Source organism: Salvelinus fontinalis, chromosome 9 (genome assembly GCF_029448725.1).
Source record: "Salvelinus fontinalis isolate EN_2023a chromosome 9, ASM2944872v1, whole genome shotgun sequence".
NCBI lineage: Eukaryota > Metazoa > Chordata > Actinopteri > Salmoniformes > Salmonidae > Salvelinus > Salvelinus fontinalis.
The window spans coordinates 53869791-54013969 of record NC_074673.1 but is presented as its reverse complement, the minus strand read 5'-3'; the positions used below and the strand labels follow the sequence as shown (position 1 = coordinate 54013969).

The following is a 144179-nucleotide window of genomic DNA, read 5'->3' as shown; positions in this document are numbered from 1 at the left end:
GGAAAGTAACAAGGGAATGCATTTTCATCTAGCGCTGAGGAGAAAATAACGATCTGTCTTCGCCTCCTTGCTAAATGTCTTTCAAGTCTTTTTTCTGAGATCTCAAAGCTGGGAGAAGGGATTAGGAGAGTAATTATTGACTGGTTTGCTTTGAGAGAGAAGACGAGGGAGAAGAACAACAGTGCCTATTTGTCTTGGGGTTGATTTTATTCAGTGCAAAAGTCCAGCTATTACTTTTTGACTGACCTTGGGGAGACCACTCTCTCTCTCTCTCTCTGCTCCTGTGTTTGTTTCTGCATCTGTCTTTCTCTCTCCATGTTTTCTCACTCCCTCTCTTTCTCTGCATTTGTGTCTGTCTTATGTATATGTCTTTGTCTCTATTTACATCTTTCTATCTCTCTGCATCTCTTTCTTTCTCTGCCTCTGTTTCTCTCTTCCACTAACCTCCCCACACTCTTTATTTATTTGCCTCTTACTTTCATATTTCTCTCTCACTCTGACTCTTTCTGCAGCCTGAAGAGGTAGGACACGGCTTAAAACTGCAAGGCATTACTGAAGTATCTTCCCTGGGCAGTGAAGAGCCTTATTAATGCAATACCAACCCAGGCTTCCTAATCCAAGAGGGTCTTTGTGGGGAGAATATCCTCTAAAACAAACCCCTGATGGGGCCTGTGGAGAAATCCTGTGATCAGTCAACCCTGAGCCTCTGAGCCCTTGGAGTGCTTGGGACTATGCAAGAGTTTTACAACTGGCCTCTGCTCTATGGAGGAGGCCTGACGGTCTGGAAGCACCATCACTCAAACACAGGTCCCTGAGTCACTAACTCACCTTCGGTGAATTCTCACAGTGTAGTGTGAATTCACACGCACCCACTCATACAGATGCATTTACCATGTGCTCCCGAGTGGCGCAGCGGTCTAAGGCACTGCATCGTTGTATCACAACCCGGCTGTGATAGGGAGTCCAATAGGGCGGTGCACAATTGGCCCAGCGTCGTCCGTGTTAGGGGAGGGATTGGCCGGGGATATTTGCGTGAACAGATCTTATTTCAGGTTACGAGGAAGATACATTATAGGCTCTCTGAAAGAAAACTATTCATTCTCCCTCTGACAGGTATCAGACCAAAAGCAAAAGTGTACGTAAACAATTCCCATGCCTCATAGTGATCTGCTGTCTTATAGCTGTTAATGATGACACTAGGCAAGTCAAACACAATCAGTAGTCTAGCTGCCTTACCCACTGGGCCGGCTTAACATTAGGGTAATGAGAGCAAACAACAACACACAACTATGTGACGTTTCTATTTCAAGGGTGATGGGGCTCTACCTTCCCCAATTTCAGACAAAAAACAATGACAAAGCCAAAAGACATGACTAGTAACACAATTCACAAGTTTTTCATTTACATCTGCTTTCCTTTTGTCTTCAGAAAAATGATTAAATCTACCCTGCTCATACTAAGGCATATTAGTCAGACTTAAATCCGTACAAGCCATGACTTCCAGCAAACTCCAATTTAGTTTTGCCTGATGTATTCTTCACAAGCAATACAAACATAATCAGTCCTTCATATTACTAATACAAACAAAAGGTAGAATGTGGTGAGAGACATTTAGTTTAAAAAATAAAGTATATACGACTGAAATTGCAAAGGGGGCAAAAGTATGATGAAAGTAATGGCAAAGTGAGGATGGATGAAGTGAAAGAACGGGTGCAGCAAGAAGGAGACTGAGTTCCCAGGGGTTGGGCACAGGATCAGGCTGCTCCTCAGAATGGACTGTGCGCCCCAGTCTGAGAAGAACACAGGACCTGAGGCTGCCAGGGCTTGTGCTCGCTAGTGGAAACAGCGATACGAAGTGGGATTATAACACAATCACGTTTAAACACAACAAATACCAGTATATTGTAGGGATGGGTTCTGGGCATCATTGGAAATTATGGAAAAGAAGATTCCCTTTTGGGGAAAAGTCCATTTCAGCAATACATTTACCCTACCATGGGCCCCTGATGGAACTAAATGGGCTATTATCATGAAGCTATGAAAGCCTATGTCAGCTCTGTTGAAGAACTTAACTTGTCTGCCACACCTGATTTAAAAAGAGTTGGGCAAATGCCAGCTTACCACACATTTGCCAGCAGCCCTGGCTTGTGAGCTATTGTGTTAGTTACAGCAGCTTTGCCATGTCAACAAACGGTCTCCAAAAATAATGTCTACAGACAAAAAATGATGTCTCCAGTTGTTTACATTTTACCATTGTGAAACACACCCATTCATATCCAAACGTATTGAGATGCACCCTATGTGTGGCTTACCTTGACTTTCTCGAGGTCATGGTGATGAGGGGATCCACAAAGTGCTTGGGCAGATCCAGGGAGACAAAGCTAGAAATAGTTATGGAAACGGATGCATGAATACACAGTGATTAAAAACCCATGGCAATGAGTCACATTGTTGACCAAGCTGATTGACTGTTTACAAAAATCTTATACATTCCTTCATTTTTACATTTTTGTTCAATTCCACCAGAAGCACACCTGAGGTATATTCAGTGAAATCTCAGATGAAATGTATAGAATATGTCAGGTACAAATGTAAGGAATATAGTTATTACAATTTGCTATTCTACCTGGCAGATAATTGTGTATTTTCTAGACAATACATGTATATCTAAATGTTCTGTAACGTTATATCCCTTCTCAAGCTATTTATTAGTTGAATCAGGTGTGATAGGACAGAAATATGCAACGTCTTGGGGCCCTGGAGGAACGGATTGGGAAACACGGGGCTAAGGAATAGGGTGGAGGGATGGGATGATGGGATGGTGGGATGATGGGCTAAGGCTGTTGTTTCACCTCTGGCTGTTGTGAAGGACTGGGCCAGGTGTATAATGTCCCTGCACGCCAACACGCTCTCAGTATTTGATAGGATGCTGTTGTATGAACTGTCTGCTGTCGTGACACTGTAGGAGGAACATGATTGATCGAAAATTCAAGTTTTCATCACAACGTGAAACGAAGACTACGGTATTAAACTGAGTGGTGTAGTGTCCAAACTGGGTCCCTTTTAAGGAAAGGATGAGGGTTGAAGGCAACTGCTAATGGCTACCCTGGACTTTCAATAGAAAGGTCCTTTCTATTGCAAATATTCGATACTTTTATCCCATCCAGTGTTTTTTAGGTAGCCTAGTGTGTTAGAGCATTGGGGGCCAGTAATTGAAAGATTGCTGGCTTGAATACCGGTGCCGACAAGATGAAAAATATGCTGATGTGCCTTTGAGCAAGGCACTTAACCCTAATTTGCTCCAGGGGCGCCATACTACTACAACACATTACGCTGTCTGTTTTTTTTTTTTTACCTGGTCCAGGAGACAACGTTTTTTTGCCCTGGCACTACACAGCTGATTCAAAGGCCCTGTGATAGACGGGTGTACTTGTCCAGTTGGTGTACTTGTGCCTCACACTACATGAGACAGGCTCCTGCCCTATTTTTGAAATAACCATTTGTTAGACAACTATCTAGCTAGCTAGGTGAATGAGTTGTTTATACTTTGTCTAAAAACAAGCTTTTACATTCATTCATTTAGCTATACAAGCAAGGTAAAACTGCACACCTCCGAGAACAAGCCATCTCAACCAACTGATAGCTTATTATGCTAGCTAGCTAGCTAATTCAAGGGTGAGGGAGGGTGAGACGAGCTATCCGCACGAGCGCAGCCATTTACACAGGAGTGTTCACAACTAGCTAACAGGCTCGTGACTAATGCAGCAATCGCTATGCTAACACATAAACAGCTAACTCTCCCCATTCCACCCAGTTGCTTTTGTGTGATATCTTTTGTGAACATCACTGACGTACATGGACCATATACTGGCGTAACACAGTTTCTATGGAACCCCGCAATGTAGGAGTTAATTTTCGATGCAACAGCATACTAATCAGATAAATATTTCTTTAGAACATAAGTTCTACCTGAACCTGCATGACATGAGCCGTCCTCATGATCTCTCCCAGCTTGAATAGAAAGTTGTGCGTAAAACCATTATATTAATGCCAAATAATGCAGTCAGTCCACCCTCAACACTAGTTTACCAGGGATTCTACTTTTATTTACAATAGAAATGACTCCAGAATGACACAATACATTATTAACTATTCATTTCTATTTGTCACAAAATTATCTGAAACACAAAACAAACATCAAATGCAGCCAACAAATGAATATAGTCATAAACTTGATGTAGTCATTGCGTGCTATGACTATGGGACCAAATACTTAATACTATGCAGAAATCCGTCCGCCATTTCCTCTTTGCTAAAATTTAAATAGTTCGCCTAATTTCAGTTTATGTTACAAAGCAAGCAGTCATCTTGTAGAGAATCATTATACCATCTACCTCTGAAATATATCTTCCATAACCAAAAATATTGGTTTGAAGCTGGTGTACAAAACCGAAAGTAAAAGACGCAATAACGAAACTTCAGAACGGGAAGCATAGAAATAGCATGCAGATCTATCGCTTCTTAGACTTGCTTTCAATGGGAATGAAAGATCTTTAACTCACATGTCCATGTGAATTTGGTCGGGTCGCCCTACAATTTAATTTGTAGGTTTAACTTTTGACTACAAGTGAATTTGTCCCAATACTTCCGGTCCCCTAAAATGGGGGGAATATGTACACAAAGTGCTGTAATTTCTAAAAGGTTCACCGATATGGATGAAAATACCCTCAGATTAAAGCTGAGCATATTTTATTCATTTAACCTATATTAAACTAGGCGAGTCAGTTAAGAACAAATTCTTATTTACAATGACGGCCTACACCGGCCAAACCTGGACGATACTGGGCCAATTGTGCACCGCCCTATGGGACTCCATATCATGGCCGGTTGTAATACAGCCTGGATTCGAATCAGGGTGTCTGTAGTGATGCCTCTAGCACTGAGATGCAGTGCATTAGACCGCTGCGCCACTCAGGAGACCTATGAGAATGAGAGGCTCAATTAAAGATGTTGCAGAACCATACTGCTGTATTTGAAGCACCACTCAATTCTGCCCAGTTTCCCTGATGTTGCTACTGCAATCAAGCTCTTTTGACCAGCCCTGTAACTGTCGCTTCTAAGCAGAGATTGTTTTCTAACCTGTCTAGGATCAGCGTGGCGCTAGCGGCACACCCCCCCCCCCCCCACTGAAAAACCAGTGCCGCGAAATTCAAAAAAAATATTTTTTTAAAATATTTAACTTTCACACATTAAAGTCCAATACAGCTAATGAAAGACACAGATCTTATGAATCCAGTCAACATTTCCGATTTTTAAAATGTTTTACAGGGAAGACACAATATGTAAAGATGTACATCTATTACCTAAAAACACATTAGCATATTCCACCATCTTTTATTTGTCCACCAACACCAGTAGCCATCACCAATTCGGCTAAACTAAGATATTTATAGCCCCTAACCAACAAAAAAACTCATTAGATGACAGTCTGATAACATATTTATGGTATGGGATAGGTTTTGTTAGAAAAAAGTGCATATTTCAGGTATATGGCATAGTTTACAATTGCACCCACCATCACAAATGGACTAGAATAATTACAATGAGCAACGTGTTTACCTAACTACTAATCATCAAACATTTCGTAAAAATACACAGCATACACGAATCGAAAGACACAGATCCTGTGAATACAGACAATATTTCAGATTTTCTAAGTGTCTTACAGCGAAAACACAATAAATCGTTATATTAGCGTAGCACATAGCACATAGCAGCCCAGCATTGATTCTAGCCAAAGTGAGCGATAAAAGTCAACATCGCCAAAAGATATTAATTTTTTCACTAACCTTCTCAGAATTCTTCCGATGACACTCCTGTAACATCACATTACAACATGCATATACAGTTTGATCGAAAATGTTTATATTTAGCCACCAAAATCATGGTTAGACAATGTGAAATGTAGACAAGCTGGTAAAGAAAACGTCCTTGCGCCACTTAGACAGTGATCTACTCTTATACATAAATACTCATAAACGTGACTAAAAAATATAGGGTGGACAGGGATTGATAGACAATTTAATTCTTAATACAATTGCGTTATTACATTTTTTAATTTATCCTTACTTTTCAATACAGTTTGCGCCAAGCGAAGCTACGTCAAAAAACATGGCGTCCTAAGCCACTAAAATGTTTCGACAGAAACACGATTTATCATAATAAAAATGTCCTACCTTGAGCTGTTCTTCCATCAGTATCTTGGGCAAAGGATCCTTTCTTGGGAGAAATCGTCTTTTGGTGGAAAGCTGTCCTCTTGCCATGTGGAAATGTCAACTACGTTCGGGATGAACTGAAAAGCGTTCCCAACTTTTCACATCGTTGCAAAAATAAATGTCCCAAAATCGCACTAAACGGATATAAATTGCTATAAAACGCTTTAAATTAACTACTTTGTGATGTTTGTAACTCCTATAACGAGTGAAAAGATGACCGGAGAAATATAACAGGCTAAACTAATGCTTGGAACAGGAGAGGGTCGGTGTCTTCCACGCGCGTTACGCAGCAAGAAAAGACTTGCTAGCTAAAGGTTTTTTTCATTTGTAGTGCCTGTGAACGAGCAATCGAGCCCGTTGGAATCGTCATCACGTAAAGGCATCCAGGGGAAGACGTAAGAAGTGTCCGTATAGTCATAGCAACGACAGTGCCCGTTTAAATGACTTCAGAAAAGTGGCCAACGTTTCTCAAATCTGACTCCATGTCAGGGAAATTGCTGTAGAATGGGCTCTGTTCCACTTAGAGACAAAATTTCAACTCCTATAGAAACTATAGACTGTTTTCTATCCAATAATAATAATAATATGCATATTGTACGATCAAGGATTTTGTGGGAAGCCGTTTAAAAAATTAGCCACATTAGCATAAATAGTCTAAACAGCGCCCCCATCCCCAACAGGCTAAACTAGAACTAGCTAAAAAAACATTAGGCTCTCGGTCCACAATCTGATATGAGCTTTTGAACACCCGAGTAAGCTCCACTCATTGCATGGTCAGTGCTATCGGGAATCCTTGGGACGTCCCTACCCTAAACTCTAACCATAACCCTTACCCTAACCATTTTAAATGTCAACTTCAATGGGGTAGTGATGTCCCAAGGAACCAGGATTGCACGGACCCTCATTGCACTGGCGCAGCAGTAGCCTTGACGACGGCATTTGGTCACTGATATCCACCTACTTTCAATCAGTTACATTTTATTTTTCAAGGCCTTGGGCACCTTTTCAGTAACATTCCTGACAGTGACAAAAAAATACGTTTTTGAATGACTTTCTGCAGGGTTAGTGAAATGTATTACATTTACGAAAATAGACTGATGAAAGGCACACGGGCCCCCAGAGCTCGTGGGCCTCCCCGCCTTGTGGGTGTGTCCGGTACGTCAGTGGAACCATACTGTTCAATTCACAAATAAGTCAGAGCCAATACAATTCAGGCAGTGACAGTCATACAATAGATTTTAAGAACAGATTCACTCTGCAATGACTCACTGGGTGGCTATGCTGTAATGATGATAGTGTTTGACCTTTGACCTGAGCTCACAATTGCAAGGAAGTTCTCATACTATCCTCTGAGATGCACTCTTTCCTATCTCTTTCCTTTCTCTTTCCCAAGGCTCATATTTCTCTGACCACCTCTCTATTACTAACTAATCTGTGGATGAAAAGCAAGGACGGAAATGACTGTTTATAATTTAAGATTCGTTTTTTTTTGTATGTTGTAATTCTTGGCCTTAAATGACATGTAAAGTTCTGTTTCGTAAACCACCTTGAATTAAAAGTCTCCCAAGGAGAACTTTTCAGATTAGATATTTGGATGAGACGGTCAGCATTGAGCTATGCTATTCATTTTCATCACTACTCTTGAATGAAATATGATATTTATTCTTGCATTGATATGAAAATCATTCAATACATTCTTATGTACTGCGTAAGAGGATAAAGGAAAGTGTGAGATTGGCACTCTGTAAGGGTCATTTGAAACTCCCCCACCAGAGGGCAGTAATTGACAGAATTAGGATGCTTTACTCTATTCCATCACACCACCCTAGTTCCTCTCTATGAATTTAGCAATGTGCCCGTGCCTCTAGCTTGTCAAACGTTGCTTGTCTGCTTTACTTAATCTACACTGATCTGAAACAACTGGACAAGTGAAAGCACCCTTCTCCACCATATCACATTCACCCATCATGTGATTTCAGATCAGTGCTGATGGGTGGGAGTGGGGGGGGTTCAGACACCCCTGGGACAGATAAAGACTCCGTTCTGTGTTTGCAAACACTGCCACATGCGCAAATTTGGTGGCAGAACATACATGGGGGAGTTCTCATGACCGCCAGCAAAAAAAGCTTCCATTTACATGTTTCTTATGAATGCATTTCACACTACTTTTGGATTATAAATGGATTTTAAGACTCGTATGATTGTCCTGTTTAATATAATGTTTGTGTAATCATCAAAAATCAACTGTATTATACTTAATAAACACTTCAACTTCAACCAGTAAAATGGTTACAACCTGTCATTTAAATCGTTTTTTATTTGGATTTCATGTAATGGACATACACATTTTTTTCCAAATTGGTGAAATGAAATGAAAAAAATAACTTGTTTCATAAAATTCTAAAAAGATAAAGCGTATGTATTCACCCCTTTGCAATGAAGCCCCTAAATAAGATCTGGTGCAACCAATTACCTTCAGAAGTCACATAATTAGTTAGATAAAGTCCTCCTGTGTGTAATCCAAGTGTCACATGATCTGTCACATGATCTCAGTATATATACACTTGTTCTGAAAGGCCCCAGAGTCTGCAACACCACTAAGCAAGGGGCACCACCAAACAAGCAGCACCATGAAGACCAAGGAGCTCTCCAAACAGGTCAGGGACAAAGTTGTGGCAAAATACAGATCAGGGTTGGGTTATAAAGAAATCTTAGAAACATTGAATAACCCACGTAGCGCCATTAAAAAAATATGGCACCGCAACAAACCTGCCAAGAGAGGGCCGCCCACCAAAACTCACGGACCAGGAGGGCATTAATCAGGAGGAGGGAGGGCATTAGGAGGGCATTAATCAGAGAGGCAAAAAAGAGACCAAAGATAACCCTGAAGGAGCTACAAAGCTCCCCAGCAGAGAATGGAGTATCTGTCCATAGGACCACTTTAAGCCATACATTCCACAGAGCTGGGCTTCACGGAAGAGTGGCCAGAAAAAAAGATTGCTTAAAGAAAAAAATAAGCAAACACGTTTGGTGTTTGCCATCAGGCATGTGGGAGACTCCACAAACATGTGTAAGAAGATACTCTGGTCAGATGAGACTAAAATTTAGCTTTTTGGCCATCAAGGAAAAAGTTGTCTGGCGCAAACCCAGCCCTTCTCATCACCCCGAGAACCTATCTCCACAGGGAAGCATGGTGGTGGCAGCATCATGCTGTGGGGATGTTTTTCATCGGCAGGGACTGGGAAACTGGTCAGAATTGAAGGAATGATGGATGGTGCAAAATACAGAGAAATTCTTGAGGGAAACCTGTTTCAGTCTTCCAGAGATTTGAGACTGCGACGGAGGTTCACCTTCCAGCAGGACAATGACCCTAAGCATACTGCTAAAGCAACACTCAAGTGGTTTAAAGGGGAAACATTTAAACGTCTTGGAATGGTCTAGTCAAAGCCCAGACCTCAATCCAATTGAGAATCTGTGGTGTGACTTAAAGATTGCTGTACACCAGCGAAACCCATCCAACTTGAAGGAGCTGGAGCAGTTTTGCCTTGAAGAATGGGCAAAAATTCCAGTGGCTAGATGTGCCAAGCTTATAGAGACATACCCCAAGAGACTTGCAGCTGTAATTGCTGCAAAAGGTGGCTCTACAAAGTATTGACTTTGGGAGGGTGAATAGTTATGCACGTTCAAGTTTTCAGTTTTTTGTTTTATTTTTTGTTTGTTTCACAATAAAAATATTTAGCATCTTCAAAGTGGGAGGCATGTTGTGTAAATCAAATGATACAAACCTCCAAAAATCTATATTAATTCCAGGTGGTAAGGCAACAAAATAGGAAAAATGCCAATGGGGGTGAATACTTTCACAAGCCCCTGTATACAAAACCCAATGTAACAAAAGTATCATTATCCTATTATGTTCTTTATCCCCTTTCCATAGTATATTTCTAATGACTATATTTCTAACTGCAAATATAAAGAATTTTACCCTTGTGTTGCAAGTCATAACCATCACTACGCATGTGATTTTGATTTGTCAATGACCAAAATGTAATGGGAGCATGCAAGAATGCATTAAAATATGCTTTTCACTTCTCATCTAGACCAATTTGAAAGGATTATCATCCGTGTGAAACTGGAGCTCATTTTATTTGGTCAGTCAGAGTACTCACTCATTCATATTTCTTAGTGGTGGTCTGATATGAAAAAGTGCTATGTAGGGAAGATTTAAGTGTGTAAGTGTGTGACTACAGCTCCCTCATTCACATAGAGTTGAAAACACCAACTGGATCTCAATAGCCACTTCAGTGGGTAAGTGAGTAGTGGAGTCATTTGTAGCCAGTTGAATAGAATTATAGGTGTCACCCATCTTCCCATTTTCCCCTGTGTATTTATACCTGTGTTCTCTGTTTGTCTGGTCAGGTCTTACCAGCGTGCTTTCCCGTCTTCCTATTTCTCTAGTGTGTTTTCCTAGTGTTTCCCCGGTTCTGACTATTCTGCCTGCGCTGACCCTTAGCCTGCCTGCCGTCCTGTACCTGCCTGACTCTGACCTAATTACGAACTTCTGCCTGCCCTGACAACTTCTGCCTGCGCTGACCCTTAGCCTGCCTGCCGTCCTGTACCTGCCTGACTCTGACCTGATAACGAACCCATGCCTGTCCTCGACCTGCCCTTTGCCTGCCCCGTGTTTTCAATAAATCATCTGAGAACTGTGCTATCTGCCTCCTGTGTCCAGTTTGTTGCTTAGCCTGCAAGCATTTAGGTCATTACCTGTGTAAAGGACAGTTGATTCTCGACAAGAGGGAATTCTGTCCTATAAACCATGCTTGACACACAATTTCCATCTATGACACTGTTTTTCAGGAATGATCAACTTGATAACCAGCTCAATTCTTTGTTGTTTGTGTTTAGATAGATTTGTGTTTACTTTGCCCAAACAAGGAATACATCTAGGTTATTATTAATGAATAAGGTAAATGTTTCATATTTACTAGGCCATTCTCACCGATACATTTGAGTGTCAATGTTTTTTCCCACTGCTGCAAGTGAGAAAAAGATACATCACTCAGAATAAAAATAAAAATAAAAATATTTTTGCTGATTTACACAGATGATTGATATCCTATAAACTGGAATAAAGTTCTGTGAAATGTATTGATACAGGTTGCATATCAGATTAACAGCGTCTCTTGCTGTAAGACCCCGGGAAGTTTGATGTAGCTACACATGATGAATTGATATGAACTTATTGGCAGGAGTAAATGGATGTTTACTTTTCGGAGGAAAGATTCCAACTTCTGAATCATCCACAGGCAGCGTGAAATATCTTTGTAAATGCTCAATCACTGTTTGGCTTTATGTAAAAATATAAACACAACATGCAACAATTGGGGGGGGGGGCATGTGCCCCCCCCCCCCCCCCCACTTGGGAGCCAGGCCAATCAGAATGAGTTTTTTCACACAAAAGGGCTTTATTACAGACATAAAAACTCCTCAGTTTCATCAGCTGTCCGGATGGCTGGTCTCAGACGATCCCGCAGGTAAGAAGCCGGATGTGGAGTTCCTGGGTTGGCATGGTTATGGTAGAGAAATTAACATTACATTCTCTGGCAACAGCTCTGGTGGACATGCAGTTAGCATGCCAATTGCACACTCCTTCAAAAACTTGAGACATCTGTGGCATTGTCTTGTGTGAGAAAACTGCACATTTTAGAGTGGCCTTTCATTGTCCCCAGCACCTGTGTTATGATCATGTTGTTTAATCAGCTTATTGATATGCCACATCTGTCAGGTGGATGGATTATCTTGGCAAATGAGAAATGCTCACTAACAGGGACAGGGAGAAAAACGCTTAAAGTGCGTCTGAAAAATTTCTGGGATTTTATATTTCAGCTCATGAAACATGGAACCAACACTACATGGTGCGTTTATATTTATATTCAGTATACATGGAAACAAGAGGGTTGGCTTAAAGGGATATCCTACAAAACAAGCTAGATCTACTCAGGGTTTTCTAAAGCTACCCAGCTTCAGTTTACTTCACAATCCAGCTCAGGCTTCATCTGTACTACAACGGTGGATATTTCTCGTCCGCCTGCCTCTAATTTCTGCCGAAATTACTTACAGTATAGTTGATGCGGTCTTTGGTGTGCTTATCAGTGCACACGCTCCTTTCTTCCCACTCCTATCACTATGTTTTTTTAAAGTCATACAAAATTGTTACATTGCATGAAGTTGAAAGTTTTCTGTCATTACTAAATATGTTACGTGATATATTTGAACATTACATTTTTTTCCACAAAATAAAAAATTTAATCAGTCAAATGAAGGGGATGATGACGCGATCTTTGCAAGAGGAAGGGAATCTGATTTCACTGGTCCTCGACTCGTGCCTCAGTCATTTCATTCAGGGTAAATGGAGATAAGCCGTGAGTTATCCTGTCCCTGAGCAGGTTAGTTCTGAAGGATTCGCTGCCATAGACATTTATCTGGCTAAAACGTGAGCCGCTTTCGTATGGCTGGTTATCCTGAGTTGAACTCCGAGTTGACCAAAGTTACCTCGCTAATTAACTCCTCAAACCTGCTTCGTAGGAAACCCCTTTGGTCTGTTCTTGTCACGCAGTGCTTATGCTACTTTAGAGAGTAGAAACAGCAGGGGATATTATAGTTACCCCCCTAGCTACAGCCTCCTCCCTGGGCCTTGAGTTGATTGAAACAACTTCAGATTTTTTTTTCATTGGTGTAAATATGTATATGTCGATTCCTTTCGCAGATAGCTAAAAGAAGTCCAAACATCTCTTTCAACTCCCGTACTCCAATTAAGTTGTTCCTTTGATATTGGCAAAATTAGAAAACCGGATTAATATGTTATGATGGGCTTTCATGTTTTAAGCTATGACTTGTTGCATGTACCGAAATTGCACACTCTAGTTCTAACATTTAACATGTTAACTTTTTCTGTATGTTAGAGAAGATTGGTAAATGTAACAAACAGTGAACTCTAAGTTTACTTTCAGTGAAGAGGAAATTACTTTTGACATCTTCAGATGTTCCTGTGTTTGTTCTAAAAAATCTTACAACTTTGCAAAGTCTCTTTATTACAATGAAATTTCAACCAACGCCTAGTTGTTAATCCCTTATTTTCCCTTTTCCACGTATAATACCTGAGGATTCTGATCTATCCACACAGACAATACACCCGGCAGCATGGCATTAGAGATGGGGATTCACAGGCACAAAGCTGTCAGAAGAAAGATAAACACACTGTATGTGATGAGGATTAGCATTTAGTTAGGGATTCCTGTTACCTTTCAGAAGTGAGGGATAATACAGATTACGGCTCAGAAAATGTCGGAAGTTTTTTAAGTAAATACCAGGAGGACTGTGAGTGCTTCGATTTTTCAGTATCAAGTGGCATCGCTTTTCAAGCTGTGAAGCGGTTTGACTGACTGACGGATTCGGGGCATGGATACTTGATAGGATAAATCTTCAAAACACTGTCGTGACACGGTCATGAGCATGACATCAGTCCTGGGGGGGGGGGGGGGGTGTAACACTTTACATAACCATGTCAAAATATATTATAACAGCTGACATAACTTGTCATAACCTGTCATAATATGGTCCTAAGACTGTCATGACCCATATATTTACACCTGTTTTGACATATAGTACCAGTGAAAAGTTTGGACACACCTCATACAAGGGTTTTTCTTTATTTTTACTATTTTCTACATTGTATTATAAAAGTGAAAACATCAAAACTATGAAATAACAGAAATTGAATCGTGAAGTAACCAAAAAATTGTGAAACAAATCAAAGTATACTTTATATTTGAGATTCTTCAAAGTAGCCACCCTTTGCCTTGATGACAGCTTTGCACACTCTTGGTATTTTCTGTTTTTGTTGGAAAAATGACTTGTCATGCAAAGTAGATGTCCTAACCGACTTGCCAAAACTATAGTTTGTTAACAAGAAATTTGTGGAGTGGTTGAAAAACGAGTTTTAATGACTCCAACCTAAGTGTATGTAAACTTCCGACTTCAACTGTAAATACAACATAAACCTGCTGATACACGTAGGCTATGATGTAATTAAAATGTTTTGGCTTGTGTGGTACGTTTTGGGGGTTTTTGACACTCTTATATAGGTGTCATAACCAGCAATAAAATAACGCAATATATATGCCACAATAGACCTAAGTATATATGTCATGACAGTTATATGACCATGTTATAACAGGTTATGACAATTTATGTCAGCTGTTATAACATATTATTACATGGATATGACCGAGTCGTAACGTGTCATGACACTGGGTGTCAAGTAAAGTGTAACAGAAGGGGTAACTCATAACATGTATTGCTCAAGGCCACAATGGCAGTAGGGGACGGCACCAGCCCTGGGTGTAGTATCGTTCAAATACATAAGATAGCTGTGCTGGATTGAACTTGCCTATTGCAGTGGAACCAATGGAATAGTCCCGAAAGTACAAACCACACGTGCCCATCGGGCACTCCAGGCAGGCTCAAGCAGAAACTCAAAGTGTTTTTAAGAGTTCAAGTACTATTTGAATCCAGGTCTGGATGGCACCTGAGCAATTGTTTTCCATTGTAATGTGGTAGTCAACAATCTATATTGAGACCTGAAGACTTGTATTAGCTACACAAACTAATATTTCTTATTGGGGCTCCCGAGTGGCGCAGAGGTCTAAGGCACTGCATCTCAGTGCAAGAGGCATCACTACAGTCCCTGGTTTGATTCCAGGCTGTATCACATCTGACCGTGATTGGGAGTCCCATAGGGCTGTGCACAATAGATCACTAGTCACTTTAATAATGACCACTTTAATAATGTTTACATATCTTGCATCACTCATCCCATATGTATATACTGTATGTTTATACCATCTATTGCATCTTGGCTATGCCGCTCGGTCATCGCTCATCCATATATTTCTATGTATTATTATTCCATTCCTTTACTTAGATTTGTGTGTGTTAGGTAGTTGTTGTGGAATTGTTAGATTACTTGATACTGCACTGTCGGAACTAGAAGCAAAAGCATTTCGCTACACTCGCAATAACATCTGCTAACCATGTGTATGTGACCAATAACATTTGATTTGATTTGATTTGAATTGGTCCAGCATCGTCGAATTTGGCCGGGGTAGGCCGTCATTGTAAATAAGCATTTGTTCTTTTAACTGACCTGTCTAGTTAAATAAAGGTTAAATGAAAAATGAAAAAAAAATATTCATCAGGCTAACAAAATCTTGTGGTGCGCAGGAGACCAGGGCTTGACCCCGCCCCATCAGTAACACCAGCAACTATCTGGTTCACTAACACCAGAGTTTTCTACTAAAATAACTTTTTGTAATATCATGAAAATTGACTTTTATTTTGAAGAACCCTGATAAATGATGTTGAATGAATGTGTTATGAATGTTGTATCCACGTCAATGTAACATTCATAAATCAAATCAAACTTTATTTGTCACATGCGCCGAATACAAGTGTAGACCTTACCGTGAAATGCTTACTTACAAGCCCTTAACCAACAGTGTAGTTCAAGAAAGAGTTAAGAAAATATTAACCAAAAAATGAATGAAAATAATTCAAAAAAGTAACATTAAAATAACAATAACGAGGCTATATACAGGGGTTACCGGTACCGAGTCTATGTGCGGGGCTACAGGTTAGTCGAGGTAATTTGTACATGTAGATAGGGGTGAAGTGACTATGCATAGATAATAAACAGTGAGCAGCAGCAGTGTACAAAACAAACGGAGGGGGAGGGGGAGGGGGAGGGGGGGTGTCAATGTAAATAGTCCGGTGGCCATTTGATTAATTGTTCAGCAGTCTTATGGCTTGGGGGGTCGAAGCTATGAAGGAGCCTTTTGGTCCTAGACTTGGCGCTCTGGTATCGCTTGCCGTGCGGAAGCAGAGAAAACAGTCTATGACAATTTTTGGGGCTTTCCTCTGACACCACCTAGTATATAGGTCCTGGATGGATATAGGTCCTGTGGCTTGGCCACAGTGATGTACTGGGCCGCATGCATTACCCTCTGTAGTGCCTTACAGTCAGATGCCGAGCAGTTGCCATAGCAGGCGGTGATGAAACCGGTCAGGATGCTCTCGATGGTGCAGCTGTAGAACTTTTTGAGGATCTGGGGACCCATGCCAAATCTTTTCAGTCTCCTTTGGTGGAAAAGGTGTTGTTGTGCCCTCTTCACGACTGTTTGGTGTGTTTGGACAATGATAGTTCGTTGGTGATGTGGACACCAAGGAACTCGAAACTCTCGACCCACTCCACTACAGCCCCGTTGATGCTAATGGAGGCCTGTTTGGTCCGCCTTTTCCTGTAGTCCACGATCAGCTCCTTTGTCTTGAGGGAGAGGTTGTTGTCCTGGCACCACACTGGCAGGTCTCTGACCTCCTCCCTATAGGCTGTCTCATCGTTGTCGTCAGCAAACTTAATGATGGGGTTGGAGTCGTGTTTAGCCAGGCAGTCGTGGGTGAACAGGGAGTACAGGATGGGACTAAGTACACACCCCTGAGGGAACCCAGTGTTGAGGATCAGTGTGGTAGACGTGTTGTTGCCTACCCTTACCACCTGGGTGTGGCCCGTCAGGAAGTCCAGGATACAGTTGCAGAGGGAAGTGTTAAGTCCTAGAGTCTTTAGCTTCGTGATGAGCTTTGTGGGCACTATGGTGATGAATGCTGAGCTGTAGTCAATGAACAGCATTCTCACATACTGTAGGTGTTCCTTTTGTCCAAGTGGGAAAGGGCAGTGTGGAGTGCGATTGAGATTGCGTCGTCTGTCGATCTGTTGGGGCGGTATGTGAATTGGAGTGGGTCTAGGGTCTCCGGAAGGATGCTGTTGATGTGAACCAAGACCATCCTTTCAAAGCACTTCATGGCTACCAAGTGCTACGGGGCGGTAATCAATTCGGCAGGTTACCTTCACTTCCTTGGGCACAGGGACTATGGTGGTCTGCTTGAAACATTTAGGTGTTACAGACTCGGTCAGGGAGAGGTTGAAAATGTCAGTGAAGACACTTGCCAGTTGGTCCGCCTATGTTTGAGTACACGTTCTGGTAATCCATCTGGCCCCGCAGCTTTGTGAATGTTGACCTGTTTAACTTCTTATGGCTGCAAGGGGCAGTATTGAGTAGCCTGATAAAATGTGTCCATTTCAAACGGCCTCGTACTCAATTCTTGCTCGTACAATATGCATATTATTATTACTATTGGATAGAAAACACTCTCTAGTTTCTAAAACCGTTTGAATTATTTCTCTGAGTGAAACAGAACTCATTCTGCAGCACTTTTCCTGACCCGGAAGTTCAAAGTCTGAAATCGATGCTCTCTTCCTCTTCCTGCCTATAAATGGGCACAAGAGCTATTAGTATACATGCACGTCATACACCTTCCTCTGGGTGTCAAGAAGGCTGTGAGAGAAGAAATTAGGTGATTTTCATGAGGTGACCCCATTTCCGGTACTCTGAAGAACGCGATTTGGACAGTGGGGTTGCCTTTTGTTTTGCTGACGTTATAGGCAACTATTATTTCCGGCTTTGATTTTATTTGATACATGTCACCATATCATCGTAAAGTATGTTTTTTCAATATAGTTTCATCAGATTATTGAATTTTTTTCTGGAGTTTTGCCGTGTTCCGTTCTCTTCCGTTTGTTTACATGGAGAGATCCGTGCAACCCGGCTAGCGCGCTTGCTAAATGGAGAGAGAAAGTTGCCATTCTGAATCCAAACAGCGACTCATCTGGACAAAGGACACCTTGTTCAACATTCTGATGAAAGATCAGCAAAAGTAAGACCCATTTTATGATGTTGTTTCATGTATCTGTCGTAGTCGCCGGCGCCCAAGTGTTTCTGGCTATTGTGCTAAGCTAATATAACGCTACATTTTGTTTTCGCTGTAAAACACTTAATAAATCGGAAATATTGTCTGGCATCACAAGATGCCTGTCTTTCATTTGCTGTACACTATGTATTTTTCAGAAATGTTTTATGATGAGTAATTAGGTATTTGACGTTGGTGTCTGTAAATATTATGGCTGCTTTCGGTGCAATTTCTGAATGTAGCTGCAATGTAAACTATGATTTATACCTGAAATATGCACATTTTTCGAAAAAAAAACATATGCTATACAATAAATATGTTATCAGACTGTCATCTGATGAGGTTGTTTCTTGGTTAGTGGCTATTTATATCTTTATTTGGCCGAATTTGTGATAGCTACTGATGGAGTCAAAAACTGATGGAGTAATAAAAGTGGAGTCTTTTGCTAACGTGGTTAGCTAATAGATTTACATATTTTGTCTTCCCTGTAAAACATTTTAAAAAATCGGACATGTTGGCTGGATTCACGAGATGTGTACCTTTCATATGCTGTATTGGACTTGTTAATGTGTGAAAGTTAAATATTTAAAAAATATATATTTTGAATTTCGCGCCCTGCACTTGAAGTGGCTCTTGTCATAAGTGTACCGACGTTGGGCTTGCACGCCAAACAGGTTAAAGGTCTTGCTCACATCGGCTACCGAGAACGTTATCACACAGTTGTCCAGAACAGCTGGTCCTCTCGTGCATGCTTCAGTGTTGCTTGCCTGGAAGCAAGCATAAAAGGCATTTAGCTCGTCTTTTAGGCTCATGTCGCTGGGCAGCTCGCGTCTGGGTTTCCCTTTGTAGTCCATAATAGTTTTCAAGCCCTGCCACTTCCGACGAGCGTCAGCGCCGGTGTAGTACGATTCAATCTTAGTCCTACATTGACACTTTACTTGTTTGATGGTTTGTCTGAGGTGAATAGCGGGGTGTCTCAAAAGCGTCCAGATTAGTGTCCCACTCCTAGAAAGTGGCAGCTATGGAGAGCTGCCACTTTCAACGAGCAGGACACTAATTTGGACGCTTATAAGAAATTCCTTCTGGTTGGGATATGTACGTACAGTCACTGTGGGGACAACGTCGTCGATGCACTTATTGATGAAGACGATGACTGAGGTGGTATACTTCTCAATGCCATTGGATGAACATATTCCAGTCTATGCTAGCAAAACAGTCCTGTAGGCATAGCATCCGCGTCATCTGATAACTTCCGTATTGAGCGAGTCACTGATACATCCTACTTTAGTTTTAGCTTGTAAGCAGGAATCAAGAGGATATAATTATGGTCAGATTTGCCAAATGCAGAGTGGGGGAGAGCTTTGTATGCATCTCTCTGTGTGGAGTAAAGATAGTCTGGAGTTTTTTTCCCTCTAGTTGCACATGTGACATGCTGGTAGAAATTATGTGAAACGGATTTAAGTTTGCCTGCATTAAAGTCCCTGGCCACTAGGAGCGCCACCTCTGGATGAGCATTTTCTTGTTTTCTTATGGCCTTATAGAGTTGGTTGAGTGCGGTCTTAGTGCCAGCATCGGTTTGTGGTGGTAAATAGACAGCTATGAATAATATAGATGAGAACTCTCTTCGTAGATAGTGTGGTCTATAGGTTATCATAAGGTACTCTACCTCAGGTGAGCAATACCTCGAGACTTCTTTAATATTCGACATCGCGCACCAGCTGTTATTGACAAATAGACATACACCCCCGCCCCTTGTCTTACAAGACGTATCTTCTCTGTTCTGCCGATGTGTGGAAAATCCTGCCAGCTCTATATTATCTGTGTCATCGTTCAGCCACGACTCGGTGAAATATTACAGTTTTTAATGTCCCGTTGGTAGGATAATCTTGATCGTAGGTCAGCGATTTTTTTATTGCACGTTGGCCAATAGAATGGATGGCAGTGGGAGTTTACTCGCTCGCCTACGAATTCTCAGAAGGCAGCCCGACCTCTGCCCCTTTTTTCTCTGTCTTTTCTTCACGTGAATAATGGGGATTTGGGCCTGTTCCCAAAAATTCAGTATATCCTTCGCGTCGGACTCGTTGGACTCGTTAAAGGAAAAAGCTTCTTCCAGTTCAACGTGAGTAACCAATGTTCTGATGTCCAGAAGTTATTTTTCGATCATAAAAGACAGTATCAGCAACATTATGTACAAAATAAGTTAAAAAAAATAAGTTACAAACAACATAAAAAAACGAACAAAATAACACAGTTGGTTAGGAGCACGTAAAACGTCAGCCATCCTCTCCGGCGCCATTCTACAATTCATGACTGTTTCATAAATATGTCATTACTGTTTCATAAAGGTGTTATGAATGACTTCTGTATACACAGTTTATATAAAGTGTTACCAAATATTGATCATGAATTTCAGGTGTCACAAAAACAACATGTTTGTTGTCAGAAGTGTAAAGGCTGTTGACAGTTACTCTGACATCTTATGACATGCGTTCTATGTGAACATAGTCCCACCCATTATGGGTAGTGTATTCCGGTTGGGCTGGGAATCTTATCGAAGTATGTCATATTCCAGTGGCCTGTCTGAGTAGCCACTTGTCTCTAGATGATAGGAACTCTTCTAAGGCACCATGTACTTCTTTGAGTTGTGCTGAGAATTGTCAAACCATCTGGATGACTCCAGGCACACATGAACTCTGCTTCTCAACACTACTGCTTTGTCTCACTGAGACTCATGAAAGTGTGAGCTGTAGCCGTTACACTGACAAGGGTGTGACCCCCTCCAAATAATTTTCCCTCTATAAAAATCTGGCCTCTGCACCCACACTGGAGTAAGAACACTGTGTGGCGAGGAGTGAAGTTACACAGGTGGCTTGGAGGTGACTCTTGCTTTTCTTAATGCTTGCTTCTGGAGAGAAGCTGGCGTGAGGTGATAAAGTGATACTTCTCTAGAGGGTAAATGTTTGGGCATGAATGCTATGACGTGGGACTTTTGAATCATGCCCAAAGCCAGAAGAACGTAGAGCAAGGATGACAACAGAGTTAAGACATTAAAGTGAAAGCAAATGCAATGCTTAGTCCATTTGCAAAATATTATCTCAAATGCAGTATGGAAATTCTAAACCATCCGATTTTATGTCTTATTTATGTTGATGGTCACAAGTCGCATGGTGTCTGGAATCTGGTCCACTGCAAAATCAAACTTACAGTATCTAGTACAGTATACTGTATTAGACCTTGTTCAAGGGGGCACTTGAATATATATTTAAACACAGAAAAAAAATACAGTGATGATTATTTACCTTTTGTGATTATCTGGCAATTGGTGCTGGGTTATTACCCGACAGTGGAAAAAGGTCTAGAATAACATTGACACACCAGGCTGCGGTTAATCAAGTCTTTAGCTTTAAGAGTGAAGAGGTGGTCTGGGCCTGGCGTGACAGCAGTAGCAACACAGAGAGATGATATTCTAGCTCGTTTGTGGTGAAAACTGAGCCGTACTGCTTTTTCCCGAGGAGACGTGTGAGGTATTCCCAAGTATTCCTTGGGAGAACTATCCCAGGCTTCTGCATATTAGAGGGTGTGTGTTTCGGGATTACACACATCAACTGTAAGGCAAATGAGAAGTGTTTAGTCTGCTTGACCAGGCTCCTTATTATTGATGTTCAAACGAACCCAAACAGAGGAACGAGTCCAGTGCAAAAGGGAGTGGTAGGTGTGAGGTTTTCAGCATTGTGCGCTTTGGTTAGGTGCTTGGGTCCAAAAAGCGGTCCAGTAGCAACAAGAAATTCAATGGCAGAACTCACATTTTTGGAAAATACAAAAATGCAAGAAGTGACATCATCATTTCCACTTATTCAATGTGAGCATGTCTGCTGATACCGTTCAGCTAGTTTGTTAACCCTTCTCAGATAATTTAGTTAATAAGTCCATTAGACATTTTGTGGCTCAGTCAGTATGGCATAGCACTTGCAATGCCAGAATCATAGGTTTGATTCCTGCTGGGGCCACCCATATGAAAAATTTATACACGCATGACTGTAAGTCGCTTTGGATAAAAGCGTCTGCTAAATGGCAAATATTATATTATTATAAACTGGGTGGTTCGATCCCTGAATACTAATTGGCTTACAGCCGTGGTATATCAGACTGTATCTCACGTGTATGATAAAATACGTATTTTTACTGCCTAATTACGTTGATAACAAGTTTATAATAGCAATAAGGCACCTCGGGGGTTTTTGATATACGACCAATATACTGCCTAAGAACAGCCCTTAGCCATGGTGTATTGGCCATATACCACAGCATTGTTGAATACTCGGTTTTGATTGGCTAGAAGGGCATTCTAGAATGGACATTAAAACAGATAACGGGACAGTTGGAATTTATATCAGGACACCTTGCAATCATGACGCAATATCCGCCTACATATGCAGATCGTACTTGTTACGACTTCTACCGAAGTCGGTTCCTCTCCTTATTCGGCGGTGTTCGGCGGTCGACGTCACCGGTCTTCTAGCTGTCGCCAATCCATTTTTCATTTTCCATTTGTTTTGTCTTGTTTTCCCACACACCTGGTTTTCATTCCCTCATTACGTGTTGTGTATTTAACCCTCTGTTCCCCCCATGTCTTTGTGAGGAATTGTTGGTTGTAAGTGCTTGTGCACATTGTTGTCTGGTGTGCGACAGGTTTTGTACCCATACGTTGTTATGGTTTTGGATATTAAACTGCTCCGGTTATTACCCAGTTTTGCTCTCCTGCGTCTGACTTCTCTGCCACCAGTTACGCACCCCTTACAGTACTTGCTAAAAAGTTACAGGAAGTTAAGCCAAGAACCACACAAACTGAAATTGGATGCATTGTAAACGCAGGTCAACCAAGGGAAAAACTTAGCTAGTTAGTAAGCTAGTATTGATTTGTTTTTGCGGAGACATATATTTTTTTAGCATCTGATGATGTAATGTGGTGAGTGATGAACATAATGTGGTGAGTGATGAACATGTGGTGAGTGATGAACATCCAGCGTACAGAGGTTAAAGTTATATAAGAAACCAAATGGCAAATTGAATAATTGAATTCAATAACTGCTGTTTTTTATTGAGTTTACAGAAATATGTCTGGGTATGAGACATAGACAAACTGTTTGTTGTGAATCTGTTTTATAAACCGCCACACAATTGACTCACCACACATCATGTGAAGTGGTTTGAAGTTGTCCTGACTGAGGTGAACCTCATTTGAATGAATAGCTGTGGCTCTGTGCCCTCCCATGCTGAGAGAACCCACTCATATCTGTGAGTGGCATCCCTCCAGGCAAATTACCACGCCCAGGGGAACGAGCCTCTGTGTCTTGGGACCATGTGGCGTGCTATGATTCATAAAGACATTATTGATGCAGCACAAGCTTCCGTGAAATTATCAAGGGAGCCGAGTCAAAAAGATTAGTCTCGTAAGTCGTGTCACTAAAGTCACTTAAAATACCGTTCATGAATAAGACCCATTGACCCATTCCTTTAATTTCTATTCACAGTAAAAACATCTCCTATGGAGTGTAATCCAATCTCTGTTGGAAACCAACTAGCAGTAGGAACTTCACCGATTGTACATCACATTACAATCAGACTGCCTGCCAACGTAGGGGTATATAGCACAGCTGGAGCCTACCTACAGTACCTCATGTAAACTGGAACAACCATCTCAGTAATGGATGCAATAAATCCAACCACTTACAGATTGGATTCGTTTTAAAAATGTTTTACATATATTTGTGAAGCATAAGATAAAAACAATCAATGCGAAATCATAGATATTGAAACAAACTCTTTAAAAAATCTACCTACAACAGAGCATGCTGGGAAATATGACAATTAGGCCCCTCCCAAATATGTAGATATTCCATAGATGTAACTCCATGTCTCTGGTAGAGCTAAAAGTACTCAGTTTACAGCACCAAATCCAGAGACTGTATCACTATGTTAAGATAACTCCAGTAGAGTTAAGATAACGCCAGTAAAGTCAATTTAAACCTAAAATGTTAACACTGATTTTCACTCTCCTTGATTTACTGTGTACTCTTTTCAGAAGTTATTCCATTGAATTCAAGTGTAGGATTTGCATGTGAATACCATTATTACTACCAAGTAGTAACAGAGACACTGCCTCCAGACTTAAGAGACAAAAGCAACAGAGAGTGAAACAACCTTGATTTTCATCTTTAATTAAAAGCAAAAGGTTTATCCCTGCAGCACCAGCCTGCAGTCTCTAAAGGCCATTCCAATTACGGGGAGAAGACATAAAGAGCCCTTCAACTTTGAGTGGCCAGACTCAGTAATTTGAGAGAGAGGGAGCGAGAGAGAGAGAGTGAGAGAAGGGGGAGAAAGGGGCGAGGGAGAGTTGTGTACTTTTTTCCACCAGGGGCGGCGTGGCTCTCTCTCTCTGGGAGTGTGCTAGGCAAAGGGCTGAAGGGAGGCGTAGGCAGGGCTCTTGTGGCTTTTTGGGGGGTTGCAGGAAGGAGGGCGTTTACCTCGGGGGCCCAGCCCCTTCCATAGAGTAGAGATGCAGAAGCAACTCAGCTCCCAAAATTAACTGGAAGACAGTTCCCTTTGAATGGAGAGTGAGTTGCAGAGGACTACACCGGCAATATGAGAGCCCTGCGTTTGGTCCTGCTGAGTGCCTTCTTGCCCCTGCTCTGTCTGCCCAGCCCCAGCCATGGAGGTAAGTGCAACAAGCCAAATGAGTTCGTCAAGCTATTAGTCTCCCAGCTGCCGACCCCCCTGTTATGTCAGAAAGTCACAGCTGTAACTATGGGGGTCATTCAAGTCAACTCTCACTTTCAGGGGCTTCCCTCCTATACATATCAATCATAATCACTTGTGTTTCCGAGTTGAAGTTGCCTCTAATGGCTGACTTAGGTTCAGCTAATCGATCCTTCACCCTCCTCACTTTTGGGAGGTAAAAAAGAAAAACGGACTTCGGACCCGGGCTTGGGGTAACTTCATCCCACACCATTAGATATCGATCAGTCAGGTTTCTTTCAACCACATTTTACTGCTGTTTTACATGAAATGACATACACCTGGAGAGATCTGCTGTAGGTGTTGTGCAGTGCTATAGGTCTCAGACAGCAGATGTTGAAGTTTATGTGTAATGTTTGCTCAGAAACAGTTTTGTGGGAGCAGTGTGTTGGTAGAGGGTACAGTCAGTGCTTAGATAGCTGACTTTAAAGGGAAGTGAGTTTGAAGTCCTCTCCTCGAGCTCTGAAAAGCTCTTTCAGAAGCAGCCCAGGGCCAGGGTAGGCGAGGTTTGATTTCACCCATCCAGGGAAGTGAGCTTTAGGGGGTGGAGGGTCAAGAAAGAGCTGGCTTCCTCTCTCCCTCCCTTCTCCACTCTCTCTCCCTTCTCCTCCCTTGGCCCCACAGTTCTGAGTTTGATTGAATCAGGAGCAGCAGCACCTCAGTTGTCACAATGCAGTTCCCGGCCACGAGGAGTTTCAGAAGTGTGTGTTTGCGCGATCTCGTCCGTGCATGCGTGTGCATGTGTGCACAGGTTGGGGGAAGGCACATCTGGTGTTCGCCCTGAATCTGGTGAGGGAATGAAACGATGCCTTTCGAAAGCTCACTGGATCCTACAGAAATCTGTACACATGGCAATTTGGCAGGAGTATCCCCGGCCCCATTGAACAGATGTTTAGTTTATTGTTTGTCCCAGGCTCTTAGATCTTTCAAATCACCACTGGGAAAACAGTGATGAGCCCCAGTCTGGGGTTGGGAATGCCACTTGGTCTGAGTGGAAAACTGCTTGTTAAGTCTAGTTTAGGGAATCATTTTAACCTTCAAATCCTGTGTAGTGAATGTCACCTGAAACCCCACCTCTTTAAGGAATACCTAGGATAGGATAAAGTAATCCTTCTGACCCCCCCCTTAAAAGATTTAGATGCACTGTTGTAAAGTGGCTGTTCCACTGGATGTCATAAGGTGAATGCACCAATTTGTAAGTCGCTCTGGATAAGAGCGTCTGCTAAATGACTTAAATGTAAATGTAAATGTCATCTGTAGCACTGTAATGCAATGTTATCAGGTGATATCAATTGGCACCACAGTCTGTAGTGTTAAACTGCTGACCCGATAGCGCTAATGCTAAACAGATGTTCCAGAGTCTGCGCCTTTCTCTCCCCCCCCCCACACACCCCTCCCTGTCACCCTCACCCTTCCAACCACAAACTGTCAGGAACACCTCACAAACTACCTGGAATGTGCATCTCTGACCTCACCTCCTCTGTGTTTGCGTCTTGTCCCTGTGTCACAGGGTGCCACATTGCTCCCAGCTGGAACTGGACAAAGTTGTACGTCATTGTACGACAGCAGAATGCTATAGAAAAGTCACTCTAATGATTGCTCTGGCCTGTGGAGGTGTTACTAAATGACTCGGGTTCATAAACCTAATTCTCCTTAACTGCTACGTTAATTATCCTAACCTGCTACAAAAAGTCTAATCTGACAAAAGCTCTATCCTTTCTAGTCAAAACTACTACATCTCATTCTCCTCCTCTGTGTATTATGTGGCTATGGTAACAGAGCTAAACAAATATGGATTTTGACACTGGGCTTCTTGGAGCTTCTATACAAGGAGCCCATGTGTCCTGTGTGAGTTGCCAGAAGGGTGAACTGCACTGACTACAAGTGTCTGCACATTAAATTATTGAATCCAATACTTGTTTAAGGGAATTGACAAGATTAGTCCGTTGGTGGCTGGAGCTCTCTGACTAATGCAGCCAGCAACCCTGAATTCACCCCCCACTTTAAACAGTTTACTAACTAAAATGTTATGATACATTGTAAATGCACATTATGTAGATCCAGCATACTGGGCTTGCAAATCCGACAGTGGATAAATACGGCGCAAGTCACACAGGACTTATTTTCGGCCCTTTGGACATCATCATAGAACAGGGTGGCAACAATGTACAGTGCCTTGCAAAAGTAATCATCCCACTTGGTGTTTTTCCTATTTTGGTGTATTACAACCTGTAATTTAAATTGATTTTTATTTGGATTTCATGTAACGGACACACACAAAATAGTCCAAATTGGTGAAATGAAATTTAAGAAACTACTAAAAATATAAATAATTCAAAGAAATAAAAAACTGAAAAGTGGTGCGTGCATATGTATTCAGCCCCTTTGCTATGAAGCCCCTAAATAAGATCTGGTGCAACCAATTACCTTCAGAAGTCACATAATTAGTTAAATGAAGTCCTCCTGTCTGCAATCTAAGTGTCACATGATCTGTCACATGATCTCAGTATATATACACCTCTTCTGAAAAGCACCAGAGTCTGCAACACCACTAGCTAGGGGCACCACCAAGCAAGCAGCACCATGAAGACCAAGGAGCTCTCCAAACAGGTCAGAGACAAAGTTGTGGAGAAGTACAGATCTGTGTTGAGTTATAAAACAAATATCAGAAACTTTGAAAATCCGAATTAGCACCATTAAATCCATAATTGAAAGAATTTGGCACCACAACAAACCTGCCAAGAGAGGGCCACCCACCAAAACTCACGGACCAGGCAAGGAGAGCATTAATCAGAGAGGCAACAAAGAGTCCAAAGATAACCCCGAAAGAGCTGCAAAGCTCCACAGCGGAGAATGAGAGTATCTGTCCATAGGACCACTTTAAGCCGTGCACTCCACAGAGGTGGGCTTTACGGAAGAGTGGCCAGAAAAAAAGCCATTGCTTAAAGATAAAATAAGCAAACATGTGGGAGACTCCCAAAATATATGTAAGAAGGTACTCTGGTCAGATGAGACTAAAATTTAGCTTTTTGGCCATCAAGGAAAACGCTATGTCTAACGCAAACCCAACACCCCGCATCACCCCGAGAATACCATCCCCACAGTGAAGCATGGTGGTGGCAGCATCATGCTGTGCTGATGTTTTTCATCGGCAGGGACTGGGAAACTGGTCAAAATTGAAGGAATGATGGATGGCGCAAAATACAGGGAAATCCTTGAGAGAAACCTGTTTCAGTCTTCCAGAGATTTGAGACTGGGACGGAGATTCACCTTCCAGCAGGACAATGACCCTAAGCATACTGCTAAAGCAACACTCAAGTGGTTTAAGGGGAAACATTTAAACCTCTTGGAATGGCCTAGTCAAAGCCCAGACCTCAATCCAATTGAGAATCTGTGGTACGACTTAAACATTGCTGTACACCAGCGGAACCCATCCAACTTGAAGGAGCTGGAGCAGTTTTGCCTTGAAGAAGGGGCAAAAATCCCAGTGGCTAGATGTGCCAAGCTTATAGAGACATACCCCAAGAGACATGCAGCTGTAATTCCTGAAAAGGTGGCTTTAACAAAGTATTGACTTTGTGGGGAGAATAGTTATGCACGCTCAAGTTTTCAGGGTTTTTTGTCTTATTTTGCATCTTCAAAGTGGTAGGCATGTTGTGTAAATCAAATGATACAAACCTCCAACAAATCAATTTTAATTCCAGGTGGTAAGGCAAGAAGATATGAAAAATGCCAAGGGGGGTGAATACTTTCGCAAGACACTGTACATGTAATTATGTAGTACAGACATCCACGTACAGACATCCATGTTAGAGGCGTGGTTTCGCAGTCCACTTAATCACAAAGGTTGAAACACAAATGGCAACCTATTCCCTACGAACAAATGTATAGATGCATCATTCAACAATTAAAAATATTTTACGGAGTTACAGTTCAAATAAGGAAATCAGTCAATTTAAATAAATAAATTAGGCCCTAATCTATGGATTTCACATGACTCGGTGTACAGATATGCATCTGTTGGCAACAGATACCTTAAAAAATTTAGGGCAGTGGATCAGAAAACCGGTCAGTATCTGATGTCAGTACCAGTACCACTGCATGAGGCAAGTCAGTACCACTTGCCTCATGCAGCGCGACACATCTCCTTCGCATCGAGTTGATCAGGCTGTTGATTGTGGCCCGTGGAATGTTGTCCCACTTCTCTTCAATGGCTGTGGGAATTTGCTGGATATTGGCGGGAACAGGAACATGCTGTCGTACACAGCAACCCAAACATACTCAATGGGTGAGGTGTCTGGTGAGTATGCAGGCCATGGATGAACTGGGACATTTTCAGCTTTCAGGAATTGTGTACTGATCCTTGCGACATGGGGCCTTGCATTATTATGCTGAAACATGAGGTGATGGTGGTGGGGGAATGGCACGAACAATGGGCCTCAGGATCTCGTCACGGTATCGCTGTGCATTCAAATTGCCAGAGATAAAATGCAATTGTGTACGTTATCCGTAGCTTATGCCTACCCACATCATAACCCCACCGCTACCACGAGGCATTCTGTTCACAACGTTGACATCAGCATACCACTCACTCACACAACACCATCTGCCCGGTACAGTTGAAAGCAGGATTCATCCGTGAAGAGCACACTTTTCCAGCGTGCCAGTGACCATCGAAGGTAAGCATTTTCCCACTGAAGTCAGTTACGACGCTAAACTGCAGTCAGGTCGAGACCCTGGTTAGGACGACGAGCACACAGATGAGCTTCCCTGAGACGGTTTCTGACAGTTTGTGCAGAAATTCTTCGGTTGTGCAAACCCACAGTTTCATCAGCTGTCCTGGTGGCTGGTCTCCGACAATCCCGAAGGTGAAGAAGTCGGATGTGGAGGTCCTGGGCTGGAGTGGTTACACGTGGTCTGTAGTTGTGGGGCCGGATGAACGTGCTGCCAAGTTTTTTAAAAAGGCATTGGAGGTGACTTATGTTGGAGCAATTAACATAACATTTTCTGGCAACAGCTCGGGTGGCCATTCCTGCATCAGCATGCCAATTGCACGCTTCCTCAAAACTTGAGACATCTGTGGTATTGTGTCATGTGAAAAAGTGCACATTTTAGAGTAAACATTTATTGTCCCCAGCACAAGGTGCACCTGTGTAATGATCATGCTGTTTAGTCAGCTTCTTGATATGCCACCTGTCAGGTGGATGGATTACCTTGGCAAAGGAAAAATGCTCACTAACAGGAATGTAAATCAAATTTGTGCACAACATTTTGAGAAACATGCTTTTTGTGTATGGAACATTTCTTTTATATGAGCTCATGAAACATGGGACCAACACTTTACAAGTTGCATTTATAATTTTGTTCAGTGTAATTCACTTGTTTTGACAAGGACCCATGGGGAGATCAACCTCTTACATTAGTTCTTGATCTTCGCTATATCTGCTGTATGCTGTATACCCAAACGTCATGACATTGTTTAATGAACGGTATGTGCACTGAGCATTGTTATTTGCATTGGATAAGTGCCCTCCACTGGCTAAGACTAGTACTGCTACTACTACAATCGGAATCAGCCCCAAAAGACACATAATTTTATTACAACTTTTTGCTTGATACCAGGGATGTAGGCACGGCTGGGTCTGGGTGGGTGCAGGCACAGGTGTAGGGGATCCAGGCCCACCAAATAGAGCAAAAAAAAATGCTTTACTCGTTAGTGTTCCAAACGGGACGTTATTTGTCTTTACTTGACTTAGGCAGGACCTCAACGGAACTGAGTACCGGCACCTTTTCTTCTGCTTGAGTTCCTGCACCTCCTATAGAATACTAGTTCAAAAGTATTGAGGAGTTCCTGCAACTAAATATAAACGGTACCGGTATTCGAAATGAGCACTGGCACCTATTTCAGTCCAAGTCCACTGGTCTAGACATACATACACCATCAGATAGAATTCATAGCAAGTAGTAGGGAGGGGGTGGGAAAATGAAAGGGATATACGAAAGGGATATTGACAATAACAATAATAATAATACAATAATAATACATGATATTTGACAGATGCCTTTCAGGACACTAAAGGACATCTTACATAAAATCTGGTGCTTTACATAAAATCAATTTCAGTTAGGCCTATGCAATGAATATGAATTATTCTTTATTTACCAGGGGAAAAACTATAAAAACAAATTGTATAAAAGAAATCAGCTCCTGAGTGGCACAGCGGTCTAAGGCACTGCATATCAGTGCAAGAGGTGTCACTACAGTCCCTGGTTTGAATCTAGGCTGTATCACATCCGGCCGTGATTGGGAGTCCCATAGGGCGGCGCACAATTGGCCCAGCGTCGTCCGGGTTTAGCCGGGGTAGGCCGTCATTGTAAATAAGAATTTGTTTTTAACTGACTTGCCTAGTTAAATACAGGTTAAATTGATTCATTTCCAAATAATATGTGGGCTCTGGCACGTGTCACTTTGCGCTGATACCATGTGTAGTAAACAGCAGCTATCACTGTGTTGGCTAGCTAAGACTCTCTAGCCAACTTGGCTCGCAAAAACAAGTAAATGTGATGTTGGAGCATCTGCCAAGTTATTTGATATCAGTGATTTTGCCATGAATGTCTTCCAGAGACAATGATAAGCACTACAAACCATTTTTATTAAACATTCTTGGAAATCATGAAACACGCTTCTCCAATTCGACACACGCTCGATCCCTCCCTCCGCTGAGACATGACATGAAATGAAAAATCTAGTTATTTAAATGTATGCTCTGTTGTGCCTGGCAAGTAATAGGATACAACAACTGACCCTTTACCAGTGTTATCATATAGCCTAGCTTGAGACTCGAATTTAGAAATATAAGGGATTCTACATTATTATGAAAGTAGGCAAATGCATGGGGGATTTAATTTAATTGGAGATAGAACTTTGTCCTGGGCTTCTCCGCCAATGCACTTTAGTTAGGCTATTTGATAATTTAACTGATATAGGCACACTTGATCCCCCGTGCCCACAGAGAATAGCATTCTACTTGCATTATGACTCATAAAGTGATCTTGACTCAGAAAAGGTTGTGGACCACTGTTCTGGTTGTCACGTTCCTGACCTGTTTTCCGTTGTTTTTGTATGTGTTTAGTATGGTCAGGGCGTGAGCTGGGTGGGTAGTCTATGTTATGTGTTTCTATGTTGGGTTCAATGTGTTGCCTGATATGGTTCTCAATTAGGGGCAGGTGTTTGACGTTTCCTCTGATTGAGAACCATGTTAAGGTAGGCTGTTCACACCGTTTGTTTGTGGGTGATTGTCTTCCGTGTTTGTGTATGTACCACACGGGACTGTTTCGTTTGTTCTAGTCTGTACCTGTTTGTGCGTTCTTCATGTTTATGTAAGTTCTTATCTTCAGGTCGGTCTACGTCGTTTTTTGTTTTGTAATTTCTTAAGTGTGTTACGTGTTCGTCTTGTCTTAATAAATTCATCATGTCTTCACAACACGCTGCGTTTTGGTCCGATCCCTACACCTCCTCTTCAGACGAAGAGGAGGAAATCAGCCGTTACACTGGTCTATGTAGGCTACAGCCTATTATGAGGAGCATTAGCATAGTGTTTGGCAAAAATGTTTGCTGTGATGGTGTCTCACGCAAACCTGATCTAATTCGATTGGCCGACATGCTAGTGATTAACACTAGAAAAGCCTGGCCTCGTTGGATGCCTTCGGGCCAATGACGTGTCTTTCGAAAGTCAACAGTCTAATAAATACATTTCATATATACTATCGGAAGAATAATCATTTGGTTGTGTTTATGAGGGTGTTCGGTAACGCTATACAAAATATAATGTATTTCAAAGAACACAATAGAATTTTCATTTGTTTATGTAACTAGTATTATAATTATGTAAATGTGCAAAATAAAAAACACAAAAAAACACAATTCAAGTGTTAGAATCCATTAAATAGACACCATCACAAAGATCAGAAATTATTAATTAGTTAAGGGCAGTTCTTAAGGAATGAATTTATGAAGAAAAAAAATGTTTCAAAAGAACAGAATGGCATATTGTCTGTTTAAATATATTACTATGCTTTGAGTGTTGCAAGTGCACGTGGGGCGCTCAGGAGTTTAGTAAGGATAGGTGACTTGGCAACTGCAGAATCGTCTCTTTCTGAAACTATATAGACATCAAAACGTCTTACCTGCTTGTAACTGTAGGAGAATTTGCTAAAGATCACTTTCTGAGTCAAATTGCAAGCAGTAAACCTATGCAACATTAACCTATTCAAAACAGTTCTGTAGCGATGAGGTTTGTAGTAGGCTATTATGCCCAATATATTATCACTGCACATTGGCTATGCTAGAATTGCCTGAAACTCCCCATAATTCAATTTGCGACGATTATACATCCGCTAAGAAAAGTCTGCGAAAACTTGAAAACAACATCATTGGAGAAGTCAACATACAAGTGTAAGTAAAAATGAATGCAAATAGGTTGTGCTACTAATGCACATTACGGCACAAACACGTCTCGTAAAAAGTAAATATGTTTTTGTTTGGTTATCTTTTGGAAATTGTAGAAATAAATATTTTTCCTTCTTCAGAAGTTCCAGCTAGGCAGGCGGACGTTAGTTAGGTAATTACTGTGCTAGATATCATACAGTAGGCGTATATTAATAATTATATATTTAATATAAGTAGACATGCACTCATAATTGACCGTAGCACATATGGGGCCCACAAGATACCGGTGGCTGAAAACACAATCATCTCTGGATGAACGAGTGACGAATTTCCAGCCAAGGGTGGTCCATTTAAAAATAATTCCTTCCTCCCTCGCCCCTTGCCCCTTGCCCTGCAAGTGTATACTCGTCAGGCGTCATGATACGTCATCAGAAGTGTCCACTTAATTTGAGGGCTGAGGGGATAGAGTGTGTCTTTTAAGTGGTTGGACCGCAGCCTATGGCTCGAGGAAACTGCAGACACGTGATCTGAGCTATCTGATTGGCCAGCGATAGGCCTGTAGGTGCACTTGATTTGCTCTCTGGGCCTGTCGGGTAGGGGGAGTTCTACCTTCAGACACATGTAATGGTTCAAAAATGGGAACACTGCCTACCAGGCGCTAGGGCTGCTGAATCAAGTGCACTTACCACCAACATCACGAACACAAATAAAAACAATAAGATCGCAGGGTTTTGATGGGTCATCATTAGCTGCACAGGCCTGGCAGGGGGAAAAAAGAACATGTCCTCTTAAAACTGCTTATAACACATTCTGTTTGTGATATTAAGAGTCTAACACAATAGTGTGCTATATAGACTTATTTAGGAAAAGTCAAAGATGGGGGGACATAACTTAACTTAAAAAAAAGTTGTTCTAGTCTATTAACTATAGGCCTATGGTTTATTATATGTAGTTCTATGAGCGTCGCATGTTAAATGCAAGAGTCATGGATTTACGTAGGCCATCACATGTGTGGTGTATAGTATACATTAAAGCATAGGGTAAGCTATACTTTTATGATAATTTAATGTTGATTTAAGTTCCCAAATTTTGGACCATATACATTTTTGCTGGCTCTGCCATCAACAGATTTCTGCCTACGCCACCGTTTGAAACCATATGGAAATGAGAGGACGCCATAACATTGCAGAGCATGGGAAAGAAAATCAATGTTGACAGTGTTCTAATGAAGTAAAAGCTCCCTCCTCTCTCGGGTCTGCTTTTTATCCTGGCAGCATAAGACAGCAGGTTTCACTATTCGAGTGAGTTCTGTGTTATTAATGACCTTTCTGCCTGTGGCCGGGGGCAAAATCCGTTGTGAGAATCCACATTTCTTAATTTGGACATTCCCTATGCCTTCTCCCGCTCTTCCCCCACCAGGCAGAATAAGTGTAACTTTATAACCCTAATAAAACTTATGATATGATAGGGCTTGCCATCTCTGCTTGTACTTATTCCCGCCTGAGATATGGCTTGTTCTATGCAACTTTGCCTAGAAGGCCAGCATTCCGGAGTCGCCTCTTCACTGTTGACGTTGAGACTGGTGTTTTGCTGTTACTATTTAATGAAGCTGCCAGTTGGGGACTTGTGAGGCATCTGTTTCTCAAACTTCTGTCCCCAAAAAGTGAAACCATTACATTTTCTCCCTCAAGGTAGTAGGAAAAACAAGTGTAACACAAAGTGAAACAGCACCGCCCAGCATATTTATTGTTGATAAGAACTGTTGGGGAATTTACTGCCGTGGATTTCCTGATCAGACCAGCGTGACCAACTGGGTTTGAATAGACTGTGTTAGCCCGATCAGCTAAGGTCAAGGCATTACATTTCCCCTTTGGAGACCAATGAAGTACTGGAGAAGACCTTATCATATCTGGTTTTGAAGAAGTCTGTGTTAGCCCATCGAGCTGAAGATTAGGTATGAGATCAGGGAGCTAACCATTGTCTTCAGTTCTCATTTTAAAACATTCCTTTTCTGATAAAAACAGTATCTGATTTGACCAATAGGCAGCACAAATCTGCTTCCCTAAGCTAATGTAACAGTGTAAATAATTGTTCAATTCCTGCATAAAATGGGTAATACAACACCCCCTGGCAGATGAGTGTTCTTACATTGTCTAATGCACTCAGTGGTAACGGTATGGAATTCTGGGTAATCCACAGCAGATCTATGGAGAATAGCGGATGTGGATAAATATGGCACCCCCCATGCACTTACCATAAATGCCTTGTTTGCCATATTGTACGTTCCTCTCCGTTTGTCACGACTTCCCCCGAAGTCGGCTCCTCTCCTTGTTCGGGCGGCATTCGGCGATCGATGTCACCGGCTTTTTAGCCATCACTGCTCCATTTTTCTTATTTCCATTTGTTTTGTCTTGTTCCATACACACCTGGTTTTCATTCCCTAATCACACTGCATGTATTTAGTCCTCTGTTTCCCGCCATGTCTTTGTGTGAAATTGTATTTATGTTATGTGGGTATTGTTACGCGCCATACTTTTTGTCTATTGTTCTGTGTTTGGGCACATTTATGTACTTTTGTGCTTTCGTTGGACCGGAATAAAACGTGCGCCTGTTCACTACACTCTGCTCTTCTGCACCTAACTTCGCCTCCAGTACACACCCTTAACACCGTTACTTTTTTGTTGTATCGTCATTAACACATTATACATTATCTATATTTTTACTCCAAGACACCAGCAATTTGAAAAACTGAAAAATTGGATTGTGCATTGAACCATGACGTACGCTGTAGTTTCAAAACTCTGTGGATAGGGCTGAAACAATGACGCAATATCTGAATTCCGACATCTTTATGCACCTTCGCCATTGTTGTAGTTGAGTTGAGAGTGTCCTGGGATAAAAACTGTCATTAAGTTGTCATAAAATGTACGTTTTGTATCATGCATAAGCAATTTATGTTATCAGCAATTACCATTGTAAATGTGGCTTCAAATAAGCCACTCTTTACATGTCTATTTCTGAATCTAAGAATATCGTTTCCATGTGGGTTTTATGCTAGCTAAGGTTGCCCTTTTTTAAGAGTGCTGATAATGTCTATTTTATAACTGAACATTCATCTATACTGTGTCCCATCATTGCAGGTAATTTATTGTTGACGATTGTACAAAGTATAATTGTTTTTATAAACTCATGAGCACCAGCTAGCTTGTTAGCGTGGTTGTTAGCTCAGAAATATGTGGTGCATTCTATTTCTTCGCCACTAATGTGACATCAAGTCACTTTTCAGGTACATTTGACATATTTTGATGATAGTAGTTTATTGTAATGTTGTAGACATGAGATTACGTTTTTAAACTATTTATTTATTTGTATTATTAGAAATAGGATATTTTTTTTTTTAAGTATCTTTTTTAAGTATCTTTTAAGTATCTACTATACGATCACTAAGACCTTTTACTCAAGTTAATTCAGATTGTCTTTTTCTTAGTATATTATACAGCAGATCTATGGAGAAGTGTTGTTGGAGTGCTGTTAATATGCCTTTGATGACTGAACATTCATCTATACTGTGTCCTATCAGCTTGGTAATAAATAAACTATTCATCCACTACTCCATCGTGTGCTGACTCACTGACAAGGGATGGGACCGAGAGTTCACACTGAGAAAATAAAATGTTCATATAAATAATCAAATCAAATTGTATTTGTCACATGCGCCGAATACAACAGGGAAATGCTTATTTACAAGCCCTTAACCAACAATGCCGTTTTAAGAAGAAAAAAACGTATTAAGAAAGTATTTACTAAAATAAACTGAAGTAAAAAATAGCCTAGACTGGTGTATATATATATATATATATATATATATAAAAATCAATAAAATAAGAAAATAGAAAAATAACAAATAATTTAGGAGCAACAATAAAATACCAATAGCGAGGCTATATACAGTGTCAGAGTCTAGGTGATGTGGGTAAGGCGGAGTCAGGCGCAGGACACAGAGATGAGTAATAATAATAATTAAAACGGGAAATAATTAAAACGGTGAAGGCTAGAAAGCCGGGGACGTCGACCGCCGAACAAGGAGAGGCACCAACTTCGGCGGAAGTCGTGACATACAGGGGGTTCCGGTACAGATTCAATGTGCGGGGGCACCGGTTACTCGAGTTAATTGAGGTAATATGTACATGTAGGTAGAGGTAAATTGACTATGCATGGATAAAAATAGTCTCCAGTGTTGGGATGATTCAATGGGGGAAGTGTGATAAAAGAGCCTGGTCTGATGCTTAGCAACATGTCAATACCTTGATCAAAATATCCCTGTTTCTTCCCCATCCTAATATAGACAAAACTACTTCTGTGAGAGGCTTAGAAAATGTCCCATTGCCATCTCAATAGTTCCTGATTTCAAGTATGCCTACTATTTGATTGTATTTTTTTTTCTTTCGATTAGGTTGAGATAGTAATGGAGATAAAAAGGACTTGTAAGAGAGCAATTAACTGTTATACCAAGAAAACGTTTTCGTTATTTTACTTCAGAACCCATGAGAACCTTTGTAACAATATACCGGCTTGGAGCCAAGCTTTAATGTAGATTTGGCCATAGCTGATGTAATGATCATACAAGGGAATACAAGGGAAAGTACATTCCTTAAAATGACTGAATATCTGTTATGAAAATATGTCAACATACAGTATATCTTTGAAGACATACTTGTGAGGCTTTGTAATTTAAACCCTCCCTGAAACTTTCCTTCTGTTAATAATATAAACATAGACAGCCTTGTTGATCGCTCACATGTTTTAGTGAGTCATCGGCTACTTCCAAAATGGCACACTTGAGTCGAATGTAGGAGACACCCGTCTAGTGCTGCTGGTCTGTGGGAGTTCTCTCAGGTCCACAGAGTGTCTGAGTGTGAGTCATACAATCATGAGGCCACTATGGTTAAATCATGGGATACTGTATATTACACTAACACAACCAACACATTTTGAGTCCTCTCAATGGTGCTTGTTAGAAATGTTGTGGTAGCGTTTGAGAACTCTCCCTTTTAACTATCTCAAAACCAATGGAAACCCGACATGAATGTTCCTCTAATATCCTTCTATGTTCTATCTAGAGAGCATTTCTTTCCAGCAACCTTACACAGAAAATATAACATGATTGTTTGTTGATGTATGAAATGACTCTCAGTCTTCAGTTGACCTGAATATGCAGTTTGAATATCTCCTGCCATTTGACTATCGCAACATGGCTTTGGCAGGCAGACGGCAATATGCAAGGAGGGCGACACAGAGACATATCAATGCCAACTTCTGTCCTTCTGAAATCTTCTTCAGGCCTGATAAAACCCTGAAGTGTTTCTGGGTAATTTGTAGCCTGCCTGTTCTCGTCAGAGGCTGGATCCTACGGGAGAAAATCAAGGGGCCTACTGGGGTAGCTTGGTTCTGCTCTTGCAGCTGACAAGACGTGACTAAATTGTGCTGGATAAATATAGCCGGGTGTAGCCCGACCCAGTAGCGTATTGCTTCACATGTTGCAGAGAGGAGAGGGGGTGTGAGAGGCGCTGCTTGGAAGCTCTGGGGAGAGGAGAGGAGGAAAGAGGTGCAGAGTGTTGGTTCACACAGATTCCAGTGTTCAGGGGCTAGAGCATGTCGTCATCTCCCAGTCACGGCAGATTGAAATAGACAGAGGAAATGGTTTGTTCCATGGAGCTGGGCCTGACTGACTGCAACGTCTTCTTCAGTAGCTGCCTCGGGTGCTGAGGGGACTTGCCAGGAGACCAAGCCCTTGTCTGAGCTGATATAATAGCCAAGGCTAATACAGTTACGTCTTTATTGTGTGTTTATTTACAGCACTTGAGATCATTGCTGTTTAATGCACATTGTAAAGCAAACAGACGGGTACTGTCTTACACAACATTCTGAAGCTGTTGAATGTGTATTTGGTACATAGGGATACATACTGAATGTAATAAGACAACAAGTCTCAATAAAATGTTATTGTATCACAAATTGTTGTCCTATGTTGCTCAATAACAATCAAATGGTGAACAATAATGCTAGCTAGATTGTCGGTTTTGGCAAAACAGTACAACTCGCAAAGTAGACAAATCATAGGCCAAATAGAAAAACACTATCAAATGGCAGCAGAATCAATGTACAATGACAAGAGCTACCCAGTATTTAGCGGTGAAAGTATTGGAATATGCTCCCACAGCCACATAACCAGTGCATGAGGTCACATACACTAGACATACAAAGTATGTGGAGTCCCCTTCAAATTAGTGCATTTGGCTATTTCAACCACATCCGTTGCTGACAGGTATATAAAATCGAGCACACCGCCATGCAATCTCCATAGACAAAAATAGGCAGTAGAATGTTTTAACTGGAGAGCTCAGTGACTTTCAACATGGCACCGTCATAGGACGAGCCCAGGAGCGACAACAGCTCAGACGCGAAGTGGTAGGACACACAAGCTCACGGAATGGGACTGCTGAGAGCTAAAGCGCAGAAAACTCGTCTGTCCTCGATTGCACGACTCAGTACCGAGTTCCAAACTGCCTCTGGAAGCAACGTCAGCACAGGATCTGTTCGTCGGGAGCTTCATGAAGTCGGTTTCCATCAGTGGAGGCTCCTCAGATGAGGAACGGGAGGACCATCCTCCTCAGGGAACTTCATAAAAAGAACTAAAATGTAACATTTGAAGTTATCCTTTTTAGATTAAACTATAATAAATATATTGACATTTCACCAAATAATTGATTGAAACACACTGTTTTGCAATGAAGGTGTACAGTAGCCTCAACATCACTCTGTAGGGTAGTACCATGGTGTAGCCGGAGGACAGCTAGCTACCGTCCTCCTCTTGGTACATTGAAATCAATACAAAACCTAGGAGGCTCTTGGTTCTCGCCCCCTTCCACACACTTACACAGTAATTATGACAACTACTGGAGGACGTCCCCCAACCTATCAGAGCTCTTGCAGCATGAACTGACATGTTGTCCACCCAATCAAAGGATCAGAGTATGAATCTAGTACTGAAAGCACATGTTACAGCTAGCTAGCACAGCAGTGGATAAAATGTGGTGAGTAATTGACTCAAAGAGAGAGAAAGACAATAGTTGAACAGTTTTTAACAAATTAATTTCTTTAAAAATGAAGGAGAAGCAAGAGAGAGATAGATTATAATTTTTTTCACTTTCAGTTTCACTTAGCTAGGAAATGCGGTTAGCTAGTTTAGCCTATTCAAACACCCGGGTCAAACAGAGGGATGCTATGTTAGCTAGCTGGTTATGACTATCCAACACAACACTGGAACACTTCCAAGTCAAGGTAAGTTTTTGGTTTTATTAATTCATTGCCACCGCGGCCCACCGGTGTAACTTCTTACTGACTAAACACTGTAACGTTACTGCATGATTGTAGCAGGTTTACTAACACATTTATAGTTAGCTAACGCACTTTTGTACATTGCGCTGTAATGTACAATTGACCTTATTTTAGCGCCCAAAAAGTGTAATATGAATACCATTGTAAAGCTACATTTCTCCCCGTTCCAGCAAAATCAATGACGAGACCTTCATGCTGCCTGATTGAAGAAGGCAGTGAGCTAAGTCGGGTCTTTTTAAAAATGTTGTGAAAGTGAAACCTACTGCGTGATAGGGAAATGGGGAGGGAAATGGGGAGATAAACGGTGTGGGCAAACTGCTTTTTCACCCGATCCGTCCAACTTATCACCTCTAAAATGTAAATAAAACACTATAAAGAGTTTATATAATGTGTCATTACATACCTATTTGAATCAGGTTTTTAGGGCGGCACTAAAGTTATCTTCAGAAGTAAACAGCGGTGTGTCGCGGTTATGACATGGTTTGGCAAGGAACGTTTTTTTTCGCCTGTTCACACACAGCTGATGTGTTGTGCATTGAAGTCCACAAAGGAAAGGAAATGGTGAGAGGAGGAGAGTGAATAGAGGAGAGAAGGAATACAACGTGGTGTTTACGTGTGACCAGGGGTGTATTCATTCCGATGATTCTGGTGAAAAACGTTTCTTAAACGGAATCAAACAAAACGGGGATAAAAAAATACCTGAATTTGTCTAATAGAAACTCTCGTTTGCAACTGTTGGACTAATGATTACACCCTAGATTAGCTAGATGCTCTCAACTTGTATGCACCTATGTTGTAAACTTTCATTCACAGGCTAGGCTGTAACCTCATGATGGGTATAGGGAAAATGTGAGTATCATGTAGTAGCCTAAACCTATCGATGTTACATTGAACTGGCTGAATGGAATTTGAATGACAGTCATCCAATATGCTGTAATATAAATAAGGCCATGCTCATAAAAAAAATGGTCCTCCCTCAATCATCAACACAATCATCAATCATTGTGTTGGGACTATGTCTTCTGGAAGGATGAAATAGTGTAAATAAATTAATCAAAATAACGTCTTTAATGAAAATATGTCAATCATTATTTGAATATGTTGGTAACCCATTGTATAAAAGTGATAATGTCCTTGAAGCCGGTGTTTAGAGGATATATTGACACGGTTTGTCGAACCTCAACTCTCGGGCCTAACATCACCCATGCCAATATATCCTCCAAACACGGGCTTCTCGGGTATCATCTCTTAAATAAATTAGTTGGCCTTTAGGCCACGGGACTTGGTGACACCACTTACCAAAAAATAGGCCTACGAATATCCTATACACTAGCGGACTTAAATCATCAAGGCCTCAAATCACCAGTAATTAAATACTAGTAATTATTTAAAAAATATATGTAAGTCCTCTGCTTGAGGACCCCCCATGCTTCACTTGTCATTAGTCAACCACAGATTGGTTCATAATAATAGACTATTCCACCCTGACAGAGTTTCCCTGCTCTTTTCACAAGTGGCACATGGCGCATGGAGCTTGTTATTGGCCAATCATGTCATCAAAGTGGCAATAGGCTACAGTCATAGAGCCTCTGTGTACGGCAGAAGTTAGGAGATGTCTAATCAATAGAAGTTAAAAGTTAAAGGCGGAAGACAGGCTATAGCCTAGGCAGCCGATAGTGGTGTGCTCTAGATAACCCCCCCCCCCCCGCCTTTTTTGCCTTTAAAGATAGTTAAGGAGGAAAAGTATGCCTTTGCAGCCTAAATGGAGGATGCTTTATGAACGAGCCGGTACACGGGGACATGAGTGTACTACCAGGAATGCACATCAAGCCTAGACGATAGTGCAGATCTAAGGCTCACTACTGTCGGCTGCCTAGGCTAGGTAGGTTCCAACAACCAAGAGTCAACAGGTAGGCTGCTACTTAATATTCTGAATGGAGTTGTAGTTGTTTTTAACTGTAAGACAAGAAAGCTCATGGAGCTGAAAATACAAGATTTTTGGTTATTGAAAATATATTTAAAAGCAATTTACATGGTCCAATAATTCTCTACAGTATTTGCCTTTTTTGCCACATAAACTGAAATTAGGCTAGCTATTAGAATTTTAGCATATTAAGGTGAAAATGTATTATTAATATCATGCATTTGGCATCCTATTTGTAGAGCTAATGGTAACTACTTCAAACTTCCAAAGATCCAATCAACCATAGATTAATGACAGGATACCTAGCTACAAGCTCAACTGAAATGCAGCTTGTTTCCAAACCTAAGCAAGGTACATGGAGGTAGGAAACTGGATGGTTGACTTGTTCTCACTGAAGTGCACTACCCTTCATATACCAGTAGGAGTCACTATTCAGGCAGGAATCATTGGACTGTGGCTTCACATTTTATTTCAATATACCTCTTTTTTTAGCTTGATGGCATGACGTTGAAACGATGACGTTGATTCAAACACTATCAACATTGAAACAAGTTCAAATAAAACATGTTTCATCAAATATAAAATTTAACATAATTTCAACCACCCGATATATATTGAATATAAGATTAAAAATATTAATGTTTTTATGTGGAATTTAACCCAATTTCAACGTATACATAGTTCTGATGATTATATTGAAATTATATTGGTATAACAACCTGTTAGTCAGGTTATGTCAATGTATTTCAGTTGAAGTTTTACCCAAATTTCAATGCTAACAATTAAATGAAAACAGTACTGATTGATTACTTTTTTCAAATCCAATAACAAATTACGTTAAAACAATGTTGACTCAACCAGTGTGTGCCTAGTGGGAATAATGTTCCTTGCCCTTCAAATGGACATATTGGATGTATAGTTCACTGGCCATGTCAATTACATAGATCTCAGCTCAAAACACGTCACTTGCTGTCTTCACCTGAATTCACATACACATGACCTCTATGGAAGGAGAACATTGTATTCATGAATCCTGTGTCATGTAATCTGGTTGCTACACAAAGATGGAGACAGGAGCAAGTCAGGGAGGCTTGCAGTCCTAATTGCATCGAAGCATTCTTTAGCAAATACCGCCGTGAAACCGCTTTGCATTCTTTGTCATCCAAAATGTATGTTTAATTGTTTATTGAACAAATTCTCAGAACACAATCCAATGCCACAGATGTTCAAGTGCAAACATACACTTCAGAAAGTCAAAGATAAGTGAGATTTGGTCCACATTTGAATGGAACATGTTTTTATATTCCCATAGTCTCACAGAAAAGTCAAGAGCACATTATTGGAGTGAAACGTTCAGGCTTTACCTGCCATCTGTCTTTGTGTAAACTTTAACTGTAGTTGGCATTCCAGAGACATTCTGCGGGCGACAAATGGATACAGTTTGGGAGCTGATCCTGGGAGAGCTTTGTTCAACTGTCAAGTCAAGGAAGCAATCCAACTATGGAGCACTGAAGTTTAACTCAGTGTCTGCTCAGCATTTAGGATCCCTAGGGAGAATCACTGGCTGAATTATTATTTTTTTTGCGAAGGTTTTTAATGTGTGTAGGCCTTTCTTTATTACGGCAAGAATTTGCAAGATTCAAGCAAACCCATTAATTATCTAGGGATAAGCTGCATATCTACTGCATATTCTAATAGGTTTACCACCAACCGAAGCAAGGAAAATGTTTCTGTACATCTTTCAGTTGTCTAGACCGTCAGTCTGTTTACATTGGAATTCAGAACAATCTGTCTAAATGGTGACCATTTTTCAAACCGTAAGTTTGCAAACCATATAACATCAGATCTCTAAATGTGGGATGTACACTACATGAACAAAAGTATGTGGACACACCTTGAAATTAGTGGGTATCGGGTATTTCACCCACACCCGTTGCTGAGAGGTGTATAAAATAGAGCACACAGCTATGCAACCTCCAAAGACAAACATTGGCAGTTGAATGGCCATAACTGAAGAGCTCAGTGACTTTAAATGTGCACCATCCATGTCCTGCTAGAGCTGCCCTTGTCAACAGTAAGCCCTGTTATTGTGAATTGGAAACGTCTAGGAGAAACAACGTCTCAGCCGCGAAGTGGTAGGTCACATAAGCTCACAGTACGGGACCACCGAATGCTGAACCACGTAGCGCATAAAAATCGTCTTCACCATCTGCCAGTCCGACGGACAAATCTGTGTTTGGCAGATGCCAGGAGAACGCAACCTGCCTCAATGCATAGTGCCAACTGTAAAGTTTGGTGGAGGAGCAATAATGGTCTGGGGCTGTTTTTCATGGTTCGGGCTAGGCCCTTAGTTCCAGTGAAGAGAAATCTTAACACTACAGCATACAATGACATTCTAGACGATTCTGTGATTCCAACTTTGTGGCAACAGTTTGTGGAAGGCCCTTTCCCTGTTTCAGCATGACAATGCCCCCATGTACAAAGCGAGGTCCATACAGAAATGGTTTGTCGAGATCGTTGTTGAAGAACTTGACTGGCCTGCACAGGGCCCTGACCTCAACCTCATCGAACACCTTTGGGATGAATTGGAACGCCAACATCAGTGCTTGACCTCACTAATGCTCTTGTGGCTGAATGGAAGCAAGTCCCCGCAGCAATGTTCCAACATCTAGTGGAAATCCTTCACAGAAGACTGGAGGCTTTTATAGCAGCAAAGAGGAGACCAACTCCATGTTAAGGCCCATGATTTTGGAATGAGATGTTCAATGAGCCGGTGTCCACATACTTTTGGTCATATAGTGTGTGATTATATATATAATTCACTCTCAGATCAGGATGATCACTTTACCTGGACCAGAAAAATTGAATTAGTCAATTTTACAACATGGTGTAAAGTTCTGACGATGGTCTGTATCTGACCTATTCATGACTTCATTCAAGAATGCGGCTACTTGGAAGCAATGGAAAAGTTGTCAAGAAACAATTTTACTCTGTTCAAGGAGAGAGGGGATTGGATAATATATAACGGGCTGTTCTATTTCAGTCGTTCACTCAGTATGACATACAATGGTGAGTCAACAACCAGTCATACAGTATTCACGCCCAACTGGCCAATGGATTCCCGAGCCCACCCTTAGAAGCCCCGCCGCTATAATATCAGACTCGCATGAATTTCCTAAATTCTTCACTCTTCAGCTCACCTGACGGAAGAACATGTTACGCAATTTACACACTTTTCAAGTACACAAAAACTACACGATTTGGCTCTGACTTAGGTGTCTGTTAGTGGAGAGAGAGTTCTTTTCCCCCTAGATATTGTGAGTTTTGGGTCATGGTATTGATTTTTTGGTGCTAAAAGCTAACTACTCTCTGCTCTGCTTGTGTAGCTAATGCTTCCTTGCTTGGGTAGGATTTGTGTTTACTAAAAACCCAATACTTTCTGCTGTTCTGCTTCCTTACTTGAGTAAGATGGCCAGTGGTGAGTGTTCAAAAAGGCTTACCGGCTGAGTTTGATCCTCCGACCGTGCCGTAGGGCATGTGGTTTCACAATAAAAATGTGTGATACTCATGAGTGCTGTCCTGTTTGCCTGGGGTAGAAACATGCTCAGCAGGCTTTGGCTCGGACCAGTTAGTGTGACATTGTCTCCGGCTGTGTTCAACTTCCATTGGGCATCGGGCTAACTTTGTGAGAAAGATTGGGGCTGTTGGTAAAGGGTCATCCGGTGAAGCGACCTCAGGAATGGGGTTGTCTGAGGCCGGGAGAGAGCAACAGCAGTGGTCGGAGTTGATAGGGGTGTCATCCTAGCAGAATGAGGCACATTACGGTTTCTCTGGCAGTGTTCTGAGTCCGGATTCCGGGGATGACATGCTACCCCTGGTTGGCTTTGGAGGGCTTTGAATTCGGCAGGTGAGTGAACCATTGGTTGTTAATGAAACTGTGATGGAGCGGTGTCGTAGGACGACAGATCACCTGGGGGTGGATTGACTGTCTTCTCCCCAGTGGAGTTCTTCCAGGTTTGGGGGAAGGTATTTGCCTCCTGTCACTGCAGCGGTGAATCGTTGCGCAACCCTGTTTAAAGATTTCGCCAATGAGATAAAGACGACCTGGGATTCCCCTCATTCAGCCAGGCTGGTGCTACCAGGTTATGGCGAGTTCATGAATGTAGAGGGTATGGAAGAGGCAGGGCTCGTTTGTACGCCGATGGATGGAAAGCTGGAGTTACTTAGCTCCAGAGACTAACAAAGGGGCTAATCCTAACATGGTGCTTCCGAATAAACAGTGCCGCTTCTTGGCGGATCAGCTGGACAAAGTGTATCAGGCTGATGGTGTGGCGGCCCGGTCATTGAATGTGGTTACAATGCTGCAGATGTATTGGTTTGCTGAAAGAGCTGAATAAGACCGTCAACGCAGGGAAGCCAGTTTTAGAGCTTCTCAACAAAATCGGTGCTACAGCTTATTTTGTGCTGCGTCTGTCCCTCTGTACTATCCTGGCTGTGGGGGAAAGTATGGGGGTGATGGTGGAGGATTCCTGAGACTGACAGGTAGATGTATTTTGATGAGCCAGTTTCACTAACAAGGTTGTTTGGCTCAGCTATGGAGTACTTACAAGCCCATTTTGAGGAGAAACAAAAACAGGACACACGTCCTTTTCCCATGGAAATCTTTCACGAGGGCGGCTCAGCAGTTCCTGGAGCATGAAGGAAGGGGTCGCATTACGCCTCTGTCTGGCAGGGTTTCAGCTGGGGCACTCTGCACCTTTTCGCTCGTGCCTGTGGTTATTGGGTCTATGATAACTGTGGTGCCTCTGGGACTTCTGTTGATGCGTTTGTTTCAGCGCTGGGTGATTGCTATGTGTCTGGACGCATCTCACCACTGCCATCGGTTGCTCAAGTTATCCCCATCGTGCCTAAGGGCATTGACTCTTGGAGGGACCCGCGACTGCTGTTGCAGGGCCTTTTTCACATTGAAGGTTTATATATCAGCCCTCTCGGCGTGTCATATAGGGATTTACGGCTCCACCCCTGGGTCTCATCTTCTGGTGGTGAGGTTCCTGAAAGGCGTGTCTTGGCTCAGACCAGTGCCTAAGCCTATGGCACCGACCTGGGACCTGACAGGTCCTGGATGGCCCGTGTCTAGTGCACGCTTTACGCAGGTATATGGATAGATTTCTACGTTTGTGACAATTTTTTAGTATTTTTCGCTAATCCAGCTCAAGGTATGGCGCTTTCTCATTGGATTCTGGAGGCTATCTCCCTGACATTTGACAGCAAATGACAAGGCTTTCCTAGCAGTGTGCTTTCTCACTCCACTAGGGGTGTGGCGGTTTCTTGGGCATGGTTCAGGAGCATGATGTGCAGGTTGGGCATTTATTCGGGTTACCACAGTTCGCTGTGGGTTTGAGCCTTAGGCTGCCTTGGGGTGTGGCAGCGCGTAAAGTGCACATTATAAGGGTTACCACAGTTTCCTGCAGGTTTGAGCTTTGGGCTGCCTTGGCAGTGTGCAAGTGCACAGTTTCCAGCTTATTGCAGGCTTCCTGTGGGTTTGACGTGGTTCATCGACTCTGGTCGACACTATGCAGCATGCGTGTGCTTTACCAAGGTGCAGCAGGATCTGGTTCCCTATATGGGGCTCATGAGGCTCTGACAGTTCAGGCTTCTCTGGTAAGTATCAGGGAAAAAGGAGGCTTCTGTAACTCCTTTTTGGATCTGGTGGAACCTGTGTGTACTTGGGCTGCCTCCTAGTTTGGTACCCATTGAGCCAGTTGGGGTGTGATTGTATCTCCCCATAGTGTGTTATACCGGGTGATCGACTGAAAGGAAACGCAAAGTTATGAATATAACTACTGCTCCTTGAACGAGGGAACGAGGTATAACATATTTTGACCAGCGCCATCAGTGGGTTTGGGATCGCTGAAGAGCGGTATTGAATTCAGGACATTAAAGTGTGCCCCGGTATTACATCCAGGAAGGGGGGGCTTCTGAGCGCGGGCTCAGCATCCTTTGGCCCGTTGGACATGATTTCAGACATTAACTCCCCATAGTATGTTATACCTGTACGTTCTGATAAAACTTGCTCATTGTTATAGAGATATTCCCTTCCCTTAGATTTCATATGGTTAAAAATTATACAATATTCAACGGTTGAAGAAAATAGCTCAAGGCTTGGAGTGAAAGATTGAGTGAAATACCTCGACGTTTCCACTTATAAGTGAGAGCATTGGTCTGGAACGTGTTACCACCACATGCATAATTATGGTGAAAAAATATTTAGACATGGACGCTCCTGGACGAGTCTCCTACGCATTAGTTAATTTTACCACATTTTTACTTTGCATTCCACTTTCTTACATATCAGATTTGATTGATGAGTTCGTAAGTTTCCTTTTTGATTTGAATGTCACACGTTCTGAGGAGCAGAATACCTGTAACTAACGTTTCAACGGTGATGGCAAACGGTAATGGCGCCGACTCCAGTCCAACCGTTACGGAGTCACACTCCCCCCACAGATCTTCAGAACATCCGGACGGTTCTGATCTTTGAAATTACAGCTACCATTGCCACGAAGCTTTAAACTGCCATCGATGCTGCTCTGGCCCCATTCTCTGCTGTCCTGGATGGTGTCCGAGCCGCTGCGGATGAACAAGGCCGCCAACTTGACGGCTTTGAACATGACCTATGTGACTAGAGTGACCACATAGTAGCCCTTGAGAAAACAGTCGCCCGTCTGAGCTCCGAATACCAAAAGCTGATTGGCAAGGTTGTTGGTATACCAGAAACTTGAAGGAGGGGACTCAGTTAAGTTCATGTCAGATTTCTTTGCGTAGGTGCTGGGTCTGTCCATCATTCCATCACCCCCGAAGCTGGACAGAGCCCCACCGCATTGGCCCTTCCCCAGCGGGCGGAGGTGACAACTCCGAGCCTAGAGTGTTTATCGTCCATTTTCACTACTACCGTGACAAGGAGCGCATCCTCCGCATGGCAGAGACCAGCTACACTTCTGCGGATGCAAGGTGTTCTGTCCATCTTTCCTGACCTCAGTTCGAGTGTCACCAAGAAGAGAGCTAAATTCCTTGATGTGAAACGCAACCTTCATGAGTAGAAAGTGAAATTATCATTCCGCTTCCCTGCTCGTCTCCACGCTGAACATGCCATGAGGTTCTGCAGTCACTTCTGAGCCGTATCTTGGATCTATGACCTACTCTTTTGCCAGGTAGCATGCATAGACTAGCCAACCTTCCAAGTCGAAGGTATGTTTCGATTTTTATTTTTAATATGACAACATTTTGGGGTGAACTGGAGACTCCCACAGTTGAGGCTGAAACTGCAGATGACCTTGATTCTCCTCTCAGCCTTGAAGAAGTTAATCAGTCTATCAAGTCAATGCAGAGCAGCAAAGCTCCAGGGCCTGATGGGTTTCCAAATGAGTTCTTTAAGAAATTCCATACCAAGTTAACCCCTTTCCATTAATTTTTATTCTAAATAATTTTCCAACTCCCCTGAGGTGGTAATCTCCCTAGATGCAGAGAAGGCATTCAAAATAATTGAATGGGAGTAACTATTTGCTGTTCTTAAAAAGCTCATGTATCCGTCTCTTATATTCATCTCCCCAGGCCAGTGTCAATACCAATGACACCCATTCTAATTATTTTTCCCTCGAACGTGGGACACGCCAAGGCTGCCCACTGTCCCCTTTATTATTTGCCATCGCCATTGAGACACTTTCAGTAGCTTTACGGGCATCCTACTCATTCCAAGGTGTAACATAGGAAGGAGTTGAACATAGGTTATCATTATATGCAGTTTATTTGTTACTCTATGTAAATAACCCTGCAACCTGTTTCCCTTCTATCCTTTATATTCTGGAGAACTTTGGCTCCTTCTCCAGATACAAGCTGAATCTCCAGAAAAGTGAGTGCTTCCCAATCAATGCAGCAGCGCTACAGCTCCAGCAGACAGACTCAGCTTAGCTGCTCTGGTTTCAAATACCTTGGAGGGAACATAATTTGTTCATTACATGCTCTTTTTCTGCAAACTTTGCTCCCCTCTCCTTAAGCAAATGAAAAATGATTTTCAGAGATGGGGTAGCTTACCACTATGACTTGGATTAATGCTATAAAAATGAACTGTTTACCCCAATTCCTTTATCTATTTCAATCTGTGCCATTGTTTTTACCAAAGCTGTTTTTTAAGTCAATCAATCAGGCTGTTACCACATTTATCTGGTGAGGAAAGGTATCCAGAGTCAGTAGATCTTAACTTCAGAGATGCACTTTTAGTGGAGGGCTTGCACTACCCACCTTTTTATTCTATTACAGGGCAGCCAACTTTCAGAAAGTGCCATTCTGGTTACATGCTCCAGATACCCCGTGGAGCCACCTAGAGGCACATTCTTGCATTTCTGCTTCTCTTCCTGCTTTACTCAGCTTTTCTCTCCCAGCAACCCCCCCTCTCGCTATACTGGCAATCCTATAGTGGTTTCCAAACTTAAGATTTAGTACCAGTTTTGACAGCATTTTAAATTCTCCTCTGCGTTATATTGATAAAAATCACTTATTCCCCGCTTCCCTAACAGATAATGATTTACCTTACTGGACAAGGAAAGGTATTAAGTCCTTCCAAGACTTATATGTAAATGGAATGTTTTCTAGTTTTCCCAATCTGGCCTCTAAATTCTCTTTGCCTCCATCTCACTTTTTCCATTACCTTCAAATTAGGCATTGTGTCGCCCCCCCCCCCCCCCCCCCCCCCCATTTTCTGTCTTCCCTGCTTCACCCCCTTGCCAACCCTGGGATGGTTTATTGACTCTATTACCTCAACAGAAAGCAGTTGTTTCTAAGATCTATCTGTGTATTATGTCATTGCACAAACACTCCACCAACAAAACTAAATCTGCTTGGGAACGGGAAATGGCTGTTGAATTTACACAGGGGTGGTGGGATGAGGCGATTGATATAGAACGCTCCACTGCATCTTGTGCTCGTCTTGGTCTCATACAATTTTAGGTTTTACATAGAGTGCATTTTTCCAAATCCAGATTGTCTGAAATATATACAAATGTAAATGATGAGTGTGATAGATTTTGTCTCACCATGTGATCTTAGTCACATGTTCATTCAATGCTCCAAACTACACAATTACTGGGATTCTATTTTTAAAATTGTATCTGAGGTGCTTGAAATTAAACTGCAGCCTTGATAGCTATTCCAAGAGACTTGTTCTCCTTGAACCCCAAACATGCCGATATTGTTGCTTTTACATCCTTATTAGCTCGACATATAATTATTTTCCAGTGGAAGTCTGCTCAGCCCCCCTATACTTCAATGGCTCAACGATGTAATGTTCTTCCGAAAGCTTGAGAAAACTAAGCATTCTCTTAGTGGTTCCAATAATACATTTGTTAGAAAATGGTAACCGTTTACAGTATATCATACTTCAATGGATTGCAGAGGCTCCCTTCTGATGAGATGCTTTAAGGTTTCCCAGTAGGTATTCCCAGTAGTCATTACATAATAAGTACAGTCATTAATATAATGCTTATCCTGTCCAAGCAAGTTTGTCTAAGGTTTACTGGTCATTTATTTACTTCTTTATTTCTATTTTTGTTGCTCCACTTTTTGTATCTTGTTTGTTTGTTTGTATGTGAGACAATTCCATTTTTTTCCTGTATTCTTTTTTGTTTATTTTTTGTGATATCTCTGTAGAATTTTGGTTTTCTAAGACCGAACTGAGGGAGGGTGTGGGGTGGGTTGGGTATATGTGGTGATTGGGGTGGGTAGTTGGGAGGGGGTTGGGGTGAGTGGTTGGGAGGGAGGGAGGGAATTGAGGTGGGTGGACTGAGGTAGGACAGCGAGGTAGGAAAGGGACTGGGGGGTGGGGGTGAATGGTAAAATATTTGTACTTACATTGATGTACATTACATTGATGTACATTTCAAGATTAAGATCTAATTCCGGAAACACTTAAAGCTGCAATATGTAACTTTTTGGGCTACCCAACCAATTCACATAGAAATATGAGTTACAGATATGTAATTCTCATTGAAAGCAAGTCTAAGAAGCGGTATATCTGTTCTATGTGCACTATTTCTATTCTTCCCATTCTTAAGTTTTGTTTTTGCATCTTTTACTTTCAATTTTGTGCACCAGCTTCAAACAGCTGAAAATACTATATTTTTGGTTATATGAAATATTTTTCACAGCAGTTTAGATGGTACAATGATTCTCTACACTATACTTCCTTGTTTTTTCACGTGAACTGAAATTCAGTGAACTATTCGAATTTTAGTAACCAGGAAATTGATTTCTGCATATTGCACGTTTAAGTTTAAGTTCCTTCGTAAGAAGTGGCATGCTAGCTTCATTGATATGATTTCATTATAACCATTTTGTGTCTATTATACAGCATGAACTATTGTGTAAATCATTCACTCATTACCATTGTCCTTATGGATATTCTACTATTTGTTCAGCACATGTGAGTACCAGCTGGTTATGGTTGGCAGTATTCAGACCAAGTAATGTTATCACCAATTAAGTGCATCCACTAACAATATTCACTTACAGTCAACAATATGGAAGGGTTAATTTGGAGTGATGGAATTCATATTGGACGTTGATTGAATATACAGCTGTCGAGAAGTTTAAGAAGTGCAGGCTATACAACATTCATATTTCACACAAATAGCAACATAAAGAATTGATGTTATGTATTTATGACTTCTACAAGTCATACAGTAGTAAAGACTTTCAAGATGTGAATATTTCCCAATATTCTCATCACAAGTAGCTGCAGTAAAGAATGTATGTTATGACTTGTATGTGTTACAGTGGTGTGACATCTAGATGTTTTAAAGTGAGACTGAACCAAAAAAGCAAATTTTCCTTTTGAAAACGCCCTATGTGGCATCGATATGAGTCAGATACATGTGTTGTAATGTCAAAATTTACTACAAAGTGTAAATAGGATCATTTTGGTCATAAATTAAGTCTCATCCAAAACAGAGATTTGCAAGATAATTAGGGGGGTGAATTATGTCACCGAATGAAGGGTACCGTAACAGTTTGCCTTGGGTTGGGTCAGAGGGGAAGAGACGAAGTGAGAAGGCTTACTCCGCCCAAAAATCTGTCCACAAAAATTTGACAAATTTGCTACTTGAGGCTTATTTGATTGAATAGAAGTTACATAATGGTTAGGTTGTTACGAATGCGCTGAAATAAGTGGATGCGCATGGCATTTCGTCAACTTTGAAAAAAAAAACTTTATATCAGAGTTGTTCACATGGCTATCTGCCCCCTCATTGGCTAGAATGGTCCCAACTGATCTTACCTGCCTTCTATCTTTGAGGACATGTATTTCCAATGTTAGAGCGGTCACTCGACTATCTTGTCAATATAATAGGACATCTTTGGTTTGGTTTATTTCAATCCTGCCCACAGCAGGCAGCAAGTAATCATCAATTCGAAGCGCAGTTGCACGACAGCTGATCCTAATGACCATGGTCAATTCATACACAAATATTAAAAGCATTTAATGAGATAACTAAAAGAAGTGCAACATACAAGTATAGGCCCATTCACATTGTGTAATTTATTGACGGTCCCTAACTAGGCCCACAGATAGGCTATCCACAGTCAAAACAACTTCACCATGGTCGCACACCGGCAGGTTGAAGCTAATTGTCGAAAGAAGTTGGCTAGCTTGTTAGCTAGTCTAGGCTACTTCCAAACACAAGACCTGGTTAGACTGTTTCAAGTTATCTAGAATGGTGAGTGACTAACTGTGTACTGTTTTGGCAGAGTGAAAGTACAAACGCTTCCCATATTCAAACACACACACAAGAGACACTTTCATCAGAGCACCCCTCCAAAACACAAATCTCGTTCTCAGTCACATATCCTAATGAGGAGAATTGAAACGGAGGCTAAATCAGGAAGTTCAGCCCCCCGTTAACATCCAACAGAGAGTGGAGTTTGAGTTTGAAAGGGTAACAAGTTACCCAGCAACAGATATATGAAAAGGGCTTATGTGCTCATACCATTCAACAGGTCTGTGAATATGATGTAGACTTATATAATTCCGCTCTGTTGAGTAAACATTATGTTCTGACATTAGCTATTCACATCTCCCTTGAGTGGTTGTCTGCCAAACTGAATGCATGATTATATTTCATGTGTGCAGCCTTATTTAAACCAGGTCTGCTCACTGAACTTGACAGATGCTGTTTGTTCTGCCACGTCAGATGAAAGGGTAAAAATAAGACATGTGATAAATGTCTTGTGAAGCAGTGGTGCTGTTGCAATGAAAGTAAGTGACGCCTCTGGAAACTAGAATAAACGCCACAGAGCCTGAAGCCAAGATCTGCTGGCGAAACGTGGATTTCGAACTGAAAGACGGATCTCTTTCCTCCCGAAATACATATTTTACAGTTCGCCAAAAATCCCTCCCTTTCTGTACATTTTGTACCCTTCTGTTGAGTATTTATTTCCTGCTGTTCTTTCCTCTGCTCTGACATAGCAGTGAGTGTCCGGTGGACATCCAACATTTGAGTCACAAAGGCTCCTTTTACAGTAATCAACATGAAAAAAAATGCATGCTGTTTGTTTGCTTTTCCTTTTTCGGGACAGTTTCCCCTATTACACCCTCTAGTAGGGCCCCTCCCGTCTGCGAATGGATTCGCCCTGTCCCTCATAAAACGGTTAAAAAAAGAGCCCTCTTCCCATGGCTCCAAAACCACCTCAAAGCTTGGTATGGTGGAGTCTGGAGGGAAGCTGCGCAGGAAAAAAAACAGCACTTCATGTCGTCAGGCATGCACGGCTGCCGAGGCACAGGGTTTCTCTACCTCCCTCAACCCCCTCTTTTGCTGACAGAGTTGAGAGAGAGTCTGTGTTTGCTTAATTTAGCCAGTATGCCCTAATGAACTAATTGACTCCGCCATCCACTTAATCTCTTCAAATGAGCGTGTAGTGATTGGGTGTTTAGGCCTGCTGAGTTGAATCTCTCTGGGAAGGGGGGGAAAGCAGACCTCCCCTCGGGAAGCCAAATGAGAAGACCGACTAAGTGTTGTTTGTACCCCTCTGTCGACAATATTACTGAGAGCTTTCTACCAAGGAGAGCCTACTGCACCAAATGGCTTCTCCCAGCGTGTTCTCCCTGTGACATTCTGTAGTTATGACAGACTCACTGCACAATCTGATAGGAGCTGTGTATGCTTGGGAATACCCCTTGGTGCATAGGAATATACAGTACTGAGTACACACATGTGCACACACACACACACACACACACAGACACACACATGCACATGCACACCTGGCTGGTCGTTGGCAACTGAAGTGCATCAAGAAGAGTCCCACAATATACAGTACTGAGTACACACACAGACACACACACACATGCACACCTGGCTGGTCGTTGGCAACTGAAGTGCATCAAGAAGAGTCACACAGTATTACAGCAGTTGTTGTTGTTTGTTTGTTTCTCTGGCTGTCTTCCAGTGGGCGGGAGGCAAATGTGTGAGACTGTGGATCTGTGGTTCCCCTGGAGTATGGCTGTGGCTTACTGGGTGAATTCTGTTCAGCAAAGGGCTCGGCGTGGGGGGAGAACGGGTGTTGCCGCAGGGTTAGCAGCCAGAGTCACCAGCTCACACGTTGCTTGTCATGATCACAAATGGATACGTTTCGAAACACATTAAGAGCATAGTGTACCCGTTATAGTGTTAGAGTAGTGACATTTTACATGAAGTTTACCGCCATGATAAATTCATGAATGTCATAACAATTTATTTAATGTGCCCAACGTGAAAGGTGTCATTCAGTTGCCAAATAGAGCAAAACAACTTGTCCTTTCACCCATTACAGTTGAAGTGGGAAGTTAAAAGTCATTAAAACTCGTTTTTCAACCAACCCCCACATTTTTGGTTAACAAACCATAGTTTTACCAAGTCGGTTGGGACATCTACTTTGTGCATGACACAAAGTCATTTTTCCAACAATTGATTACAGACAGATTATTTCACTTATATTTCACTGTATCACAATTCCAGTGGGTCAGAAGTTTATTTTCACTAAGTTGACTATACCATTAAAAAGCTTGGAAAATTCCAGAAAATGACATCATGGCTTTAGAAGCTTCTTATAGACTAATTGACATAATTTGATTCAATTGGAGGTGTACCTGTGGATCTATTTCAAGACCTACCTTCAAACTCAGTGCCTCTTTGCTTGACATCATGGGAATATCAAAAGAAATCAGCCAAGACCTCAGAGAAAAATTGTAGACCTCCACAAGTCTGGTTCATCCTTGTGAGCAATTTCCAAACGCCTGAAGGTACCACGTTCATCTGTACAAACAATAGTATGCAAGTTTAAACACCATGGGACCACGCAGCTGTCATACCACTCAGGAAGGAGACGCATTCTGTCTCCTAGAGATGTACGTTCTTTGGTGCGAAAGTGCAAATCAATCCCAGAACAAGAGCAAAGGACCTTGTGAAGATGCTGGAGGAAACAGGTACAACAATATCTATATCCACAGTAAAACGAGTCCTATATCGACATAACCTGAAAGGCCGCTCAGCAATGAAGAATATATTAATTATAAAATATGGTCACATTTCATTTACACTGTTAAACCTACCCTTTGGAATGACTTTGATAGCAACAGTGAATATATTTAGTTAGTAAGTGGAAATCTCTCAATAGTCAATCTCATAATAGCACATTGGTAGTAATCAGTGACACATATTGAAGCTGGGCTTGGTTAAAAAAACTCTTAAGGATCCGCTCCTTTGTTTCAATTTTCACCTAAAATGACATACTCAAATCTAACTGCCTGTAGCTCAGGCCCTGGAGCATATTATTGGTACCATTTGAAAGGAAACACTTTGAAGTTTGTGGAAATGTGAAAGGAATGTAGGAGAATATAACACGATAGATCTGGAAAAAGATATCACAAAGAAAAAAACAAACGTTATTTTTTGTACCATCATCTTTGAAATGCAAGAGAAAGGCCATAATGTATTATTCCAGCCCAGCTGCAATTTCGATTTTGGCCACTAGATGGCAGCAATGTGTGTGCAAAGTTTTAGACTGATCCAATGAACCATAGCATTCCGGTTCAAAATGTTGTATCAAGACTGCCCAAATGTGCCTAATTTGTTTATTAATAACTTTTCATATTCAGAATTGTGCACTCTCCTCAAACAATAGCATGGTATTCTTTCACTGTAATAGCTACTGTAAAGTGCAGTTAGATTAACAAGAATTTAAGCTTTCTGCCAATGTCAGATATGTCTATGTCCTGGAAAATGTTCTTGTTACTTACAACCTCATGCTAATCACATTAGCCTACGTTTGCTCAACCATCCTGTGGAAGGGACACCGATCCCGAAGGAGACCAAATGAGTACTGTAGCTATAGATAGATCAAATCTCCAGTGGAAGGTGCTGCCCAGCCTATTGTTTGGAATAAGTCAAGGTCATTGTATCAAATTCATTGTATTTTATACGTTTGTCTATGTTGGACATTTGTTACAATGATTACATAATCCTGTAGCTGAAATTTCACTCTCAAAACAGCAGTTTAAATTGATAGCTTTTTTCAAATCGTATGTATTTTCCACATCACAATAAGTAGACAAATTGCATTGAAACAACACTGATTCAACCAGTTGTGTCCAGTGGGATTGCTCATTTTAAAGCTTAACTAAACTCTATTGCTAATTTGATTAAATTGGAAATGTCTCATCTGACATTGATTTCTCTAATCCCATATTGGACACAGTGTTGCTGATGTTCAAAGAAGATAGCTGGCCTTATTCAGACCAAGTTATTTACATTGAGCTTTTGTGTACTGTTGTTTGTGATAACAGCTCTCGGGTCGTCAAACTGAACAGCAGAATTATGGAGTGTCACACAGTCTAGCATTAGTTTCCATCAGAGTGGATTCCAAGCTGGTTCCTTTATCCAGTACCTTCAACCTTGTTAACGTTTTTTTTCTAGATCCATCTGGTAGGACAGGATAGATACAAGAAATATGGCAGAAACTGTACACACAGTCTAACACGGAACCCAAACCGGCTGCGCACATTCGCCATCGTGCGCAATCTTGCATAAATGTATTTTGTCCCCCCACACCAAACACAATCACGACACGCCGGTTAAAATATCAAAACAAACTCTGAACAAATTACATTAATTTGGGGACAGGTCAAAAAGCATCAAACATGTATGGCAATTTAGCTAGCTAGCTTGCACATGCTAGCTAATGTGTCCTATTTAGCTAGCTTGCTGTTGCTAGCTAATTTGACCTGTGATATAAACATTGAGTTGTTATTTTACCTGAAATGCACAAGGTCCTCTACTCCGACAATTAATCCACACATAAAACGGTCAACCGAATCGTTTCTAGTCATCTCTCCTCCTTCCAGGCATTTTCATCTTTGAACTTATATGGTGATTGGCATCTAAACTTTCATAATATTACCACGACGACCGGCAAAACATTTCTTCTTTCAATCACCCGCGTGGGTATAACCAATGAGGAGATGGCACGTGGGTACCTGCTTCTATAAACCAATGAGGAGATGGGAGAGGCAGGACTTGCGTGCGCGAGCGTTTTCAGAAATAAGAATTACTTCTATTTTTATTTTTTTTGCGTGCGCGATCTGTGTCAGAAATAAAAATTACTTCTATTTTAGCCCTTGACAACGCAGACGCTCGTTAGCGCACGCGAGCAGTGTGGGTGTAATAATTGAATAACATGAATTTCTAAATGTATTTTGCAACGCTCGCGCACGCGAATTGTCCAGTCTGGTCAGCATGTAACAGTACGATGTGCATTTTAAGACACCCTCAGTCTCAAGCATCACCCCTTCTTGAGCCAGAGGGTGTCCCAAAATGTACATAGTACATTAGAGGGCAAGCTATTGAGGAGATACTACCTTATTGCTTTCACCTAGCCCTTTCTGATCCATGAGGGGGAATGGTCCATTACAAATCAGTCCATGCTAGCCAATAATACAAGCCTCTTTGCCCTTGTTACTCATTCTCACAGAGGGTGCAATATGTCCAACCCAATCCATAAATAATTAGTCCCAAAAAAACGAATTTTTCCATTCACAAGTTATTGACATAGATATACAGACCTGGTACTGTTCACAAGAGATAAAACTATCTCTAATCTCCCATAATCCTTTGCAGCTGGGATCTGCATTCCCAGCACAGCAGTAGTCCATAGCATCTCCTGACCCAAACATCCATCTATCCATCCCCATGCACCTATCTACACAATCCACCCACACTCACCCCCCCTTAACAAGTTTGCTCCATATAAGCACATCCCATATGCGCAGAGCAACAGTTTGCTGTGAACAGTGTGTTGAAACCCCTGTAATTCATTCTGGGTGAGGGGGGATTTCGCTGATGTCATCATAAATAATGGTAATAGTTGAATAAATGCCCTATTTTCCCAGACTAAAAGGGCGGTGACGTGGCGCTCAAAAGCTCCCGTTCTTCAAACATTGTGTAGTCTGGGGTCTCTTTGACCTTATCCTGTTCTGTGTCCAATGTCTCCCTCTCTCCAAGAATCCCCAAATAGCAGCCAAGTTCCAAATAAGGACCAACACATCTATCTGCAGCTGTAGATTTCCTCCCACAATGCACTGTTCTGACATTTTATATAATACACTCAAACAATAGTTTTAGAAATTCTGAGACATTTGGGATACATTCTAAATGGCCCGCACATCAGTATTAAGAATGTGTAGATTTGGCTTCATAGAAATTAAGTTAAAGTCCTAACATGGGCTTTTATTGTTGACAATCTGTGAATAGTTTAGGCTTGTTAGAAACATTCAGATGTTGTTCCACAGAGAGTCCAGAGAATGTTTTCAAAGTAAAGTAAGTTTACGAAAGGAGAAGAAAAAAAAGGACTGGCTTGGTGTGAAAGACTCAATGAGTCTTCAAGAGTGTCTGTCATGTGCAATTTAAAAATGGATCATTGCGTTGTAGTACCATGAAATCCAATGTTGGCCGTAAGCATAGCAAAAGTCTTTCTAACAACCCCCATGAAACTCACTGAAGGCATTCAAATCTATTGGAATTTTAACAATATTAGGATAGCTGCAAATTGGATCCTTGTGTTGTTTGTTGGTAAAATGGTGATGCTTAAGTCAGATGTTTTTTCACTTCTTGTGAGGAAAACCATTTCAAGAATGTTGCCGCGCTTCCAAGCCAAACCTCAAGGTATGTTGACAACAACGCGGCCAAGATATGGGGGACTTTTGTTGAAAAAAATGAAAAATAAACAAGTTGAAAACAGAAAGCTGACATTAAATTTATATACCAGCCTGAAAGATTCTCAGAGCCTAAACCCCATGATTACCATCTTCCAGTCTATCGGAAGTCGATTCCCTTGTGAGGTATTAGATTGTGCATGTGTAGACCATGTGCCACATACAGTGCCTTCAGAAAGTATTCATACACCTTGACTTATTCCACATTTGGTTGTGTTAGAGCCTGAATAAAAAACTATTAAAAACTATTCACCCATCTACACACAATACTCCATAATGACAAAGTGAAAACATGTTTTTTGAAATTTAAGCAAATGTATTGAAATTTAAATACAGAAATACTTAATTTACATAAGTATTCACACCCCTGAGTCAATACATTTTATAATCACCTTTGGTATCGATTACAGCTGTGAGTCTTTCTGGGTAATTCTCTGGTAACTCACCTGGATTGTACACATTTTTTTGCAGTTTTACTTTACTTTTATTTTATTCTGTACAGGCTTCCTTCTTTTTACTCTGTCAATTAGGTTAATATTTTGAAGTAACTACAATGTTGTTGATCCGTCCTCAGTTTTCTCTTATCACAGCCTTTAAACTCTGTAACTGTTTTAAAGTCACCATTGGCCTCAGGGTGAAATCCCTGAGCAGTTTCCTTCCTCTCCTGCAACTGAGTTAGAAATGATGCCTGGACACCTTTATCTTTGTGGTGACTGGGTGTGTTGTTATACCATCTAAAGTGTAATTAATAACTTCACCATGCTCAAAGCGATATTCAATGTCTGAATTTTTTACCCATCTACCAATAGGTGCCCTTCTTTGCGAGGCATTGGGCAACCTCCCTGGTCTTTGTGGTTGAATCTGTGTTTGAAATTCACTGCTCGACCGAGGGACCTTACAGATAATTGTATGTGTGGGGTACTGTCACGATCATCGTCAGGGTGGAAATGACCGGACCAAGGTGCAGCGTGGTGAGCATACATTTCCTTTTATTATGAATGTCGCCAACAAAAACAAGAAACAACAGAAAAACGAACGTGAAGCTGACTAGGGCTATACAGGCCACTAACACAGACAACTACCCACAAACACCAAAGGAAAAAAGGCTGCCTAAGTATGATTCCCAATAAAAGACAATGATAGACAGCTGTCCCTGATTGAGAACCATACACGGCCAAAACATAGAAACAGAAAACACAGAATAAAGAAACTAGAATTCCCACCCTAGTCACACCCTGGCCTAACCAAAATAGAGAATAAAAGCCTCTCTATGGCCAGGGCGTGACAGGTACAGAGATGAGTTAATCATTCAAAATTCATGTTAAACACTATTATTGTTCACTGAGTGATTCCACACAACTTATTATGTGACTTGTTAAGCACATTTTTACTCATGAAAATATTTAGCCATGTCATAAAAAAGTGGTTGAATACTTCTTGACTCAAGACATTTCAGCTTTTCATTTTTTTATTATTTTATAAAAATGTATAAACCCATAACATTCCACTTTGACATTATGGGGTATTGTGTGTAGGCCAGTGACACAAAATCTAAATTGTATCCATTTTAAAATCAGGCTGTAACACAACAAAATGTGAAAAATGTCAAGTGGTGTGAAGGAACCCTATATTCTCACACATATCAACTTGTCAGCATTCTGCAAGGATGGTTTGCTTACTTAGAGGGTAAGCAACAGTGAGCACATCTGCAGGTCATTTTGGTTTTGTTCGTACTGTAAGAAAGTCCCCGTTTTGGTGTTATCTTCATTTGTTGTGCAGATAAGTGTATTCTTTTCAGTTTAATGGGGCAAAAAGAAGAACGGAAAGGTTCATCTTTGAAGTTTATAGGTTCTCCTCCCTAATAACTAACAGGTAGTCCGGAAAATAGAGGAACATCCTCTTTCAAATAAGGTCAGATCATTTTTTAAGGCCAAACATTCTCTGAATGCGTTGCATTACATAACGTTCTGAGGAAGACATATTATGTCCTTTAAGACATATTTCAGGGACATGATGGAATGTGATTGCTTCTGAACATGTAAGCTAAACATCACTCTGCTAGTTCCATTAGGCACTTCTTTTTAACCCAAAAATGGTTCAACAAAACCCTGTGTGCAGGCATTGTCATTGCCACATACTTGGATACAGATTTCTCAAGCAATGTGTTATGTATAGGTTTCATTCTGTCTTTGTCATTGATATGTTATACCACAGTTCTGTGATATACCCTTGTAGGTAAGTGAGGTCTCTTAGTAGGAGAACTGAAGGGCCTAGACATCTGGTACACATATGGTGAGTGTGTGTACCGGTTAATAAATTAGGAGTGAAATGGGAAGGAAAGGAGGTGGACGAATGAACATATGCACCCCAGGGGCCTGTCACAGCATCATCATAATGACGTACTATCAGGTTGCAACTACAGAGACAGAAGACATCCCCAAACGCCTTTATGCCTGGCTGCTGTAGACTTGGAATGTGGGGGAGTGGATCTACTTGGTTTGAATCAAGAACAGTCAAGAGTTTACAAATCGTTGCCTCAGAAAGCTGGCTATCGAACAATGCATCCGTGGTGGATAATGTCAGATCATCAGAACTTTACATTTGTCGAGTATGGAACAAGTCTAAAGACTTAGATTATGGTTATAATATCTCTTCATTCAATATGGAATATGTCACATATTACTACTGCATGTTGTTAATTTACATTAGATATTCATCTCACACACTCACGCACTCATCTTTGCTTGCTCCTGGGAAGGTAGTGCCTATTTTCTAGCTCCTGGGAGCGTAAGGCATCGAGCGTAGTGCATCCTTTTCTAGGTATGCATTATGAATGCACAAGGTACTAAATATGTCAGGAATAGAGGCCATTATGGAATTAGCTAAGGATGCTAGCTACAGTAATACATAATGTTGTTATCGATAACCCACATCGAAGATTATCATCTTGGTCCATGCAAAGGACGCAAGGGTGACTGAGTCCATAACGCATTCACGCACAGAAATGCAGCATTGATTTTAGTCAAGTGCTTTGTCAAAAAGTCCTCTGTGGTACGGTCTCTATAGAGCTGCCTCCAGCTGTGAATAGAAGAGACATCCTTCACTTTCCCTTTTTTCCTCAGCGACCCAGTCTCTCAACCATGCTAATAATCTTCTCTTCTTCTCCCTCCCTTACTGTGTGTCAGCCGAACCCGTATTCATCACAACTTGACACCAATATCAATATTGTTTGCCTGAAGTGTGCAAAAAAAAAAAACATATAGAGGCAAAAGAATGTGGTCGTAAATCTAGATAAAGCCGTTGAGCTGTCTCCATTGTATGTAAAACTATGTTGGTAGATGTGCGTTTTATGCAAGAAATCTGTGCTTGCCATCTGTAGGGTAGAGCATATTTTATTCCGTAGAATGATTCACACCGGAGCCTATATTGTGCTTTCATCAACATAATTACACTGTGATAAGATCAAAGATCTTATGATGGACGATTGTTTTGGCATGCGTAGGCCGAAACCGAGATGTATGTGTTAGCCTATCGCACCAGATTGCATACAGGAAGACGTGGAGTGGACATAAATAATTGGGATAAAGCCAAACTCGTAACACTGTTGCTTCGCCCTACAGATGTATGATCTTAATTGTATCACCCTGTTGCAGCAGAACTTTAAAAAGGATTCTGAAGTTTGTAAATTCCATTTAGAAATTTTAGACTTGAAAAAAAAAAGTCCATTAATTATAATCCAGATAATAATTCACATTTCCTGTTGCTGCAGGATTATTGTCCTGCTGTGGCAAACAGGCTCAAATTCAGATCCTACATCTGCATATAGACTCATTATCTGCTTAGTTAAACTGGGTCTGGGCTGATGATGGTGAAGCTAAAACATAATAAGCGTTGGAGTAGGCCTAATGCATTATGCTCTGTGCTTGTCTTGGAAAGCTAATGCTAATTTCATGCACAATGACTAGCAACTAACACACTACCCGGGATATTGAGCATGTTACGCACTGTGTATTACAAAGAGGGTCATTTGGGATTAGTAGTAGAAGCCAATTCATTCAAATGGAATGAAGAGATAACAGTAAATCAATTGCAGTCAATGAGGTGCAATTGTTTGTAATTACATTGGTTTAACCACTGGGAAAGCTGTATGAACAACAGCGTCTAAAAATTGCTCCATGATTGTTATAATCTAAATGCAAATAGGGGAATAAATACTCTACTGTTTTTCCATCGTCTTGCCAGCTCTTTGACACATTGTTCACGTACAATAATGATGTACGAAGTTCCTTTCTCTCTCCCTTTCTGTTCTCTCTCTGTCTGGTCCAATCTGTCTTTTAACAAATCTCTTTCTCTTTCCGCTCTCTATCTGTCTCTGTTTCTCATTCCACTCTCTTAGTGTCTCTCATTTTCTCTCTGTCTCTATGTGCAGTGAGCTCCAAAAGTATTGGGACAGTGACAATTTTATGTTGTTTTGTCTCTGTACTCCTACACTTTGGATTTGAAATGATACAATGACTATGAGGTTAAAGTGCAGACTGTCAGCTTTAATTTGAAAGGTATTTTCATCCATACTGGGAGAACCGTTTAGAAATTACGGAACTTTTTGCACCCTGAAAGGAAGATGTTCTACATTAATGTGGATGCTACCATGATTATGGATTGTCCTGAATGAATCGTGAATAATGATGAGTGAGAAAGTTACACACGCACAAATATCATACACCCCAAAAATGCTAACTTCCCCTGTTATTCTAATTATGAGAGGTTAGTATGTCTTGGGGGTATGATATTTGTAGAACTGTTTAGAGATATATTCTATTATTATTTATAATAAAAGTGACTCCAAAGTTACAAAATACATTATTTACCATTCCTTTCTATTGGGCATAAAATAATCTAAAACACAACCAAAGCAAACAGCAAATGCATCCATGAAGTTTGTAGAGTAACACATGTTATGTACTCATTGCGTGCTAGGAATATGGGACCAAATGCTAAACGTTTGACTACTTTAATACATATACTGCATAAGTGAATTTGTCCTAACACTTTTGGTCCCCTAAAATGGGGGGACTATGTACATAAAGTGCTGTAACCTTTTCTTCAGTACTTTGTTGAAGCACTTTTGGCAGCAATTACAGCCTCAAGTCTTCTTGGGTATGATGCTACAAGCTCGGCACACCTGTATTTGGGGAGTTTCTCCCATTGTTCTCTGCAGATCATCTCAAGCTCTGTTAGGTTGGATGGGGACAGCTATTTTCAGGTCTCTCCAGAGATGTTTCATCTGGTTCAAGTCCAGGCTCTGGCTGGGCCACTCAAGGACATTCAGAGACTTGTCCTGAAGCCACTACTGCGTTGTCTTGACTGTGGGCTTAGGGTCGTTGTCCTGTTGGAAGGTTAACCGTTGCCTCAGTCTGAGGTCCTGAGCGCTCTAGAGCAGGTTTTCATCAAGGATTTCTCTATACTTTGCTCCGTTCTTCTTTCCCTCGATCCTGACTAGTTTCCCAGTCCCTGTCACTGAAAAACATCCCCCCAGTATGATGCTGCCACCACCATGATTCACCGTTGGGATGGTGCCAGGATTTCTCCAGGCTGACGCTTGGCATTCAGGCCAAAGAGTTCAATCTCGGTTTCATCAGACCAGAGAATCTATTTTCTCATGATCTGAGAGTCCTTTAGGTGCCTTTTGGTAAACTCCAAGCTATCTGTCATGTGCCTTTTACCGAGGAGTGCATTTCGTCTGGCCACTCTACCATAAAGGCCTGATTGGTGGAGTGCTGCAGAGATGGTTCTCCCATCTCCATAGAGGAACTCTGGAGCTCTGTCAGAGTGACCATCGGGATCTTGGTCACCTCACTGACCAAGGCCCTTCTCCCCTAATTGCTCAGTTTGGCCGGGCGGTCAGTTGTAAGAAGAGTCTTGGTGGTTCCAGACTAATTCTGTTTAAGAATGATGGAGGATACTGTGTTCTTGGGTACCTTCAATGCTCCAGAAATGTTTTAGTACCCTTCCCCAGAGCTGTGCCTCGACACAATCCTGTCTCGGAATTCTACAGACAATTCTTTCGACCTCATGGCTCGGTTTTTGCTCTGACATGCACTGTTAACTGTGCGACCTTATATAGACAGGTGTGTGCCTTTACAAATCATGTCCAATCAATTGAATTTACCACAGGTGGACGCCAATCAAGTTGGATGATCAATGGAAACAGGATGCACTAGAGCTCAATTTTGAGTCTCATAGCAAAGGGTCTGAATACTTATGTAAATAAGGTATTTCTGTTTTTAAAAAAAATTTGCAAAAAATGTAACTTTGTCATTATGATGTATTGTGTGTAGATTGATGACGAAAATGTGTCATTTAATCCATTTTAGAATAAGGCTGTAACGTAGCAATCATGTGGAAAAAGGGAAGGGGTCTGAATACTTTCCGAATGCACTGTACCTCCTGCCCACTGTGGTGGATGGAGTGGGGTCTAATTTATGATTACTAGGAGGCTGAGAGTCGGAGTTTTCCCCTCGGGGGGACTTCTCACTAAAACAGCACATGTTTAAACCATTAACATGGATGTGGCCATTGGGATGGGAATACGGGTGTTTTGTGGTCCACAACCTCAACAGAAAAAAAAATGGGACTTGAATAATTAAGTGTAACGCAACATTCTTGCCGCATTGGCTTTTAAGTGGGTTGAAAAGTGGGGTTTGAAAGTGGTGGAACAGTTTCCAAATGTGTTGTATGTTTTTTGCGATTTGATGACAATTCTATTCACTGTGCTGTCTCCCATTGAACCTTGAGTCCACCACCAATCAATTCCTGTTGATATATATATATATATATATATATATATATATATATATATATATATATATATATATATATATATGTCTAGACCTCATAATGTGCTAGACCTTTTGAACAATACCATCCTTTGAGCTCAAGTTTAGATTGCATCTTGATTGAGACTGGTCCATAAAGTAATTGCAGAGGCTATTAAGTAACCCACAGTCAATCAACAGTGATTACCGGGTTTCACTGTAAACTTTGTTTTGTAGAGTTTGTGTATCCTATATCGTAACATATTTGGGGGCTCGTCGGGAATGTGGACTATGATTTTACTTCTACTGTATAAATCAAGAGTAGTACAATACAGTATTTCACACTTATTTCATGTTTATCCTGAAAACCTACTTGGATAGATGGAATTGGCCCTCAGGGTTCCACATTTCCCAATATGAAATAATACCTTGGACTTATCTATCTCTGCACAGTTGGTTAGAGAGCGTACCATGGACGGCCATGCCAGAGAGTGAGAATGTGGCTGAGCTGAGAACCTGTTTCGGATTAATCCCCGGTCTGAGTCTCTTAATGACTCCCGACCTACATTTTCCATAGCCAACGATACTATCAATCTTTAAGTTAGACATCCAAAAACTTCCCGAAACAAATTGTCACGGTATAGGAAAGGAAAATGGATGAATAGATGGATGTAAATTCAGAGATGGAAGATTAGACAGGCTTTTAAGTCGTTTTGCAGTGTTCCCTGGTTTTCCTAGCGCCCATGTTTATTTTGGGCTGTGGAGAGTGGTGGTAGGGTGAGGGAGGGAGGTGGAGGGGGGTGAGAGGTGGGGTAGTGTGGGGTGGCTTGCTCCTAATTTCTCCCAAATGAGAGGCAGTCAGTCAGTAAAAACAGGGTGGGGCCCCTGAGTAGAGCGTTGTGGAAATGGTGCTGGGAGTGGCGGGAGAGCACCAGCTAAGGGTGGAGTGACCAGACCAACCAGGAGACTGAATACAATGATTGAGTGGTAGTGGAAAACCTAGCTTTTGGGGGAAAAAGTGAGCAAAGCAAGGAGGAGGTGGAGTGGGCAAGGAGGGCTGGGGGAGGGGTAGCTAGACAGCTTCAGGAATAGCATTTATGGGGAGCTTTAATACAGTGGACTGAGACAGGATAGGGAGGGGTGGACGGTGATTTGGCTTATGGGAAGGATGGGGGAGTGGTGGGGGGGGGGGGGGCAACCTGAGCCCTGCGGGGCCTTCATCTGGTCTGCATTAAGGGGCTAATGTTGTGCTCTGATCTCACACACACACTGACTTACACACCAGGGTTGTAAGCCAGATAGGGAGCAACGCAGCTTTCTGCTTCTGTATCACAGTTTCCCCTCCACAGACTGTACACACAACCAGGCCTGCTTGGCTAGGGGCTCACAGAGAGAGCCCATAGAGAGAGCTCTGATCTGGGCTCTGCCTCAGACTAAGGGACTCTTCACTTTCCCCCTTTCTATACCCCATTCAGCTTATCCATATACCTGATTCACTGCACAGCACACAGCGCACAAAGGAGCCAGTGAAGAGAAATGTCTTTATGAATCAGGTCTCAAATATTGTCCTTTGTTGACATTCAGAGGGTGATTTATGACAGAGATCTGCTACTCGCCGAATTGTTCTCCACTCCATTGAAACGCCAATGTCATGGGGATAATTAGCTGTTGCGTGAATGAAGGCTGCTCTCTAGTGCTCATAACCAGATTCATAACGGTGCAAATGTTAATACTAGTGAATACTGAATTAATTATGTTTTTGAAATGTCAGGAACAGTGGATTAGGTTAAAGCGGCAGGACTACAGACGTGGAGGTAAAGGTGATAGAAACTCTGTATGGAATATTTTACATATGCATATCTGTAAAGGTACACTGGTAGTGGGTATATGGAAAGGAAAAAAGGAAAAATATGAGTATTATACACTTCAATCATCTCTTTCCAATATAGTGACATGAGGCTATGGTTGAACTTTATGCTACTGGTCTCATGCCAGAGTAACTACAGTGTAATAACCTATGTAATAAGCTAGTAAGTACAGTACATTATGGAGTAATTAGTACTTACATTTTCTCTCCATTTTTGTATTTAGCAGTGGTAAATGCCTGTACTGACCTAGCTACATGGTCATTTCCTCCATGCTTATGTCTTTGTACTGTAGTTACCCTGTAACGAAGCCTATGTAATTTCAAGTAATACTTTATTACAGTGCACTTGTCTATTGACTCAAGTGTCCCCAGGCATTGCTGACGCGGTCCACAAAAACGATGAAGGAGTCTTCAGGAGACAGCACCCTGGGGTTTTGATGTCCCTCCTGCAGGTCATACGAGTATAAACAATCCCTTGTTGTTAGTCCCAGTGGGGGGGGCTGGTCAATCATATGATGTCACGGGGGGATTATTTAAACAGAACCCACCCGCAGGGACCTTAGAGGTTGATGGCTTCCGTAGCTCGCCTGGGCCTTACAGAGGCGTCCTTTGTATTGCCTGGCTATAAACCAGGCAGGGCTCAGGCCTGGCACAATGCTCCTGTTGAGGTTTCTGTTTTTGTTCAAATGCTGTTAGGTGAGTGAGATTATCCGTCCAGGCCATTTGTGACGACTGCTATTAGTCTTTCCATTTGGGTGTGATGAACTCTAAACCAAATAGCGAACTTGTTGTCCTGCTTGCTATAATGGAACATATACATACAATACAAGACATACAATTATTTACATACAAGGTAAACAATGTTGGTGATTTCAGACTGAGGTGTCTTTTCGAGGTGTATATGACATCACTTGGTAGATTTGTCCAGTGGGCTATCGCAAATTTAACATGACACTGAAATGCAGCCAAGCTCAAACAAAAAGTATTTTCACTGGCTCTCGTACACATAGGGGATCCTGGTTTTCTAGACATACATTTCACATAAATAATTGCTCAGTGATTTGGTTCCCATGGTAGGGTAGCTACTGGAAACTGTGTGGTCCAAAACTGTACCCCCACCAGGGATGTGCAGTCAGGGTAGTGCAGTGGAAAAGTGTAAGATTATGTTATAGTGCTTGTAAAATTATATTATAATCTTTGTATTGCATTAGAATGGTTGTTTTACTCGACAGAATAGAATCTATTGTGTGTGTGTGTTCCACTGATGAAATTGCCACGACAGTAGGCAGGGTAGACCTGTGATAATCTAATTTTAAAAATCTGTTATGAAAAACCAGATAAAAATTATATAAGAAATAGTCATTCTTTATTGTTATCTAAATGTTTTTTCTTAATGATTCTGGTGTTTTTTTGCTCAAAATCTCAACATTTTCTAAAAAACTGATTCAAAACCTCAGGAAAGGAGCCAGGGTATACATGCCTTCCTTTACATTAATGCAAATCACTGCGTGCACGGCCGTTCCTGACTCCAGTAACTGTTAACGGACAGGGTCAGCATAGGCTTCGCTGCTTTGCCTAGCTTGAAGTACTGTAGCTTCATCAGTTTCATTGAGCCGATTTCATTTTTTGCACATGCGTATTGACTAAACATGTTGTTTGGGTAAACCTGGGATATGCTCTGAAAATGTGTCCGTGTCTACAAAATGTTGCACTCGCACCCTTTGAACTGAACAAAGCTAGCTAGCTAGCAAAACCAACCTGAGAAATGGACATTATACTGCACCTCAAAAATGTTCCAAGTTGGAATAATTGAACAAACCTTTTGGAGGGTTTGAAGAGTGGAACGCCAACTATACTGAAAGTTAAGACCAGACAGAGGCAGCATACAGAACCTTTACAAGACATTACTTTATTCATGACAAGCAACCACTATCTCCGTCACTGCTATCTGTCAAGCAGGCGAACAGTGAATACTGGACTGTAAACTACTGTCATTATCAATTAATACTTTTTACCCAGACTTTTACACATCTTAGACATGTTTTTTTTTGTGGACATAATTGGAATGGGGCTTCTCCCGCCTCTAAATGTAGGCCAGAGCTTTGGCTTCTACATGATGGATGCGACTAAGTACAACGATTCTCCATGCATGGGGGGAACTCGATTCTGCTCTCCAACCAGCTGGCAGCCCTAAAGCAGGGATAGGCAACTCCAGTCCTTGGGGGCTGGAGTGGTGTCACACTTCTTTCCCATCCGTGGCAAACACAGCTAATTAAACGAATTGCATTTGAATTGAAGATCATGATTAGTTGGTTATTGGGAGTCAGATATGTTAGCTGGGGCTGGGGCAAAAGTGTGACACCAACCATAATTTAATTTTGATGAGACACTTTTTTCCAAATTTCCCCTCTTTGTTGGTGAACCAAGCCCAGACAACAGGGACTCTGCACGCAGAGACATGCAAATGGTATCCACTAGTTCATCGGACTCTGGGAAGGAGATAAAGGGCTTCATTGCTAAAATCCCAAAGTATCCTTTAAATCAAAGTTATTCTCCAGTTCAACGTTCCCATGTTTTTTCCCTAATTTCTCTTGTCGAGTTCACAGCTGAACTTACACCACTATATTATGTTTCTCTCTAAGATGGAAGGGTCCTATGTTTTCCCACTCCATGTGTAAGCGCGGTGAGTTTTTACGAAGGGGCAGAACCGTTGTAATTATTCACAGGGAGAAGACCACCGCCTGAGTCATGTCTAATGGCCACCATATTGAATATTTTATTTATCTTTGCCCCGGCGGCTTTGGTGAATCTTGAGGGAACGCGGAGGTAGATGGGAATCTGAAAAGAGGCAAAAATTATGTTGTGCTTGCCTTCACAATGCTTGGGTCCTGTGTGAGAAATAGCTCCTCAATGACTGTAAATGTATGTCCCTGGTATGTCCTGGGTGACATACAGTTGAAATCGGGAAAGTTTACATACACCTTAGCCAAATACATTGAAACTCTGTTTTTCACAATTCCTGACATTTAATCCTAGTAAAAATTCCATGTCTTAGGTCAGTTAGGATCACCACTTTATGTTAAGAATGTGAAATGTCAGAATAATAGTAGAGAGAATGATTTATTTCAGCTTTGATTTCATTCATCACATTCCAAGTGGGTCAGAGGTTTACATACAATCAATTAGTATTTTCAATTAGTAAATTGTTTAACTTGGGTCAAACGTTTCGGGTAGCCTTCCACAAGCTTCCCACAATAAGTTGGGTGAATTTTGGCCCATTCCTCCTGACAAAGCTGGTGTAACTGAGTCAGGTTTGTAGGCCTCCTTGCTCGTACACGCTTTTTCTATATGATTGAGGTCAGTGGCCTCATGATGCCATCTATTTTGGGAAGTGCACCAGTCGCTCCTGCAGCAAAGCACCCCACAACATGATGCTGCCAACCCCATTCTTCACGGTTGGGATGGTGTTCTTCGGCTTGAAAGCCTCCCCCTTTTTCCTCCAAACATAAAGATGGTCATTATGGCCAAGTTCTATTTTTGTTTCATCAGACCAGAGGACATTTCTCCAAAAAGTACAATCTTTGTCCCCGTGTGCACTTGCAAACCGTAATCTGTCTTTTTTATGGCAGTTTTGGAGCAGTGGCTTCTTCCTTGCTGAGCGGCCTTTCAGGTTTTGTCAATATAGGACTCGTTTTATTGTGTACCTGTTTCCTCCAGCATCTTCACAAGGTCCTTTGCTGTTGTTCTGGGATTGATTTGCACTTTTCGCACCAAAGTGCGTTCATCTCTGGGAGACAGAGCGTGTCTCCTTCCTGAGCGGTATGATGGCTGCGTGGTCCCATGGTGTTTATACTTGTGTACTATTGTTTGTACAGATGAACATGGTACCTTTAGGCGTTTGGAAATTGCTCCCAAGGATGAACCAGGTCTTGGCTGATTTCTTTTGATTTTCACATGATGTCAAGAAAAGAGGCACTGAGTTTGAAGGTTGGCCTTGAAATAAATCCACAGGTACACCTCCAATTGATTCAAAGGATGTAAATTAGCCTATCAGACGCTTCTAAAGACATTACATAATTTTCTGGAATTTTCCAAGCTGTTTAAAGGCACAGTCAACTTAGTGTATGTAAACTTCTGACCCACTGGAATTGTGATACAGTGAATTATAAGTGAAATCATCTGTCTGTAAACAATTGTTGGAAAAATGACTTGTGTCATGCACAAAGTAGATGTCCTAACTGACTTGCCAAAACTATAGTTTGTTAACAAGAAATTTGTGGAGTGGTTGAAAAACGAGTTATAATGACTCCAACCTAAGTGTATGTAATCTTCTGACATCAATTGTACATATTTTAAAATAGCAAATGGTTTAAAGCATAAATGTTGATTTATTATAAATATTGATTGAATTTTGAGTCAATATTTTAATTAACATTTTGAAGAAGACACTGAGAATTTGAATACTTCTCATAGGGTAAACTTTGTGAGATTGTAAATAATGTTACACTCCAGATTTTTTGTGCTATGTAAGTTATATCAGAGGTAACATGTACAACATGAACCTTCATCACTGGTATTTATTATGTGAGAATGCGGATGTGAACTCAGGTCTCCTGCTTGTCAAAAACTGCCTTAGTCCACTCAGCCAGTCATCAGGATACAACTGGTGTGATGAACCAACCTTGTTACACTGATGACATGGGGCCCGATTCAGACTTGAGAGTAGACAACATGGACTCAATTATGGACTACAGTCATACATGTTTTTAGTCCACATTAAATCATCTTATATCAAGTCTGAATAGGGCCTAGGGATAATTTTTTGGGGGGCTGAAATTCCACCTTTATTTTTTCATACCTTCATAACAGAAGATTAAAGGCAAAATGTGAACTACAAACATTGTGCTTTTGGACTGTTCAGAATTCCCCCAGTCTGAGGCATAGAGGTGGAGGGTGGGCATTTGTGGGCAGGTGTGCCCTCTAGTAAACTCTACGGTAAAGTATAAAAATAGGTAAGTTTGCGGCGCCTTCCCTGTATTCCAGTCCTTCACGAACTTAGACAGTTGAGGGCACACCAAACACTCAGATGAAACTCTCCAAAGCAATCCAAGAAAGTATGTGTCAATGAAACGTGAAAACACAATGTTATCTCATTGAAGAAGGAAACAGAACAGGAATTCACTCAATAAGAACATTTCTTTTGTGTAGCATTTCGGCTGCTTATGCTAATAGTCTAAGTAAAAGTCCTAACTTTACTGTACTGTGATTCAATTCATCTGAACAACCTTCCATGTCATGTATTGTACCATCATCTGAATATATAGACTCAGGACAGGACATTAGAATAATGGATGACTGACTAGTGACTCGCATTGAGCCCTGGGCTAAAGTTTGTTACAAGTTTTGTATGAGTGCTACTGCTAACATTAGCTGTCATTGTCCATATTGTTTTTCATGAATGTGAAAAATGCCACATTTCTGTTGCTTTAGAGGAATGTGATAAATATCTTAGACATTTACATTTTTGTTGTCATTTGATAATTTGCAAGTAATTTTGTACTCAATACATTTGTCCAGGATAATGAATAATTAGTATTTTCACAAAACTATTTTTTCCTGTGTCCTTCGTTTGAGCATAATAACGTACATTTGACCATTTGTAATTACAGACGAGGAGAAAATAAACACACCATATAAGAGCAGGGAAAATACAATAAGAGATGAGACTCCCATTTACAATATTTGGAAACTCCAGAGGAAGGGATCTAATTGTGCACTAGACAGGATTTGAAACACCATCATAGTGGTTAGGAGCTTAAGAGAGAGGAAACGACCAAAAGAGAAGGCATTTAATTTTGCACTACACAGGACTCGAAACACCATAAAAGTGTTGTCAAGCTTTTCTGGGTTAGGGCTCCCAGTCTCTGGCAATGTGCAGCACAACTCTTAATTATGTGGTGTTACAACACACCATGTCAGAACACCCCAGGATGAATGTTTCAATACACCTTAAATCGGTCCCAATACCCTCACAACCATGTGTTTCAATACTCCAGCAAAGTTAAGGTATCGTCTCCTTTAAGGTGGTGGTGGCAGCTCAGTTGGCACTAGTTTGTCTTACAAAGCACTTCGTTTTTTACTGTGTGTGTTTGGTTCCTTTAAAGAGCAGCTAGCGTGCTGAGTTTTGCATGTGAATAACACTGTAGGTGTTGCAATGAAGTGGTTTAAAAAAAAAACATCTTGGTGAAAAGGGCTCAAATCTTAGATTTGAGAAATAAGTGTAGCCTCGTAACGAAAGAAAACTCTGGGATCCTCCTTTTAACAGTGGCCATCAAAATTGCTTTAAAAGGAGTGTTTTCCCGCGACTGCACATAGAAATGTTGTACAATGACTGGCCATTTATATTTCACTCCCTGTGCGGCACTGAATGCAACAGGCTGAGCAAGAATAGATCAACTATTTAACTATGGGGTTGTCTGATTTTGCTATTGCTTACTCGTGTTGTTGGCTGTGGAAAATGTTCTGTGAACAATTTTTCATTAAATAATTCAAATGACCAAAGTTTGCCGGCCTACCTACCATGATTTGGATCATAGCGAGACCTGGCCCAATTTAACCCCTGTACATTATTGTCATTAAACTTTGAATGGATTCATTCATATCACTGTCATGTTACTTAGAATGGTCTCAGACAGTAAATGTCATCATATCCGTTAGTAGATCTACTCTATCGCGGAATAGCAGCAGCAGCCCATCCCTCATGTAATTTTATCCAGAACATCACCCTGCACTGGCTGGTAGAGTGGGCAGGCACATCCCAGTAAGGAAAACAAATTACCAACATGACCGCTATTCATAGGCAAGTTGACCAGAGTTTTAACACTGCTACGCAAGTAGATGGTTTGTTTGGTGAATCAGTGGCTGCCAGTGGCTGTTGCTATGGAGGAGGGCACACATGGAAAAAAGGTTTCCATGGTGCTCGTACAGATAAACATGCTGATGCGATCTGCATTATGATAGGGACTGTGACACACGTAATCTACAAATAGGACAATAGGCCCACATCAGTATTAATAAAACATCATTTTGTAATAAAGCTCATGTTGAGTGTACAGGGGTATGGTTATGTACACTAAGCCTGCACACCTGTATCTGATCTGGATGGTGTCTTCATGTCTAGAGAATACATGCAAACGTGATCAGAACACTAGAAATGCCATGGAAACGTTTGGGGGAAAGATACCAAATCTCCTTGCCCCCCCAGCAAAAATGTGCCTACATTAAGGCTGTTGTTTAAGTGTGTGTTTCACACTATCTTGAGGTAATAATCTGAGTATAATGCTTGTATGGATGTCAACCCCAACACATATTCATGTCATCGTCACCAATCAACTGCATTGCAGTTAAAAACGAGTTTGACTACCACCACTGATTTCTGCATGCTAGCTACGCTACCAGCGCATACGAACGGGAGTTAGCATTTAGCAGTCACTTCTTCTAAACCTGAAAAGGGACATCTTCTAAATGTTATGCGGCGAAAACATCCAAATATATCCAAACTGGATATTAGTAACCACATTGTGGGTCTGTTACAATAAATAAATCATGACGGATTTAACGAATATCCACTTCGTTAGATCAGATTTGTTGAATGTGTGCCAATCCGGCGTCCTCCTTCTATCCGCCATGGTCTGCATTTCATTGACCTCTTTACTGCATCTATAGTCAGAGGAATCTGACTCATCACCCTGCCAAGTCACAAGGCCAGAAGGAAGCAGTCCAAACAACGCATCGCTTCCTTCCCCTGTGCCCTCTTCCTCATGTGTTTTCCGGACATGTGTTGGGAGCCCGAAAGCAAAAACCCAGCTAACAATTGTAGGGAGAGAAAAAGGTTTTGTAATGTTACCTGTAATGTTACCCTGATGTTTTACTGTCCAGATACATAGATTGTTCCCCCCCTAACTAACAGGTTCGTTAGCAGAAACCTCCTATAACCTCTTTAGCATGTTTTGACATTAGCGTCAGGAGAACATTAATGTCAAACAGACATTACCCAGAATGTAGTTGCCATGTTCTCATAATATCCCATATGAATGTTCGATGCACTTTTCATGGAACGTTGCAAGAACATTAATGTGTCCAGTTTTCTGAGGGTTAGGAGAGTATTTCATCGGCATTACACCAAACGTACACAGAACTCTCAGAATATAACATATTAATGTTTTAGACACATTTCATGGGAATGTTGCAAGAACATTCATGTGTCCAGTTATCTAAGGGTTAATGTTCTAGACATGTTTCATTGGAACGTGGCAAGAACATTCCTGTGTCCGAGGACATTTTAAACATAGGACATTCTGTCATGGTCCCTGGAGGAATTTGTCTACTTCCCGGCTTTTTTCCGGGGACGTCCCTAATGGACGTTGCAATATGGCCTCAAAAAGACAGAAATTATTTCATTACACATCACCCCTTGTAACTATTGTCCATCATTGAACCACTGATCCATTTACAACTCTTTGTCTGTTGGCAAAGTTATGGACATCCACACACAGTGCTTTCAACCTACATATTTGACACAGGATTACATTGTGCATGTTTATTTAACATGTCTCTCTGGGGATTTGAACTCACAACCTATTGGTTCACAGCATTTACAATCTTCCTGCTACGCCAGCACGTCTGTGTCGATGATTGATTTCACTTCGAAGTAAATCTCAGCCCTGTTATTTCTCAGAGTGTTTACAGAGTAACATTAAAACAGAGTAATGTGCCCCAGCATCACTAGACTTTACAGAAAACCCCAAAATTGCTGAAATATGCCAATCAAATCAATGATGAGAGAATAGTGAGATGGTGGCATAGCAGGAAGCTCGGAATGCTGTGAACCAAGAGATTATGCATTCAAATCCCAGGTGAGGACATGTTGTATAATAACTACTGTATAAATGAACATGCACAATGAAATCAAATATGTAAGTTGAAAATGTGTATGTGAAAAGCACTGCTCCTGTGTGAGGGTGTCCCTTGCCAACATACAAAGAGCTGGGAAATGAATCAGTGGTTCACCAATCATACACTGTACTACAGTAACATTTGGTGGTGTATAAAGAAATATTTTGTAGGAGAACGTTTCATCTGGACCATCTGGCAACGTCCTAAGAACATCTTTAGGGACATCCCAGCTGGGACCTACACAAAAATCTCCAGGGGACCATGACAGAACTATGTTTCAAACGTCATTGGACACAGGAATGTTCTTGAAACGTTTCCATGAAATGTGTCTCGAACATTCCATTGAATATTCTGAGAACATGGCAACCGTGTTCTGTGTATGTTTGGAGTGACGTTGATGGAATATTCTCCTAACCCAAAGAAAACTGGACATGTGAATGTTCTTGCAATGTCCCATGTAACGTGTCCAGAACATGATTATCTTATATTCAGACAACATTGCAACCATGTTCTGAGTATGTTTGGTGTGACGTTGATAGACTATTCTTGTAACCCTCAGAAAACTGGACACTGGAACAGTCTTGCAATGTTCCAATGAAACAAGTTTGAAACATTAATATTGAATATTCTGAGAACATGGTATCCACGTTCTGGGTAAGTTCCGTTTTACATTAAGGGAATGGGCTCTTGGACACAGTCCTTGCACTGGAGCTTTCCTATGAAAACGTTAGGTAATGACATAATGAGACTCTTAAGGGAATGTTCTCTAAAGTTGTGGGAACATTTGTTGTTAGCTGGGAAGAGAGCAGGGGTTGAAAGAAGGGGATGAAAGACAAGAGGGAAATTAATTCACTGGTCTGAGGAATAGAAGACACTTTCAGTTTCCTCCGAACACTATAAATACAACCTCAGTCAGTCATCAAATTATAGCCATCTGCATTGGCTGCTGCCCAGGACACTGCCCATGCACAATACAGCAGTGTTAGCTTGGGTGTGGCGGCTAAGGGGGATAAGAGCTGTCTTCAGATCAGTTCTAGTGCATTCCCAGAGGAGCTGTGATGACTCTCACATACTCAGACAGACATGTGAGACCAAACCTCTCAGCTGTTTTACAACTCAGGTCTTCTGTCTACTCTGGTAGAATGTTAACCATAACTCAAACTTAATGATGCTTTACCATGGATCAACAAGGCTAGATTTCACCTAGGCTATACGCTCCCGGGAGGCCATTTCTTTTCAGAGTTAGCACCACACGTTTTACGAATGCTACCCAACTGGTCCTGAACTTCACCTGCAATTTGACAAAGGAAGTTCTCGCATTTTTGTGAAATCAGCATCAGTGTTATTTTTGTGATATTGTCTTGTTTGGCCACAGAGTGACTGTCTCTAGGTTGTGGTCTAGGTTTGTGAATCATACAGAGGTGGAACACCTCTGCTCACTCTGTGAGTGGGCTGATGGTAGTGAGGGCTGTCAGCCAATAAAGGTTGAGAAATGCCTCGAAAAAACAAAGCATGGAACATTAAAACCCCATGCAAACCCTTTAAAAATGGCCAATTTCTTTACACGTGTATTCTATTCACAGCACTCTAGGGGAGGTAGTGAATTCCAGGTACTCTGCTGAGACTAGGACCATTGTATCTCGTTACAAAATGGTGCTTCTTCCCCACAGGCTGGAACAGTGAGCTCAGCACGGACCAGAAAATCCCTCAGCAGAATTGTTTGGCATCACCCTCTACTTCAGTATTTTATCCCCTTTTCTCTGAGAACAATCCAGCTAAAGCTCCAGCTTAAGGACCATGAAGCTCATTGGGATTTGCTTTGTTAATTTAATTGACTTTTAGAGAACAGTTTATTTTTATTTTTGGTTCCAAGCCGCAGGCTCCTGTTCTATTAGCAGACGTCTCGTATTTGGACCATGTCCCCAGAGTTCTCTGAAGCATATACAGCTTGGACACAATCAGAAACGTATAGACATGGCTTCCTGACAATCTTCAGTATTTGCATATAGCCATAATATTTGTCTGCATTTAGGCTCCAGTCTCTTCGGAGGCACGGGGTTCAAATCCCACCGCTGCCACCAATAACAGGTTTCTGCCTTAATTATAATGTTCTTATGCTCATTTTAGAGGGAAAGTAAACTCTCATTAGTGAACATTTTTATCGTTTTTTGCAACTTGCTTATTTTCACTTTGCCATGGTTTGTAAATATAGTACGTATAATATAGTCATCATCTGCTGTGTGTGTTTGTACATGTGATAACAGTTAGAATAATTGTATCGTTCAACATTGGGAGTTGCCTACATTGTGTATCCTTGGCAAGAGAGCAGAACTGTGCTGTGTGCCACTAAAGGTCACTGTGTGCATTTGGCTCTGTACGGGGACAGTTAATCACAACTGTCTTTGTTCATGAAAGAGCAAGCTTTGCACCTTCAAATGCGCACAGTGTGATCACAAAGGCCCTGGGCGAGACGCTAAAAGTTGTGCCGCCTGTCTTATCTTAGTTCTGTATACATGTGTTTGGGGGCTCTCTAATGCAGTATTTTGTTTCCCAATGTTTGTTGCGGATCTGGTTGGAAAGGGATCATTTTCCAGGATGAGAAAGCGCAGGACGAACATACCCTGGTTGCGTTTGGCAGTAGGCCTAAGGCCGTTAATGTTGATAAAACACAGATACTGACTACCACTCAACCATCTAAACACACACACACATTGAATAAGTCATGAAAGCATATTTTTACCTTTTATAGTTACAATAATGAGTCAGAATAACCGCACACGTGCACTTTATACAGCACAAAGTCTTGCAATTAGATCTGTCTCTTGTGGTGGCATTGCGCCTTCTACTCTTGGCAAGAGTGCTCTGCTGCTGACTTGCTGGGTGCTCTGTTAGTCTTTGAGGGACACTGTGCCCTCTTTGGAATGTTCTGGGTGAGATGTAGCGATGTCTGTCTTTTCCTCCCGGCCCCCAGAACATCTGCATTGTCTGTCGTTCGGAACAGTGTCAGAATTCCACTTCGATGAATTCCAGAAAGGCGCTCTGGTTTGACCTATAATCCCCAGAAGGCGAGTGTGCGGCTTGTGGAAAGCCCCCTTCTATGTCTCTTGGCTCTGGCTTTGGAAAACCCTGCCTTGGAAACAGGGCCTTGGAGGTCAAGCTATTGCTATTTAGGAGCACAAGCTATTGGGAAATAATTGGCTTCCTGAGTGGTTTACTGTTGGAGAGGGGCTCCGGAGAGCGTGGTCCAAGGCAGATGGCTGAATTTGCATATAGCTGGAGAGGAGACAGCCAAAAAGCCTGGGAAACCCTACAGCCCATAGTTGGCTCCCAGAAACCCTCTCTAATGATAATGACTGATGTCTCAGTGAGAGAATCCTTTTGAAGTGATGAGAACACCTCTTCAGAGAGCAACAGCTGTACAAGGCCTGATAATGTTTTAGTTAATCCAAAAATAGCTTTTTCATGTTGGTCAGTACAGCAGAGATGCAATGGAACAGAGTTGCAGCTGAACCATGATACAAAGGGACGATAAACTGAAAATTACCAACACCGACATTGCATAGGCCAACGTTGGTGATTTTGCTTCACATGTTTTCTGTAGATTGTTCTAAAAACCATTATCTGGTCAACAGTAATAACCTAAACATTACGTTGATCCCTGCTATGATGGTTCCTGCCTGTCCCTTTTTTGCTGTCGGCTACTGTGTGAGCAGACCACTCTCACTCACCCTCCCCACTATGCGCACAGAGGAGGGAGAGATGCATTCTGAGAAGCTCAAGCATATGACCATTGCTCAAAATGCAATTGCGGGAAAAATACAGTTTTCAAAGCAACTACTGTTGTTCCAGTTACAGAGAGGAGAATCACAGCTTTCTATGAGTATATACTGTATTGCTTACCCACCAATATCGAGTTCATGACAACATTTTACAACCAGAGTAAGCTGTAGTATGGTTTTGATTCGCCCCTGAGCAAGCAGAGTTCGCCATTTACAGTGAATGGGCCTACATCAAGTAGCCTAGTCCTAGCTCTGGAAAGTTTTTCAAAGACATTAGAATACATTTACTGATAGATTAATCAATTAGCCTACATGGCTATATAGCAACAATATCATATTGTAATGACCACGATAGATCATAAATGAGAGAACGTCCACTACAGTTCTCGAGTTCTTGAATTGACGGCTTACTGACTCCAAACTCACAGGTTACTGTTTGGCTGTAGCCTACTCCAAATAAGTCAGATAAAACGATTACAGCTACTCAACTCACTGTCGGGACAAGAAAAAGAGAGAGAACAATGACAGCATGGCATATAACAGACGTCTCAACTAACCTGAATTCAACGTGAAATCACCCCCAAAAAGTTGGGTGAAATTCTCTTACGTTGATTACTTATTTCAAATCAAATAAGTTTTCCACGTCGATTCAATATAATCACATAGAATGTTTTTGTTGATATGATGTGGAAACAACGTTGAATCAACCGGTTTTTGCCCAGTGGGAGGCTACCATCTCAGTTGTCTTAGTTTGCAATGGAAAAAAATGTCTAGAGCCCTGCCGCTAATGTAAATGAACTGTCCATAAAAAAGTAAAAAATGTATTTGTTGTTATCCAGCAAAATAGTTACATGTACCAACATATGACTTATTGTCCATATCGCCCAGCTCTATGAAAGGGTATCAAGCTAATTTTCTGTTGATTTCCCTATGCCATTTGGTACCAAGACTCCCCACACCACACATTTGTCGATAAAATTGGCAACTATATGAATTAATAAGTGACTGTATACTTAACAAAAATACACCTAACCATATTTATTGACTGTTCAAAGAATACTGTATGTCAGAATTTTTTTTTTCTTTAACGCTCCTCATTTTTTGTCTCCCCAGCATCCTACTTTGGGGACAGTTTCTGCAAGATAACTTCGATCCAAGATGTCTCCTCCTTTCACCTGTCGCTGCAGTTCAAGACCAGCCGACGAAGTGGACTCCTCCTCCTGGCTGCAGGGATGCAGGACTACCTATTCCTGGAACTCCAGAATGGGAAATTACAGGTTAGTATCAACACCTGTCTTGTAGGAAATAGGATTCTATTTGCAATGTACTATCAGACCGGCTTAACCCAAGGCAACCTAGCAAGCTGTTGCAAAGTGTATTTTACACAAGCTTTATGATGTTATTAAACCACCCAGAAATGTACAAGGCATGGTTATTTAGGTGGATGACTGATTGTGAATCCTAGATGGCAAACATGTTTTGTCAGCTGGTTCACAATATTCCAGTTTATAGTTCTATCCAGGGTTGGAATTGGAAAAAGTCACTCTGGGGACTGACCATGTCAAATCCTAGAAATTCAAATTAAACACCGTTTTACAAAAATGCTTTCACTTTGGGGACTCGGTTCCTACCCATTCCCCCGCCCCCCATTTCCACCTCTGGTTTAATCCTGTGGAGATGAGGCACTAAAAGTATTAGAAAAAGGACACCTGTCTTAAAACTTCCTATGCATGTCCTATATTGTAATTGAAAGACTGACAACAGCATCTGTGATGTCACTTTCCTCTTTCCAAACCAGCAATGCACTTCAACCTAATACATTTAAAGATTATAACAGAAGTGAAAGCAGGCTGGTGGTGTGTGCTCATTAAAGAAGCATGTATGTGACAGTTTCAATTAGATGGTACTCTGAAATCATTCGACACTGCTTTACTGGTTGTCACTTTAAATGGGTTTCCTGACATTTTAATTCCATAATGAATTTCTTGGCAGAGTCTGTGAGGAACTGAATTAGCATCAGATGTGCTGTCATAAACAATCCCTAAATTGTGTACAATAAAGAAGGTATATTGTTTTTAGAGGTCTGGTGCGTTTGCTATTAGTAAAGTTTGAATATGATAAAATCACAAGAAAGCTATGATGCTGCTCACACAATTCTTAAATTCTTAAAATGCTTTCCCTGTTCTCCTCTGATCCATAAGAAGCCGTTTGTAAGGACAAGATAGGTGAAAGAGGTATGCCCCCCAAAAGACAATCACAAGTCTATGCTAGATTGATTCCTCTTTGATATCATCTTTCAAATCCTTTTAGATAATCGGTCATGGAAAGAAAGGCTATGACGAAGGAATCCTTTCACGAATATAATGACAGTCCAAAAAACATACAATTATTGAGCTTCATAAAATAGCAAAAACACTTCTCTTCTCTCTTTTTTCACATAGGTGCGAATGAACCTTGGGGCCGGTGAGCTGGTGCTGTCATCATCTCTGGGGCTACAACTGAACAACCTCCTGGAGCACAAGGTGTCTATCACGATGCAGGAGGCCAAACTGACCATGCTGATCGATGACCTCTTTTCCACTTTCATCTCTGTGCCTGAAACCCAGGAGGACCTCAACATTGACATGGGGGTTTACATGGGGGGCACCGGAGACTTAGACGCCCCATATCTCAGCAATGCCATACCTCCATTCCGCGGTTGCATGACCAATGTCAAGTTGGAGTCCCATCAGTTTGATATTCTCGACTCCGAGCCCATTAACTGCCATGATACAAAGCAGTCCTGTAGCAGTGAGTTTGAGGTTGGTGATGGAGAGGCGACCAGCTTTATCAGCCCAGACTCATTTGTGTCCTTCCCTACTTGGAGCGGGGCTAGTGGTAGTGAAAGGACCTTGGAGTTTCTCATGAAGACCACCATCGAGGATGCCCTACTCACCTTCCACCCTGGACGAGAGTCAGACTTTATAGCTGTTGGCGTTGTGGGCGGTTACCTAAAAGGTGTGGTGGACCTTGGGAGTGGTATGGTGGTACTGGACAACCCCAGAGTACAGCTAGATGATGATCAGTGGCATAGGATCAGAGTCACTGTCGATGGGAGTGTGTTTGAGATTAACGTGGACAGCCAGCTTGCCTCTATCCCTCTAAGGGGCTCAGAGCGATTGGATCTAGTTGGCAATCTGTATATGGGGGGGATCCAGGGCAAGATGAAGGATGTGTTTCGTGATAGTAGCTTGTCTCGTATGGAGGTGGAATTAACCTCTGAGTCTTTTATCGGATGCATGGGAGAAATCAAAGTGAACCAGAAGGACAGAAGCCTGCAGGACGCGTTGGTCACCAAAGACGTCCATGTGAAATGCGAGGGAGAGGACTATGACTACTCAAGTTACTACGATTTGGAGGCAACCACAACTACGGCTCCTGTTCGGATCCGATATGTCGACGCTGACCCTAATGAAAGACATTGCTACCCAACTGACGACACACCAGAGGCCTTCCGGAACATTACAAAACTTATTGAAGTCAACCCTTTGCTTGTGCCCGAGGGTGGGGAAGCTTTTCTCGATGTTAACAACCTTAGCCCTACATTTGACCTAAACACTGTGGGAATCCGCCAATCCCAGATCATCTTCACTCTACAAAGTGACCCTTGGTACGGACTCGTAGACATGAACATCAATACCAGACGTACCAAAAAGTTTACACTCCTGGATGTGGTCAACAAGAAAATCAAGTATCTCCACGACGGCAATGAAAAGTATGGCGATCAGATCCAGTTGGAGGTGGTTGCCCATAGTAACAGTTACCTTCCAGGATGTCTTAAAAAAACCCACCAGTACATTCTCCCAGTGGAGATCATACCTGTCAATGACACACCACAGCTAGACGGAGGAGACATTTCCATCACAGAAAATGGTCGCACTCGCTTAAATCCCAACCTTATCAAGATTGTGGATTCGGACACTCGCTGTGATGAATTGATTGTCACCGTGACCTCAGAACCTCCCAGAGGGGTTGGCTACTTAGAAAATGACCAGCAACCAGGAAGAAGTATCAAAGAGTTCACATGCAGACAGTTGAAAGACGGCAATATATATTTTGTCCACAGAACTGGGAGCGGTGGGATAACTTTACAGGTATCTGACGGACAATCCATAAGTCATTCGACCACTTTTAAACTGTCCATTACACAGCCCCAAATGAGCCTTGTGACCAATACTGGCCTTCTGTTGTCTCAGGGAAGCAACTCTTCCATTGGGATCCAGAACCTGGCCGTCATTGCCACCCCTCGTAATGGAGATATTGTGTTTAATGTCACACAGGCTCTGAGATATGGTGAATTGCATGTTCTCACTAGCAATGGTTTGCCCAAACAGGTGACATCTTTTCACCAGTCAGATTTGGAGCAAGATCGCTTGAGATATGTTAGCACAGACTCAAGTGACCTGGAGGACATTGTGTCAGATCATTTTCAATTTGATGTCCATCTTGGACAGTTTTCCCTATGGAACAATACTTTTTTAATCAAGATCACACCCTCCCAGGTTAAAATGGCCCAAGTAGTTCCCCTTGAGATTGAAGGCAAGGTAGAGCAAAAGGCAATAAAACAAACTGCACTTGAAGCAGAAGTGAAGGGGAAAAGTGTAGCCCCAGAAACTATAAGATACATCCTTCTGAAGGCCCCCACACTGGGTACTCTTCAAATGATCGGCAGGAAGCTAGTTGAAGGAGACAGTTTCACCCAACAGGACCTCTGGAATGCCCAGGTTAGCTATAGAGTCCAGGTGCAAAGGACGGTGGCTAATGAGGACCAGTTCCAGTTCAGAGTCTTTGCAGAGAATCAGTACTCCCCTATATACACCTACCCAATCAAGATCCAGGCTGATTCAGACGCCACTGTTTTGACTAATGAGAGACTAATTGTCTTGGAGGGTGGAGAGAATATTCTGAACAAAGACTATCTATGGGTTCAGACATCCATCTCGACAAACTTTGTTTACAGGGTGACACAAGACCCCAAGTATGGCCGTCTCATCAGGGAGTCCCCATCTGGACAGCCCAGGTTCGACGGGGCCATTAGAATGTTCAGCAATGAGGATCTGAATCTAGATAGGCTGATCTACCAACATGATGGCTCAGAGTCTAGCGATGATGAGTTCTCTTTCCTGGTATTTGAGCAAGCAGCAGGAAGTGAAAACATCAGAATCGATGGTCAAGAGTCTTTGAGCAGCATGTTTAGAATATCTATTCAGTCCAAGAACGACCACGTGCCTCTTAGAGTGGTTGATAAAACCTTTAACGTGGTGCGAAATGGACAACGTTTGCTGACCACAGAAGATATCCTCTTCAGGGACGATGACTCAGGGTTCAATGATACCCAGTTGGTCTTTGTTCGCACAGGCATTCTCTCAGGAAATATTGTCTCCCCATCAGACCCCTCGCAGCCCCTCTTTCGTTTCACTCAAGCGGACGTGAAAGACCAGAATGTTCTATTTGTGCACCATGGGGCAGACCGTGAGCGCTTCCAGCTCCAGGTTTCTGATGGCCTGCATAAGACCACAGCCCTGCTGCAGATCCAGGCTGGTGAGGCCTACCTCCGTGTGGTGAACAACACTATGGTTGTCATGGACCATGGAAGCACAAAGACGCTCAACACCAGTCTGTTGAGTGCAGAGTCCAACATGGACATAAGAGACGCCAGTGACATTAGGTACCAAGTGACATCACCCCCTAGTGATGGGAAGATCATCGTGAGTGGGATTGAGGCCTCTTGGTTCACACAGGAGGATCTGAAAAAGGGTGTGGTGTCCTACGAGCATAACGACCAGAGTCTGAGCTCCAAGGACTCGTTTGGCTTCACTGTGGAAGCGAAAGGATTTTCTGAGGAGGGCACATTCAGAATTAAGATCTTCAAGCAAGGCTATCTGTCAGAGCCTGAGGTCATCACCAATGAGATCATCATCTCCTATGAGGGAGAGCACACCGTGATTAACCAGGATCATCTTAAGGTATGTTTACATTATATTCCCCTCTATGTTTACCAATCCTTGACTTCCACCTTTGCCTACTGTTTGTTCTTGAATCTATTACAATACCGCCAACTGATTGACTTAGTAGACTGTAATTGTCCTTATGAAGCAGTCATTAGAGTTGCAAGTACCCAAGCATGCACCCTCAACAGAATGTACACTTTATGGCTGCACGATCTGGATAAAATATCAAATTGCGATTTTGGGGGGGGGGGGGGATATTGCAATTGCGATTATGAATTGCGATTGTCGAAGCACTTGGGTGAAAACGTCAGACTTAGTTAAAACAAGAGTCAGGGTAGAGAACATCACTTCTAAAATTAGATCATATGAATGACTTCATACTGTGCTAACTGAATACAAAACCAAATGAAACAAATATTTTCCAACATTGTTATAGGCTACATATGATAATAGATAGTACTATTACACCAACATATTAACAAACGTTTTTACCATGATCATCAAAATATAGTGTGCATTTATTAATAAATTAATGAATAACATTATAAGTTCCCATTTTACCATTATGAGTTCCTAAATAACCTTATAAGTCCATTATTTCTTCAGGCAGCCATAGCCGGCAGATGGAATAGGAAACTTATGATTGTGCAATTATGTATAAGTAGACTCAAATTGTAAGCCTTAAAAACGTGTAACGTGTAGCCTGCCAATTGCAAGGTGCAGCCTGTGTCCAAAACATTGGAGTCTGGTTGTCACGTCCTGACCATAGTAAGCCTGCATTTTCTATGGTAGAGTAGGTCAGGGCGTGACTAGGGGTTTTAGTCTAGTTTATTATTTCTATGTGGGGTTCTAGGTTTAATTTTCTATGTTGGGGTTTGTGTATGATTCCCAATTAGAGGCAGCTGGTAATTGTTGTCTAACTTAAGTTGCATTTTTCCACCCGTGGGTTATGGGATATTGTTTGAATGTATGGGTTTGGAGTTAGTGCACATAGCATATCTGTAGTCACGGTTCGTTGTTAGTTTATTGTTTTTGTTTTTGTTGTTGCTTGGTTTCACTTTCATTAAAATATGTGGAACTCAACATACGCTGCACCTTGGTCCAACCATTATTACGAACAACGTGACAGAATATCCCATCAACAAAGGACCAGGCAGCGTGCCAAGGAGGAGGAAGTATCCTGGACTTGGGAAGAGATCCTGGATGGGAAGGGATCCTGGACTTGGGGGGAAATCCTGTCAGGACAGGATCGCCTTCCTTGGCGGGAGTCACCTAGGAGCATGAGAGGACAGTGACAACGTCGGGGAGGAAGGCCACAGAAACCCCAAGAGAATTTTTTTTTGGGGGGGGGGGCCACATGGAGCAGTCAGCGGAGCCGAGGAGTGAACCGGAGCCAGTCTGGGAGAAGAGGGAGAATTTTGAGGAGAGAGAAATGGGAGAGTTGTTGAGTTGGTGGACGACGCACGCCATTTGCCCTAAGGAAGGTGTTGTCAGTTTAGTGCCACCTGATTCAGATCTCCGTACTCGTCCTGAGAAGTGTGTTAAAGTTCCAGTACAATTGATGCTGGCTATACGCACCAGGTCTCCAATGCGTCTTCACAGCCCAGTACGTCATGTGCCAGCTCCTCGCACTTGCCGTGCGAAGTGTGTTAACGTTCCGGTACAATGTGTACCGGTTCTACGCACCATGTCTCCAGTGCGCCTTCACAGCCCGGTACGTCCTGTGCCTGAAAACGATAAACAGCTGCCTCTGATTGGGAACCATATCAGGCCAACATAGAATTATAATTCCCCTAGATAACCCAACCTAGTCATTGTCACGCCCCAACCACCATAGAGAATAAACAGCTCTCTATGGTCAGGGCGTGACAGTACCCCCCCCGCCCCAAAGGTACGGACTCCGACCACAAAACCTGACTCAATAGGGCAGGGGCCGGGTGAGCATGTACCGTCGGGGGGTACAGCTTTTCTGACCCCCCTGTGGTCGGAGCTTTTCTAGATAGCAGCTTTTCTGACTTTTTACATTGCACTCTTTGAGAGAGGTAGTTAGCAAACCAGGCCAAAGACCCCTCAGAGACACCAATACTCTTTAGCCGGCCCACAAGAATGGAATGGTCTACCCTATAAAAAGCTTTGGCCAAGTCAATAAAAATAGCAGCACAACATTACTTAGAATCAAGGGCAATGGTGACATCATTGACGACCTTTAAGGTTGCAGTGACACATCCATAACCTGAGTGGAAACCAGATTGCATATCAAAGAGAATACTATAGACATCAAGAAAGCCAGTCAGTTGATTATTGACACGTTTTTCCAACACTTTTGATAAACAGGGCAAAATAGAAATAGGCCTGTAACAGTTAGGATCAGCTTGATCTCCCCCTTTAAATAAAGGACGGACCGTGGCTGCCTTCCCAGCAATGGGAACTTCCCCAGAAAGGAGAGACAGTTTAACCTGTCTAGCCCCGGGGTGCCGCTAGCGGCACCCCCCCCCCACCCCCACTGAAAAGGCAGAGCCGCGAAATTCAAAAAATATATATTTTTAAAATATTTAACTTTCACACATTAAAGTCCAATACAGCTAATGAAAGACACAGATCTTGTGAATCCAGCCAACATGTCAACAAGATTTTTAAAATGTTTTACAGGGAAGACACAATATGTAAAGATGTAAATCTATTAGCTAAAGACATTAGCATAATCCACCATCTTTTCTTTGTCCACCAACACCAGTAGCTATCACCAATTCGGCTAAACTAAAGATATTGATAGCCACTAACCAAGAAAAAACCTCCTCAGATGACAGTCTGATAACATATTTATGGTATAGGATAGGTTTTGTTAGAAAAATGTGCATATTTCAGGTTGATGTCATAGTTTAAAATTGCACCCACCGTCACAAATGGACTAGAATAATTACAATGAGCAACGTGTTTACCTAACTACTAATCATCAAACATTTCGTAAAAATACACAGCATACACTAATCGAAAGACACAGATCCTGTGAATACAGACAATATTTCAGATTTTCTAAGTGTCTTACAGCGAAAACACAATAAATCGTTATATTAGCATAGCACATGTGCAAACATTACACCAGCATTGATTCTAGCCAAAGAGAGCGATAACGTAAACATCGCCAAAATATATTATTTTTTTCACTAACCTTCTCAGAATTCTTCAGATGACACTCCTGTAACATCACATTACAACATACATATACAGTTTGTTCGAAAATGTGCATATTTAGCCATCAAAATCATGGTTAGACAATGAGAAAAGTAGCCCAGCTGGTCAGAAAATGTCCTGCGCCACATTAGACAGTGATCTAGTCGTATACATAAATACTCATAAACGTGACTAAAAAATATAGGGTGGACAGCGATTGATAGACAATTTAATTCTTAATACAATCGCGGATTTACATTTTTTTAATTATCCTTACTTTTCAATACAGTTTGCGCCAATCGAAGCTACGTCTAGCAAGATGGCGTCATAAGCGATTAACAATTTGACAGAAACACTATTTATCATAATAAATTGTTCCTACTTTGAGCTGTTCTTCCATCAGTATCTTGGGTCTAATCGTCTTTTGGTCGAAAGCTGTCCTCTTGCCATGTAGAAATGTCCATTGCGTTCGGCATGAACTGGAAGCGTGCCCAGAGATTTACAGTGGCTCAGAAATAAATGTCCCAAAATCGCACTAAACGGGTATAAATTGCTATAAAACGGTTTAAATTAACTACCTTATGATGTTTTTAACTCCTATAACGAGTAGAAACATGACCTGAGAAATATTACTGGCTCTACTAATGCTTGGAAAAAGAACGGGTCGGTGCCAACCGTGCGTCCGACGCAGCAGGAAAGGAGTGCCTACCTACACGTGTTTTTCATTTATAGTGGCTGTGATTGCGCAATCCACACCATTCAAATCGTCATCACGTAAAGGCATCCAGGGGAAGACGTAAGCAGTGTCCGTATACTCATAGCAATAACAATGGCCTTAAAACTGACTCCAGAACAGGGGCCAAAATGTGTGAAATCTGACTCCATGTCAGGGAAATTGCTGTAGAATGAGTTCTGTTCCACTCAGAGACAACATTTCAACGGCTATAGAAACTATAGACTGTTTTCTATCCAATAATAATAATAATATGCATATTGTACGATCAAGAATTTTGTAGGAAGTCGTTTCAAAAATTACACGATTTCCATAAATTGTGACAACAGCACCCCCTAGCCTTAACAGGTTAAAAAGGTCGGAGATAGGCTTGGCGATGATAGGGACATAAACCTTAAAGAAGAAAGGGCCTAAACCATCTGACCAAGATGGTTTTTGGGGTCAAGTTTCAGGAGCTCCTTTAGCACCTCGAACTCAGTGACTACCTGCAAGGAGAAACTTTGTAGCGGGGCAGGTGGAAAAGAGGGAGAAGCATCAGGGATAGTCGGGTTTGAAGGGGTGGGAGATGAGGAAATGTTGGACGGGCAAGGAGGCATGGCTGAGTCAAATAGGAATCCTGACTTAATGAAGTGGTGATTAAATAGCCATGTGCTTCTTGTCAGTAACAACCACATCATCAGCTTTAAGGGACATGGGTAGCTGTGAGGAGGGTTTAATCTCCAGGTCTTCAAAGTAACTAACTTTGTCCTTCCGGATAGCCTGAGTGCACTTATTTCTCCTTTGCCTGAACGAGAGCCAGTCAGCCTGAGTATGCGTGTGCCGAGCCTTTTGCAAAATGCAATTCTTGAAGTGGAGTAACTGCAATATCACGGTCGAACCATGGGCTGAACCTGTTTTTAATTATAATTTTCTGTATGGGGGCGTGTTTGTTGACAATACCACTGAAAATATCAAAAAAGAAGGTTCAAGTGTCTTCGACAGAGGGGATCAAGTTGATTCTATACCATTTTACAGAGGCCAGTTCATGAAGGAAGGCTTGCTCATTTAAGTTTTTTAGCAGGCGTCTATGACAAATCAGGACAGGTCCTTTCATTGAGCAGCCATTATGAACACAGGCTGTAAAATAGTGATCACTAAGGTCATTACAGAAAACACCAGACTATCAGAATTATTTGTGTGGATAACAAGAAGAGTAGCCTTTTCTGGGTGTTTGGAGTCATACCTTGTGGGATTGGTAATAATCTGAGAAAGATTTAGGGTCCCATTGCTTTAGGACTTGGTCAGGTGGTTTAAGCATGTCCCAGTTTAGGTCACCTAGCAGGACTAATTCAGATTTAGTGTAAAGGGTCAGGAGAGAGCTTTCGGGCAGGTAGGGTACAGGCCGGTGCTCATGGAGAACGATAGCACCAAGCAACAGTCAACAAAGAGCTATTTGAAAGTTTAATACTTAAAACCAGTGTTAGGTTCTAATTCTCTGAGTAAAACACTCAACGGACCTTATGAAAGCTTAACCAAGTTAAATTCTTCCCAGAGGGTCAATACAGCTGCATTCAGACAAAACAATTTTCAACCACCACAAGTATATATACACTTCAGTTTAGGCACTCCTCCTTCACTCCAAACCTTACATCTTTTATGGTTTGACAGGAAGACGAAGTGATAGGGTAATCAACCATTGTTTCTCCCTTAAGGGGATCTGACCTGACTTCAACCCCCTTGATGCCTAATCCAAAGATCTCCACCCGTATCCCCTATAGCAATCCAGTGACTTCCTCCCGTCCACCCAACACATTCCAAAGCCATCTGGCTCCTACAGATAACCATTAACCTCTCTAGGGTATGTGGGACGGTAGTTTCTCACCTCGTCAACAGCCAGTGAAACTGCAGGGCCCCAAATTCAAATCAGCAGAAATTCCATAATTAAAATTCCTCAAACATACATGTATTTTACAACATTTTAAAGATACACTTGTTGTAAATCCAGGCACAGTGTCCGATTTCAAAGGCTTTACGACGAAAGCAAACCAAACGATTATGTTAGGTCAGAGCCAAGTCACAGAAAAACAGCCATTTTTCCAGCCAAAGAGAGGAGTCACAAAAAGCAGAAATAGAGATAAAATGAATCACTAACCTTTGATGATCTTCATCAGATGACACTCATAGGACTTCATGTTACACAATACATGTATGTTTTGTTCGGTAAAGTTCATATTTATATCCAAATATCTGAGTTTACATTGGCGCGTTATGTTCAGTAGTTCCAAAACATTTGGTGATTTTGCAGAGAGCCACATCAATTTACAGAAATAGTCATCATAAATGTTGATGAAAATACAAGTGTTATACATGGAATTTTAGATCCACTTCTCCTTTTCTAAAAAACTTTACGGAAAAAGCAAACCATGCAATAATCTGAGTACGGTGCTCAGACGACAAATCAACCCAAAGAGATATCCGGCATGTTGGAGTCAACAGAAGTCAGAAATATCATTATAAATATTCACTTACCTTTGATGATCTTCATCAGAATGCACTCCCAGGAATCCCAGTTCCACAATAAATGTTTGTTTTGTTTGATAATGTCCATCATTTATGTCCAAATTTCTCCTTGTTGTTCACGCGTTCAGTACACAATCTAAACTCACGACGCGCGGGCAGGTCCAGGCAAAAGTTCAGATGAAAAGTCATATTACAGTCCATAGAAACATGTCAAACGAAGTATAGAATCAATCTTTAGGATGTTTTTAACATAAATCTTCAATAATGTTCCAACCGGAGAATTTCTTTGTCTTCAGAAATGCAATGGAACACAAGTTAACTCTCACATGAACGCACATGGTCAGCATGAACGCACATGGTCAGCTCATGGCAGACCTTACTCAATCCCCTTTCATTTGCCCCCACTTCACAGTAGAAGCATCATACAAGGTTCTAAAGACTGTTGACATCTAGTGGAAGCCTTAGGAAGTGCAACATGATGCCATTTCCACTGTATCTTGTATAAGCAAAGAGTTGAAAAACTAAAAACCTCCGATTCCCCACTTCCTGGTTGGATTTTTTCTCAGGTTTTTGCCTGCCATATGACTTCTGTTATACTCACAGACATCATTCAAACAGTTTTAGAAACTTCAGAGTGTTTTCTATCCAAATATACTAATAATATGCATATCCTAGCATCTGGGCCTGAGTAGCAGGCAGTTTATTCTGGGCACGCTTTTCATCCAGATGTAAAAATACTGCCCCCTACCCCAAAGAAGTTAACTTCTGATGTAAAAACCAGTCTCTATCTCTCTTAGATACTATACTTCTGAGTATACAATGTTCCAAGTTTAACCCAGAATCTAACAGCAGCAAATCAAATTGTTTGGGGACAGACTTGGTGGAGACAACCGAGCACTGAAGGTGATCCTTGGTAAAGATTGCCACTCCCCCACCTTTGGAAGATCTGTCTTGCCGAAAAAGGTTATAACCAGAAAGGTTAACATCAGTATTTAAAACACTCTTCCTTAACCACGTCTCAGTAATGACCAACACATCTGGATTGGAGCTGTGAACCCCCACTTTCAACTGAACTATTTTAGGTAATAAGCTTCTAGTGTTAACGTGCAGAAAACCCAGGCTTTTACGAGAGCAGAAATCAGTGAAGCAGATATCGGAGCACAAGTCAGAATTGGGGCTAGCAACATTAGATGGGCCAGAGTGTACATGCACATTTCCAGATATCATCAACAGTAATACAATCAAGGCACGGCACAGGACAGGGAGAGCTCTGCAGTGCTGATTTATGACATCTGAATGTGCATCAGATGGCAACAAGATCATATTGTACAGAAATTTCATGAGGTAATATGAATACAAAGCCGGCAAGAGGTGATTAGAATAGGATGGGAGGCTAAAAGTCTGTGTAACCAATAGAGTCAGAGTCCCGAGTGTGGGAACAAACATAGTCTGTCCCACGGTTGGGGAAAGAAAGTTCGGAGTCAACAAAGCATGCAGGAGTCATGAGGCAAATAGCAAAATAGTCAAATGCAGAAGAAAAATATAAAATATATAACGAGTTGGGGATTAACCATTGTAAATTCAGTCACTCGCCCCCAACAGTGCCTGTGTGCTGGAGGTGAGCAAAAGCTCGGGAGAGAGGTGGGGAGAGTGTGGTGGGGGTACCTGTACCAGACAGGGGAAGACAACCAGGGCAGACGATGAACAGATTGCCAGGTGGAATCTAAGCAGCAGTGCAGCAGGCACCGGGAGTAGGTGTCACACCCACTTGGGAGAAGCTTTACTTCTGGAGGCAGATTTCTTGTAGTACATTTATAATACATTTGCAAAAATGTCTAAAAACCTCTGTTTTCGCTTTGTCATTATGGGGTATTGTGTGTAGATTGCTGAGGAATTGTTTTTATCTAATCAATTTTAGAATAAGGCTGTAACGTAACAATGTGGAAAAAGTCAAGGGGTCTGAATACTTTCTGAAGGCGCTTTTAATCTTGTTTATTTACTTAATTATAGTCTATTTAGTGTGGAAAACACTCACGAAGTACACCCTACGGATACATCTGGAATCGTGTTGTTTTCGAAGATGAATACGAGTGCACTTCATCTTGAGAGCCTATTGATGAAGTTACATTTTTTCCAATGCATATTGCATTCCTTTTTTCACCTCGCATTGTGAAGTAATAAGAAACATATTGAAAATTGTGCTTGATATTTAAAGTTCCATTTCTCAGAGGACCTTGTTCTGTTCTTTTCTCAGTATTGACTTAAGAAGGACCAAGGTGTACAGACATTGAGAATGCATTATTGAGAAATGTCGAACGAAGCTCAGGTTGTCCTTTAAATGTGGCCCTATTGACCATGGCTTTTGTGGAGCTTACTTGAAGTGCATTCTCACTTTTAGTTGGAGAACCAATGCTTCCCACGGTTGTGTCAAGTTGGCTGGATGTCTGTTGGGTGGTGGAGCACTCTTGATACACACGCAAACTGTTGACCATGAAAAAAATCAGCAGGGTTGCAGTTCTTGACACACTAAAACCGGCGCGCCTGGCACCAAATTAGCGTAAAATAATATCGGTTTTTAGATATCAATACCAAGCTTTCCCAAGTGACCAAAAATAGGGCATTTTTTTTAAGACCGTATAGCTATGAGTCATAGCAAGTGCCCCATGCCTAATTCACATAGAAAAAAATTGTATTTGTGACTAATGTTGTGATTATAGATGATATAACAGTCAACTATTCCAGAAATGATTTATCCCTGAGGCAAAGCATCTCCCTTTATCCCAGGGTTTTCCAAACTCAGTCCTCGGTACCCATAGGGATGCACATTTTGCCTTTTGCCCTAGCACTACACAGCTGATTCAAATAATCAACTATAATCAATAATCACCTTGCTTTGAGATGCAGCTTTTGCCTATTTTGAAAGGTGCTTGTTTTCAGAAGTGCTTCAATCAGGCCACAAAAGTGCCAGACCCTGAATCTTCTTTAATCGACCAAGTTATGAGGGCTTTAGATGAAAAACTATTGTGCATCGAATGTAATTCATATGAATCAAAGTCAGTGGAGACTGTCTGTTTATTCGATTGCCTGAATTTATAGGTTGTAAAAACCTTTAGTATACTGTTATTGTAAATATAGGCCTACTTCTGTCATACAACATAAGGGAAGTAAATGCTACAGTACATTGATGTGTTCATCTTAGTAGCAGAAGGTTTTTACAGTGGTGGTGGAACAAATTGACTGAACGTATATGGAATGTACTGACTGAACTAACTGGTCCAACTTTACATAAGTGTCCCTAAAATATGTATTTACATGGTAAGTTATAAGTACTATGTAACAATGTGTAGGCTACTTACAACATGCACCTGTCCATGTAATTACCATGTAAATGCATAGCTATTACATAGGTGTTCTACAACCATGTAAGTACGGCCATTTAGTTAGTCAAGACTTGAAAGTGAATCTGAACCTGGTCTCCCAACTTTCTCCCCCCAGGTGGAACAAGCAGACATCCTGCCCTCTGAGATGGTGTTCACCATCAAGGAGCCTCCTCGTCTGGGCCACGTGGTCATGCTGACCAACCACTCGGACAGTACGGCTGCGCCCATCCTCGACTACATCCACTCCTTCACCCAGGAGGATGTCAACAGGGGCCGCATCCTCTATGTCTCTGCCTCCATCCAGGGCAGTGACGTCTTCGCGACTGACGTCAGCAACGGGTTCACCACCGTGGATGACCTCCGGATGATGGTGAACATTGTGCCTCGCCTCATCCCCATCCAGGCCCTCAACTTCAGTGTGAGGGAGGGCGGCGGGATGGCCCTTACCACTGAGCTCCTGAATATTTCTCACCCTTTCTACAGCGCGGTCAACGTGGACTTCGTCGTGGAGGAGCCACCGCAGCATGGGGGTATCCGCTACTTGGATGGTGACGAACAAGAGCTCACCTTCTTTACCTGGGAGGAGGTGAGTGCTTTTCATAGGTTTCGTTTTGGAGGGGGTAGGGGGGTGGTTGGTTTGTTGATGGATTGATTGATTGATTTAGTTCATTAGCTAATTTAAAAGTACACAGATATCCATATCAACTGTTAAGAGGTGAATTCTGGTATGTGTCACCCACTGTGATAAAGACAGTATATTTATTCTAATTCTCGAGGATTTTAAAAAACAGAACATTTCTATTTAGATGCCAGGAATTGAGCTACTCTCTCTCCCCACATTTTAAGTGTTATTTGTTTGTTAATCTTTCTGAAAAGAAGGAACCATGAGAAAACACAACAAGGGATTCGTTAGTTTAATTGAAAATGGAGTTTGACTTTTCCGTTTTGACTTGTTTGGAAACAAACCGAGTCCCACCAGACCACAAGCCATATCATTTATATGCACCATAGCATTTTCTGTGTCTTAATTACAAGATGCTCACGGAATAATATCCACCTTCTCTGACTTTGATCTTGCTGGTTGTTCGCGAAGACAACCAAGGCCACACTAAGTTCACTTTATTGTTGTTTGCTTAGTAACTCCTTTCACAGTAGCTGCTCACTATTCTGTGCGATGCTTCTCTGCTGTTTTATGATTCTGTCCGTCGTATTAGATAGAGAGAAACTACAGTATGTGAGACTGTGAGTTGTCTCGTCTCCAACCATGTGGTCCTGAGGCCTGGCACTTGGAAAGAATGAAAAGGAGATATGAGTGGTCACTTGTGGTGGAAAAGCCTCATGCATTCTGTATGTACCAGGGAGCCTAGTGGAGCTTGTGAGTCACCCCACTTATGGCTTGCCTGCTACGTGTATAGCTCAGCTCTTCTCCTCACTCATACACTACTCTTCTGAAAGGGTTGTGGAAAAACTGACGGTGATGTTCGGCAGCCCAAAGCCAAAATAAACTGGCCCATGTATTCCTATAATAAGGCATGTGCACACAACCCTCCCGCGCTTTGCTCCCAGACAGATTTTCTGAAAGACCCCACTATGTGTTTCAATTCAACTGGGACAAGCGCATAGCCATGATTCAGGTTAAATCTGATTTTGATTTTTAGAGGAGAAAATGTGGGGGAAAAAACTTTGACGTGTCCAGGTCTGCCATCCTGGACACGTTCTCTCTCTGGATCTGTGTATTTTTGTGTGCACTCTACTCTGTACATCGTCAGTGAGTTTGTTTCCTGTTATGCAAGGACGACCAAAAAAAAGTTGAGAGGACAAAACACAACACTTCTCCAAATGAGTACCACGTTTAGAAGTAAATCTGCAGACTGACTCGGTTGAGGCAGGATTAGAAGCAGAGTGTAATTGTTTGTAAATTAAAGATGGATATGCTTGGACTCAATATCGGACATGATTTGGAATTTCTTGACTCACTTATGTGGGAGCAGTGGTTCTTTTCATGCTCAGCGATGCTTTTCATGCTCAGGGCCCACTACTCCGCGAAACTCATATTGGCTTAATTGCTGTGTAAAGACATTTTCGTGGTAAACTCTTCATCACGCAGTGGATGTTTGTGAGGTTATGTCAGAGTATTGTAGCTTACTGCATGTAGGAGATGCAGTGGAGAAAATGAGAGTGGGGGAGCTTTACTCCTGTAGCTGAAGTGGTTGGCACATTATAGACTGGTAGTCATCATAAGTATGAATTAAAAGAGGCCACAAGAATGTAAATGGCTACTTGCATGTACTGCACATATAACATAGGAACAGAACATAGAGTAAGTAGTATTGTAACATGTAACACAGGAACATAGTACATTACATGACGAAGGGTGTGTCAGAAAGGTCAGAGATAATTTAAACACTGTTTTCTAGAAGAGCCACTATGTTGACTGTTTAGAGCTTTGTAAACAAACTGGCTTGGAAGTGGAACATTCTAGACCACCAAAGCTACGATAAACAACCAAGCTCAACCAGGTGCAGAGAGAGGAGTTTCATCAGGAATGGTGCTGCTTCTATAAACATGGAGCCTCCATCTGATCGAAGCACTCATTAAGATCACATCCACGCATGCATGCACAAACACACCGCACCATCATGCACGCATGCCCCCCCCCCCCCCCCACACACACACACACACAGCAGCCGAGCATTGACCTGTTTGATGCTGTACAAGCACTATCCTGGATTAGCAAAGCTCTCCCGCATACTGTGGTAAAGTTGAATGACTGTCCCCAATAAAAATATCAGAACACCACATTGTATCTCAGCATGGAACACTGTGACGGCCACATGTCGAACAAGAGCAATTCATTGTTTATTGTCCTTGAGCAGAGGCTGATTTTCCCGCTCACTTTCTCCGATCAGTAATGAAACCTAGTGTTTTTCCAGTTAGCTGGCTTCCATCTTGGATCAATTTGAATCTCCCTACTACAGTTGTGGTGCAGCAGGCCCCTCTCACCACCAAGTCATGCTCCCCTGCATGTAGACTAAATAGGAAGTCCTCCCCATTCATTGGAAACAATGCTTCTGTATGCATTTCCTCAAATACTCAGGGCCTGTATTCACAAACAGTTGGACTGTAGGATTGTATTCTTAGAGTAGGAGTGCTGATTTAGGAGCAGGTCCCCCGGTCTTATTTAGGTATGATTTAAAAAGCGAAACGGATCCGTGATCAGCACTCCTACTCTGAGACTGGGAATACGGAGTGCTTGTTAGAGTATTATCTTACTATACCTCACCTGTGTATTTGCATATCAGAACATCAAGATCGTCTGACGAAGTGGCCTACACTTTAACATGTAGCCTATGTGACTCACCACCTGGATTTGGTCTTATGTAGCAAAATTTGAAATTGTGTTTTTTACATTGGATAAAGGTAGAGACTTAGAGCTACAAAATGGTATATCATACACTGCATTTTTGAGGAACAATGGGAAAGTAATTCTGCTTTAAAAAGTTGATAAACCTGTAAATTCCCTTTTGGCCTTTGAACGTTTTGGTATCTAGTGAAGAGCTCTTCTTTGTCTACACCCATTCAGCATTGTTCACACCCTCTTAAGCTTTAGCCCCACCCATCTCGTTTCGCTCTTGGAGCGTTCAGAACGCACACTTGACGCTCTGGCCGATGATTTGTTTACCTCTTGATAACATGAAAACAGCCTAACCAGCTCTGCTGGCAACAATTTCATTACTCTTTTGTGCTGACGTTTACTGACACCGGCCATATTCAACGGGTGTTGTACACTTTAGCTTCAGACATGTAGCTAGCTAGCTAGGTAAACAATGTGCAAGATCCCACACGTAATGTAATGTTAGCTAAAGAGCCAGCCAGCTAACGTTAGCTAGTTCAACAACAATGAACATAGTGCCAAATCATGTTGTTACTATCCTGCATGAATCTGCTGGGAGCTAACCAATCAGGTTCAATGTTAGCTAGCTAACATTAGGCTCTAACTAGGAAAGCAAACGGCTCTGGGATATGAATAATAACATCATACACGTAACGCTAGCTAGCTAACAGTACACTTGAGCTTGAAATGAAACCACTTTGTCTAAATGAGAATTGTGTAATATCTGAAAATGTAGCTAGCTAGACTATCTTACATTTTGATTAAAAACAGAGTTGTGACTTGCGACATACTGTACGCCTAGTTTCCTGAAACGGGTCACCTATGTTATTGATCAGTAGAGGGAGAGAAAGACACAGTGATCCATTGTCTGTCTGGACTCCAAAATACTGGGATATGAAGACCTTGATAGAATATTGTTGATCCATCCATCTCTGAAACATGTGCATGATATAGTTTACACACATTAATAATTGCTTTTTGTTTGAGTGTAACAAACTTCCAACATGATAAGATAGTGATCAACATCTTGAATTATCACCTTAGTCCTAAATGTTTTGCCCAAAGGTTGCCAAATTTTGCCTAAACATTCCTAGACACAGGAGCTGTTATAGCTTTGCTTGAGACTGGGATTAAACAACACCAATGTGTCCATTCTGCCAATTCTGTTTGCCTACCACTATTGTGTGACAGGAGAACTGACTAGTCTGTGTGACCCCCATGGCCCCTTTTGTTCTCTACAGGTGAAACTTGGACATATCTACTACTTACATGACAGCACGGAAAGCGGCGAGGACAGTTTCACACTCTCTGCCTCAGCCTATGAGATAGAGCGTCGCAGCCTCCCCGTTACCTTCACTGTCACCGTCTTCCCGGTCAACGATGAGGCACCTAAACTGACACGCAACACAGGACTGGAGGTACTGAGCTGTCGGTTTACCACAACAGTTGACTACATATTTGATGAGTGCAAACTCCTTTTAATTGCGATGTACTGTATTTCACCAGAACCAATACAAACGCATTTGTTTTATGCTCCAGTTTAGTGCACACATTTAGGACACTCCAAAACCATTATGCTTGTCAGAAGTTAACAGTGTTTGTTTGTTTGTCTGTTTTTCGTTTGTTCATCTGTGCTATCATTTATGTTTTGATAAGCCTTCTCAGTGGGTTGCCTGAAAACAACTTAATAGCTAATTAACGCTATTCATAAGTGATTTACACATTGCCACGAGTTATGAAGGACATAATTGGTTTGTAAACATCTTACTAATTAATGTACTTGATAATGAATACCTTAATTAAGTAATACCTTAGACACATATGGCAACACTTTATATTAGTAACCCTTTAAGGCCTGAGGTTCATTACCAATTTCTGTCATGGATATATTGTATTACCCGTCAATTCTTGAAAGCAAACAGTAAGGCCGTGTCTTAAATCTGACTTGCCTACTACTTGCTTAAACTGCATACTCTGTACTAATCGTACTACATACTATTTAGAACATACTGTTTAGTAAAACAAATGCAGTATGCAACCAATATCAACATACTAGGCACATCCTACTGAGAATGAGTCATCTAATGTGCATTTGCGTTGATTCCCACAATTCATTTATTTTGGCACAGCGCATCACCTCAACTGATTATCAGCTGTTGTCAGACACACATGCATCTCGAAAGACAATTATTTCCTCAATATTGTGTAGTGAAGTCTACTAAATGAGTATGACATTCTGGCATTTAAAGCGTACTACATTTTCAAAATTTCTATAAAAAGTAATTTTTTCACATATCCAAAGTGCCTACTATTTAGAACGGAAATATGGGTATATTCGAACACGGCCTAAGTGTTTCAAAAATTCAGAATGTAGATTTTACTGTAGAGACAAAATGGCTGGAAAAAGCTATAATCATCTCACATACAACTGGAAACCGAGTGTGTCATTCAGCTTTGTTTACTCTGCCCTGTGGTTCGGCGTATCCACGGTAACCTGTATTTTGGGGAAACTGAGATGACAAGACCTCAGGCTTTTGGCGATGCCAGGGAACCAGCCAATCGCAGCGTCCCTCGCACGGCCACAAAATGTAATATAATGATATGTCTCTCTGTCCGCATGCAGGCCTAGTGTTCATTCATACCAGCTCCAGCTCCTCCTGTGAATTCTCTCCTTAGCTTCCCTAGCACTGCTTCTGATTTAGGGCAGGAAATGTGAGCATAGTGACCTACAGCAGATGATCAGGCATGACGAACAACATGGTCCAGTCGTGACTCTCTGATCGCCATAGATCCTGTTGGCCAGGCCCTTTCTACAGCTGTCTTCTATTAGGATATTTTCTCGCACGCAGTCTATCTTTCTCTTTCTCTATTTCTTTCCCTCTCTCTCCTCTCCCTCTCTTTTGCTCTAATATCTCTCACTCTCGCTCTCATTTAATCTCTCTCTATCAATCGCTTTCTCTCTCCCTCTCTCTTTACTGGGATTTGGAGACGGATACAATTAAAACATTGACACATTGAATCATATTGTTGGCTTCAAAAGAAATGAGACATCCATTTTGTCAGATCAAGTTTAATTTGCAACCCTTCTTCCTGAGGAGTAAAAGTCATTGATTGTTATATAAACAATCAATTTCCAGCACAATTTAACTTGCCAAAATGACTCAGGGAAATTTCTTGGGTGATAGTGAGGTAATGTTGCCATCTAGTGGAAAGTTAATGGAATAACTAATTATTTGATGGTGTACACACACCCCAAAACATATTAACTTTATTGTCACGTACACTGGATAGGTGCAATGAAATGTGTTGTTTTACTGGGTCAACCATAGTAGTACAGCACCCCTGGAGCAAATTAGAGTTAAGTACTCTGCTCAAGGGACACATTTTTCACCTGGTCAGCTCAGGTATTTTAACCAGCAACCTTTTAGTTACTGGCCAAATGCTCTAACCGCTAGGCTACCTGACACCCAACACAGATGTGCTAGGCTATCTGCCACCCTACACAGTACTACCACCAGACAGCAGTAAGAAAGAATAGGCTTGGCAGAGCACAGGCTGCGTTTCCAGCAATCGTCAATTTACATTGTCCATAGAGTACATTCAATTACATGGAGGCCTACATACAATATCATTTTTGGGGTATATAAAACTCAACTAGTATGCTCAATCAGATCTATTAAAAGTAGTTGAAACATTCTCATAGTTGCTGGTTGAATATATCACAATGGGTATGATAAACATTCTAAACTTAAAACTTTTGAAAATAATGCTAAATATAACGCACATCTTGTTTTACATATATGTTTTTTTGAAAATAGACTCACCAAAAGTTAAGAGATGTATCCCTTTCCTTAACCAAGACCAAGCTCTGTTCTTTGGGCTTCTCTCTCTCTTCAGGTTTTAGCTGGAGAGGAATCGGACATCACCACCAGCATGTTGAATACAGAAGATGCCGACACCCCCAACAACGAGTTGGTTTATTCTATCGAGTCAACCATCAATGGGTTGGTGGCACTAAAGGTGGAACCTGACGAAGAAATCCAGAACTTCACACAGGCACAAATTAACAACGGGGAAGTCGTCTTTATCCATGAAGGTAAGGCTGTTTGAGCTTCTACCTACAGCCTCAGCTACCTCACTGACCCCAATTGACTCACTGGCCACAAATTTACTTTCAGGCTGATGAATCAATCTTTCTGTCGAAATGTTGGTAAATAAATTATTTAATCGGAGCTACTAGAGTGTGCAGATTTTTCTTTTCTTTTTAAGGATGCAATTGGTATACCTTCTCTAAGACCTGAAAACCTGTGTTAGCTCCCTAGGCTTTAAAACATCAAAATAAAGAAAGTCGCACACTCCATGTATAATCTCCCAGCAATGTAATGGGTATTTACCAACGTTTCGGCATCACTGTGCCTTCCTCAGGGTAATGTCATGAATACTTTGAACCAGGTTATGTAGACAGACACACAGTGCAATTAGTGTAACCAATGACAATAGTGAGGGGTGTGTCATAATGATTAAGTTCATTAAAATTAATTAGTGAAACTGTTAAAAAAAATAGTATATGGCATATTAAGTATATTACGCTATTGTTATCATATAGAAACCTAATGGAATATTGTACATCATATTAGCATCAACATACATTATTGTTTCATTCAATTTCACATAATAATTTTGTATTTCATTTCATTTTTGTTACATGTAATATTTTGGTTGAACCAAAATATTACGAGCATCGTCAACAGGGGGAACATATTAGGTGTACGCTAATAAGCTGTAAAAAATAATTTTCCGATTTATAAGACTTGTTCATAAAGGAACATTTGTTCATAAGAAGGGCCTGAGATCAAAGTCAATATTCAGACCACTAGGGGTCAATGTTTTTAGACAGGACATCCAGTAATCCTCACTTTGTAGTGGTAGGATCTCGATGTTACCTCCTTTCCTTGGTAGAGCAACATGCTCAATGCCTGTGTATTTGATGCTCAATGCCTGTGTATTTGAGGGAGGAGATGGGATGGTTAGCTTCAACAAAGTGAGCTGCTACTTGATAGCCAATGTTCTTGGCTTTCCAGAAAAACAACGCAACCGTCTTTTGCACTAAATACACCAAGGGTTCGGAGAAAAGGAAAGCAATCCTGAAAAAGCACTGGCATATTCTGCAATCAGATTTTTTTTAAATCACACACCTCTTCAAGGAACCCCCACTGGTGGTCTATAAGCGTGGTCGCAATATTGGAGATTGGTGAGATCTGACATGCCCCCTGAGCCCACTCAGACACTCTTGACACCTATCCCAAATGGAAACTACAAATGTGGCTCATACTGCCCACAGTGCAATAGCACTATAAAAACATATTTCTTCAGACACCCACATACAGGTTGAAAGACCCCTGTTAGAGGGATCATCTCATGCAAGACCAAGGGAGTAATCTATCTCATCACCTGTTCATTGTGGAAAAGCCTACGTAGGACAAACGAAAATACAATTATAACAACACATAGCTGAACACCGCAGCTCAATCAGGTGTAAGAACATTGACTATCCAGTAACAGCTCACTTTGTTGAAGCTAACCATCCCATCTCCTCCCTCAAATAAACAGGCATTGAGCGTGTTGCTCTACCAAGGAAAGGAGGTCACATCGAGATCCTACTACTACAAAGTGAGGATTACTGGATGTCCTATCTAAAAACATTGACCCCTAGTGGTCTGGATATTGACTTTGATCTCAGGCCCTTCTTATGAACAAATGTTCCTTTATGAACAAGTCTTATAAATCTGAAAATTATTTTTACAGCTTATTTGCGTACACCTAATATGTTCCCCCTGTTGACAATTCTTATTATACACTGCTCAAAAAAATGAAGGGAACACTTAAACAACACAATGTAACTCCAAGTCAATCACACTTCTGTGAAATCAAACTGTCCACTTAGGAAGCAACACTGATTGACAATAAATTTCACATGCTGTTGTGCAAATGGAATAGACAAAAGGTGGAAATTATAGGCAATTAGCAAGACACCCCCAAAAAAGGAGTGATTCTGCAGGTGGTGACCACAGACCACTTCTCAGTTCCTATGCTTCCTGGCTGATGTTTTGGTCACTTTTGAATGCTGGCGGTGCTCTCACTCTAGTGGTAGCATGAGACGGAGTCTACAACCCACACAAGTGGCTCAGGTAGTGCAGTTCACAGGATGGCACATCAATGCGAGCTGTGGCAAAAAGGTTTGCTGTGTCTGTCAGCATAGTGTCCAGAGCATGGAGGCGCTACCAGGAGACAAGCCAGTACATCAGGAGACGTGGAGGAGGCCGTAGGAGGGCAACAACCCAGCAGCAGGACCGCTACCTCCGCCTTTGTGCAAGGAGGTGCACTGCCAGAGCCCTGCAAAATGACCTCCAGCAGGCCACAAATGTGCATGTGTCAGCATATGGTCTCACAAGGGGTCTGAGGATCTCATCTCGGTACCTATTGGCAGTCAGGCTACCTCTGGCGAGCACATGGAGGGCTGTGCCGCCCCACAAAGAAATGCCACCCACACCATGACTGACCCATCGCCAAACCGGTCATGCTGGAGGATGTTGCAGGCAGCAGAACGTTCTCCACGACGTCTCCAGACTCTGTCACGTCTGTCACATGTGCTCATGTGCTCAGTGTGAACCTGCTTTCATCTGAAGAGCACAGGGCGCCAGTGGCGAATTTGTCAATCTTGGTGTTCTCTGGCAAATGCCAAACGTCCTGCACGGTGTTGGGCTGTAAGCACAACCCCCACCTGTGGACGTCGGGCCATCATACCACCCTCATGGAGTCTGTTTCTGACCGTTTGAGCAGACACATGCACATTTGTGGCCTGCTGGAGGTCATTTTGCAGGGCGCTGGCAGTGCACCTCCTTGCACAAAGGCGGAGGTAGCGGTCCTGCTGCTGGGTTGTTGCCCTCCTACGGCCTCCTCCACGTCTCCTGATGTACTGGCCTGTCTCCTGGTAGCGCCTCTATGCTCTGGACACTACGCTGACAGACACAGCAAACCTTTTTGCCACAGCTCGCATTGATGTGCCATCCTGGATGAACTGCACTACCTGAGCCACTTGTGTGGGTTGTAGACTCCGTCTCATGCTACCAGTAGAGTGAGAGCACCGCCAGCATTCAAAAGTGACCAAAACATCAGCCAGGAAGCATAGGAACTGAGAAGTGGTCTATGATCACCACCTGCAGAATCCCTCCTTTTTTGGGGGTGTCTTGCTAATTGCCTATAATTTCCACCTTTTGTCTATTCCATTTGCACAACAGCATGTGAAATTTATTGTCAATCAGTGTTGCTTCCTAAGTGGACAGTTTGATTTCACAGAAGTGTGATTGACTTGGAGTTACATTGTGTTGTTTAAGTGTTCCCTTTATTATTTTGAGCAGTGTATATTAAGGTTGAACCAAAAGATTACATGTAACAAAAATGAAATGAAATTATTATGTGAAATTGAATGAAAGAATAATGTATGTTGATGCTAACATGATGTACAATATTCCATTATGTTTCTATATGATAACAATAGTGTAATATATTTAATATGCCATATACTATTTTTTAACAGTTTCACTAATTCATTTTAATGAACTTAATCATTATGACACACCCCTCCCTATTGTCATTGGTTACACTAATTGCACTGTGTGTCTGTCTACATAACCTGGTTCAAAGTATTCATGACATTACCCTGAGGAAGGCACAGTTTGTTTTTAGCTCCCTAGGCTTTGTAAGCTTTATCTTTGACTCTGATGGTCAACCTATGCCACCTACTATTCTGAACTGTTCCTTCAGGTCTGGTGTCTGGAGGCTTCAGTTTTACCGTGACAGACGGAGAGCACACCTCTCCTCTCTACCGCTTTGTCGTTACGGTTAGACAGCTCACCATCACCATGGAAACCGGGGAGGAGCTAATGATCTTTCCAGGTGAGCTACCAAAAGCATGCTGGATCATGAAGTAGTGAACCCAACTTGACCAGACATTTATGATGAACAAATAATGGCCATTTCAAATTATGTCTCAGCGTGGCTTTGTTTTTTTGTTTTTTTGATTGGATAACAAATAGGCCTCAATATCAGATAAAAATAGTTCCATGGGTATTTTGTAGCCTACAATGAATACACCGAGAATCTCACTGCCGAGACTGCTGATAGGTACTTATCAGTGGGAGGCCGTTTCTTTCTCTTGCAAGAACAAAAGTGGTACCTGCTAGTTACGTTTGATACCGGAGCTCTGAGGCATGCGTCGAAATCTCGAAGCAGTTTACTTCTAAGCAGTATGCCGATGCTTGTATCACTTTATCAGAAGCACGTGATCAATAATCAACAACCACCTGATTGGTTTGATATTGGTGGTGGTAGGAGACAAAAAGGCTACACTGCACACGTGCTACAGCGTGTGCCTCGTCATCTATAATCATTTGCTGTTCTTTTGACCAGCAGGTGCCACTAATATACACAGTGTTGATTAAAGCCTCGGGTAATTAACCTATTTTCGACACAATTGGCGGGAAAGGCTCAACTCTTCATTAAGTTTCATTTTCCCATCACTAGTACCAACCCGGTAGTGACGAACATGGCAATGCTCGTCAGTGGCCAACAACTTGACTTTGAGCCAATCAGAGCGCATGAACCCCCAGATGGGGAGCCAGCAAGAGTGACAACAAAATGGAAAAAAGAGGGCATTTTCTTCATACATCCACAGTTTTATGTCATGAGCCAGTCACACTTCATATGCAATGTAGGCTATGGGATGGTAATGCACACAACACTGAATACTTCCTCCAAGCTAACTAACCACTGTAGCTAGTATTGACATTATAATTAAATTACAATGGATTAGTTTCCATGAAACAGCTGCCGGTGTTAGCTGGCATTTAATGCAGTGTCCTTAGCTACCTAGCTAAGATGTGCTAGCTAGCGAATATGCTAACATTAGCACATTAGCTAGATAGCTAAACAGTTGGCTATGGGCTGGCACTGGGATTATGGAGAGTGAATTAAATTGTTTCTTGGTCATCTTGCTAAGTAGTTATCTAGCTGTGGCCATCTGGCTAGTATCAACAAGGGCTTTCTACAAAATAGCAACATTAGCACAGTTAGCTAGCTAACATGGGAATCTACACCATTAACTAAGCAACACACATGGACATGCATTGCCAAACAACCCTACTGCTACCTTCTGGTTTGGTGTATTTTAACAAGGCTGAGTGGCTGACGACTTCAGTCTTTACTGTGTGAACACAAAAGAGATTGACTTCCTACACTCTGTTCAGAGGTGCTAAGTAAGTACTATCGGCAGGCAAACGTTTGACAATCCTTCTGGTGTCTGAGCTATTGGAAAGTCTGGCCTTAAAGGCTTAAAAGGTGTCAATGAGAAGAAGCTAAGAGCTACAATGACAGGGCATGTGTTTTATATCCTGCATTACATTCACTTATAGTGAACCTGTACCATTTTTACAATTTTATAGGAACAAGACATGCCATCACCAGTGCCATTTTGAAGGCAGTGACCAATGAGGATGGAGATGAGATAAGCTTCTCATTGGTCAGGCCTCCTCGCTTGGGAAGACTGATCTTAGCCAACGACAGGAACCAGTTTGAAGAGATCACACGCTTCTCTCAATCAGAGGTAAGACAGAGAATCCGCAGATGACTGAGAATTATTATAATTTAATTTCCATTGTGCCATCTTCTATTATAAGAACATTCCAATGAATGGATAAGACATTTACTTCCCTGGCTTTTGGGAAAAGTGTCCAGTCAGTGCATCTGGTTTTCAATTTAGGATGAGTTTGGAAACCAATACTTAGCTAATGCTGTAAGAGACAAGCCAATGTCAACGGCCCTGATCATGTCAGCAGGAAGCGATGTTCCATATTTATGTATATGCTGATGGGAAAAAGGAAAGCTAAGGAAATATTACATACAGTACATGCATCCAATGTAGGATCTTAATTTGACCAGTACTGACACAGCAAAATAAAATAGCAGCAACAGGATTTAAATGTTTGCTCCATAATGTTGCTTGATGTAACAGCTGTTGGAAGGAGAGGACCAAGGTGCAGCGTGGTATGTGTCCATATTTATTAAATGAACACTGAAATAACAAAGAATAACGACCGAAACAGAACTGGCTGGTGCAGACACACAACAGGAAACAACAACCCACACAACACAGGTGGGATGAGGTTACCTAAGTATAGTTCCCAATCAGAGACAACGATAGACAGCTGCCTCTGATTGAGAACCACACTCGGCCAAACACATAGAAATATAAAACATAGAACAAAAACATAGAATGCCCACCCCAACTCACGCTCTGACCAAACCAAAAATAGAGACATAACAAAGGAACTAAGGTCAGGACGTGACACTTGATCGGTGGTTAGGCTATTAGCTGGCCAAAATTAGGCTACATGAAAAGTGCAATACTGTTTATATGACCGTGTGTTAGTGTGGGTTTTCAGTGAATTTACACTACCGGTCAAAAGTTTTAGAACACCTACTCATTCAAGGGTTTTTCTTTATTTTTGCTATTTTCTACATTGTACAATAATAGTGAAGACATCTAAACTATGAAAAAACACATATGGAATCATGTAGTAACCAAAAAAGTGTTAAACAAATCATAATATATTTTATATTTGATGGACATTAGACCATCATAGTTGTCACGATCGTCGTAACAATGAAGAGAGGAGGACCAAGGCGCAGCTAGATAACAGTACATCGTCTTTATTTACTGAACATGAAACCAACACTGACAAACTATACAAAAACAACAAACGACTGTGAAGCTATAAAACGAAAGTGCAGACACAAGAAACTAACATAAAGACATAGACAATCACCCAAAACCTACCTAATGACTATGTCTGTCTAAATATGGCTCCCAATCAGAGACAACGATAGACAGCTGTCTCTAATTGAGAACCAATCTAGGCAACCATAGACATGCAAACACCTAGACTGAACACTGCCTCATAAACATACAAAAACCCTAGACAATACGAAAACACATACATCCCCCATGTCACACCCTGACCTAACTAAAATAATAAAGAAAACAAAGATAACTAAGGCCAGGGTGTGACAATAGTCATATTATAGTGTGCCTTGAATTGTAAATAAATTACAGTGTCACCAGCAAAGCCCCCCACGCCATAACACCACCTCCTCCATGCTTTACGTTGTGAAACACACATGCAGAGATCATCCATTCACCCACACGTGTCTCACAAAGACAAGGCAGTCGGAAACAAAAATCTCAAATTTGGACTCTTGACCAAAGGAGAAGTTTCCACCGGTCTAATGTCCATCGCTCATGTTTCTTGGCCCAAGCAAGTCTCTTTATTATTGGTGTCCTTCAGTAGTGGTTTCTTAGAAACAATTTGACCATGAAGGCATGATTCACACAGTCTCCTCTGAACAGTTGATGTTGATGTGTATGTTACTTGAACTCTGAAGCATTTATTTGGGCTGCAATTTCTGAGGCTGGTAAATCTAATGAACTCATCCTCTGCAGCAGAAGTAACTCTGGGTCTTCTTTTCCTGTGGTTGTTCTCATGAGAGCCAGTTTCATCCTTGCGCTTGACGGTTTTTGCGACTGCACTTAAATAAACTTTCAAAGTTCTAGAAATGTTCCGTATTGACTAACCTTCATGTCTTAAAGTAATGGACTGTCGTTTCTTTTTGCTTATTTGAGCTGTTCTTGCCATAATATGGATTTGGTCTTTTACCAAATAGGGCTATCTTCTGTATACCACCCCTACCTTGTCAAAACACAACTGATTGGCCTAAACGTATTGAGGAAAGAAATTCCACAAATTCACTTTTAAGGCATACCTGTTAATTGAAACGCATTCCAGGTGACTATCTCATGAAGCTGGTTGAGAGAATGCCAAAAGTGTGCAAAGCTGTCAAGGCAAAGGGTGGCTATTTGAAGAATCTCAAATATGAAGCATATTTTGATTTGTTTAACTCTTTTTTTGGTTACTACATGATTACAAATGTGTTATTTCATAGTTTTGATGTCTTCACTATTATTGTACCATGTAGAAAATAGTAAAAATTAAGAAAAACCCTTGAATGAGTAGGTGTTCTAAAACCTTTGACTACCGAGTGTATATATAAATCACAAAATTCATCTGCATCTTGGATATTAAAATAACATGATTCACATTTTAATAATTTAGCTGACGCTCTTATCCAAAGCGACTTTCATGAGTAATTTGGGTTAAGTGCCTTGCTCAAGGCACATGGACAAGCCGACCTAGTCGGCTTGGTATTCGAACCAGTGACTTTTTGGTTACTGGCCCAACATTCTTAACCGCGAACCACTAACCACTTAATCGAAAAATAATGATACAAAATAGACTCTGCATACTGCATTACACAATGCATTCAGAATGTATTCAGACACCTTTACTTTTTCCACATTTTGTTGCAGCCTTGTTCTTATAATTGAATAGATAGCTTTTCCCCCTCATCACACCACACCCTATAATGACAAAGCAAAAAGTGTTTGAAAATGTAGCAAATTTATTTAAAAAAGATTAAATATCACATTTATTTAAGTATTCAGTGGGGAGCGTCGAGCCACAACCATTTTCAGATCTCGCCAGAGATGTTCGATCGGGTTCAAGTCCGGGCCCTGGCTGGACCATTCAAGGACATTCAGAGACATGTCCCGAAGCCACTCCTGCCTTGTCTGTGTGCTTAGGGTCGTTTTCCTGTTGGAAGGTGAACCGTCGCCCTAGTCTGAGGTCCTGAGCACTCGGGAGCAGGTTTTCATCAAGGTTCTCTCTGTACTTTGCTCCATTCATCTTTCCCTCGATCCTGACTAGTCTCCCAGTCCCTGTAGCTGAAAAACATCCCCCACAGCATGATGCTGCCAGCACCATGCTTCACCTTTGGGATGGTGCCAGGTTTACTCAAGATGTGGCGCTTGGCATGCAGGCCAAAATGTTCAATCTTGTATTCTTCAAACCAAATAATATTGTTTCTCATGGTCTGAGTCTTGAGGTGCCTTTTGGAAAACTCCAAGTGAGCTGTCATGTGCCTTTACTGATGAGTGGCTTCTGTCTGGCCACTCTACAATGAAGGCCTGGTGGGTGGAGTGCCGCAGAGATGGTTGTCCTTCTGGAAGGTTCTTCCATAATAATAGTTCTTCCATCTCCACAGAGGAACTCTGGAGCTCTATCAGAGTGATCATTGGGTTCTTGGTCATCTCCCTGACCAAGACTCTTCTCCCTGATTGCGCAGTTTGGCTGGGCGGCCAGCTCTAGGATGAGTCTTGGTGGTTCCAAACTTCTTCCATTTAAGAATGATGGAGGTGTTGTTCTTGGGGACCTTCAATGCTACAGAAATGTATTGGTACCCTTCCCCAGATCCTTGCCTGTCTTGGAGCTCTACGGACAATTCCTTCGACCTCATGGCTTGTTTTTTACTCTGACATGCACTGTTAATTGTGGGACCTTATATAGACAGGTGTGTGTCTTTCCAAATCATCTCCAATCATTTGAATTTACCACAGGTGGACTCCAATCAAGTTGTAGAAATATTTCAAGGATGATCAATTGAAACAGAATGCACCTGAGCTCAATTTTGAATCTTATTGCAAAGGGTGTAAATAAGGTATTTGTTTTTTTTAATGTTTAATAAATTAGCAAAACTGTCTAAACCTGTTTTCGCTTTGTCATTATGGGGTATTGTGTGTAAATTGATGATTTAAAAAAAATCTATTTTAGAATAAGGCTGTAACAAAATGTGGAAAAAGTCAAGGGGTCTGAATACTTTCCTAGTGCACTGTATGCTCCCATGTGTGGTTGATTGGCATGTTGCAGACAAGTTTTAGTGGTGTTGAAAAGTTCAGCTCAGGACACAGTAACCTCAAAGAAGCACACATAGGAACATTCCAGCCTACCTTCCATCACATTCCCAGTCTCGTTACTGGCCCAGATCTATCTTCAACATTCTACACTAGCTCAGTGGCAGTGGAGGCTGCTGAGGGGAGGACGGCTCATAATAATGGCTGGAAAGGAGCTAATGGAATGGCATGAAACATGTGTATTTGATCCAATTCCACCTATTTGCTCCAGCCATTACCACAAGCCTGTCCTCCCCAATTAAGATGCCGCCAACCTCCATTGTTCAGTGGTAATCTAATCTTACAATACAGGATGCTAAATGAAGATCATGAACATGTTGAGCCACAAATAAAAATCTATGACAGAAATCGTCATGACACAAATGAATAAAATAGATCACAAAACAGGCAAGATCAGAAAAGCACTTGATCAAAAGTTTATTTAGAAGTTGTTGATCTTAATTACTCCATCTAATCTCCAGGCTCACATAGGGTTATGTTTATCATCCTCATCACACAGAAACCAGCTACAGGGGTTTAAAAGTAAACACTGACACGGTGCTTATGTTGACTGGGTTGAAAGTAATACACACGCACACCAGACCTGGGTTAAAATACATGTGTATTTGACTATCTGATATTTCAAATTTAAAAGAATCTGTATTTGAGTATTTTCACTTTAACCTCATAGTCATTGAGCATTTCCAAATGCACAGCCCAAAACAAGTACTTTTCTTTGAGCGTTTGAATGGTTATTTTGTCACGATCGTCGTAATAACATTCAGACCAAAGCGCAGGGTGAAATCAGTTTGACGTTTTATTAGAAGTGAACCGCACAAAAAAACAAGAGTAAACGACACGTGAAGCTATGGAGTGCTCACAGGCAACTACACATAAACAAGATCCCACAAAACACAGTGGGGAAATGGCTGCCTAATATGATCCCCAATCAGAGACAACGATAAACAGCTGCCTCTGATTGGGAACCATACCAGGCCAACATAGAAATAAAACAACCTAGATTACCCACCGTAGTCACACCCCGACCTAACCAACATAGAGAATAAAAAGGCTCTCTATGGTCAGGGCGTGACATATTTGTATAAATCATATGCTGCTAAATCGTATTTCAAATACTAAAATACAGTGACTCAAATACACTCGCATGCATTTAACACAAGTATTTAAAAATTGTATTTGAAAATACTGTGTATTTCCAAATATATTAAAATATTCAACTACTTATCTTTTCAAATAAAATATATCTGAATATGTCCTTTGTCATAATTATTTTGTCCCCTAAAATGGGGTGACTATGTACAAGAGTGCTGTAATTTCTACACGGTTCACCAAGGCTGCACTTTAACCTCATAGTTATTGTATAATTTCATGACGCCCTCACACACACACACTCGCTCACTCGTCTCGCTCGCTCACTCACTCGATCACTAACTCACTCACTGACATATACACACACATAGAAACGCACAGCTACCTGGGTCGTGTTCATTAATTAAGCTCCAAACTGAAGATTACATGCTGAAACAGGGAGGAACTACCTGGTCTTGTCTAATGAGAAATGCTCATTTTTGTTGCTGAACATTTTAAACGTTGCCTTATTGAACAATGTCCTATCCTCTGCTCTTCCCCACAGCTGGAGTCCGGGGCCGTCTTTTACGAGCACCAGATGCCTGAGGAGCCCTTCTGGGTGGTCCGGGACTCTGTGGAGCTCCTGCTCTCCTCCCCTCCGGCCCCAGCTGTGCATCACGTCCTCCCCATCACCGTGTCCTACTACGCAGCCAGTCACAATGTCTCCTCACAGCTCTGGAAGAACAGAGGTAGGTAGAGCCACATGGATCTGGGCAGGTGCCATGTCAAAAGTGGTGGATACCAAAGAAAATGGTGTCCAGGTCAGTCATTGTATGGGATTCAAGGCGTTTCACAACATCTGAAAATGCAGATAACTGTGTACTAGCTTGCACTAGTGACTATTCCGTTGGTTCTATTCTACTGAGTAAGATAAATCAAGCTGACTTGACACAGGTCTGGCTGTCTGTTATCAGTCTAAGATATGCATATGTGTCAGGCAGCAATTTGTAAACAAAATGTTCTGTAAACAAAAATCTTGCTATTGCAGTTTTATTGAATCAGGTCTGTTCATGGCATAATTACAAAGAAGCATTACAAGACAATTTTAAAGCTATTTCAAATGTCATATAAAGAAAGGGTATGTAGCCCTAAACATCAATGGATAATCTTGTGTATTATTTTTCTTTCTTCTTCTCAGGTCTGGACATAGTGCAAGGTCAGAGGAAGGTGATTGACAGTTCCATCCTGGACGCCTCCAACCTGCTGGCCAGCCTCCCCGAGGCGGAGCGGGGTCTCTTGGACGTGGTCTTTGAGGTGCGCCGCTTCCCAGCGCATGGGAGAGTCACCCTGGGGGGCCTGGATCTGCCCCAGGGTGCCCCCTACTTCATGCAGAAGGACGTGGCGCAGGGCGAGCTGGAATACCTCCACGATGACTCTGGAGCCTCCGTGGACAGCTTCTCCTTCCGAGCCCGGCTCAACTCCCAGGGCCGCGCCACCCTTCCCCCCTCCCCAGCCCAGGCAGTGGTCCTGGAGGAGGTCTTCAACATCTCGATCCGGAGAAGGGACTCTAGTCCTCCAGAGCTGGTGAGTTTGGACGTTCTTCTGGAGGTTCTCCAGGGCTCCATGACGGTGATCACCCAGAAGTACCTCAACACCCGCGACGAGGACAGCACACCGGACGAAGTGCGCTTCACAGTCTCCAAGGCGCCCACCAACGGGCGGCTGGTGGATGCCACCAAGGGCGACCACATCTCCACGTTCACCCAGGAGGCGGTCAACCAGGGCCAGGTGGGCTTTGTCAGTGACGGAAGCCTGTTGGACGGCTTCATGGAGTTCACTGTGTCGGATGGGAAGCACCACACCGAGCCGCACACTCTCCATGTAGGAGTCCTGTCCCGGACGCTAGTGCTGGCCAAAGCCCCAGAGATCCATGTGCTGCAGGGGGACGATGAGACCCTAGTGACAGAGGAGATGTTGAGGGCCACCACAGGTGGCCCCAATGAGGAGGAAGTCCTCTACAAGATCACCAGTGTGCCCAAGTACGCTGCCGTCATGGTGGACCGGCAGCCCACGTCGGCCTTCACCCAGACCCAGATAAGGGAGGGCCGGGTGAGCGTTCGCTTCATCAAGTCCACCTCGCCCCGGGACAGCGTGGCCTTTGTGGCCCGGAGCCGGGCGGCCAACGTCTCCTCTGTCCTCAACATCACGGTCAAGCCTCTGGCCAACATCCCCCAGGAACTCCTGCTGCCACGGGGTGCCACCGTGCTGCTGGACAAGAAGCTGCTGGATGCCACGCCGCTGGCCAACAAGACCCGGACATCTCCCACCTTCAGCGTCATCCAGCAACCACAAGGCGCCCGCTTCGTGAGGGCTGGCGGGAGAGGGCCAGAGGGAGACGGCCAGCCCGTGGACACGTTCACCCAGAAAGACTTGGATGAGGGACGTGTAGCCATGGAGATCCTGAATGGAACAGGAGGCAGCCAAGCCCAGGACGTGGCTCGCTTCCTGCTCAAGGCCCATGGGGTCCCTCCCGCTGAGTGCGTTCTCTCCTTCAAGACGACCCCTTACAACGCCTCCGAGGTCTACCCGGCCACTCTCCTTAAGGTCCCTGGCGGGTCTGCGTGGTCCAATAGCAACAACCTCCCTGGAGGGGCGGGGTCCCCACGCATCACCCCAGCCAGCCCCCGCTGGAGGGGCAACATGGACTGGCCTCATGGAGGAGATGCCCCCACCACTGCCTACACTGACAAAGACTCCCATAGGAAGCCAGTGTTGTCCAGGAGGAACAACCTGTGGTCCATCCTCGTCCCCATTCTGATCCTCCTGCTCCTCCTCCTGCTGGTGGCCATCTTGGCTTTCTACTTGGTGCGTCGCAACAAGACGGGCAAACACAATGTGCAGACGGTGGCTGGCTCCAAGCCCAAAAACGGAGAGATCAGCCAGGAGACCTTCCGGAAAACCGACCCGGCCAATAACATCCCCATGTCCCAAATGGATTCCAAAGACGCCGACCCGGAATTGCTGCAGCACTGTCGGACAACGAACCCGGAGTTAAAAAAGAACCAATACTGGGTATGAGAGTTGACTGAATGCTTAGACATAGGAAACAGAGAGGAAGATCCTCTACCATTTTGAATGCGGCCTTCTTGAATCATTCCTTTTCAGTGTTAAAGACCTTTTTGCCATGATAGTATTAAGAAATGTGTATGTTTTGATATCATTGGACATTTCACTATCACATATTAACGTTATGCCAATCCTCAGGTCAAGAAACACTGAATATTTCCATTGGTAAAAAATGGCACCATTAAACTTAAGAGGGTTTTGCCTAACACGTATATTTATTTTTAGGACAACTGCTGGACATCTATGATGTACTTTTTCACAGGGCACAAATGAGGACATATTGTGTTTGCTAAAAAAAAATTGTGTGCTCCCACAATATATTCAGTATGCTATTATAGGACAATATTACTAATTTGACTACATAAACAGATTTATTTTAAGTTTTGGTAATAGTTTTATTGTAGTTTCGCTTTAACAGTAAAGGTGGACAAGTGTGTACATAATTCAACTCAATAAGGTAGATCTATGCTGTATGAAGGAAAAGGAAAAACTTCCTTTTGTTTTTGGTTATTATTCTATAAATGTATTATTGACCATGTATATATTTTTTTGCTTTGTTGTTAGGCCCCAATTCGATCTAACTTCTGTTCCAGTATTTACAAAGCCACATATGACATTTGTCCTGTTGTAGAATCAAATCTGAGGGGTTTTGGGCAGCGCCTTTTTGGATATACACTACATCACCAAAAGTATGTGGACACCCCTTCAAATTAGTGGTTTTGGCTATTTCAACCACACCCGTTGATGACAAGTGTATAAAACCGAGCACACAGCCATGCAATCTCCATAAACAAACATTGGCAGTAGAATGGCCCATGATGAAGAGCTCAGTGACTTTCAACGAACCGACATAGGATGCCACCTTTCCAACAAGTTAATTCATCAAATTTCTGCCCTGCTAGAGCTGCCCCGGTCAACTGTAAGTGCTGTTATTGCGAAGTGGAAACATCTAAGAGCAACAATGGCTCTGCCGCGAAGTCACACAAGCTCACAGAACGGGACAGCCAAGTGCTGAAGCGCATGGCGCGTAAAAATCGTCTGTCATCGGTTGCAACACTCAGTAACAAGTTCCAAACCGCCTCTGGAAGCAATGTCAGCACAAAAATTGTTCGTCGGGTGTTTCATGAAATGGGTTTCCATGGACGAGCAGCCGCAACCAAGCCTAAGACCACCATGCACAATGCCAAGCTCGCCGTCATTGGACCTTTGCAGTGGAAACACATTCTCTGGAATGATGAATCATGCTTCACAATCTGGCGGTCCAGATGAGGAGAACACTAAACTGAAAGCAGATATTAAAGAGCATTTAGATTACCACCTGCAGTTTTTTCACACTATAAGTTTAGAAATATCTCAACTTAGTATTTAGAACTAAGAAGAATCCTTAAGTTTTGCCATTGAGTTTAGGTTGTGAAAAGATCTATTTGGCGCTATTGGAAATACCATTGTAAATCTCTCTGTTCACAAGTACATAGATCTATGACGAATAATGTCTGTTCAACCAACACTGTTGTAACTTTATTTGGTGGTTCCAGAAATGACTACCGGGGTGTTTGTCATTTCTAACATCCCAAAGTTTGAATTATCTTCGTCCTCAGCTGGGCTGTCCCTCTAAAGTGGCTGTGTAGACAGCCTTAAGTGTATTTCCAGAGGTTCTCTCTTAAAATAACTGCACAGCCGGGCTGCATACCAGTTATTTTGCCCTCCCCTTCCCTCCACCCCTCCTCCCCTTCACTCTTCACTTGTTGGAAGACCACCACCTACCATCCCATTGGCTGGCATACAGTGATGACATGGCCCAGGTCAAAAGACAAATCAAGCCCTTTTTCCCATCGGGGTGTCCACCATGGCAATTTCCCACCATCGCCCCAGCCTCTGGCCTCCTCCGTCGTCTGGGGACGGGTTTGTGCTAGACTGAGAGCTGCGTTTTCCTTGGCTGTATCTGGCTTTGTAGTCTGACCCTGGCTTTGTAGTCTGATCACTGCAGGGCCTCAGACACTCACATGCATGCACACACACATTCACACGCACACACACACAACCTGTTATGTTTGTTCCTTGATTAATGATAAACCGCGGCGTAGGTTTAACTACTTTTAATAATAAGATACTGTATGTCTTTATATATAAATATAATCCAAATAAAATGGCTCTGGTTTTGGTTATTTTTCCAATACCAGATAGACTACCCTCACAGGAATATACTTCAGTTTTTCATTTGATGGCACAAGTGTCTCAGGGCAGTACTTGTGAAAAGATAATCCCTAAACATTGGGTTTTGATTGAATTGACCCTAAGTCTTTCAAGCAGCTTTTAATCGTATCCTTTCATTTAGCCTTTCAATGCTAAAGAGTTGCTCAAAACTGAATTACTTGCTTGGATTCACAGGACTGACTTATGACACTGATGACAAAAAACTGCATAGTATAACATTTCGACACCACAGACAGGACGTGACTCACGAGTGGCTGTCTTAAAAGCAACTCTATTGGCTGACAGGCAGCGGTGAGGTCATTTTAGAACTGCCAGAGTTTTATTTTCCCGGCCTGCAATTAATGTTTAATAAAGGCTCTGATTTCTATATGTGAAGTTGAGAGAAACATCTGTGATAGGATAGGTGTTTTGCCTAAGCTCCACTGGTTGGATCATGTGGTATAGCACATTCTGTGAGAGGTCATTCTCTAGCTTGGTCCCAGATCTGTTTGTGATGTCTTTCCAACTGCTATGGTTGTTGTGATTTGGCAAGACAGCACAAACACATCTGGGGCCAGGCTAGGTATTCTGTGCTGATGAGATTTTGTGTCCCATTAGCGGTTTGCATTCCATAATTAAGTTGACCAGATGTAGGTACAGTACAATCTTGCAATTTCAGGAGATACAGTGTACATCTTATGCCATAAGTAATAACATTCAAATTGGCATCACATCCTGGTGTTGTTGAAATGTTTATCTATAGACTTAACCTGAAAATGAGCAACAACAAAAAAATCAAGATAGACGTTGATGGACACATATAGTTTGAGTAAGAAACTCCCATCAAAGTAACATTAAAGCAGTTATTTACTGTCAGTGAACCGCAGGGTGTTTTCTTTTGATATAGTTATCCGATAGAAAATAATAGGTCGTAAGTCATATCTACCACAATTTACAGAAACGTTTATTATTTTACTGTTACTACATTTTACTAACCAAATGTCCTCTTTAATTTAATTTAACGGTGCCTATTACCTTGTATATACTCTGTTGCTTTTGAATTAAATTAGCTGCTGACTGTTGTGAAGTTGTCAAATTAGGAAAAAAATTGTTCAGAATTAGACAATATAAAGGGTAAAGATAATTCTCATATAATCACCAATTATATGAGAATATTGTTTGTTGTATTTTATAATTTGATGAAAATAAATGGGCCTGAAGGTTAGTATCGTTACAAAATCTAACAGTATAACACATTTTGGCAACAGTTGTACATTTATTTTCCTTTAAAATGACTATATACGGTGCAATCAGAAAGTATTCAGACCTCTTGACTTTTTCCACATTTTGTTACGTTACAGTCTTCTTCTAAAATGGATTTGATATATTTCTTTCCTCATCAATCTACATTAAAAAAAACTTAAATATCACATTTACATAGGTATCCAGACCCTTTACTCAGTACTTTGTTGAAGATCCTCAAACTGTGTCAGGTTGGATGGTGAGCGTCACTGCACAGCTATATTCAGGTCTCTCCTGAGATGTTCGATCGGGTTCAAGTCCGGGTTCTGGCTGGGCCACTCAAGGACATTCAGAGACTTGTCCAGAAACTACTCCTGCGTTGTCTTGTCTATGTGCTTAGGGTCGTTGTCCTGTTGGAAGGTGAATCTTCGCCCCAGTCTGAGATCCTGAGCATTCTGGAGCAGGTTTTCATCAAGGATCTCTTTGTACTTTGCTCCGTTCATCTTTCCCTCGATCCTGACTAGTCTCCCAGTCCCTGCCGCTGAAAAACATCCCCACAGCATGATACTGCTACCACCATGCTTCATCGTAGGGATGGTGTCAGGTTTTCTCCAGACGTGACGCTTGGCATTCAGGCCAAAGAGTTCAATCTTGGTTTCATCAGACCAGAGAATCTTGTTTCTCATGGTCTGAGTTCTTCAGGTGTCTTCAGGCAAACTCCAAGTGGGCTGTCATGTGCCTTTTACTGACAGGTGTGTGCCTTACAAAATCATGTCCAATCAATTGGATCACATGTGGACTCCAGTCAAGTTGTAGAAACATCTCAACGATGATCAACGGAAACAGGATGCACCTGAGCTCAATTTCAAGTCTCATAGCAAAGGGTCTGAATACTTATGTAAATAAGGTATTTCTGTTTTGTATGTTTAATACATTTGCCAAAATATCTAAAAACCTATTTTTCGCTTTGTCATTATGGGGTATTGTGTGTAGATTGAGGGAAAAAATGTATTTAATCAATTTTAGAATAAGGTTGTAACGTAACAAAATGTGGAAAAAGGGAAGGGGTCTGAATACTTTCAGGATGCACTGTATGTACCAGTATTATATCTATTTTCTTTAGATCGCTACACATTACCTTGTTGTTACTTTTAGAGGCTGTTGCTGTTTTTGTAATAGTTTTTTTAAATCTGTAGAGCATGATATTACAGTATAATATTGGTATCAGATACACCGTTCAGGAGATAGCTCAGGAAATGTCTGAATTGTGTTTCCTTTTACAGTATTATTATAGACAAGGAGCCTTGTTGTTTTGTTTCTGTTTAAATGATTAAGTCCATGCCTTGATGGCTATTTTGTAAATGTTGTACTTTTAAATACCATTGCTTGTGCATACCTCATAGAATAAAAATAAAAACTCTTAAGACCATTTTTTTTTTTTTTTTTTGCAATGCTAATATGCCATATTTTCTATATTTGCACTTTTTTTGTCTTCTTCTCTCTTCCTGTTGAGGGTGTCTTTGCATATCACCCCTAATATGTTTCTGCTTTTATTTATTGATTTTGGTCACTTCTGCCATACATAGACTTGGTTATTTGGTTTGTCAGAGATGTACTTTGTATATGCAACCCAACAACAACACGTGCCTTAAATTGTCATAAAATTCCAATCCTCAGACAAATAAAGAGAGTTATGTCCATGGAATATGTCTTTGAGGTTGTTTTTGTCTGTTTTATAGAAGATGATTTATAAACAGAGGCCTTGGTGTGCTCTAGCTCTACTATTACATCAGTTGCTTGGTGACAGGTAGCTCTACTTACAAAGACTCTTTGGTTGAGGGATATTTCATTTTATTTCACACAGAGAAACTTGTATAAATTTTTTTTACTCATCTGAAAGAATTGAAATTACTGTAACTGAGACTAAGATTTGCACTCCCTCAGTGCAACTCAGATTTTTTAGGGTGTCATATGTGCTATTTGACACCAGGTGGCGTAAGGGTGAAAGTGGAATTTTCAAGTAATGACGTATGTACAGGCATTCGTCAGCATTTAACAAGGCCCTCTTCAGACATAATTTTTTCCTATGAACGACCTTTACTTTCAGGGCTTATTTCTGCTTTTTCCTGCTTTTTCTGTCTCGTCAAAACAGCCCTCCTGCTTTCATGCTAGTGTTCTGGATGTGCTTTTCAATTATATGCTACTGCACCCTATGCGTTTCATAACTTCCTAGCCAAACATACATTTAGACAGCTGTTTCTGCATGTGTTTGCTTTGCTTATGGCTTACATCATGGACAAACAATTGGATGGAACAGTACAGTATGTTTCCAGAGAGATAATGTCATGGTAAATTGGTTACACCCTACACCAACTTCACTCCCCAAACTGTGTCTTTGTATCGAAGGAAATGCTTTTCTTCCTCCTACATTCCTTTGTTGTCTGTTTTTCTTCTATTCTGTAGCAGTTAGAGCCGCAAGAGAGGGAGGGAGGGAGGGAGGGAGGGACCATAGACTTAGATAGACACCACATCATTTACATTACATTTAAGTCATTTAGCAGACGCTCTTATCCAGAGCGACTTACAAATTGGTGCATTCACCTTATGATATCCAGTGGAACAACCACTTTACAATAGTGCATCTAAATCTTTTAAGGGGGGGGGGTAGAAGGATTACTTTATCCTATCCTAGGTATTCCTTAAAGAGGTGGGGTTTCAGGTGTCTCTGGGAGGTGGTGATTGACTCCGCTGACCTGGCGTCGTGAGGGAGTTTGTTCCACCATTGGGGTGCCAGAGCAGCGAACAGTTTTGACTGGGCTGAGCGGGAACTGTACTTCCTCAGAGGTAGGGAGGCGAGCAGGCCAGAGGTGGATGATCATCCACCTCATTGTATCTGTCGCATTATGGCCTCTGAGGTCATCTCCATTTTCAAGTAGTTAATTTTCTTCTTCTTCTGCTTCTATGAGTTGGCAAACAAACTGAAAGGGTGCATACTGCCACCTAGAGTGTGTTGTTTGAACAGGTATAAAGCCAAGGTTGATGATTTACTGCCACTTGCAGTTCTGGAATGTTTGCTCACAAGTATAATTCATTGGCTGACCCCTCATTACCTGGATGGAAATCATGTGATATTTACTTAACCCATAGGAAGTCCCACCCAGTTGTCTACTTCAAGATGGTGAATGTCTTCAATGGCACTGCCCAGGATAAAACGGGATTTTGAGCAACAGAGTCCTCTATCTTTCTCCATGGGAAAGACAGACAGAGAGAAAGAGAGAGAGAGCAGCTGATTGCTGTCTGTGCTACAATCAGCCAATCAGTCTTTGTTCCAAGTAGACCAGCTCCTCCCTTAACTTCTCTGGGGAAAAACATAAGGGAGAAAACAGGCAAATGAGACAGAAACTAACAGGAATAGTCAGTGTTTTTAAAGTGCCGAGGTAGTGGGACATGGGTCTTAGAATAGCTGATTATGGTCTAAAACAACACAATAATGTAAGAGCTTAATGGTGATATCCAATGAACTTCACTGAAAACAATGAGTATGTTTACGTGCACACTAATAATTCAATAATAAACTGATTATGGCAGTAGCCCGAATATGGCATTAGTCTTGTAAACACCTTACCCTGCTTATCTTAATCGGTGTATTTGATCTATGCATATGCTAGCAAGAGCAGCACAAGCCTCCCTCTTTGCCAAGTGAAGAAAAACTGAAAGTATGCATCATATTTTCCACATACAAACTTCATATGTTCAAACTCAGAATAAATTAGGCTTCCCTAAAATAACATGCTCGCTGTTCTAGAATGTTTATTTTGATTGGCGATGTTCTGCATTTATCAAAGTCCTATCAGATATGTCCAGGTTAACAGGATTATTAGAGCAATCGTTCTTCTTGCAAAGCATGTAAATGTTTTATTCAAACTATTATATTAATCTGACTTTTCACAACGTGCATTTTAAAATATTCTTACAGTAAGCACTCTATTTTCGGCTGGCGCTAAGGGTGCGCATTCTTACAGCAAGTGTCAATCATGGACAAACAATTTACCTGTAAAAGATATTTTCGCTTGCGCTGCAATACTTGAGGTGTGTCCTTAAAAACAACGTTAAAAGTTTATTGTGTTACTTTTTTTTACTTAAGTTTGTAAGTATTTTATAAACTCATATTTGTCTTAACATTGTTAGCTAAGGGCTTGTATGTAAGCATTTCACGGTAAGGTCTACAGCTGTTGTATTCCGCGCACGTGACAAATAAAATTTGATTTGATTTGAAACGTGACAATTTCATGCAGCAACAGCGGTGTAGAGGTGCCGGCGCAGAGAAGCGGCGTTCCCTCACGTTTTTCTATTTGAGAATACACTGAGCTGGTCAAACTATTTCTGGAAAATGTATTCTGATAAATTCGAAATAAATTATATTGAATTACCAACAAAAAAAAGAAAAACAATAGAATGACAAACCAAATAAATATGTATAGCAGCCTAGAGGTAGGTGAAGGGTGGATTCTTCCCTGTCTTCTCTCTGGCGATGGCACGAAATCGGAAGAACTATGTGTGCACTGCGGAGGCCCCTCAGCAGTTAATACAACTCCACGGTTTTGTGGCGACACCATTCTAAGGAGAACACCCAAACCAGAGTAGCCATCGCAAAGCCCAAGGAGCTTGACCCTCTCTGGAAGTTGCTGTAGTCCTGCTAGGGATATTTTGACTGCCCGTTCTAGCTTGGTACGTCAGGGTGGGTAATTGGACATTTGAATTGGGGCAAGTTGGAGGTAGTAATGCATTTAGGTTATTGTTTATTGAAATGCATGAACACACCACAACAAAATATTGATTTTTTTGGCTGTTTTAAAACGAATTTCCTGCAATTCTACTAGTAATGATTTATATTCAATACTTGGTCAATTCATTTGATAGCATGTTTAATCAATCTGTTTTCTATTACTCTGTAATAGGGTATATTGTTACTCAAATGTTTATTTATGATACAGTGTGTAAGCAACACAATACAATTAAATTCCTAATCGTAATGAAGCTTTCCTCGCAAACTGTGCAATGATATTAAGCTATATGTATTTGTATATATATTAGGCTATAGCCTACAAATAAACACAGCAAAAAAAGAAGCGTCCTCTCACTGTCAACTGCATTTATTTTAAGCAAACTTAACATGTGTAAATATTTGTATGAACATAACAAGATTCAACAACTGAGACATAAACTGAACAAGTTCCACAGACATGTGACTAACAGAAATGGAATCATGTGTCCCTGAACAAAGGGGGGGGTCAAAACCAAATGAACAGTCAAGTATCTGGTGTGGCCACCAGCTGAATTAAGTACTGTAGTGCATCTCCTCCTCTTGGACTGCACAGATTTGCCAGTTCTTGCTGTGAGATGTTACCCCACTCTTCCACCAAGGCACCTGCAAGTTCCCGGACATTTCTGGGTGGGAATGGCCCTTGCCCTCACCCTCCGATCCAACAGGTTCCAGACGTGCTCAATCGGATTGAGTTCCGGGCTCTTCGCTGGCCATGGCAAAACACTGACATTCCTGTCTTGCAGAAAATCACGCACAGAACGAGCAGTATGGCTGGTGGCATTGTCATGCTGGAGGGTCATGTCAGGATGAGCCTGCAGGAAGGGTACCACATGAGGGAGGAGGATGTCTTCCCTGTAGCGTACAGCGTTGAGATTGCATGCAATAACAACAAGCTCAGTCCGATAATGCTGTGACACACCGCCCCAGACCATGACGGACCCTCCACCTCCAAATTGATCCTGCTCCAGAGTACAGGCCTCGGTGTAACGCTCATTTCTTTAATAAACGTGAATCCGAGCAACACCCCTGGTGAGACAAAACCGCAACTCGTCAGTGAAGAGCACTTTTTGCCAGTCCTGTCTGGTCCAGCGACGGTTGGTTTGTGCCCATAGGCGACGTTGTTGTCGGTGATGTCTGGTGAGGACCTGCCTTACAACAGGCCTACAAGCCCTCAGTCCAGCCTCTCTCAGCCTATTGAGGACAGTCTGAGCACTGATGGAGGGATTGTGTGTTCCTGGTGTAACTCGGGCAGTTGTTGCCATCCTGTACCGATCCTGTGCAGATGTTGTTACACGTGGTCTGCCACTGCGAGGACGATCAGCTGTCCGTACTGTCTCCCCGTAGTGCTGTATTACACGTCTCACAGTACAGACATTGCAATTTTTGCCCTAGCCACATCTGCAATCCTCATGCCTCCTTGCAGCATGCCTAAGGTACGTTCACGCATGTAACGGCGGTCCTCTCTCTCTTCATAAGAAGAGGAGGTGTATTGAGGGAGCCAAGGCGCAGCAGGTTGTGAATACCTAATGGATTTAATGACAAGACGAAAAACGAACACGAACTACACTTGAAATGATACAAAATAACAAACGACGTAGACTGACCTAAACATGAGAACTTACATAGACACGAAGAACGCAAGAATAGGAAACAGACTACATAAACCGAACAAACCGTATACAGTTCCGTATGGTGCAAACATAACACAAACACGGAAGACAATCACCCACAAACAAACAGTGAGAACACCCTACCTAAATATGACTCTTAATTAGAGGAGAACGCAAAACACCTGCCTCTAATTAAGAGCCATACCAGGCAACCAAAACCAAAATAGAAACAGATAACATAGACTGCCCACCCAAAACTAACGCCCTGACCAATTACACATACAAAAACAACATAAAACTGGTCAGGACCGTTACATAACCCCCCCCTCAAGGTGCGAACTCCGGGCGCACCAGCACAAAGTCCAGGGGAGGGTCTGGGTGGGCAGGTGACCACGGTGGTGGCTCCGGCTCTGGACGCTGTCCCCACACCACCATAGTCACTCCCCGTTTTTGTCTTCCCCTCCCAATGACCACCCTAAAACTCACATCCCCTAAATAAACGGCCAGCACCGGGACAAGGGGCAGCACCGGGACAAGGGGCAGCACCGGGACAAGGGGCAGCACCGGGATAAGGGGCAGCACCAGGATAAAGACCAGCACCGAGACAAGGGGCAGCACCGGGACAAGGGGCAGCACCGGGACAAGGGGCAGCACCGGGACAAAGGGCAGCACCGGGACAAGGGGCAGCACCGGGACAAGGGGCAACACCGGGACAAGGGGCAACACCGGGACAAGGGGCAGATCCCGGCTGATAAACTCTGGCAGATCCTGGCTGAGGGACTCTGGCAGGTCTATGCAGGCTGACGGCTCTCGACGCTCATGGCAGGCTGACGGCTCTCGACGCTCATGGCGGGCTGACGGCTCTCGACGCTCATGGCGGGCTGACGGCTCTCGACGCTCATGGCGGGCTGACGGCTCTCGACGCTCATGGCGGGCTGACGGCTCTCGACGCTCATGGCGGGCTGACGGCTCTCGACGCTCATGGCGGGCTGACGGCTCTCGACGCTCATGGCGGGCTGCCGGCTCTCGACGCTCATGGCGGGCTGCCGGCTCTCGACGCTCATGGCGGGCTGACGGCTCTCGACGCTCATGGCGGGCTGACGGCTCTGGCTGCTCATGGCTCGCTGGCGGCTCTGGCAGATCCTGTCTGGTTGGCGGCTCTGGCAGATCCTGTCTGGTTGGCGGCTCTGGCAGATCCTGTCTGGTTGGCGGCTCTGGCAGATCCTGTCTGGTTGGCGGCTCTGGCAGATCCTGTCTGGTTGGCGGCTCTGGCAGATCCTGTCTGGCGGACGGCTCTAGCGGCTCCTGTCTGGCGGACGGCTCTAGCGGCTCCTGTCTGGCGGACGGCTCTAGCGGCTCATGGCAGACGGGCGGCTCTAGCGGCTCATGGCAGACGGGCGGCTCTGCAGGCTCATGGCAGACGGGCGGCTTTGCAGGCTCATGGCAGACGGGCGGCTTTGCAGGCTCATGGCAGACGGATGGCTCAGACGGCGCTGGGGAGACGGATGGCTCAGACGGCGCTGGGGAGACGGATGGCTCAGACGGCGCTGGGGAGACGGATGGCTCAGATGGCGCTGGGGAGACGGATGGCTCAGATGGCGCTGGGGAGACGGATGGCTCAGATGGCGCTGGGGAGACGGATGGCTCTGGCCGGATACGGCGCACTGTAGACCTGGTGCGTGGTGCCGGAACTGGAGGCATCGGGCTAAGGATAAGCACCTTCCTACTAGTGCGGGGAGCAGGGACAGGGCACACTGTATTCTCAAAGCCCACTCTATACCTGATGCGAGGTACCGGCACTGGTGACACCGGGCTGAGGACAAGCACATCAGGATTAGTAGGGGGAGAATATACAGTGTGTTCAGGGCTCTGGAGACGCACAAGAGGCTTTGTGCGTGGTGCCGGAACTGGAGGCACCGGGCTAGATACACGCACTACAGGGAGAGTGCGTGGAGGAGGAACAGGGCTCAGGATACGCACTGGTAGCCTAGTGCGTAGTGTAGACACTGTAGGTACTAGGCTGGGGCGGGGAGGTGGCGCCGGAAATACCGGACCGTGGAGGCGTACTGGCCCTCTTGAGCATTGAGCCTGCCCAACCTTACCTGGTTGAATACTCCCGGTTGCCCGACCAGTGCGGGGAGGTGGAATAACCCGCACCGGGCTATGTAGGCGAACCGGGGAAACCATGCGTAAGGCAGGTGCCATGTATGCCGGCCCGAGGAGACGCACTGGAGACCAGACGCGTTGAGCCGGCCTCATGACACCTGGCTCAATACCCAATCTAGCCCTACCAGTGCGGGGAGGTGGAATAACCCGCACTGGGCTATGCACTCGTACAGGAGACACCGTGCGCTCTACTGCGTAACACGGCGCCTGCCCGTACTCCCGCTCTCCACGGTAAGCCTGGGAAGTGGGCGCAGGTCTCCTACCTGCCCTTGGCCCACTACCTCCTAGCCCCCCCCCAAGAAATTTTTGGGAGTTACTTACGGGCTTTTTTGGCTTCCGTGCCACCTCCTAGCCCCCCCCCAAGATATTTTTGGGAGTTACTTACGGGCTTTTTTGGCTTCCGTGCCAGATGCGTTCCCTCATAGCTCCGGTTCCTCTCCCCGGTAGCCTCTGCTCTCCTCAGTGCCTCCAGCTGTTCCCATGGGAGGCGATCCCTACCAGCCAGGATCTCCTCCCAAGTGTAGCAACCCTTTCCGTCCAATACATCGTCCCATGTCCATTGCTCCTTCTTTTCCTGTCCCTTACTCCGTTGACTCCGCTGCTTGGCTCTGGTATGGTGGGTGATTCTGTAACGGCGGTCCTCTCTCTCTTCATAAGAAGAGGAGGTGTATTGAGGGAGCCAAGGCGCAGCAGGTTGTGAATACATAATGGATTTAATGACAAGACGAAAAACGAACACGAACTACACTTGAAATGATACAAAATAACAAACGACGTAGACTGACCTAAACATGAGAACTTACATAGACACGAAGAACGCACGAATAGGAAACAGACTACATAAACCGAACAAACCGTATACAGTTCCGTATGGTGCAAACATAACACAAACACGGAAGACAATCACCCACAAACAAACAGTGAGAACACCCTACCTAAATATGACTCTTAATTAGAGGAGAACGCAAAACACCTGCCTCTAATTAAGAGCCATACCAGGCAACCAAAACCAACATAGAAACAGATAACATAGACTGCCCACCCAAAACTAACGCCCTGACCAATTACACATACAAAAACAACATAAAACTGGTCAGGACCGTTACAACGCAGATGAGCAGTGATCCTGGGCATCTTTCTTTTGGTGTTTTTCCAGAGTCAGTAGAAATGCCTCTTTAGTGTCGTAAGTTTTCATAACTGTGACCTTAATTGCCAACGGTCTGTAAGCTGTTAGTGTCTTAATGACCATTACACAGGTGCATGTTCATTAATTGTTTATGGTTCATTGAACAAGCATGAGAAACCGTGTTTAAACCCTTTACAGTGAATATCTGTGAAGTTATTTGGATTTTTACGAATTATCTTTGAAATACAGGGTCCTGAAAAAGGGACTTTTCTTTTTTTACTGAGTGTAGCTATATCACGTAGTCATAGATTTATAAGGCTATAGGCCTGATGCAAATTATTATTGTTTCTTCCTAGACTGGCTGAATGCACAGAGCTATCCTTCAGCACCACAAGTTGGTTCAACTTTTTTTAAATCGTTGCACGATCTTGGCGGTGTCTTTCAGCACCACAAAGGGTGCACCAATTGCTTAAAATGGCATCTCATCAATAGTTGTATTATTATTATTATTACACATATCACTTCTCACAATGGTGCTCATTTAGTAAAGTTAGAACAAAGCTGAATCAATTTCTCGTAAGATCACATAATGATGAATTAGCATTTTAACGTAACAGAACCAAATATAATACCATGGCATAGTATGTCTATAATGTTACTGTTACACCAAAAACACATAATTTAGCATTTTTTTTACCATTTTTTTAACAATAGAAAACATACACATACAAATGACAACAAACAGTCTACTGAAGTCTACTGACTTTGGTTCTGTTACGTTATTAACATCCGGTTTGGAGCGAGCGGTCGCATTTGCATTCGCTCTGCAGGTAGTATAACTTTTCATTTCATTTTCATTACATTTCATTATAGTACAACGGTTTAATTTGTCTAACCTTAGCAATTTCTTCTTAGCTAGCTACTTAGCCGTCTGTGTATAAAAGATAATTGCGTAATTATCGTATTCCGTCGTCTATCGTAGTCCACACTGCTATCTGCCCAGCAGCTAGCAAACGTCCACCGTCTACCGAATAGTAGTATAAACTTTTCATTACATTTCATTATAGTACAACGGTCTGATTTTCATTTTCACTACAGTACAACGGTTTGATTTGTTTGATCTTAGCTAGCTACATAGCCGTCTTTGCATCAAACATAATTGTGTAGTTATTGAGGTTCGCCAGCCAGCTATTTTCGCCCTAACGTAACGCAACGTAGCCAACACTGCTAGCTAGCCAGCTTGCCACCGAATAGCAGCATTGTAGAAACGAGTGCATTACAACGGAACGACTTGATCAGTGTAGTGTTGGCTGACTACACAGTTGTCTTTGCTATCTTTGATTTGTATTTGTTCGATCTTAGCTAGCTACTTAGCTGGCTACATAGCCGTCTTTGTATCGGTGATAATTGTGTAGTTATCAAGGTTCGCTGAGGTTCGCTAGCCAGGTATTCTCGCCCTAACGTAACGTAACGTAGTCAACCCTGCTAGCTAGCCAGCTAGCCACCGATTAGCAGCACTGTAGAAACGATTACATTACAACGGAACGACTTGACTTGTGTAGTGTTAGCTAGCTACATAGTTTTCTTTGCTATCTTTTTATCTAAGATAATTGTGTAGCTTTGAGTAATTATCGGTTAGCTAGCCAGCTATTTTTCGCCTGCCGCGCTGCCGTCCTCCTACCTAGCCAACACTGCTAGCTAGCCAACTTCTACCGAATAGCAGCACTGTAGAAACTTACATTACAACGGAACGACTTGATTAGCGTAGTGTTAGCTAGTTGTCTTTGCTGTCCTTGTATCCATGATAATTGTGTAGTTTAGAGAAATTTAGTGAAATTGTCGAGGTTACCTAGCCAGCTTCACTTTCAACAACGTAGCCACTGCTAGCCAGGCTACTTCACCAGCCAGCAGTACTATATCATTTTAGTCAATAAGATCTTGTATTTTATTCTTATTTTTTTGCAACGTAAGCTTAACTTTCTGAACATTCGAGACGTGTAGCCCACTTGTCATTCTAATCTCCTTTGCATTAGCGTAGCCTCTTCTGTAGCCTGTCAACCATGTGTCTGTCTATCCCTGTTCTCTCCTCTCTGCACAGACCATACAAACGCTTCACACCGCGTGGCCGCGCCCACCCTAACCTGGTGGTCCCAGCCCGCACGACCCACGTGGAGTTCCAGGTCTCCGGTAGCCTCTGGAACTGCCGATCTGCGGCCAACAAGGCAGAGCTCATCTCAGCCTATGCGTCCCTCCAGTCCCTCGACTTCCTGGCACTGACGGAAACATGGCTCACCACAGATAACACTGCTACTCCTACTGCTCTCTCTTCGTCTGCCCACGTGTTCTCGCACACCCCGAGACCTTCTGGTCAGCGGGGTGGTGGCACCGGGATCCTCATCTCTCCCAAGTGGTCATTCTCTCTTTCTCCCCTTACCCATCTGTCTATCGCCTCCTTTGAATTCCATGCTGTCACAGTTACCAGCCCTTTCAAGCTTAACATCCTTATCATTTATCGCCCTCCAGGTTCCCTTGGAGAGTTCATCAATGAGCTTGATGCCTTGATAAGCTCCTTTCCTGAGGACGGCTCACCTCTCACAGTTCTGGGTGACTTTAACCTCCCCATGTCTACCTTTGACTCATTCCTCTCTGCCTCCTTCTTTCCACTCCTCTCCTCTTTTGACCTCACCCTCTCACCTTCCCCCCCTACTCACAAGGCAGGCAATACGCTTGACCTCATCTTTACTAGATGCTGTTCTTCCACTAACCTCATTGCAACTCCCCTCCAAGTCTCCGACCACTACCTTGTATCCTTTTCCCTCTCGCTCTCATCCAACACTTCCCACACTGCCCCTACTCGGATGGTATCGCGCCGTCCCAACCTCCGCTCTCTCTCCCCCGCTACTCTCTCCTCTTCCATCCTATCATCTCTTCCCTCTGCCCAAACCTTCTCCAACCTATCTCCTGATTCTGCCTCCTCAACCCTCCTCTCCTCCCTTTCTGCATCCTTTGACTCTCTATGTCCCCTATCCTCCAGGCCGGCTCGGTCCTCCCCTCCCGCTCCGTGGCTCGACGACTCATTGCGAGCTCACAGAACAGGGCTCCGGGCAGCCGAGCGGAAATGGAGGAAAACTCGCCTCCCTGCGGACCTGGCATCCTTTCACTCCCTCCTCTCTACATTTTCCTCTTCTGTCTCTGCTGCTAAAGCCACTTTCTACCACTCTAAATTCCAAGCATCTGCCTCTAACCCTAGGAAGCTCTTTGCCACCTTCTCCTCCCTCCTGAATCCTCCTCCCCCTCCCCCCCCCCTCCTCCCTCTCTGCAGACGACTTCGTCAACCATTTTGAAAAGAAGGTCGACGACATCCGATCCTCGTTCGCTAAGTCAAACGACACCGCTGGTTCTGCTCACACTGCCCAACCCTGTGCTTTGACCTCTTTCTCCCCTCTCTCTCCAGATGAAATCTCGCGTCTTGTGACGGCCGGCCGCCCAACAACCTGCCCGCTTGACCCTATCCCCTCCTCTCTTCTCCAGACCATTTCCGGAGACCTTCTACCTTACCTCACCTCGCTCATCAACTCATCCCTGACCGCTGGCTACGTCCCTTCCGTCTTCAAGAGAGCGAGAGTTGCACCCCTTCTGAAAAAACCTACACTCGATCCCTCCGATGTCAACAACTACAGACCAGTATCCCTTCTTTCTTTTCTCTCCAAAACTCTTGAACGTGCCGTCCTTGGCCAGCTCTCCTGCTATCTCTCTCAGAATGACCTTCTTGATCCAAATCAGTCAGGTTTCAAGACTAGTCACTCAACTGAGACTGCTCTTCTCTGTATCACGGAGGCGCTCCGCACTGCTAAAGCTAACTCTCTCTCCTCTGCTCTCATCCTTCTAGACCTATCGGCTGCCTTCGATACTGTGAACCATCAGATCCTCCTCTCCACCCTCTCCGAGTTGGGCATCTCCTGCGCGGCCCAAGCTAGGATTGCGTCCTACCTGTCAGGTCGCTCCTACCAGGTGGCGTGGCGAGAATCTGTCTCCTCAACACGCGCTCTCATCACTGGTGTCCCCCAGGGCTCTGTTCTAGGCCCTCTCCTATTCTCGCTATACACCAAGTCACTTGGCTCTGTCATAACCTCACATGGTCTCTCCTATCATTGCTATGCAGACGACACACAATTAATCTTCTCCTTTCCCCCTTCTGATGACCAGGTGGCGAATCGCATCTCTGCATGTCTGGCAGACATATCAGTGTGGATGACGGATCACCACCTCAAGCTGAACCTCGGCAAGACGGAGCTGCTCTTCCTCCCGGGGAAGGACTGTCCGTTCCATGATCTCGCCATCACGGTTGACAACTCCATTGTGTCCTCCTCCCAGAGCGCTAAGAACCTTGGCGTGATCCTGGACAACACCCTGTCGTTCTCCACCAACATCAAGGCGGTGGCCCGTTCCTGTAGGTTCATGCTCTACAACATCCGCAGAGTACGACCCTGCCTCACACAGGAAGCGGCGCAGGTCCTAATCCAGGCACTTGTCATCTCCCGTCTGGATTACTGCAACTCGCTGCTGGCTGGGCTCCCTGCCTGTGCCATTAAACCCCTACAACTCATCCAGAACGCCGCAGCCCGTCTGGTGTTCAGCCTTCCCAAGTTCTCTCACGTCACCCCGCTCCTCCGCTCTCTCCACTGGCTTCCAGTTGAAGCTCGCATCCGCTACAAGACCATGGTGCTTGCCTACGGAGCTGTGAGGGGAACGGCACCTCAGTACCTTCAGGCTCTGATCAGGCCCTACACCCAAACAAGGGCACTGCGTTCATCCACCTCTGGCCTGCTCGCCTCCCTACCACTGAGGAAGTACAGTTCCCGCTCAGCCCAGTCAAAACTGTTCGCTGCTCTGGCACCCCAATGGTGGAACAAACTCCCTCACGACGCCAGGACAGCGGAGTCAATCACCACCTTCCGGAGACACCTGAAACCCCACCTCTTCAAGGAATACCTAGGATAAAGCAATCCTTCTGCCCCCCCCCCCCCTTAAAAGATCTGATGCACTATTGTAAAGTGGCTGTTCCACTGGATGTCATAAGGTGAATGCACCAATTTGTAAGTCGCTCTGGATAAGAGCGTCTGCTAAATGACTTAAATGTAATGTAAATGTAAACATAGCTCACAAACATCCACAACATCACCCCTGCCCAGACCCACCTGCTCACACCCCCATTTCCAGCGCCCGCATCACTCTCCGCCACATGGCCTCAAACTGCACCATTTTGTTTCTCTCCGCTGCCCACGCACTTTCGACATTTAGTTAATAAAGCATTAGATCTTTCCATTGAGTTGACAATGGAGGACTTGTTGATTTCCAGTTTTTAAGTATACATTTTTTCAAGATGATTGACAAGAAAAGTATTGTCCAACCCATCGCGTATATAACTCCACCCTCATATGCCATGTCTTGAAATATGCAGACAGAGATTAAAAGTACATATACATAAAAGTTATATTGTACAACTTCTGACAGCCAACTATCTAACTCCGCCCATAACTTTTGGTCTTTATAGCACTTCCCGAAAGCATGGATTATTGCGTCATTGTTAGTTTTACATTTAAGACATGACTCTGCCATTGTGCTGTAGAATTTGTGAATTTTGTCTCTTGTGTAATAAATTAGACAAATTAGTTTATACTTGAGTAAGCATACATTTTCATTAACTGAAATATTTTTAGCTATGTTCCAACATTCTCTCCATCTTGTCCCAATATCAGTTATTTTTAAGTCTTGGTTCCAAATTAATATTTTTTTCTACAAGAATGTCAGTTGGATAGGCTATCTGCAAGGTTTTGTGTATCTTTATGAATATCCTTTTCTGACTCAAATAGGATTCCCTCAAGATTGCTCTTGATATAATACTTTTAAGTTGCATGTATTTAAAAATAGCTACGTTGGTCAGTCTAAAATTACTTTTTAATTCTGTCATGGAAATACATGTATTTCCTATTACCAAGTAATTTACGTTTTCCATGCCTTTAGTTTTCCATTTGGACCAATTTATCTGTGTGTTCTGAAAAGCGATCCAATTATCGTTCCATGGGGTTGTGTTTTTAGGGATTGATATTGGTTCTTGTAGAATACGATTCATTTTCTTCCATATTGTTATGGGGTTCTTAACTACGAAGTTGTGCATGTTCTTAGCTTTATCCTTTGAGAATAGACACATGAATGAGTATGCGTATCTTCAATTTGTACACATTGTGTAACGGTGGTCCTCCTCCTCTTCCACCGAAAAGGAGGAGTATTGAGGGAACCAAGGCGCAGCGGAGTTTGAACACATAATTTATTAAAGAAAACACGAACTTGACTAAACTAACAAAAACAACAAACGGTGTAGTCAGACCTAGACGACGAACTTACATAAAACAAGAAGAACGCACGAATAGGAAACATAGGCTACACAAATGAACGAGGAACAAACAAACCGAAAACAGTCCCGCGTGGTGTACAGACACAGACACGGAAGACAATCACCCACAACGAACACTGTGAAAACGCCTACCTAAATATGACTCTTAATTAGAGGAACGCCAAACACCTGCCTCTAATTAAGAGCCATACCAGGCAACCCATAAACCAACATAGAAACAGAAAACATAGAATGCCCACCCAACCTCACGTCCTGACCAACTAACACACATAACAAACTAACAGAAATAGGTCAGGAACGTGACATAACCCCCCCCATAAGGTGCGAACTCCGGGCGCACCAGCACAAAGTCTAGGGGAGGGTCTGGGTGGGCATCTGACCACGGTGGTGGCTCAGGCTCCGGGCGAGGTCCCCACCCCACCATAATCAATCCCAGCCTCCATCTCCCCCTAAGAATGTCCACCCTCATTTTACCCCCACAAAATCCTCTTGGTAACATCAATGACAGGGACAGCACCGGGACAGAGGGATAGATCAAGACAGAGGGATAGCACAAGACAGAGGGATAGATCAGAATATAGAGGTAGCTCAGGATAGAGAGGGAGATCAGGATAGAGGGGCAACTCCGGACTGAAAGGCAGCTCCGGACAGAGAGACAGCTCTGGACTGAGGGGCAGTTCTGGGTATATAGCCGTTTCTGGCTGAGGGGCAGCTCATGGCTGACTGACGGATCTGGACGCTCATGGCAGGCTGACGGCTCTGGACGCTCGTGGCTCTCTGACGGCTCTGGCTGCTCATGGCTCGCTGTCGGCTCTGGCTGCCCATGGCTCGCTGGCGGCTCTGGCAGATCCTGTCTTGCTGGCGGCTCTGGCAGATCCTGTCTGGTTGGCGGCTCTGGCAGATCCTGTCTGGTTGGCGGCTCTGGCAGATCCTGTCTGGTTGGCGGCTCTGGCAGATCCTGTCTGACGGACGGCTCTAGCGGCTCCTGTCTGGCGGGCGGCTCTAGCGGCTCCTGTCTGGCGGACGGCTCTGTAGGCTCATGGCAGACGGGCGGCTTTGCAGGCTCATGGCAGACGGGCGGCTTTGCAGGCTCATTGCAGACGGATGGCTCAGACGGCGCTGGGGAGACAGATGGCTCAGATGGCGCTGGGGAGACGGATGGCTCAGATGGCGCTGGGGAGACGGATGGCTCAGATGGCGCTGGGGAGACGGATGGCTCAGATGGCGCTGGGGAGACGGATGGCTCTGGCCGGATAAGGCGCACTGTAGACCTGGTGCGTGGTGCCGGAACTGGAGGCACCGGGCTAAGGACACGCACCTTCATGCTAGTGCGGGGAGCAGGGACAGGGCACACTGGACTCTCAAAGCCTACTCTATACCTGGTGCGTGGTACCGGCACTGGTGGCACCGGGCTGAGGGCAAGCACATCAGGATTAGTAGGGGGAGAAGAAACAGTGTGTACAGGGCTCTGGAGACGCACAGGAGGCTTAGTGCGTGGTGCCGGAACTGGAGGCACCGAACTGGATACACGCACTACAGGGAGAGTGCATGGAGGAGGAACAGGGCTCTGGAAACGCACTGGTAGCCTAGTGCGTAGTGTAGGCACTGTAGGTACTAGGCTGGGGCGGGGAGGTGGCGCCGGAAATACCGGACCGTGCAGGCGTACTGGCTCTCTTGAGCATTGAGCCTGCCCAACCTTACCTGGTTGAATGCTCCCGGTCGCCCGACCAGTGCGGGGAGGTGGAATAACCCGCACCGGGCTATGTAGGCGAACCGGGGAAACCATGCGTAAGGCAGGTGCCATGTATGCCGGCCCGAGGAGACGCACTGGAGACCAGACGCGTTGAGCCGGCCTCATGACACCTGGCTCAATGCCCAATCTAGCCCTACCAGTGCGGGGAGGTGGAATAACCCGCACTGGGCTATGCACTCGTACAGGAGACACCGTGCGCTCTACTGCGTAACACGGCGCCTGCCCGTACTCCCGCTCTCCACGGTAAGCCTGGGAAGTGGGCGCAGGTCTCCTACCTGCCCTAGGCCCACTACCTCTTAGCCCCCCCAAGAAATTTTTGGGTGTTACTCACGGGCTTTTCGGGCTTCAGTGCTAGACTCGTCCCCTCATAACTCCGGTTCCCTTCTCCGGTTGCCTCTGCTCTCCTCAGTGCCTCCAGCTGTTCCCATGGGAGGCGATCCCTACCAGCCAGGATCTCCTCCCATGTGTAGCAACCTTTCCCGTCCAATACATCGTCCCAAGTCCATTCCTCCTTCTTTTTCTGTCCCTTACTCCGTTTACTCCGCTGCTTGGTTCTGGAGATTTGGTGGGTGATTCTGTAACGGCGGTCCTCCTCCTCTTCGACCGAAAAGGAGGAGTATTGAGGGAACCAAGGCGCAGCGGAGTTTGAACACATAATTTATTAAAGAAAACACGAACTTGACTAAACTAACAAAAACAACAAACGGTGTAGACAGACCTAGACGACGAACTTACATAAAACAAGAAGAACGCACGAATAGGAAACATAGGCTACACAAATGAACGAGGAACAAACAAACCGAAAACAGTCCCGCGTGGTGTACAGACACAGACACGGAAGACAATCACCCACAACGAACACTGTGAAAACGCCTACCTAAATATGACTCTTAATTAGAGGAACGCCAAACACCTGCCTCTAATTAAGAGCCATACCAGGCACCCGTAAACCAACATAGAAACAGAAAACATAGAATGCCCACCCAACCTCACGTCCTGACCAACTAACACACATAACAAACTAACAGAAATAGGTCAGGAACGTGACACATTGTTCCTCCTTAGTGCGTTTAACTATACACCAGTGGAGGCTCCTCAGAGGAGTAAGGGGAGGACCATCCTCAGTGAAATTTCATAAAAATAAAATTGTGAAAAATGTAAAAAGTTATCCTTTTTAAATAAAACTATACTAAATATATTCATATGTCACCAAATAATTGATTAAAATACACTGTTTTGCAATGAAGGTCTACAGTAACTTCAACAGCACTGTCTGGGTAGCACCATGGTGTAGCCAGGGGACAGCTAGCTTCCGTCCTCCTCTTAGGAGGCTCGTAGGCCTCACCCCCTTCCATAGATGTACATGGTTATTATGACCAATTCTGGAGGACGTCCTCCAACCAATCAAAGATTTTGCAGTATGAACTGACATGTTGTCCATCCAATCATAGAATTAGGATCAGAGAATTAACCTAGTGTGTTGTATTGGGATTGTGCCACAGAACATTCTGTGTTAGCTTGGTGACATTGTTGGGTAGAGATTAAGAGTGAAGAGTGATAGTTTAGCATTTTTTTGATATTATTCAATTCAAATTCGTTTTTTCAAATTACTGGAGACGGATGAGGTAAATTAGCAATTGTTTTCTTGTTTTAGAACTTGTTTTTTGTGTCCAGTTAGTGCAATTTATTTATATTTGCCTTGCTAACTTCAGTAGCTAGCTAGCTACCAGCTCGAGTGTGCAGTTTTCTCCCCCAGAATTGTAGAATGGCCAACGTTGCCACGCTGTGGACTTTTTGTTGAAGAACCCCTTTCATTCTCTGGGGAACACGGAAAAGGTGTGAATTAAAAGCAAGGGTCGTCCTCTGCCTGAGATCAGTTTCATGAAGAAGAATGAGAAGGTCAGGGTGTACAATACCAACTGGTATCAAAAGTTTAGCCGGTTAACAGGGAGCCTTTCATCAAGCCGCCTGTATTGCTGGCCTTGCCTGCTTTTTGGAAAGTCTGAGCCTTGGTCGAAAGGTGGGTACAATGTGGTTTTAGAGGACACGACGACAGGCAAAGTTCCGTCAACGAGAGCAACTACAAGGAGCTTGCAGAGGTAAATACACTTTACGATTCATTACTTGCTGAACATATCAAACTTTCGACTGTCTTTTCTGGGATTTAGAAAACAATTCCGAATGATTTGATAGCTTCCATCGCATCATCCATTAAAAGTAAGATTAAAGAGAGCGGTTGATGGCGTGCATTTCTTTCACGTGCGCTCGAGTAGGCTTTCCACTTTCTTCTGGTAACTTTATTTATTTGGCAAAGTTGATAACACATAATCACTCCGGACAGACACAAGCAAAAACTCATGACATAAATGTTGCAGCAGCCTAGGCTACACCTAAACATTGGAAATCTGACATGCTGTACGGTATGAAAATGAGACTATTTTTCAGTTTGATCAACTGTAGGCTACTAATAAGAGCAGCTGCATACAGCCTATGTGCGCTGCTGTCCATATGGTCAGGGTAACTAATTGGTAACGTTATGTATTTATAGTCCATTTGTGTGTCAGGAGAAAATGTGAACGTGATCAAATGTTGTTTATATTCCAAATTGGCCTGACTAGGCTGCCTATACCTTTTTAATCCAAAATGATTAACTGGAATTAATCATTCAACATAATAGTGATGACAGATATGAGTATATTTTTTACAAGGCCTGGAGTTGCACAAGCCTGCATGATGCCAACATTTATAAAGCAAGCTAAGCTCTGTGAATTCTATTGTCTGTCAGTTGTTTTCTATGTGTCGAGGTAGAGGAAATCCCCCACCTAATCCAGTCGAAATATAATTTATAAGAACAAATAGAAAGTAGCTGCAGTTTGACAGGGTTTTTTTTCAGGAGTTTTTTTTAAACCATGTGACTTCATTAGGAAAACGTGTCTCATCGTAGCGGATGTAAATCTTTTTTACAACTGATTAATCACTGTCATACCTTATAGGGTCCAGAGTTTTCCTAGTTAGGTGAACATATAAGGAAAAACCCCAGGCCCCACGGGGTAATAATTGTCCCACCGCTTTGGGACCTACGGTGCCACCTGTCTGCTTGCAGTTGTCAGTTATCGTCAGGTATGTGGATGATCAGGGCTTTATTCAGGAACGTTTCTT

At 42.6% G+C, this 144179-nt stretch overlaps 1 protein-coding gene across 1 annotated transcript; it reads left to right on the top strand.

The window, feature by feature from the left end:
* Positions 1–24726: 24726 nt before the first annotated feature.
* cspg4 (chondroitin sulfate proteoglycan 4) lies at positions 24727–124830 on the top strand. Its single transcript, XM_055934910.1, has 10 exons — positions 24727–24849; positions 83522–83685; positions 84850–88413; positions 98297–98767; positions 102817–102993; positions 105473–105671; positions 109400–109531; positions 111076–111236; positions 117130–117313; positions 117763–124830. Exons 1-10 carry the CDS (start codon positions 24777–24779, stop codon positions 119640–119642), a joined length of 7005 nt encoding a protein of 2334 aa, XP_055790885.1. The 5' UTR covers positions 24727–24776; the 3' UTR covers positions 119643–124830.
* Positions 124831–144179: the final 19349 nt, after the last annotated feature.

What these genes read in the sequence shown, in the direction of transcription:
- cspg4 (XM_055934910.1), top strand. Translation starts at nt 24,777, where the DNA reads ATGAGAGCCCTGCGTTTGGTCCTGCTGAGTGCCTTCTTGCCCCTGCTC. An exon ending in TTAACCAGGATCATCTTAAG is followed by an intron (nt 88,414 to 98,296) that starts GTATGTTTACAT and finishes TTCTCCCCCCAG; the next exon opens with GTGGAACAAGCAGACATCCT. An exon ending in ACAGCTCTGGAAGAACAGAG is followed by an intron (nt 117,314 to 117,762) that starts GTAGGTAGAGCC and finishes TCTTCTTCTCAG; the next exon opens with GTCTGGACATAGTGCAAGGT.